Source organism: Aricia agestis, chromosome Z, assembly GCF_905147365.1.
Source record: "Aricia agestis chromosome Z, ilAriAges1.1, whole genome shotgun sequence".
NCBI lineage: Eukaryota > Metazoa > Arthropoda > Insecta > Lepidoptera > Lycaenidae > Aricia > Aricia agestis.
This window is the reverse complement of record NC_056428.1, coordinates 19,429,384-19,573,562: the sequence shown is the minus strand read 5'-3', so window position 1 is coordinate 19,573,562 and position 144,179 is coordinate 19,429,384. Positions and strand designations below refer to the sequence as shown.

The 144,179-nt window shown below is 34.8% G+C and overlaps 1 protein-coding gene and 1 long non-coding RNA gene across 4 annotated transcripts; one reads left to right on the top strand and one right to left on the bottom strand.

Moving 5' to 3' along the window:
• Positions 1 to 49,773: 49,773 nt before the first annotated feature.
• On the bottom strand, positions 49,774 to 56,472 carry LOC121738956. Its single transcript, XR_006037371.1, has 4 exons — positions 56,461 to 56,472; positions 52,502 to 52,506; positions 51,511 to 51,573; positions 49,774 to 49,784 (listed from the first exon to the last, which is right to left on the bottom strand). It is a non-coding gene; the product is annotated as an uncharacterized LOC121738956 (long non-coding RNA).
• Positions 53,794 to 138,061, top strand: LOC121738955 (gamma-aminobutyric acid receptor subunit beta-like). Of its 3 annotated transcripts, none has more exons than XM_042131242.1 (10): positions 53,794 to 53,902; positions 130,490 to 130,590; positions 131,787 to 131,854; positions 135,118 to 135,344; positions 135,443 to 135,525; positions 135,811 to 135,948; positions 136,362 to 136,646; positions 136,754 to 136,941; positions 137,029 to 137,196; positions 137,811 to 138,061. In XM_042131242.1, exons 1-10 carry the CDS (start codon positions 53,850 to 53,852, stop codon positions 137,973 to 137,975), a joined length of 1,476 nt encoding a protein of 491 aa, XP_041987176.1. In that variant the 5' UTR covers positions 53,794 to 53,849; the 3' UTR covers positions 137,976 to 138,061. The 3 variants fall into 3 exon arrangements, with proteins under 3 accessions (XP_041987176.1, XP_041987175.1, XP_041987177.1); XM_042131241.1 differs by having other exon boundaries at positions 137,008 to 137,196; XM_042131243.1 differs by lacking the exons at positions 53,794 to 53,902; positions 131,787 to 131,854 and having other exon boundaries at positions 130,539 to 130,590; positions 137,008 to 137,196.
• Positions 138,062 to 144,179: the final 6,118 nt, after the last annotated feature.

Genomic DNA, 144,179 nt, shown 5'->3' with positions numbered 1-144,179 from the left:
TTTGAAACAATATAAGTGAAATTAACTCAAAAAATGTAGTATATGTAAAACAATTAGATAAAACATCCGAATAAGTACGTAACAGTTTGAATGAACATCAAAGTCCTACAAGTCGGGGCGTATTAACAATTCAGGAGCCGAAAAATTCACTGTCGGGACTTTGTGCTAACATCGGGAATTTTGTATGAAATATCTACAAAGCTTGAAACGAAACGCCAAGTATCATCATCAGTCATCAGCCATCACTGTATTGAAGTGAAAACTTCTTTTGTTTTTTAGGCTTCCGTACCCAAAGGGTAAAAACGGGACCCTATTACTATTAAGCCTTCGATGTCTGTCCGTCTGTCTGTGTCTTCAGGCTGCAACTCAACGCTATTAGACTTCTGAAATTTTCACAGATCGTGTATAAATATTGCCGCTATAACAATATACTAAAAACAAAATAATTAAATATTTAAGAAGGGCTCCTATACAACAATAATGATTTTTTTGATATTTTTTGCTCTATATCAATAACGGCAATACAAAGCTCAAACTCACTTAAAATATTCACGTAATAGGTACCTACTCAGTTATATTTGTCCTTTAAAAATTTACAATAAAATTTAAATAAAATATAATATCTAAGAATGTCATAATAGTATCGTTCAAAATATTTGTTAATAAGAAAACAACATTAAAATATTAAAACAAGGCAACATAATATTTATTATACCTTACGTTGAACATTGCATCGCATTTATAAGTACTTACCCTGCCCCGAAATTCGATATTGCCAGTGTTAAAGCCTAAGGACCTAAGTTCTAGCTAAGTCTAAAGGGGTCAGGAGAACTCTCAAAAGCTCTGTCTAGTACGATTGGGAATACTTAATAACTCAAAACTAGGAGATGCATTCGCTGTGAAAATACCTTTTGAACGTTATTGCTGCAACAATGGGGTCAAAAAGTGATAAACGAAATCAACGACTGTTGTTTTCTCAACCGATACGTCATCGATGCATATTTTGTGTTAGTGCATTTTCAGACGGATTCAAGTTGGTAAAGGAAATAAAACCGGCCAAGTGCGTGTCAGGCCACGCGCAATATAGGGTCCGTAGTACCGCTAGTTTTTGATAATTTTTGTATGGTCAATGAAAGCACATTTATAACATGTTTTAAACTACTAAAGACATCATCTCAGTTACGTTCAAAGGATTTTGAACGAAAAGTTCTATGAATACATTTTTTTTAGTTGATCGACTGTTACTCAATAACTTATAAAGTCTTATTAGTCATGATAGTTTTCCTATTAAATTCGGCATATTTCCTACTCCCATGATTTTTTTTTATATATATATATATATGTATATATATATATATATATATATATATATCTTAATATATATATTTCTTGTGTGCGTGTGTATGTGACTGAACTCCTCCTAAACGACTGGACCAATTTTGATGAAATTTTTTGTTTGTGTTAGTGGAGATTCGAGAATGGTTTAGATTTACAGTTTGGTCTACTGGAAAATGTTTTTTCAATTAATTTCTTATTTATAAGGAGTTGTTGATTTTGGAATGTTTTACATTAGATCCGGCGGACGGCGCTATCATCGCATTCAATATTATTCTATTTCAATTTTAGTTTGTCCTGACAGATGGTGCTACGATTAATTTGAAAAAAATTTTGTTATTCAATTCATGTGCTGATTAAAATATTAAATAAATAACACATAGGCTACAATTTTAACCGACTTTCAAAATGGGGGAGGTGTTATGTTCGTTTTCCTTTATTCAACGATTACTCCGCCGTTTGTTAACCGATTTTCAAAATTTTTCTTTTGGTATATAGGGTATCATCCCAATTTGGTATTATATTCAGAAAAGTGGTGATCTGATGAAGGATCCATAAGTAATCGAGGGAACTCCTCAAAACTTATAGGGAAACATATGGTGACTTCGGTTTCGTGAGAAGTATTCTAAGCATATGCTACCAACAAGTAAGATTTTGCACCGAGATATACCTGGTATACCGTGGTTCGGAAGGTGCTGAGAGAATTCCTGATTCTTTATAGATACAAGTTTGGGAGTTTCGGCGTTGTTTTAAGAACAGAAAGCATATGCTACTATGCAAATTACATTCTTCATCATCATCATCATCATCATCATCATCACTACCATATTATACCATTTCATAGTCTTTTAGATCGAGACTCGAGTTTGTCAAGCGATAATTAAAAAAAATCTATATCTACCTAACATTATAAACCTGAAGAGTATGTTTGCTTGAACGCGTCAATCTCAGAAACTACAGGTCCGATTTAAAAACTTATCTCAGTGTTAGATAGATCATTTATCGAGTAAGACTCATCATTTATCGAGAAGGTTATATTATATTATTACTCTAAGACTAATACGACAGAAGAAACTCAGGAAAATGTGGGAAAAACGGGGGAAATATTTTTTATGGGAAAATGTACCTACGGATTCTGTAAAATTTCTAATTTACGCGGGCGAAGCCGCGCGGGACATCTAGTATATATATATATATATATATATATATATATATATATATATATATATATATATATATATATATATATATATATATATATATATATATATATATATATATATAATAAGTGTTAGGAAAGGGTATAATTAATATGGTTTAGCGCGGCAACGCAATATCACACGAATATCTATTTTGACTATTAACAAAAGATAATTAGAGCATCTAATTATGTATATAACATTAAGAAAAAAATATGTTATTTGTTGCATTAGTTTTTTTTGGTATGTCTGTAGTAATAGTTAAGCTAAGCCTTATGGATTTATTTTATACTAAAGGTTAAACTTAGGCCTTTATCTTCACGCGAAACCACGAGTCAGTATATAAAAACAATATTTCATCAAAATTCTAATTGTATTTTATTAATTCAACCGTACGTAAATCTAAAGTTTAGTAGGTTAAGTAACAGTATTGCGTTAGTTCCACAGTAATATGATTCTGGAGTGGACTGTTGGAGTTAGAATCATAATTGGGATCTAGTTTAATGAATTTTCATACTGGATCAAGCTCCGGCTTTGGTCATAAAGCTGTTTTGAATTGAGAAATTGATTGACCAGTCTTTATACGACTACAGCAACTGCAAAGCCAAAGGAAGGATGATTTTAGCAGTTTATATTTATAATAATTTAAATAATGTATAATGTGGCCACGTGCGAGTTTTTTGCACCGGTTCTTCTCGCCGGGTTAGTTCCCAAACCGGTGGTAGGCCTCATGCATAGACGTTCTAAAATTAGTGTTAATTATAAACCGATTTAGAATTAAAATATTTTTTATTATCATTTTAAATCATTAGATAAATTGTATTTTAGGCTTTATATTTGATAAATTAAATCATACCTTAACATATTGTCAAAAATTCATTAATTTAAAGTTAATTAGTGATAAATAACTCTTTCTAAGTGCAGGCGTTACAGCTTAAATGCATCTAGGACTTTGAAATTACCTTGGTGAATTTACATGTTGGCCAGTGACCACGTTAGAGAAATGATCACGTCCTGCTTACAATTATGACCACGTCACACAGACGTGGAGTACTCTCACGAATTTTGGCACAGCTTCAAGCCAACAGAATGCTGGAGATTTTTGTAGGTGACTTTACCCGCTCTTTGTAAGTAATTTATTGCCTGCCCTCGCCCGCTTCTCCGAAGCTTTACATTCTTAGCAACGGAAAGTTGTATCGATTTTTATAGATGACCACAGTATTCGCAAAGTTTCTAGTTACGGGCCACTGTTATTGGATTTTAGCTTTAGTACGCTAATTAAGGTACTGTATCCATAAATTAAAAGGTATTCAAATTCTAAAATGTAATTAAAGCGGTAGTTTAAGTTATTTTAAATAAAATATTATCAACACGAAAAAATATAAAATTTATCTAACTACACAAAAGGGACTATACTCTACTCGGGCTAGCTTGTCATTTTCCATATATAACCACAATAAATAATATCTGACACTTCATTGTCAATCGCGGTTTATATGGAAAATGACAGTTTTTGACAGGGAGTCAATGATCGCTAGCGACAAGCTAGCCCGAGTGGAGTATAGTTTTTTAAAGACTATTCAAAAGCCGGCAAATCGATATAACAAGTAAGAGCCTACTTTGCAGGAAAGTCTGGCCGCATATACATGTTTTTCGTATGCGATTTCCGAATTTATTTTCCGTACTCGGAAATTCAGTAGACAATACAATAACTGCCACGCACGTTTGTTTTTGTCCGTATGGAACGAATTCCGCACGTACGATTCAAGTGCAAGCCGGCACGTTCGCGTGTGACAGAAGCGAACGTTTGCACACTTTTACCGCATTCGATTTCCGAATTGATTAATTCGGAAATAGTCCAGTCTTAGTAATGGCTTCAGATCACAGAGCGATGAGACATAATATTAACTTAATTCCACATGGATAAAACCTTAGGCACTGACTATAGGCTGATATGATGATGTTGATGATGAAAACCTTAGGTTCTCAGTAGTGCCCCATGTACTTAGAATATCTGCGTCATGCGTGTGTGTGGAGCTCTACGTGTGACATGGCAGGTATGAGGTGAGAAAGGTAACTGAAAATTAGTCATAATTAACTTTAGTTCTCATGTATATTTTATTGAATGTACTGTAACTTCTTGGTGGAAATTCATGTTTCACAGTAATAATATACACTTTTGATGCACTTATTCCACTTTTATTAATTTATTTTATTACAATTATTTTTCACACGACCGGTTTCAATAAAATCACCTGGTGATGATTTTATTGAAACCGGTCGTGTGTAACATAAAAATTAAAATTGTAATAAAATGAAATAATAAAAGTGGAATAAGTGCATGAAAAGTGTATATTACTTATATCATAATATTAATACGCGAATGAAAAACTTTGTAACCCTTTTTACGAAAAATGGGAAAACGTAGGTGCATGAAATTTTGCACAGTTATAGTTTATACGGTGAAGGAGTGCATCGAACTAATATTATTTTGAAATTATGCTTTTATCATAAAGATTTTTAACAAATAAAACATTACACACACTACAACACACACACATGAGAAATGACAGATTTTTGAGTGACAAGCCTGTACATACGAATTATACTCTTTTATTTATGGTTGAAGTCTGTTGACAACAAGTTGACAAATTGAAAAATGGATTACCTATAGTTTTTTTAGATACTATTAGACAATGCTTACACGGCCAGTCTGAAATCAGCTAAGTCCCAGAGACAAGAGATGAAAAAAAAAAGAAAAAGTCAATATTTTTTACAAAATATAGATAGTAGTCCTAATGTCGTTAAAATAAGGTCGAATTTCGACCATTGGGCGATCTCTGGTTACTTTTAATTCTCATGACTGATATTTATTTCTTAATATTTCGTAGAATATTATTACGAACTAGTATCATGAAGTGTCAGACACTTTTCATGGACCAAATTTTTGTCAGACGCTTTAAAGGTGCACAAAAATCTAATTAGTTGCTGTATTGTTTTATGAGGATTTTTTTAACATTCTTGATAAACATAGTAGCCATCATCAAATTAATCTAAAATAAGTCCTCTTAAGGCCAGACTCACACGGCGCAATCCTGCACGTTTCCTGCACGTTTTTTGCAATATACAATATACAATATACATCTTATCGAATAAGTAGCGCATACAATGTATACAGAACCATTCACACGTCGATTGTACTGCACGATTTGTTTCAGTACTATCGGCGTATGTTAAGACGTATACTGCAAAAAAAGTGCAGGATTGTGCCGTGTGACCCTACTCTTATACTTACTAATCAACTATAGGAAACTAATATTAGCCTCCTAGATTATAACCTCGTCTCGATCCAATTATTATCACTTATAGCACTGTGTCTATCCGACCGTGTGATTGTCGCGCTAGTCTAGAACTCTAGACAAACTATAATAATACTAGATGACGCTCGCATTTCCGTTGCGCCAAAATTCATTTATCGCGCGGGTACATTTTTTCGGGATAAAAAGTATCTATATATTAATAGATGACGCCCGCAACTCCGTTGCGCCAAAATTCGTTTATCGAGCGGGAACCGTACATTTTTTCCGGGATAAAAACTATCCTATGTCCTTTCTAGGGATTCAAAGTATCTCCATGCCAAATTTCAGCAAAATCGATTAAGCGGTTCGAGCGTGAAGAGGTAACAGACAGACAGACAGACAGACACACTTTGGCATTTATAATATATATATATTAATACGTGAGCCAAAAACTTTTGACGAAAAAAGGGGGAAACGTAGGTGAATGAAATTTTGCACAGTTATAGTTTATATGGTGAAGGAGTGCATCGAGCTAATATTATTTTGAAATTATGATTTTATCATACATTTTTTTAACAAATAAAACATTACAAATACTACAAAACACACACACACTAGGAAAAATGACAGATTTTTGAATGACAAGCCTATACATACGAATTATACTCTTTTATTTATGGTTGAAGTCTGTTGACAACAAGGTGACAAATTGAAAGTGGATAATAGTTTTTTTTTTTTTTATTGAATCTTAGATACTATTAGACAATGCTTACACGGCCAGTCTGAGATCAGCTGAGTCCCAGAGACAAGAGTTGAAAAAAATATGATAAAGTCAATATTTTTTTACAAAATATAGGTAGTAGACCTAATACCATTAAAACTAAGGTCGAATTTCGACCATTGGGCGATCTCTAGTCCTATAAAATTTGTGATATGACTGAATGACTGTAGGCTGTGAATTTTGCTTAAAAATATAGAGCTAGAGATATTCACTGTAAATTTTATGTTTGTATACGAACATCAAATATGACCAGTAAGGGTTTATTTATACTAGCGCAGATTCGAAGCGCATCGAAGCGAATTCCGAAAAACTGAACATAGAAAATTCAACCTTTTCTCCAGAGCGTAACGCGCACATTACTACTGTAAGATCAATCAGCGTTGATCGGGCGCATTCGCGCGAATTCGGGCGCAGGCGCGAGCCCCTTTTAAACTCTCAGAAGTAATGAGTGCGTTAACGCTTTAGAGTTAAGGTTGAATTTGATATAATATAATTGTTCAGTTTTGGTAACTCTCTTCGATGCGCTTCGACTCCGTGACGTGGTATGTTCGTAAGACGGAGGTAGTATGACAGTAGACCAGCGCGGCGCAAGGGAGCAAATATTCTTCTGACAAATTTTATCTGCGCGTCGAAAATGTATGCCTGCTTTTTCGTTTTCACCTTTTTTTATGAAAGAAGGGGGCAAACGAGCAAACGGGTCACCTGATGGAAAGCAACTTCCGTCGCCCATGGACACTCGCAGCATCAGAAGAACTGCAGGTGCGTTGCCGGCCTTTTAAGAGGGAATAGGGTCTTAGGGGAGGGTAGGGATGGGAAGGGAAGGGAATAGGGGAGGATAGGTAAGGGAATTGGGCCTCCGGTAAACTCACTCACTCGGCGAAACACAGCGCAAGCGTTGTTTCACGCCGGTTTTCTGTGAGAACGTGATATTTCTCCGGTCGAGCCGGCCCATTCGTGCCGAGGCATGGCTCTCCCACGTATGGTACTTTACCGGCACTCCCGAAGTGCACCCGTTGTTTTTACCCGACTGCGCCAGCCCCCCTAGACAAGTGGCTAGCGATTATCGTAAACGCTACCGCTAACGCCACAAAATGTATGCGATTTGACATAAGTCATCGCTTCGCTAGCGAATACTAATGTCAAATCTCATACATTTTGTAACGTTAGCGTTAGCGTTTACGATGATCGCTTGCCACTTGTCTAGGGGGGCAGGCAGGTTATGTTTCCCGAGAGTACCTATATTGTTAGTGTGTATGATTGTTAAGCAGTAAGCAGGTTCTACATACATATAAACTGAATGACTTGATTTTAGCTTGAGAGGTGTTGATTCGACCAAATTAAAGAAAAAAAAAACATTGTCGACACAAACGTGACAATGCTTTTTTTAAATTTAATAATACTTATTTTGTTCTATTTCTCACATCAACCGCATAAAAATTCTCGCTTCACCGCCAGATGTTGTAAAAATTCCCTAAGTGTATCGCAGAAATCACAAACGCTGGGTTGTTCAAGTTTAAATGATAAAAATAAACTAGTCAGCACATAAACCAGGTCAGTGGCACAGAGGGTTCGTTCGCCTGTATCAACTAAATGCTACTCGCGATTATAGGTTTAGCCTGGGCGTACAGGTGTGTTTTTAATTTACTTTAGATTGTATAAAGATTGTATAAAGATTTAAAGACTTTCATTAAGGTCAATACAGACCGCGACGCGACGCGTCAGTGCATTTCTAAATTTGTATGAATTTGACAGATTAGCAAGACGTCTCACGAGTCACGCATTAGAATTTTTTTTATGAAATAAGGGGGCAAACGAACTAACGGGTCACATGATGGAAAGCAACTTCCGTCGCCCATGGACACTCGCAGCATCAGAAGAGCTGCAGGTGCGTTGCCGGCCTTTTAAAAGGGAATAGGGAGGGTAGGGATAGGAAGAGAAAGGAATAGGGGAGGGTAGGGAAGGGAAAAGGGTAGGGGGTTGGTAGTGGATCCGGTAAACTCACTCACTCGGCGAAACACAGCGCAAGCGCTGTTTCACGCTGGTTTTATGTGAGAACGTGGTATTTCTCCGGTGGAGCCGGCACATTCGTGCCAAAGCATGGCTCTCCCACGTCTAAAACATGTAAAATCTGTCAATTCAGTACACAGTAATGCATTTACGCGTCGCGTTGCGGTCTGAATTAGCCCTAAAGGAAATGAATAGCTTTGTCCACACTGTGCCTTTTTTGTTCATCAAGGGCATGCGTTATAACCCAATTTTCAAAACCCGGGTTTTCGGGTTTTTTCAAACGAAAACCCGGGTACCCGGGTTTTTCGGGTTATTTAGGGTTTTTTTTAATTCAAAGATTTACGAAGCGAAAATACTTTAAATATGATTTTCAGCGATTGCCAACGCCTTTCCAGTAAAATACTATTTAAATACCATAGTGAGCGGTCATATACTTTTAAAAAAGTGACTATTTACTTCTCTTATTATATTATATTGGATCTTATCAAAGCTAGGGATTAAGATTTTCGGGCCAAGATTAAGTATTACAACAAGCTTCATTTTCAAATTACATAATTATACTATTAAATGTATTTGTATTTTATGAAATATATAAAAATCTATCAAGAATTTTTGGTGGCAGGCTGTTTGGTGTAGATCTGATGATGGGATCCATGAGTAATCGAGGGAACTCCTCAAAATTTATATCGAAACATTTATGGTGATTTTGGTTTTATAAGAAGTATCCTAAGCATATGCTACCAAAACGCAAGACTTTGCACCAAGGTATTCTATGGTTCCGAAGATACTAAGAGAACTCCGGATTCCTTATAGATACAAGTACAAATTATAGCGAAAAACTTTGGATCCCTTTTGACGAAAAATGCGGAAACGTAGGTGAATGAAATTTTGCACAGTTATAGTTTATATGGTGAAGAAGTGCATCGAGCTAATATTGTTTTGAAATTATGCTTTCATCGTACATTTTTTAACATCTTTATAAATAAAGAATAAAAAACATTTCACACACCACAACACACACACTAGGAGATTTTGATTTACAAGCGTATACACACGAATTGTACTCTTTTATATATAGTTAAAGTCTGGTGTCAAATTGAAAATGGATTTAGTTTTTTTATTGAATCTTTAAAAATACTGCACTAGACAATTAAATTACACGACTAGTCAGTCATCATATTTTGACTTTATTAATCTGAGCCTGTCGCAGGAATTAGGTCTAAAAATAATAAGTCAATATGTTGATAGTAGAATATCAATAGAAAAGCGTTGAAACATATAATTTAATTTTTTATTTGAGGTCGAACTTCGGCCGGGCGATCTCTTGTACAAATAAATATATATCCTACTAGATGATGCCCGCAACTCCGTTGCGCCAAAATTCGTTTATCGCGCGGGAACCGTAAATTTTTCCAGGATAAAAAGAATCCTATGTCCTTTCCCGGGTCTCAAAGTATCTCCATGCCAAATTTCAGCAAAATCGGTTTAGCGGTTTAGGCGTGAAGAGGTAACAGACAGACTGACAGACACACAGACAGACGCACTTTCGCATTTATAATATTAGTGGAAGTATGGATTATACGGCATAACTCATCGATGTTTTTATAGCACGGTTTAGATAGAATATAAATATTTCATTCACTCTCGGTGTTATCATCAATATTATAGTACACCTGGTCTAGATTAGAAGTTAGCAACTCGCGGCAACTACTTTAAATATTAATTTGTAGAATGTAGATAGTCCATTCGCGGTATGTTCGGTGCGGAAAAATTGGGGTAAAATAATATTATGTAAAATTCGTCATTTTTTAACAGTCTTCATAAAAAGAAGGTTATTAATGTATGTAATATTTCCAGAACTGCCCATTTTTAGGGTTCCGTTGCCAAATGGAAAAAAACGGAACCCTTATAGATTCGTCATGTCTGTCTGTCTGTCTGTCTGTCTGTTTGTCCGTCCGAATGTCACAGCCACTTTTTTCCGAAACTATAAGAGCTATACTATTGAAACTTGGTAAGTAGATGTAGTCTGTGAATCGCATTAAGATTTTGATACAAAAATGGAAAAATTTTAGGGGTCCCCATAGGTACAACTGAAACAAAAAAGTAAACCTTAAACATATTTAAAGACTTTCATCTAACCTTCTAGGGGGTATGGTACTGGTATCTATGGATAGGTCTTCAAAAATCATGTTGAAGTTTCTCGTATAATTTTTTTTTAACCTGAATATTTTGCGAGAGAGACGACGTTCCAAAGTGGTAAAATGTGTTTCCCCAGTTTTTGAGATCGGGAATTTTACAATTATGAAGTCGGTTTTATTTTTTTAATGTAGATTAATAATAATTGTGAATGAGTCCAGTCGGCCTGCGATCAGTTTAAAAGGTTGGATCCGCCGGTTCTTAAATCGTCTTCAAATCCTCATAGAGTCCATTTTAAGGGTTCCGTACCCGAAAGGTAAAAACGGGACCCTATTACTAAGACTTCGATGTCTCTCTGACTGTCCGTCTGTCTGTGTGTCTGTCTATCTCCAGGTTGTATGTCAAGTACAGCTATAGCTAGTCTTCTAAAGGTTTCACAGATTAATAATAAAATAAAATTAAAATAAATATTTAACCCCAAACAAGAAACACATTTTTTTCCTATTTTTGTTCGACTATAACAGTACCCTTCGTGCCCGAGTGCGATTCGCACTCTGCCGATTTTTTAACATTATTCCAGCATGATTAAAACCCAGTATCCACTCGTTAATAATGTGGACTTTAAGAATGTCAGTCACTTAACTAATTGGAAACGGCAATTTAAAGGCACGTCTTCATAAGCTAGATTTTTCCGCAGCTCTTTGCGCAAGTTACTTTATGCAAATCTCCCTGTGCCTTTTTATTCCGCTTAAGAGAATCCTAATAAAAGTGATCTTTATTAAGCGAGGGCGGAATCCAATTTCACCTTAGTGTATTGAGAGGTCATATTTTTATTTCCGCCTAATGGGATCAATTTAGTGCTCAAATCAATTAAATCCTTTATTGTGTTTTCAGTAAATAGCACTTTTATGCTCGGAAAATAAATCTCTTGCTGGTATTGGCTCTCGAAAATAATATGATTAAACTTTTAGTTACGTTCATTTTATTAGTTATCCGTGTAGAGTGCTTTATAAAAATTCATAAAATTGAATTGTTCTTTAAATTTTGATGCAGGTATACTGTGCTTTCGCCCGCAACTTCGTCTGTGTGGAGTTGATCGTTATTTAGTGGAAACTACTTTTCAGCTTTATAATATTGGTATAGATATAGAATTATCAGCTGTACTTCAGGTACAGATAGACTAGAAAAGTAAAGATTTGAGTTTCCAATTCGTGGTAGTATTCATATTAGTCTAAATATTCTGTAGCATTTCTCATAATATTATGACCATCTAGACTAATATTGTGTGTGTGTCCTGTATGCGAGTTTTAATCTACTGTCTTGGCAATTTTAATCGCCCCGAATAGGTACGATGACCATTTTTTTTCTTCTTGGTAATTAAAGGATCATTTAAAAGTAGAAACACCGAAGATATCACAATTCAAAAATCTAATAAAACAGATCTTTCCAAAATGCTCAATACAAAGTGGTACGAAATTATGACGTCACCGTTTTGTAGATTCTACGCATCGGGGGAGCGATGTTCGATAGGTGTATTAAATATTGCGTAACTTATGAAAGTGGTTTCATAACAAAAGCTGTTTTTAATTGCATAAGTTATCGAATGGTAAATTAAGTATTAATATTTACTTAATTTTAAATGTAAACAAATATGAAAAAATTGATTTATCTATCTAACTTTGAAGGCTCGGCCTCGAATCAAAAAAAAAATACATAAAAGTTCAAGCTGACATTTTGGAAATACTTATTTTTTACCGTTATATCTTTATTTTATTTAAAAAGTCTGCTAATCCTCGACCTTGTCATCATCCCTTTTACACTGTGCTCGGCAAAACATGGCGGTAGCGGTCATTGACTCCCTGTCAATGTACTTTAATATTAGGCCTTATATTTCGTCGCCAGACTCCATTATAACGACTATAAACTCAAACTCAAATTCTCTGAACGTCGGGGCTACACAGATGCCTACCACCGGTTCGGGAACTAACCCGGCGAGAAGAACCGGCGTAAGAAACTCGCACATCTTTTTCTAAAAAGATGGAAAATTACAAAAAATATATTATAAAATGACAGTGTCATTATGACTAAATAAAATACAACGAGTGTACAATTATTATACATATTATAATGAAACAGCTCTGCAGGGGCGACCTTATTCCCATGGTGTACTATCATTCATGAAATCAGTAACTTTATAGTACGCTTTGGTACACAAACGCTTTGGTACACAAACGTACACAAATTAATTGAGAGATATAATTATTACGTCATACTACTTCTGAATTATTCTGACGCATCTTCTCTTCTGGCTGAGTAAGCGCTCTATATTTTAAAGATTACATTCAATCACACAGCAATTCAGATGAACAAAATAAATATTAGTAGATACTAACCTTTTTTGGACTTCTACGAATATTTTAAGAAATTAACTCAGTCGATTCAGCTGCTCTCGAGTTATAACAGGGATAGCAAAATTGAAAATCCATTTTTTATAATATATAAAATTCTTGTGTTACAGTGTTTCTGCGCGAACTCCTCCAAAAACGGCGGAATTGATTTTAATGAAATTTTGTATATTATGTACCATCGAGGAAATTGATTCCTAGCCAGTTAGCAGACCTACAACATATTTTGGTCGGCTTGAATTCAATGATAGCTGTGATCGGTCGACGGTCGGATGAGTTTGACTTAACGCGACCAAATTATTTAGGTCCGCCTAGGAATCAACTCTGATAGTACATTCATTACGCCTGCAGATAGGTTTTTATCTACTTTTTATATTGATACTAGAAATAATTTATATGGAAAAACAACGTTCGCCGGATCAGCAGATATTTTAAATAGATTTTCTTTTTTAGGGTTCCTTACCCAAAGGTTAAAAACAGGACCCTATTACTAAGACTTCGTTGTCTGTCCGTCTGTCCGTCTGTCCGTCTGTCCGTCTGTCCGTCTGATCGTCTGTCTGTCAGTCTGTCTATCTGTCTGTCGTCAGGCTGTATCTCAAGAACCGCTATAGCTAGACTTCTGAATTTTTTACGGATTGTGTATATCTGTTGCCGCTATAACAACAAATACTAAAAACAAAATAATATTTGATATACGTAAAGGTAATAATTTTTTAATATACGTAAACGATTTACCTTTTTTCATACGATCTTTTTGCGAAATTATTTTATTCGCAGATGATACATCCCTCCTGTTTAAATTAAATCGAAAAAATGCAGATTTTAGTAGTGTTAATAAAACACTAGCTATTCTATTAGAATGGTTCTCTGCCAACAATCTTGCACTTAATCCCAATAAACCAAAGTGTGTCTTGTCTTGTCTTGTCTGTATCTTCAGAATGCCTAAAGTGAAAGCCAACACTGAAATTAAACTGAAAATTGGTGATGTCAATCTGGATTTCATTGATTCTACAATATTCTTAGGCCTCACTCTTGACTCTAAGCTTCATTGAGGAGCTCATATTTCAAATGTAGCAAAAAAGCTAAGTTCAGCAGTCTTTGCGATTAGACAAGTAAGACAATTGACTAATGAAGAAACAGCTCGTACCGTTTACTATAACTATTTTCACAGCATCTTATCTTATGGATCACTACTGTGGGGAAGTGCTGCAGATATTCAAACAATATTTTTATTGCAAAAACGGGCTGTTCGCGCTATATACAGACTAGGATCAAGGTGGTCCCTAAAGGAAACGTTTAAAGACATAAATTCCTGACCGTACCATCACAATATGTTTTTGACAATGTTATATTTATTCGAAAGAACATCCAATATTATGATAAAAAATCCGACACGCATTCTTTTAATACACGGAACAAAAATAAACTAGCCGTTAATTATTCACGTCTTCATAAGGTTCAAAACTCATTCGTGGGACTCGGTATACGTTTCTATAACAGATTACCTGATGACATTTTAGCCTTGCCCTTCAATAAATTTAAGGAATGTATAAAGAAAAAATTGATTTGTAAGGGCTACTACAGAATAAATGACTATTTTGATGACATTCATCCATGGAAATAAGTGTGACAATATTAATAATAATAATTAACCATGTCTCTTTTTTCTATAAGTGACCTATGAAAATAACTTGTCATAATAATTAATTATTGTATGAACATGATTTTATATTACTTGAAGTGACTGAATTGACATAATTATAATAATTTAAAATATTTAAAAATTATATGGACAGTATTGTTTTGCATAAAATATACATATAACTATTTGTTATTGAATTATATACATAATTTTATTTTCATAAAATGGAATTTGTCAGTAATTTATGTAAGTCAAATTGTGATAATTACCATATGTATTAATGTATCTAAGAATGAGATGTCTATTTTGTAATAACTATTTAAGAATCTTGACGTTCATAAGTGTTACCGTGTGACCTATATGAATTTTAAAAAAATATATTAATATTTAACCATACAACAAACGTGATTTTTTTTTGCCTTTTTTGCTCGTAATCAATAATGATAAAAGGTAGGCACTTGAAATTTTCACAAGAGCCTTAAATAAATGTTTACTTTGATAAAATAAATAATTAAGGGGGGGTCCCATACAAAAAACACAATTTTTGGCCTATTTTTTCTCTATAACGGTACGGAACCCTTCGTGCGCGAGTCCGACTCGCACCTGGCCGATTATTATATTGATACTGGAAATAATTTAAATGGCAAAACAATATTTGCCGGGTCAGCTAGCATATTTCTTTTTTTGTTTCATCTTTCCACTAAAATTTTAAACTTAGTCGCTACATATTAAGGTAACAATAAAAGAGAGAACTGACGTGTTATAACTTCGTAACATTTTCCCCGTAATGATAGCGGGAGGTCGGCTTAAAAACGGAGCCGGGCTTGCAAATATTAATTTTACTTCGCCAAGTGCACTTCGTCAATGTCGACGGAATTTGCTTTCGGTTGGTTTTTTATTGGTTCAGGAGGCACCAATCATGATTTAATATGCACATCGGAAGATGCGCGTTTGGTACCCCACTGCGGCACGGAGGGTTGTGTTTTTAACTGACTTCCAAAAAGGAGGAGGCTATAATTATGTTCGGCGGTATTTTTTTTTTTTTGGAGTTCATTTACGGAATTCTGCAAGGCTGAAAAGTATATTGAGAGGTACCGTTACATTTCTCCCAAGATTTAGATTATGAGATTGTGACTGTCGCAGTAAAGTTTTTTAAAACATGTAGTTGGTGACAGATCTTAAAATATAGTAAGTGTCTATACACACTATGCCGAATTTCCGCGGCGGAAATTCGGCATGATTACATCAGAAATGTCAAACGCATACAATATAACGCGACAGAATTTCGGCATGGTGTGTCATCGGTAATTTAAAATACATTGCAGGCGGAACCAAGCCGAACTTCTGCCGCGAAAATTCGGCATAGTGTGTTTAGACACTTAGATCCTAAATGCTAATCTATATGGAAATAAAATATATTTTTTCATTTATTTGCAGCAAAATGTACAATTCCTGTGAGATTGTGTTGAATAAGGATTCAACCATTAATTTCCCGAACGTAACTAAAAATGCGAAAATAAATTCTAAAACTAATTTGCCTCATACACCCAGTATATTCAAATGTGTGCCACTTTAACCCCTAAACCACTACCAGTAAGAGACCACTATTAATACTTAACGCTGTCTATGAAACTAACAGCTTTCATCTATCCATATTGAAATATTTTAGCAACGAGTTCGTAAAAAACTAAAGCGAAATCTTGTTTGAAATTTTTTTCGCTTTTTCCCTTTGAAAGAGATGCGAGGCTGGCACATATAAGGCGTATTTTATAAACTTTGGCTTTGTGATCATTTAATCTCATTTCCAAGTGGTGTACATTAAATAAAATTCCGATGTGTGTTTTACAAAATTTTTCACGTACACATTTTGTAGTTTATATTTTGAATAGTTAAGAGCCCATATGACCCTAACTTGACTACATACTTTAACGTAGATCTCAAAATCTGTAAGGTCTAGAAAACTGATTTTTTGACACAAGTAACTTCAGTTCATAAAGATTAAATGCTCAAGACGAAAACACGATTCCTCAAAAAATGCTCGATAGTTTCTTTTTTACAAAAAACCTTGTTTTAGACACATTTTTGCTTGGATCTTCGAAGGTTGCTGTCTTTTCTTTAATATTTTTTAATATCTAAAAAAGGTATTGATAAAACCTAAATTTGCTCAAAACACTTTTTTCATAATCATTATAGTTCGTCTTTTATTCAAGTAAAACTAACTCGGCGATGATTCCGCGCCGTCCTTTTTCACCTGGCATATGAAAGACGGGCGTGAGTGTGAAGAGAGAAGGACGATGTTTGATTTTTAGAGTCAGGTGAGCTCTTAACTGAAAAATATGTATAGAAATCGAGTTGAAGATAAATAATGACCTTATCAGTTATCATTATAATGTTTGTAATGATAACAGCTGATAAGGTACGGTGTCCTACTTAAATTATCCAAAATACTAGATCAGGCTATTAATCAGATTGGGTCTTTTACTTTAGGAACAAATTATTCATATTGTGAAACTTAGTACACTAATTCTTTTAATTTGAAAATTCATTATGCTTATGATGAACAAAATATACAACCGTGAACATAACATTATAATTCATCTTTAATTGCCTTAATCGACGTCAATAATTGCTCAAGCTCAAGCATGGTAGCAATTTTGGCTATATCCATGGTTCAACGAGAAACCTTTACAAAGAGAACCAACATTTTGAAAGTCAGAAAAATACATGCATCTTATTTATTCAAGCCATGGTTTAACCGGGCGTCCAAAATAACAAAAACAGCTTTCATTCCGTATCGGTCTTTGTGTGCGGGGTAATTAATAATTTAACTTTTTGCGCAGTTCGTTCTGTATCCGGGTATTTTGCTCTTTTACGTCGCGGAACTTTGATAAATACCAGGAAAATGCTGACATGCAAGGAAATTGAGGCATTTGATTGACATTGTCAAGATGCGAAACCGCTGTCACTTAAAATGTCACCAGCGTTTTAATTTTGGCGCATGCAAAATCCTGGACCATATCGACAGGGTTTGTTTGAAATTGATCGCAATCAACAGGATGATGTTTTACCGTTATATGTAAGTAGATGAAAAGAGTACCAGCACCGCCATCTTGTAAAATTAACACCACCATCTTGTGAAGATAACACCGCTATCTTGTAAAGATAACACCGCCATTTTGTAAAGATAATCAAGCCATTTTGTAAAGTTAACATTTGTTTCGGCTACATACAGGCTTGTGGAGCAATAGCGTGGTGTTCTCCTGTTGATTGAGATCTGGAAGAGAATTGAGATATTATAAAGAAAGAGACGACAAAGAGTAGCGCATGTAGGCCAACGAAGAGGACAATTTGAGAAAAAGATTACCGCGAGATTTTGTTATATGCGAATAAAATTACGGGTATTATCTATGAGGATTAAAAAACGCTAGTTTCGAAAAACTTAAACTGAATTACAGACAACGAGCAAAATTAGTGGCGTAAAACTCTTCAAATTTTAATTGCACTATAGCGAAAACTAATGAAAAATGCTTGATAAAGGCAAGTTAAGTCGTCATGAAGCGAGATTTTCAAGTCAGTTATGTTAAGTTGGAAAGGTCTATAATATTTATAAAGGTGAAGCACTGTCCATGCTGCTGTGAGTACTGAGTGGGTACTATGAGTGGTGAGCACCGTGGTGTTTTAGGGCCGTTCCCAATATTTGATCTATCTCTGGTTTTGCCCTACTAGAGATAGGAATAGCTCACAATTGACATAAATGTCTAATGTGAGTTATTCCTATCTCTAGTAGGGCCAAACCAGAGATAGATCAAATATTGGGAACCGCCGTTAGAGTTTGAGTTTGACTTCCCGTTTAGCAAACGATAAAATCCACCGCTCTGCCAATGGTTTTACATAACCAAGCAACAAGAATTACCCAAGTGTGTTTCATTACTCAGCGAGAATCCGTAGCCGTTATGCATACTAAGGCAGGCATCGCTTTCCGTTTGCGAATATTTAATTCATTTATTGACTGAACGGGTTGTGTGTTGTGGTGGACGTGAATTATTAACTAACACAACGCTTCAATAAATCAATAAACGTCACACAAACCTCATACAAACACGTTGTATGCGTTTTTCAACACTCAATATGAAGCACGCCTCTGTGGAAAGCTTGGATGGGTTATTACGTTTGGTTGTTAGGATAAAAACGTTTGGATGGACATCACTGTAGCCTTTGTAGGGCAGTACAGTTTATTTAAAAGGTGTAACAAAACTAAGTGATAATAAACAATACAATAATACTTTATGAGTGTACTAGCTGTTGCCCGTCCGCTTCGTCCGCGTGGACTTCAGTTTATAGTTGTTCCCGTTCCGTACATCGATTGAGTCGTTTACGCGCAAATCAGAAAAGTATAATGTGTGGTAACCGCACATTTTTCCGGGACAAAAAATATTCCTTGTCCCAGATTGAAATTAGTATCTCCAATCACCATGCCAAATTTCATAAAAATGCATTGAATAGTTTAGGCGATAATCATAAAAGTTTATTGTGCGGGAACCGTACATTTTCCGGGACAAAATTAGTATACCTTGTCCTTGCCCGAGACTCAAAGTATCTCCATACCAAATTCCATCAAAATAGATTGAATAGTGTACGAGCAAATCATAAAAGTATATTGTGCAGTAATCGTACATTTTTCCGGGACAAAATGTATCCTATATTCTTTTTCGGGACTCAAAGTATCTTTATACCAAATTTCAGCAAAATGGCTCCAGCCGCTTACGCGTGATGACTACGCGAAATATAAAGTTCCGCGCAGCTTCGCCCGCGTAAATTAGATATTTCACAGACAAATAATTCGTCCACAAAAATAGTCCTTCACGTAGTTTACTTCTTATCTGTGCCAAATAACAGAAAAATTGCTCCAGTAGTTCATGAGATAAGCCCTTTCAAATAATTTCCCCCGTTTTTTTCCACATTGTCCTCTATTTCTTCGCTTCTATTAGTCTTAGCGTGATAAAATATAGCTTATAGCCTTCTTCGATAAATGGACTATCTAACACTGAAAGAATTTTTCAAATAGGACTAGTAGTTCCTGAGATTACCGCGTTCAAATAAGCAATTTCAAATAATTTCCCCTATTTTTTCCCCATTTTCCTCTATATCTTCGCTCTCATTAGTTTTACCGTGATAAAATATAGCTTATAGCCTTTTTCTATTAATGGGCTGTCTAATACTGAAAGATTTTTTCAAATCAGACCAGTAGTTCCTGAGATTAGTGCGTTCAAATAAGCCATATTTCACAGACAAATAATTAGTCCACAAAAAATAGTCCTTCACGTGGTTTACTTCTTATCTGTGCCAAATAACAGAAAAATTGCTCCAGTAGTTCATGAGATAAGCCCTTTCAAATAATTTCTCCCGTTTTTTCCACACTTTCCTCTATTTCTTCGCTCCTCTTTATATTCTGAGCGCGATAAAATATAGTCTATAGACCTTCTCGATAAATAGGCTATCTAACATTGAAAGAATTTTTCAAATCGGACCAGTAGTTTCTGAGATTAGCGCGTTCAAATAAGCCCTTTCAAATAATTTCTCCCCGTTTTTTCCACACTTTCCTCTATTTCTTCGCTCCTATTAGTATTAGCGTGATAAATTATAGCCTATAGCCTTCCTCGATAAATGGGCTATCTAACACTGAGCTTTAGCTTAGGAGTCACAATTATTAACTTTATTTCCGTGGTGCTCCCGCTTAAGTTCCTTGACTTTCGGTCATTGCAACTTTGTGCTGTCTCCCGCTTTTATAGGGAGGGAAACTGGAATCTTCCTACTCCTCCTATTTTCTTCTGATTAATTTCGTTGCGGGTCCCAAGACAGTTTAGCATGTCCCTCGGGCTCCCTGAGATCACATCAAAGGGTTTTCGTGGTTTGATACCGCTGTCGATCCTGGTGACACGGTAGATATTACAGTGGTGGGAATGTGTGGTGGGCCAAAGCCTGTTTTAAAAAAAATCTAACACTGAAAGAATTTTTCAAATCGGACCAGTATTTCCTGAGATTAGCGCGTTCAAAAAAACAAACAAACAAACTAACTAACAAACTCTTCCGCTTTATAATATTAGTATAAATGAAACCCCTGGCCTGTACAGAGTACACTGTGAAATTAGCAGCTCTGAAAGAGTAACTTTTTTAAACTTTTGTATGGGCAAGTACCGGGGCGCTTGCCCATACAAACCACAACAAAATATGCTTTTTCAGCGCCGCTACTTTCACAGAGACAGTTTCACAGTGTATAAGGGACTCATACACACCCTAGAGTATTATTATTTACCACTATGTTTTGTTACACCCTGTATGACTTCTGTACTTAATCTAAGTACCGTCAACCACCCCTCAACCGAGTGTAAATATTAAAAGTTATAAATAAATAAGGATCCGCAACCTTGAAATTATAATTTTTTATTCATAATTATATTATGTACTCTCAGATAAGTTGATTCATGGGCAGATGACGGACCTAAGTAATTTAGTCGCATTATGTCAAACCCAATATAAGACCCCTAAGTCTAATGGCCGATTTACACGGGTGACTAAAGCCGCACGATGTACGCCCCACGGCAAAAATCAACCGTGTAAATAGCAGTTCGACTACGCCGCATGCGGCTAAAGTCGCAAGCCCCAAAGTCGTGCGGCCAATGGCCGAAAATCGACCGTGCAAACGCTCAGTCGTAAGCGATCGCTTGCTGCGAATACTACTGTCGACTGGTGACTTGCCGGGTGACTAAAATCGACCCGTTGGTCACCCGTGTAAATCGACCATAAGGGTCAATTCAGACCGCAACGCGGCCCGTAGATGCATTTCTAAATTTGTATTGAATTGACAGATTTGCATGGCGTCTCATGCAATTGAAGTCTGTCAAATCCATACAAAATAACAGCATCTAAGCGTCGCGTTGCGATCTGAATTGACCGTAACATATTTTAATTGACGTAACCCAACCAAATGACGAAGGTCTACCATCTGCCTATGAATCAATTTCTTCCATGGTGCATCTTCATTTGAACTAATCTTTGGCATGAACTACGAGGGTGGTAAAATTTAACGACGGCACGTAACCAACCCGATACTAAACCTTATTTTACTAATTGGAACGTCGACTATTAGAAGATACACAAAGGCTGACGTGGGAGAGCCATGCTTCGGCACAAATGGGCCGGCTCGACAATACCACGTCCTCACAGAAAACTGGCGTGAAACAGCGCTTGCGCTGTGTTTCGCCGAGTGCGTGAGTTTACCGGAGGCCCAATCCCCTACCCTATTCCCTTCCCTACCCTCCCTTATTCCGTTCCCCTTCCATCCCTACCTTCCGCTATTACCCTATTCCCTCTGGTCTGGCCTATTTTTTTACTATAACCGTACGAACGAGTCCAGATCGCACTTCGCTTTTATGAAACGTGTTAGTTCCACGATAAATAGAGTGTCCTAGGAATTTATCAGAGCGAGTCGAGCAAGTATTTAGTACCTACTCTCATATTTGAAGTACCTAGTAAGTGTTGTAGTACCAGCATTGTTCTCTTAGAAAAAGTTGTTCATTTTGATAGGCTCATTTGATGGTTTCAAGGATAAGGATGTTTACACTATAGTTTGTGCGTTTTAAGATGATATGGGTGACACTTTTCATATTCCTTGCTACGGGTTTTTTTTACAAGAAAACAAAAAAATCAAAATGTAATAAATTATAATCCATCTACAAAAACAAATGTTTCCTATAATTGTAAATGAATTAAAAAGAAAAGTTGATAAATGCTAAATTATTAATAAAAAATTATAAATATTAACTGTGAAAATTATTGTTACGAAAATATTTGAAAAATGTCAGATGCATGAAACGGAACTTATGCCAATAGAGATTGACACTGTTGAATCGAAATCAAATCGATAAAAAGAGCGGCCATTTTAAATCGCCGGCGCCACTCTGAAACGTTAGTACGAAATTGATAATTTCGATTGCAATTCCTTTACGAAGTGATTCGATATTTTGAAATTATCGATTAATTTTCTTAGGTAACTTCCCTACTATTGTCAATTATAATGTGTCACCCATATCATCTTAAAACGCACAAACTATAACACACTGTATATGTATAACATATATATTTAATATGTTATATACATATATGTATAACATAGTTATTAATAAGTAATAATAATAATAATCTTTATTGATAACAATATAGGTAGGTAAATGTAGTCCATGGTTAATAACCAGTTGTATAGGTATAATAATTGTTTTACATTGATGTTTGTTTTTATGTTTAGTTTTTTATTTAATCTGTTATACAAATAGGGGCCAGCAAAAGGTTGGAATCTAGTTAAAAATTTTGTTTTAAATTTGGGTACATCAAAAGGTTTGGGAATACGTCTGTTGTTTAGAGTGGCCACTTCATCAATTCAATTATCAATTAGGGAGTGTTGTTTCAGTGCAATATGTAGATAATATAATTGACGTACAGTAAGAAGTTTTGAATCGTTATAAAGTTTAAAAGTCGAATGTTTGTAGGGGACGCAGTACATAACTTTAAGCAAAGCTCTCTGAGCCCTTTCAAGTGTAAGTAGATTCGTTTTGTGTCCACCCCCCCATACGTTAATACAGTATGTTAATAACGGTTTACATAAAGTATTATAGATGATTTTAATGAGTGATGACTAGCAGCATGCCTTATGTTTCTAAATATAACTATCAATTTGCGAATTCTTTGGGATAAATCAGTAATGTGCGAAGTGAAAGTAAGTAGGGGGTCAAGTTTGATGCCCAGATATTTTATATTGTTCACTCTTTCCAATGCTTGGCAGGCACAGTTTATATTTAGTTTTTTGTCACAGTTTTTATGGACTACAAGAGTGTGTTTTGATAGGGATGGCTGAGTTTTATTAGTTATAGAAAATGTTATATATTTTGTTTTATCGGCATTCATTATTAGGAGGTTAGCAGAGAGTTGTTCTTGAATACAATTAAATCCGGTTTGAGCTTGTGTAAAGGTATCCTCCCAAGTAGATCCACTGAATATTATAGCCGCATTATCTGCAAATGCTACTATTTTGCCATTAGGTAAGTGTATATTTATAATATCGTTAAGGTACACCAGAAATGGGGTGGGTCCTAACACACTTCCTTGAGGGACTCCATATTCAGTGGAAACAGGGTCGCTTGTAGCACCTAAGATTCTAACGGACTGTTGCCGGTCGGTCAGATAGCTTTGGAACAGTTTGAGTTGTTCATTACGAATTCCATATGATTCTAATTTGTCAAGAAGCAAAGGTATGGACACGGTGTCAAAAGCCTTCGCTAAATCTAGGAATATTGCTAAGCTCTTACAGCCTGTATCTAGTTTATTAGAAATAAAGTTTGTGAGTTCTGACACTGCATTATTTGTTGATTTACCAATCCTAAAACCAAATTGGTTAGGAGAAAGCAAGTTGTTATGTTCAAGATAGTTAATAAGTCTTTTGTTGATTATTTTTTCTAATATTTTCGATAAGCATTTAAGCAAGGTTATAGGACGATAATTTGATAACATTTTGCGGTCTCCACCTTTAAATAGCGGTACAGTAATAGACTGTTTAAGTTTTTTGGTAAAGGTCGAGGTAGCAAAAGAGAGATTGCAAATATGCGTAATCAACGGTGCAAGGGTAGGAATATTAGATTTTATTATTTTATTAGATATGTTATCCCATCCTGGTGAACTATTTGTTTTTAATGATTTAATTGTAGATACTACCTCATTTAAATTTGTGTCTAAAAGACCAAATGAATTTTGCGTGTAACATTTTATTTGAGGCGTGAGATTAGATGGTTGGTGCATAATTTTTTGAGCCAAATTTTTGCCTAGAGTGCTGAAATAATTATTAAATCTATTTGCAATCTCTTTCGGATCATTCATTTCATTCGTTATATAATTATTTGTGTCTTTAGATTTCTTTAATTGAGTTAGTTTATTAATTACTTGCCAAGTTTCTTTCATATTAGTAGAGTAAGCTTTATCAAGTTCTTTTTTTTTCATATTCTTGTTTAACTCTCTTTTAAATTTTACTGAAGAAATTTCGATATCTTCTATAAATAGTTTTAATTGTTTCATTATTAGGTGATTTTTTATAATCTAGGTGAAGTTTATCCTTGTGTCGTGCACATCTGAGGAGTCCAGGGGTCATCCATGGTTGATGTTAAGCATTTGCGTTTTCACAACGCGTTGCATGATCACAATTAAAAATTAAACGAGCAATTCTTGTATATATATATATATATATATATATATATATATATATATATATATATATATATATATATATATATATATATATACAAGAATTGCTCGTTTAAAGATCAATCAAAAATCAAAAATCTTTATTAATTTCACCCACAATACAAAAAACACATATACAATCATTATGATGCTTAGTTAAAAATTATAGTAGGAGACTGGTGCCCTTACTAGGTTGCCCTGTGTTAAGGGGTCACCAGGCCCCCCCTCAGAAGGTATTAAATCGTTTCTAACATCATTTATATTTTAGAGGTAAGTCACTAGTTGTGAGAGCATCTTCTAATGATATCTAATCATAAATTGTGTGTGTGTGTGTGTGCGTGTGTGTGTATGTGCGTGCGTGTGTGTGTGTGTGTGTGTGTGTTTATTTATTAGATAAGATATAAGATACATAATTCCTTCTTGACGAAGGGAAGGCGGATCGTTTTGATCGGACTGATCACAGGCCGATTTGCCGCAAGTACACGAGAAAGAACAACCTTCACCGGGAAAAATAAACCTTGACGGTATGCGGCATCTATTTTATAATTTACCGTAGCTATAAAATACATAATCGACTTTATTTACAGCGAAGGAGGGTACCCCTACGTGATCCGACTACGAATTAGGCCGATAAGTTTATACGTGGGAGAGCCATGCTTCGGCACGAATGGGCCGGCTCGACCGGAGAAATACCACGTTCTCACAGAAAACCGGCGTGAAACAGCGCTTGCGCTGTGTTTCGCCGAGTGAGTGAGTTTACCGGAAGCCCAATCCCCTACCCTATTCCCTACCCTCCCCTATTCCCTTCCCTTCCCATCCCTACCCTTCCCTACTCCCCCTTAAAAGGCCGGCAACTCATCTGCAGCTCTTCTGATGCTGCGAGTGTCCATGGAAGGAATGGAAGTTGCTTTCCATCAGGTGATCCGTTTGCTCGTTTGCCCCCTTATCTCAAAAAAAAAAGTTATATATTTTTGTAGCCTCATAGATTAATCAGGCAAATAGATAATATTTTAGTATCTACGCAACTTGCACTACTTTGCTTTCTTACCATGTCTAATGAGTAATGTGTATGTTTATGTTCAACTAGCTACGGCCCCGGCTTTGCATGGATATAAAATATAATATAGCCTATGTCACTCACTGAAAAAATGATTAAAATCGATTAAGTACGAAGTTTTGATTTATATTAATTATTACTACCTGTTAGTCTTATTGACTTAGACTGTGAGGTCGTGGATAGATTAAATAAAAGAAAATCACTTTTATATTGCGCTTTATTTAGGTTAAGCGCATTCGGTAAGGCACGTCTATACTCCGAGGAGTAAAGGAGAGAAGTGTAAAATATTTAACAGTAAAATAAACTGTGACCTGCAGGGTGAACAAAAAAACGTTCCCATGCCAAATGTGAACCTGACCATTTAAACTAAAAGCAGCCCATAACAAATTATAGTTTTATGGCTTTGGTAACATTGTGTACCCTTGTTTTAAGAATTATTAGTCGTTTATTATACTTCACACAATTTCTTGACAGCAATGTTAACATGTGGCATGTGAGACTCAAATGGTACTTCACTTTCTCAGAACCTAAATCTTTCAATACGTTATCAAAAGACAGGAATTTTTGTATTCGAATTTAGGTAAATTCGACACGCCCCCTCAAAAATTAATGTCTTTTGAATTAAATTCAAAAGTAATATAAACCTAAAATAAAATTGCCTAAATCTCAAAACATTAAAAGTAATTTAAATTAGGTACAATTTAAAATACATTGAGTAATACCTAATTAACGTTACCTTCCGTGCACTTTAACCTTGAAATCCGGGGAGATACAAAATGATCCAACATTCATTGCTAGGATGAGGGAAACCCCAGAAAAAAACCTCACCAGATCATTAAATAATTAATTACTACTAAGTATTTATTGAAACATTATAAATTAAGTATAATTATAATTATTTTTCCACATTCGTGTCCCGCAGGTCGCGGAACCTGGCTGCTGGCAGCGGCTCGGTCAGCATGTCCACGATCTGGTTATCTGTTGAAATATATTTCAAAGTTATTGTCTTATTCACACATTATTCTCGGGAGAAGTGATATTTAACGTCTATATGTTTGGAACTCTTGTGACTCAATGGATTATATTTTGCAATAATAATACATCCATTATTATCTCGTCGTACCTCTATATTAATAAAGGTTCTTTAATTTCAATATTAATGCTACTAGCTGAAGTCCTTAACCACAAAGCCTCTTTAACGGCTTCATACAGAACCATAATATATTCGGCTTCTGTCGACGAGGCTGCTAATGAAACTTGCCTCTTAGAGTTCACATACATACAACATACTTATTGTACATTCATACATACATACAACATAAATAATAAAAAAACTGTTGTAGGTTTTTTTAATTGAGTTATCACTTCCTCCCTAATTTGAATTGACATAATATCCCGTAAATAAATTATCAATTAGTTTATCTGTATATTATTAATTTCAGATTTGATGTACTTTCTAAATATCTAAGCAAATACTCTTTTTAAACAAGTCGATTGTTATATGTTATTTCTTATCCATGTGTCTAAGGTCCAAATATGATCAATTATATACTATGTATTAAGTACATAAGGCAACCAGCACTTCAACATGATGCATTACATATCTCATCAGATTCCAATGCTTCGAAGTTAACTTTCATTTATATAATTATAAAGGTATGTTAATATGGATTACAATCCATCACTTTAAACTTGTTTAATATTGCCTTTATATAATATTATTATGTACTTTGGTCCTACTGGTCCTAGTTATCCTGATACCTCAGAAAAGTCTTATTTCTTTTAAGTCAACCATCGAAAATTTTATTAATCCAATATTGTTCAAAGTTATTCCTTGCACTTTCATTTACCGTGCTAATAACTATATCGTCAACATATAAAATAAAATTAATATTGTGGGATATCTGTCCCTTATTTAATAATACAGTACACATAATTGTCGTCTTTCATACATTATTCGAATATTTTCGAAACAGCATCTAGCGGCTTGTTTTAAGCCATTTAGTGCTACATTGAGTTTACAGACTTTATTTTACATACTCAATACTCAGTCCTCCCTCGGGAACTGCCATGAACATATTTTCTAAAAAAAATATTTTTATTATAATATAATTATTATCATTTTACTCTGTTTATTTAGCCACAGAATGTATATTAGTACAAACTTAGCCTCAGTGTGTTATTGTTGTTGTACTGAAGAAAAGTATGAATTTACTATCAATATGTTCACTATTTCTATTTTAGTTTGGTACCATAAAAAAAATCTAAGTGGCTACTCTGACTTGTATAGCATTGTTTACAAAATTACAATAATTGTTTCTATTGTTTTGTTCATTGTAATTTGTAAGGGGCACTTGACGAACTAGGATTTGACATTTCTTTACCTGAGTGTACATTTATTGGATTAAATTTAAATTCGACTTAAGAAAGCTTTTCTCATTTAGGGTCACATCGCTTATTACCAAGTCCTTTTAATTTTCCACATCATAAACTCTATAATATACCCATTTGGTTCATACCCCAATAATGGCTTTAGATGATTTTTCATCGAATTTGTTTCTACCGGTTTGACATGCACATATACAGTTGAACCAAACACTTTTAGGTATTTAATTTGGGGTTTCTTATTGTGCCACATTTCATAAGGTGTTTTATTTACCTTCAATGACTTTATTGGTGTCATATTTATAAGATACGTTGCAGTTAACTCAGCATCGTCTCAAAACACTTTTTTTTTTATTAAGCACCAGATATCATTGTTCGCGCCTTTTCTGTAATAGTTCCATTACAGAAAAGTACCTTTCTTTCAGATATTATGCCATTTAACTGTGGAGTTCGTGGTATTGCGAGATAATTACTTTCATACCCTTTAACACATTTTGTTGGACCATTTGGACAATAACTATTAACGCAATAAAAATTAACTATTTTATGTTTTATCTAGCTTTACCTCTTTTTCGACAAAATCTTTAATTAAACATTGCAAGCATATCGGATTTGTGTCTTATAAGATATGTTGCGCAATAAAGAGTAAAGTCACCAATTAAATAGATCAGAATATCATTGTCATTATTTACAGAAGGTGGTGTCATTAGCCCACAAACATCTGACTGAATATTAAATGTTCTTTCATTTCTGTAACGGTAGTCTGGCTTGTCAGCCGTAAATAAGCATGCTTCACACTGCATACATTTTAATTGGCCTATAATAATTATGACCTAATCGTTGATATTTATGATCAAGATTATACACAGGCTTGCAGACCTCCGGAACGTTTAATCAAGTTTATACGTACCTTGAATTCCAGAGTAAACAGGTTGTTTACGGTCTTACCGGACATCACGGGCTTACCGTGGCAGTACACCATTACCCCATCGTCACCAATGGTCACGGAGTATCCGGCTTGTTGCATCTTGGTAACGGACAGCAAGTTGCACGGGACATCAGGACTGTACAGCACGTTTTCTATCTCGTCTTTGACGCCCAAGTTGCTCGTAACAGAGATTGATCCAATATTCGACGCGGAGATGACTGTTTCATTTTTCGCTACTGATATTTTGATTGGTATTGTCAGTGTGCGAAAATAGCTTGCTATATCCTCTCGATTCGTGATATGATCGGATGCTCCAGAGTCCAATAAGAATATAATTTTATCTTGCTTATATTCTGTTTGCATTATGGCTCCTGCCATAAAAACAAAACTCGGTGTAGTCGGCGATGATTGAATTGTATCAACACTTGTTATATGAGCAGTGTTAATTGTTGTCTCGGTATTATTTGGTTTAGTCTTCATAACACGTAGGTAGTAGCGACATTCATTTTTGTAACGTCCCTTTTTCTTGCAGTAATGGCATATCACAACTTTCTTCTTATTAGATATTATCATGTTATAGTTGAATTTCGGCTTCTTATTTATTCTTCGAGAATTCTTCATAGCTGGTCTTCGTTGGAAGTCTTCGTTTTTCAGATGATTGTTTTGAATTTCAGCATGAAGCACTTTTCTGCTTGTGTCTAGTTTTTCGTCGTTTAGTTTAATTTCGTGGTCGAGGAGTCGCATCTTCACGAAGTTCAGCGTAATATCGTCTTCTGAGAGTGTTTCGATTGCAGTGACAATACCGTCATAGGCAGGCGGAAGAGTCAGCAATAGTTGGGATACCTTATCTCCCTCCATCACAGTTGCACCAGAAGTCGCTAGCTCGGATATTAAAATATCAAACTGCATAAAATGTTGATTCAAGGTGGTATCTCCTTGGAGTTTCATATTTAATAACTTCTTTCTGGTTGCGAGCTGTTTAGCCGTACTTTTTCTCTCGAAAATGTTGTCTAGCGCAGACAGTATTTCCTTCGACGTTGACTCCTGTCCAACATGACTGATGTAAGCATCGGACAGGTATTCGATGATAACATTTTTAGCTGTTTGCTCGGCTCTCTTCCACTTGTTGTCAGGTGTAACCGGAACTGGCTTCTCAATAACGTGAATTACGTCTAGTTCACTTAAAAGGCTTCGGATTCTGAATTTCCAGATGTTGTAGTTTTCTCCCACGAAAATCGGAATATTTCTCTAGGTCTTCTTTTTCTCCATGTTGTTGTTTTAAAAGTTCGAATTTCACAATCACTTTTAGTTTAAAAACTATTTTAACTTTTATTTAATCACTGCGTTGACTGGGCCCATAACCTGTTAGTCTTATTGACTTAGACTGTGAGGTCGTGGATAGATTAAATAAAAGAAAATCACTTTTATATTGCGCTTTATTTAGGTTAAGCGCATTCGGTAAGGCACGTCTATACTCCGAGGAGTAAAGGAGAGAAGTGTAAAATATTTAACAGTAAAATAAACTGTGACCTGCAGGGTGAACAAAAAAACGTTCCCATGCCAAATGTGAACCTGACCATTTAAACTAAAAGCAGCCCATAACAAATTATAGTTTTATGGCTTTGGTAACATTGTGTACCCTTGTTTTAAGAATTATTAGTCGTTTATTATACTTCACACAATTTCTTGACAGCAATGTTAACATGTGGCATGTGAGACTCAAATGGTACTTCACTTTCTCAGAACCTAAATCTTTCAATACGTTATCAAAAGACAGGAATTTTTGTATTCGAATTTAGGTAAATTCGACACTACCCGTGGCCCGCATTGGTCGGTACTGCCGCAAAAGCTATTTTCGCAATTTTTAAATCTGTAAAAATCTTCCAAAATATTCATTTTATAAAAATCATATTATGCTATAAAGGGCCATATAGATCTATTATAAATCAGTAATGTATTTAAAGTAAGTATTTAATTGGACAAGGATAAATTCATAAGAGATATAGACATACTCGTATACCATCGCGAAGTTCTCTGTAGACTTGTTTATAGTGAACTTTTAAATCGGGACTTAACGCGACTTATTTAAGTAGAATGCTACTACGAGTACATACTTTTTCTCGACGTTTCGGCCGTATTGCCCCCTCCCCTCGTGTCCCCTCGTGACCACGGCCGAAACGTCGAGAAAAGGTATGTACTCGTAGTAGCATTACTACTTAAATAAGTCGCGTTAAGTCCCGATAAAAAGTTTAATAATAATGCAACGCGAAAGTTTAAAATGTTATTTTTTATAGTGTACAATTATACTTGGTACATTATTTTGATAAATCTCGTAGGGTTCAGCCCGCGTTTGCAATGTAAGCGGAAAAAATGTAATTATTTACGACATCACATTCCCCAAAAATAACAGTATTTCTCCACTATTTAATGAAATTTTTAAACTTATAAACCTTACTCTTTAAACACCCTATCTATAGAAGAAAACCGCATCAAAATCCGTTGCGTAGTTTAAGGGAACATAGGGACACAAGGGAAAAAAGCGACTTTTATTTTATTACCGACTTCCAAAAAGGAGAAGGTTCCGCTGTATATATATATATATATATATATATATATATGAATTTGGTACCATGATCACCACTCTTGTAAAGAGATCACCACTTTTGTAAACATGGTACCAAATTCGAGTTAAACCCTATATATATATATAGGGTTTAACTCGAATTTCGTACCATGTTTACATATGTATATATATATATATATATATATATATATATATATATATATATATATAGGGTTTAACTCGAATTTCGTACCATGTTTACAAAAGTGGTGATCTCTTTACAAGAGTGGTGATCATGGTACCAAATTCATATATATATATATATATATATATATATATATATATATATATATATATATATATTTTATCGTGAGTTCAGTCAATGTCAGACTATCTGAAGCTTTTGGGACTGGTACCGACTTCAAATAATGAAGACTGAAGTATGTATAGAAATAGTTAAGATTTAGACGAATTCTGAAAAAGGCACCATTATAGAGTAACAGTTATTTACTTAATACTTTTTAGTACATATTATTATTGTTTTTACTTTGGAAGTCGGTTTTAATTTTTTGTTAAAAATAGTAATAATAATATGACTGTAGTGATAATAATATAATTACTTAATTTTATTGAATATAAAAAACCTTTTGTTGTTATTATTTCTTAAATTATCAATCTTTTTAATCTTTATTGTTTTTATACTTTTATATTATGTTTACTATGTTTTTGATACTATAATATTATATTTTGATATATAGTTTTCTCGACCTCTGGCGACCCACAGAAGGTTCGCGACCACCCAGTCGATCACGACCTGCAAGTTTTTAAAAACACTTTAAAGGATTAATCCACGCCCGAAGCTACGCCGGGTTGCTAGTATATATTTTTATTTGCACGCGTTTGACCCGAATTAGATACAAAATATCATCGATTTATTTAAAAAGTGTCACTGCCGGTCCCCAAGCCGCCTGACCCCATCTGTCACTGTCACCTGGGCGATTCGCGCCATTCCCGCGAGCGCTCTCAATTATGGCAACCCCGCGTTTTGTTGTTACTTGTTTCATGAACGATGATGATTGTTGCTCAAATGAGGGTTTTCGAAGAAGCTTTTTCGTGGCATATGAGCTGTTTGACATGGCAATTGACACGATAGACTCTACGGCTACATAGCGTCATAAGACCTTCATTGATCGTTGCTCAGATAATTTTTTTTTAAATAATATAAGGCGTCTATTTTCGCCTATATCCTTTTGTGTTTTCGTTCATTTCTATTTTCTTTTTTATTAGATATAATATATCTATTTATTCTTATTTTTATTGGTATTTGGGTCAGAGATATCGGTAGTTATTTTGGCATAAGTATAGGATATAGGAATGTGCTTGATAGTCACAAAGGAAGATCTTGTGACGAAGCAAAGTTGTCTTTTCAGACGGTAAGAACAACTCCTTTCAGAACCTTCAACTTTCAGTCAAGTATTGGAAGCATGATTTGAACAATATCAGTCCAGCAGTTAATAAATGTTTGTGACTCACTTTACCGTTTCTTATTCATAAAGAACCGATAAATATTTTTAAACTCAAAGCTCCCTTGAAGGCAACACCAAGAACAAGTTTTATAAGAGAAGCTTACAAAATACACCTCATAAGTGTGTAAACTGTGGTGCCACACTTGTTGTTGCAAAAGAAACTATAAGTTATAACTTCTCTGTAACTTGTATGTATGTTTGCTACGCCTGGGAAGGAAATGAAATGATATCCTATGTATACAATATTTCCAATGGGGTAGTTGCCAATTGGGTAGGTTTCTATGGAGTGTAGAATCTAAATCATACCTATATTTTCAAACGTTATATACGAAGCATGTTATTTATAACTATTTGTAACATAGTTTTTTTTTTTAGAAATTATGAAGTATTAGTAGTAGTAGCTAGTAGTACTAAGTAACTATACTCCACTCAGGCTAACTTGTCGCCAGCGGTCATTGACCCCTGGTCTGGTATTGAGTATAGTGTTCTTATAAGAGCTTGTTCTATAATCGCTTATAACAAGGAATAGTTTATCTGAAAGTTTTGAACTACAATGTAGAGCAGAGCTATACTCAAACTGCGGCCCGCGGGCCTCATGCGGTCCGCCGCGCCTCGGAGACTTTATTAGTGACCCGCGTAAAATGAAATCATTTTTAATTTCAGGCTCACCGGCAAAATAGTGCAAAGTTGTCGTGAAAGTCGTGAATTTTTTTTCCCGCTTTTACCACAAATTTTGAAGAACGGCACACTACAAGTTGAGTCTCGCATTACTTTCTCTCCTACGCTTCGCCGGTACTCTACCTACGAATTTTCGATCAGACCTTTTTCTACCCATCTCGAAAACAGCACGAGGCTTCTAAAGCCTTGTTTAAAAATATATCAAAATATTTTATGCTAGATGTTCCGCGCAGCTTCGCCCGCGTTATTTAGGAAAAAGTAACCTATGTCCTTTCACGTGGTCTATTCTTCGTGTGTGCCAAATTACATAAAAAATGCTCCAGTACGTTCAAATAAGCCCTTTCAAATAATTTCCCCCGTTTTTTCCACACTTTCCTCTATTTCCTCGCTCCTATTAGTTTTAGCGTGATTTCTTATTATAGCCTATAGCCTCTTTTGATAAGGAGGCTATCTAACACTGAAATAATTTTTCAAATCGAACCAGTAGTTCCTTACCTGAGATTAGCGCGTTCAAATAAGCCATTTCAAATAATTTCTAAAATCTGTTGTCGCTATAACAACAAACACTGAAAACAAAATAAAATTAATATTTCCCATACAACAAACGTAATTTATTCGGCCCTTTTCGATCTATATCAATAATGGCAAGAGGTAGGCATTTGAATTTTTCTCACATTTTTCTATTATAATAATTATCAGTATCTGCTTTAATATTTTTTAATAATATTAAAATTAAATAAAAATTTAAGGGGGGCTCCCAGGCAAAAAACACAATTTTTAGCCTATTTTTGGTCTCTATCGGTACGGAATCCTTCGTGCGCGAGGCCGACTTGCACTTTGCCGATTTTTTTTGTTTAATTTAGTACAAGATGTTTCCGTGGCGCCAACATTCGTTTATCGCGCGGGAACCATATTTTTTTCGGGATATCTTATGTCCTTTCCCGGGACTCAAAGTATCTTCATTCCAAATTTTAGCAAAATCAGTTCAGCGGTTTGGGCGTTAAGAGCTGGTAACAAAGACAAGCGGCAAGCGATTATCGTAAACGCCAACGCCAACGCCACAAAATGTATGGGATTTGAAATTAGTATTCGCTAGCGAAGCGATGACTTATGTCAAATCGCATACATTTTGTTAGCGTTAATAATCGATATATTAATAATCGAGGCGATAATCGCTTGCCACTTGTCTACTAGGGCTGACAGGCAGACAGAGTCACATTTATAATATCAGTATGAATATACGGAAAACATGTTCCCGTAAAAGCGAATGTAAAATGTATTATCCACAAAATAATAAACCTCTTGTCTTTGGTCAGAATGTGTCCATGATTTATTCTCCCGGACATGTGGTTCTGTACGTGAGCGAAGTTCGCTTAAAATATTCAGAAAAGTTCCTTAACTGTTCAAACGATGCCAACAACTAAAGCTCGCTACACACGGCTGCGGTAGAAATGTACGCGGATTCTTATTCGTATAATATAGCGTACTATCCATGTATAGAACGTATGTAGTAAGTACGCTATCAGAGAAGTTAATTCCTAGGCAGATGGCGGACCTAGGTAGTTTGGTCGAGTTATGTCAATTTCAGCCGACAGATCACGACTCACAATGAATTGACATAATGCACCCAAATGACGTAGGTCCTTCAACAACTAAGAACCATTTTCTTCGATTGTAATTATCTCAATTTATACGAGTATAAATGTAGGTGCCATTCTAGAAAAATATTATTGTAAGGCAGTTGTAAACTCAATGCAACGATGATGAGGCTTTACATTCGGAAGTAAAAAATGATTTTTACTGATGACAAACAGTGATGAAACAAAATGACTACGTACGTAGGTAGAAAGTTAAGAGAAAATTATTTAAAGGAAGGAATTCAAACAAAGTTATTGCAAGATAATTGCATAATCCGTACTAATATTGCGAATGCGAAAGTTTGAGCTGTCTGTCTGTTACCTCTTCACGCCCAAACCTATAAACCTGATTTTGCTCTTTGGCATGGAGATATTTTGAGTCCCGGGATGATGTCCGCAAAAAAAATTAATTTAATTATAATATTTCCTTAGTAACCTTTAATAGGATAATATGCCGAAAAATTGTACGGTTCCCGCGCGATGAACTAATTATTTTGGCGCAGCGGAGTTGCGGATGTCATCTTGTTGGCCGTTAGCCTTTTTCCTTTGATAAATCGCTACGTGTGTAGCAAACATAAGGATGAATTTTTAAAACTATGTGCCGTGTAATGGCTGAACTGTGCTTCTATGTAATTGAGAATTTCGTGTTTGTGACCCAGACACAAATATCTTTTATTCATTGAAATATCATTGAAAATGAGCATTAATTTAGCTTTGAATTTTGATGTCATGTTTGATTATTATTTATGTTATAGCTGTTTATTAGTAATAGCATTACATGACAAATGTTTCGGACAAACTGAATAATTCCAATAAAATTAATCCATACTAATATTATAAATGTGAAAGTGTGTCTGTCGGTCTGTCTGTCTGGTACATCTCTTTTTCAATGTGATTTGTGAGTGTGTGAGTGATTTGAAATCAAAGAAATGTAGATTTTTTTTTATAATTAGATGAATTAGCACAGAATATATTATTATTATGGTATTAGCTATGTAGATGATGAATTAGGTATTATAAGTAACAACCTGGGTATTTCTAAAAGAAAAAAAATGTAATGGTTCTTTTATAGGGTGTAACATAACTATGTGATAATACTTAAGGGTGTGTATGTGTTAGTTGTAGAGAGTTCACTGTGAAAGAAGTAGCGCTGACGGACCTTCTTTTCACCTTTGTCTGGGCAAGCGCCCTAAAGCTGCCATAAAAAAATATTGACTTTATCATATATTTTTTTCAACTCTCCTCACTGGGACTCAGCTGATCTCAGACTGGCCGTGTAAGCATTGTCTAATAGTATCTAAGATTCAATAAGAAACCTGTAATCCGTTTTCAATTTTGTCAACTAAGGTTATGTTGCACCAGAGGCGTGGTTAAAGTTAAATTTAAAGTTAAAGTTATAGTTAAGGTAAATTTAACTTTAACCTTAACTTTGCCCGGAGAAATTCACAGATGACAGCTGATCCAACAAGGTTTAATAAGTACACGTGGGCGGGGGCGCTGCTGGTAAAGGAGAACTGTCAAAAATGGCGGTTTTTGTATGATGACAGCGTTAGTTCCTTTTTTCGCCTCATGCAATTAAAATCTTGTCGAGTTCCTTTTTTCGCCACATGCAATTAAAATATGGCGTCTTGATATATTTTTTTTTTATAAACCAGACAAGTTAAAATTTGAGGTTGCATAAATTCGCACCAAGCTGAAAATCGGAAAAATTGTTAAGAACATGATTACAAATTAAATTTGAAAGTTCCTTATGATTCCCTTATGTGGTAAAAAATACCCAAAAGGTACGATTACATCTTTAACAACTTTTAGAATCCTTATGATATTTAAAAAACGGTGGCTCTATATATAGATATTAATGACAGATATGTCAGTTTTTTTGAGCGATCTCAAAGATGAACGCGACCTATTTATGATTTCACACACAAACACCAATACTTCTTATTATTCCAATTCTGAACTTTCAGGACACTGCGGATACTGAGGTGGAAATGTCAATAATACCTAATATAGATTTTATTAATCGCGCGCGGAATTTTAAAACACTATAATCCGTGGCTGGACGAGTGCCAACATGCCGCCCAAAAATTGTGCAAAGCCTTCCTGAATTTATGACTTGAATAATCATGATAGGTCGTATCGAAACCGTTAGAAGTAAAAGTTGAATAGAAATAGTATCGTTTACAATTATTGTGAATTGAAGACCACTCCTGTCCACTCATGTCTTCAATTATTTTACCTCCAGCTAACTGTAAGTCAATTTGTAAGTTAATGTTTTTTTTTTTTAATGAAATAAGGGGGCAAACCAGCAAACGGGTCACCTGATGGAAAGTAACTTCCGTCGCCCATGAACACTCGCAGCATCAGAAGAGCTGCAAGTGCGTTGCCGGCCTTTTAAGAGGGAATAGGGTAATAGGGGAGGGTAGGGAAGGGAATAGGGTAGGGGTTAGGGGATGGGGCCTCCGGTAAACTCACTCACTCGGCGTGAAACAGCGCAAGCGCCGTTTCACGCCGGTTTTCTGTGAGAACGTGGTATTTATCCGGTCGAGCCGGCCCATTCGTGCCGAAGCATGGCACTCCCATGTAAAGTATGTATGTATGTACAAAATATTGATGGTAGAATTGAAGAAGGTATGCGTGACGAATGGGGGACTTTATTATGCCAACGTATGAAAAATACAATACCCTGAACCAGTAAACTTTGCTTTAAATACAAATACTTATTATATTAGAAGATATGAAAAATGGTTGTTTTCAGAAATAGCCGGAAACACACAGCAAAATTCTACCAATATCCAGCCGTTTCGGACACGAGAATTTTATCTACTACCTCTTATACGAACAAAAAATATATTTACACATACCTACCTAATACATTAAGCGCCTGTTTCAACACTTTCTGATAAAGTGCCGAATAGGCTATTCACAACTTTTTTGGCAGATTCTCCATACTTGAACTGTCAAGTTAATTGGTGGATAGCCTATTCGGCATCTATCAGGAAGTGGTGAAACAGGTCCTATAGGTTCATTGTCTGTCAAGTGATATTATAATACCAATATACCAGACAAAGAAAAACCTTTTATAGTATTTGTATAAAATATATTTTATTAGTAAGGTGTTTAATAATATTATTACTTCCTATTTTATCGTAACCCGCAATATTGCCTGATGCATTGCTCAAGGCTTATGGAAATCGCCTTAAACCAGCAACCTACTTAATCACTCGCTTACAATGTAAACTTTACAAAAACGCAACGTACCACTATTGAACTTTATTGTTATAGCAGTAAGGTTGAAATCCTTGCCAACAGATGTACCTGTAATACTGCACTAATACATTTTTAACACGCTTTTATAAGCTTGGGCTGTATGGTGTAAAGGAATCTTTGAGCACGATTTTTAGGGTTCCGTAGCCAAATGGCAAAAAACGGAAACCTAATAAATTCGTCATGTCTGTCTGTCTGTCTATCTGTCCGTCCGTATGTCACAGCCACTTTTTACCTATCTCCAATAGTCTAATTATTATTAATTCGAAACTTTGGATGTAACATATTATTAAGAACCAACGATAATGCAATAATTTGTTTTCGATAAAAATATGTTTTGATAAAAACAAATGAATTTGAATAATTCTGTTGAAAGATGAAAATAAATATAGCATGCTTTTTAGTTTTTTTTTTCAATTATTATTGTTCTTCCATTCACCAGCCCGGAGCCCTCTTATTGAGTTGACCCACGCGGCTTCTGAAACATTATACATAACATAAGCCTACCTTTTGAAACACAACTCTATCTTATATAGTATTTTAAAAGATTAAACCGGCTTCAAAATTTTAATTAATTCAGAATCAAAATTCCCTATCTCAAAAACCTCTTAACCGATTTTGATGAAACTCGCAGTATTCCCAAATTTAAAAATGCACATTTGTTCAAAGTTCAAACGCTGATATAGACTAACATACTTATCGTATACGTATCCGTTAAACCGCGCTTTCGCGCGATATAAATCCAACATTTTATTGTCGATTTACATTGAACGTTGGTGTGATAATAATATGACAAATCTAATAATATCGACACGTTCAGATAACTATTGTGATTGGCATACAATTGTTACCTTCGAGGCTGGCTACTCCATTTATATTGTTATCTGATGTTCTCTCCGTCTGTCCGTGGGAGTGATTAGCGGCTTGTAAAATATCCATCCAATAATCTCGAGGATATATTAATTTTGGTAGACAGGTAAACGATGTATGTCGTCTTGTTGAATAAATGTAATGTCTTAATTTGTTAGGTTTAGCATAATATGAAAATTATTAAAAAGTAATTAACAGTTAGTAACATAACAAAATAACTGCCCTTTCACGCTGCCAGCAAACCACCCGCTTTGGAAAAGAACATAAAATATTATGTTAACTTTAACAAAATGCAAAAATAGTATATTTATACTAGTTGTCCCGGCAAATGTTGTTTTTCCATTTAAAGTATATTTTCGCCCAGTGATATTTTATTATAAAACATCATTGATTTCGTCCATATTATTTTACGAGCTTTTGTCCGCGGCTTTGCTCGCCTTAAGAAGTATTTTTATATAACAAACTTTCATCCCCTATTTTAACCCCTTGGGGTAGGAATTTATGAAAATCCTTTTTTAGCGGATGCCTTCTTCTTAACATCTACCTGCATGCAAAATTTCAGCCCGATCCGTGCAGTGGTTTGGGCTGTGCGTTGATAGATCACCTTTGAGTTTTATATAATATATAAATCGACATGACTAAATTAGTACGTCACCATTGCAACATCCATCGCTATCCCGTCGCACCACTGATTTCCATTATACAAGTACGCGCGCGTACTGGTATAATAGAGGTCAGTGCGTCGCACAAACAATGGTCGCCGTCAGTCTCAAGTTGTAATAATTTACTATTATTTATTCAACTAATGCACTTATCAATATAAAAAGTATCCAGTAGCTGATTCTCAGACCCACTGAATATGCATGTTAAAATCAGTAAAGCCGTTTCGGAGGAGTACGCTATCCAACAATATTGTGACACGAGAATTTTATATATTAGATAATGTTTTTTTTTTTTTTGTAAGATATTCATCGTTTAACTACTACATCTCAGTGTGTGGACTATGGAGTTGTGGACACGCACGTAAGTACTAATATTCCGATCATTTTTTCCATTTATTTGCGTTATCTCTAAAAATTTTACGTTGGCACGGATGTAGCTTTTTGTCACCAATATTACCAAAAATATACAAAACTAAAATCCAAAATATAATATTTCAAACACTAACATACAAAATTATAGGCTTCGCTATCAAATTAGCCTAGAGCGGTTTGATTTGGCCTTTTGTGTTCGGGCGAACAGTAATAAAAATAAACAAACAAACAAGCTAACATGTTTGTAAATACAACAGTTTACTCGTCATAATTGTTTACACGGTTTATTTGTTTATTCCCCGTTCCTGTTCCTCAATTCTGCTTTTTTAATGCAACATTAGTGCAGCTTTATTTATTCTTTGATTAAAGGTACAAGTTGGAAGCCGGCTACATGAAGCGGCAGCAGACGACGTGTCGCCGCGACACTACTGGTTTCTATGTATTTCTATGAAACTGTCAGATTGTGGACCTCACTCCCTCACACCATTCGTGATAGTCCCACCATTGCTATTTTTAAAAGACGCTTGAAAGAGCACTACCTCGAATCTCCATCCATTTAAATACCATTATTATATATACATATATTATTTATTTATTATAGCTACATTACTAATATTTTATAATTATATATTCTAATTTTATTATTTGTTGTAAGTATGTTGTTGTTGTAGAACTCGGTATATATGTACTTATAATTTATTTATTTTGTCATTATCCTATTATTTTATTTTGATGCAATATTAAATTCATCTTTGTGCACGTCCTATCTGCTATTCTAATCCAATCTCTCTCCGTAGGGCTGCTGGAATCGATTTCTATTAGAAATAAGCAGATCCTATTGTGTCGTCTTACTGTGTGTAAATTGTTATTGTGTGAATATTTCTTGTGCACAATAAATGATTAAATAAAATAAAAATACTCCCTCCGCAGCTGGCGACACGTAGCTTCGTGTCACTTATTCATAGAAATAAGTACATGGAAACGTCGTCTGCTGCCGCTTCATGTAGCCGGCTTCCAACTTGTACCTTAACGCAAGTTTTTCTATTTTTTTTTTGACAGGGGTTTATCTATTTACTAGAGCTTTTAATTGGCTATTGTCAAAAAGTTAACTTAGTATTAATGAGATTAACTATATAACTAACTGTCAAAAAACTTTTCATACTGTATAACAACTAGATCGAATATTTTTTTAAACCAATGCCGTTGGTTTCACATTTGACGAGAACGCCTTTTTGTAGTTTGATAGGAAACTAAGTGGAACAATAAACGAAGCTGCTATTGCACTAAAGTAGAAGAATCAGCGTACTGTGGTGCATATAAACTATACTAATATTATAATTCTGCAGAGTTAGTTAGTTATTTTGTTTGTTTGTTTGAACGTGCTAATCTCAGGAACTACTGGTCCGATTTGAAAAATTCTTTCAGTGTCAGATAGCCCATTGATCGAGGAAGGCTATAGGCTATATTTTATTACGCTAAGACTAATGGGAGCGAATAAATACAGAAAAATGTGAAAAAAATGGGGGAAATTATTTGAAAGGGCTAATTTGAACGCGCTAATCTCAGGAACTACTGGTCCGATTTGAAAAATTCTTTCAGTGTCAGATAGCCCATTGATCGAGAAAGGCTATAGGCTATATTTTATTACGCTAAGACTAATGGGAGCGAATAAATACAGAAAAATGTGAAAAAAATGGGGGAAATTATTTCAAAGGGCTTATTTGAACGCGCTAATCTCAGGAACTACTGGTCCGATTTGAAAAATTATTTCAGTGTTAAATAGCCCATTGATCAAGGAAGGTTATAGGCTATATTTTATCACGCTAAGACTAATAAGAGCGAAGAAATAAAGGAAAGTGTGGAAAAAACGGGGGAAATTATTTGAAAGGGATTATTTGAACGCGCTAATCTCAGGAACTACTGGTCCGATTTGAAAAATTCTTTCAGTGTTAGATAGCCTATTTATCGAGAAAGGCCATAGGTTATATTTTATTATTCTACGATTAATAGGAGCGAAGAAATAGAGGAGAATGTGGAAAAAACGGGGGAAATTATATAATTGCTTATTATCTTAAGATTCTTAAGAACTACTGGAGCAATTTTTAAGTTATTTGGCAAACATGAAGAATAGACCACGTTAAGGGACATAGGCTATTTTTTGCGGAAAAATGTATAGTCGCGTGAAATTCCTAAATTACGCAAGCGAAGCCGCATGGAACATCTATATATAATTATATAATAAAATCGTAGGAAAGTCAATGCTGTACATTGAATATTTTTGTACAATAAATAATACTTGGGACGTGATCTACTATACTAAAGCGGACGAAGTCGCGGGCAACAGCTAGTATTTATATAAATAGGTAGTTTATCTTTTGATTAGCGCTCTTTATACTACGATAAAGAACTGCAATGCTAATGAAGTGTCTAAACACACCATACCGAAGATACGCGGCCGAAGTTCGGCAAGATTACGCCTGCAATGTATTTTAAATTACCGATGACACACCATGCCGAAATCACGTCGCGTTATAGCGTACAGCCGAAATTCGGTCGAACGTAAGTTTGGCAGCGATTCGGCGGTAATGTTTTTTTTTCGGCGTCAATTCGGTGGCGTTTGAGATACTGAATACTCGGACAAAGTTACGCAACTGAATTTTCGCCGCGTAATTTCGGCTCTTATCGTGTGTCATATCAGCCGAATGCGTCGGAACGTAATATCGGCCACGGAACTTCGGCCTCGTATCTTTGGCATGGTGTGGTAGGTATAGGTACTTAATAGTAATAATTATAATGTGAGTAAATGAGAGTGTTTTAAATATAAATACTTACACAATAATATGGTGATAGCCGATTATTTTTGTGCCAACCCTACTTCAAAATTTGTTGCCAGAAAACAATGGATCATAAAAGTGGGTCCAATCGCTAGATGAAAATATGTTAACAATTCATATCTAGTCATTGGACCCAATGGGTCTAATTTTTTGGGTCCAATAGACCGAGTACTCTGTTTAGGTGGTTTAGACACACACTTATATTCATACTGGAAACCGAGCGTAATTTTAAACATAATATAAGTGAATACTTATATTATGTTTAAAATTACGCATAATATCATGAGTAACGTGAATACGTTACTCATGATATTATGACTTAATATTAAATGTATCTCTTTGTACAAAAGAGAGGTATTCGTGAGATTTGAAGCCAGATATGAGATAAATTAAAGTGCTGCAAACATTCTGCAAGTATTCGCTTGAATTGTATGTATGAGGTACGCAACCAATTCAAAGTTATTTTCTGGGAACTGCATAATATTTATATATGTAAATTCATATTCTTACAAGTAAACCTTGATCGGTACACAATAAAGTACCTTTTTAAATAATTTTGCATTTGTATTGGAAAATATTAGTTATAATATCTTTGGACGGTTCACACCACGCCAGTCTGGCCCTGTGCTAAGTAACTAAAGGACTTGTGTTACAGGTGAGTTAGTCCTAAGTCCTAGATCCTTGTAGTCCTCCTAGGTTAATAATGACTAGTGGCTAGTAATTACTAAGGTAATAGCAATCTAGATATAGTAATTGCTAATATCTTAGCATTAAGCACGTGTGTCTTGTCAAAGATCAATTCAAAGACCAATTTGCTTGATGTTCACTATATACATTTCGACGACCTCTGTGGCTCAGTTCGTGGGCTGTTGGTAGCTCAAGCCGGGGGTCGCGGGTTCGAATCTCGCCGACGGAACAAAAAGTTTTCAAAGTTCCTGGGTCGTGGATGTATTAAATATGTGTAAGTATCATAATCTTAATATATATATTTCTTGTGTGCGTGTGTATGTGACTGAACTCCTCCTAAACGACTGGACCAATTTTGATGAAATTTTTTGTGTGTGTTCGTGGAGATTCGAGAATGGTTTAGATTTACAGTTTGGTCTACTGGAAAATGTTTTTTCAATTAATTTCTTATTTATAAGGAGTTGTTGATTTTGGAATGTTTTACATTAGATCCGGCGGACGGCGCTATCATTTCATTCAATATTATTCTATTTCAATTTTAGTTTGTCCTGACAGATGGTGCTACGATTAATTTGAAAAAAATTTTGTTATTCAATTCATGTGCTGATTAAAATATTAAATAAATAACACATAGGCTACAATTTTAACCGACTTTCAAAATGGGGGAGGTGTTATGTTCGTTTTCTTATATTCAACGATTACTCCGCCGTTTGTTAACCGATTTTCAAAATTTTTCTTTTGGTATATAGGGTATCATCCCAATTTGGTATTATATTCAGAAAAGTGGTGATCTGATGAAGGATCCATAAGTAATCGAGGGAACTCCTCAAAACTTATAGGGAAACATATGGTGACTTCGGTTTCGTGAGAAGTATTCTAAGCATATGCTACCAACAAGTAAGATTTTGCACCGAGATATACCTGGTATACCGTGGTTCGGAAGGTGCTGAGAGAATTCCTGATTCTTTATAGATACAAGTTTGGGAGTTTCGGCGTTATTTTAAGAACAGAAAGCATATGCTACTATGCAAATTACATTCTTCATCATCATCATCATCATCATCACTACCATATTATACCATTTCATAGTCTTTTAGATCGAGACTTGAGTTTGTCAAGCGATAATTAAAAAAAATCTATATCTACCTAATATTATAAACCTGAAGAGTATGTTTGCTTGAACGCGTCAATCTCGGAAACTACAGGTCCGATTTAAAAACTTATCTCAGTGTTAGATAGATCATTTATCGAGTAAGACTCATCATTTATCGAGAAGGTTATATTATATTATTACTCTAAGACTAATACGACAGAAGAAATTCAGGAAAATGTGGGAAAAACGGGGAAAATATTTTTTATGGGTAAATGTACCTACGGATTCTGTAAAATTTCTAATTTACGCGGGCGAAGCCGCGCGGGACATCTAGTATTATAATAAAAACTTAAATATAATATGTATAAGTAGTATGAAAGTATTAAATATATTTCGGTTCAGGTACCTACTTAGCACGGGGCCAGACTGACGTGGTATAGCTATTATTATTACGTTGAGTTACACAACTTTCACAGTAATTATATTATAATATACTTTTCATGCACATATTCCACTTTTGTTAATTTATGTTTTTACTGCAATAAAATTTTACACATAATTGCAAAACTGTGAAGCTTAATTGTAATAAAATAAATTAATAAAATTGGATAAAAAGTGAATGAAAAGTGTATATTATAATTACTGTGAAACATTAATTTTCACCAAGAAGTTACAGTACATTCAATATCATTTACAAAGCTTTGACATGCTTTGACTGGGTTGATTCAGACCGCAACACGACGCGTAGATGCATTTCAAAATTTATATGGACTAGAGATCGCCCAATGGTCGATATTTGACCTTAGTTTCAACGACATTAAGACTAAAAATATTGACTTTATCATATTTTTTCAACTCTTGTCTCTGGGACTCAGCTGATCTCAGACTGGCCGTGTAAGCATTGTCTAATAGTATCTAAGATTAAATAAAAAAAACTATAATCCATTGTCAATTTGTCACCTTGTTGTCAACGTTGTCAACAGACTTAAACCATAAATAAAAGAGTATAATTCGTATGTATAGGCTTGTCACTCAAAAATCTGTCATTTTTCCTAGTGTAGTAGTGTTGTTGTGTGTGTAATGTTTTATTTGTTAAAAAAATGTATGATAAAAGCATAATTTCAAAATAATATTAGGTCGATGCACCCCTTCACCATATAAACTATAACGGTGCAAAATTTCATTCACCTACGTTTCCCCATTTTTCGTCAAAAGGGATACAAAGTTTTTGGCTCACGTATTAATATATAGATTTGACAGATTCGCAAGTATTTCTGTTGCCGCTACAACAACAAATATCGTAAATATTTTTATAGTAAATATATATAATCGCAATAAAAATAATATTTAAGGCTCCCATACAACAAACGTGATTTTTTTAGGTTTCTTCGCTCGTAATCAATAATGCTAACAGCTAGGCACTTGACATTTTCACAAAATCCTTAATTATATTAATTGTACTTTCATAATTAATAATAAAATTTCAAAAAAGTTAACATTAAAAGGGGGCTCCCATACACGAAACACAATTTTTTGCCTACTTTCGCTCTATACCGGTACGGAACCCTTCCGACTCGAACTTTGCCATTTTTTTTCGATTTTAAACTTTTTACTACGCCGTAGGTCAACACCTACGCCTATAAAAACCAACATAATATCCTTAGACTGGATTTCTATGCGTCCGCGGGGACGAGCGTTTTGGCGGCTACACCGCGAGATCACAAGCAATGCAATGTAACGATTTATTTATAATGGTGCGGTCGCGATATTGTTTTAAATTGTAATTTTTCATCTTTTTAGTAAAAGATGGCCCCGTGCGAGTTTCTTACGCCGGTTCTTCTAGTTAGTTCCGAACCGGTGGTAGGCACCTTAGTAACGACGTTCGGAGATATTTTTCGTAAAAAAATTACTCCGAATAAAAAATATTTTGATTTGATTTTGATTATTTTGATAGTATACATTACATAACCTGTAAAGTTTGTGGAAAAACTATCACGCCTTTTGATATGTGCTTTAACATAATATTATTATAGTAATTTTGATTTATATGTACCTAGATGTGTTATCATCAGTCAGTCAAGGTTTTTTATATTATGTAGATTGTAGATCAGTCAGTCAAAATGTGTTGAGGCGAGTCCTCACAAAGCTCGGCTTTTAGCTAGTTTACAAACAATTGCTTGTGATCTGATCTGTGTCCATGCATAATATAATTGGAGCCTTAGAAACTCTAGATACAACACCCATAATATTTTATGCTTACACTTTACATATTGTAACCTGCTTTTTACTTAAAAGCAAAAATAAATGTAATAATTAAGACAAATTGAATAACCAGCTTATGAAATATTTTGGGGATGATAATTAAGAATTTAAATTGTCTCCAATTTCCTTTGTACGAGCGTGGATGTCAATAATTGTTGATTGTATTAAACTCCAGCATGTATTTTATCACTTTACAATTTATTTTTGAATTAATTACTTTTATAACGCAATCGCATCGTTGTCATAATAAATATAATTATATTAATAAAAATTGTATTAAAGTTATTCAGTGTGAAATAATTATAATTAATTGGTATTTTTAAACTTAATAGGAACTACGTTATAAAATTCGTTTTAACATGAACTTGTTTTTTTACCGAGACTCCGGGACGGGATTATTCGGGGTTCATTTATATCGCTATGCCAGATTTCATCAAAATTGATTCAGTGGTTAAAGTGTGAAAACAATCAGATTTTCTCGTGAACTCTTATTTAAATTTTGATTTAGTTAGAAAAATAAAGTTAATAAATAAAAATAAAATCATTAAAAACTTTGTTCCATTGTTTTTATTTACACAGTACAGCTATTTTACAGTTTATTAATTAATTTAAATTAGGTAAGTATAGCAAAACTTCATTACTTATACATTGCTCTTCGGTATCCGCTAAAACTATCACGATGATCACTGTGTATAATGTATAATGAATATATAATAATATATTCATAATTATGTATAAAGCTCTAAAACCACATTGCGCTAATGCCAATAGGATTATTATGTACGCTTCAGCCATTTTAAGCTGGCAATTACTTAAATAGGTTCAATTTATATCACACTAGCTGTCCCGGCAAACGTTTCTTTGCCATATAAAGTATATCGCCCGTATTATTTTATTGAAGTGACTAAATAAGTATATCGCCATGGCATCGTCCATCGCTATCCCGTCGCACAAACAATGGTCGCCGTTAGTCTCGAGTTATAATAATTTACTATTATTTATTCAACAAATGCACTTATCAATATAAAAAGTACCCAGTAGCCGATTCTCAGACCCACTGAATATGCATATAAAATTTGGTTAAAATCAGTAAAGCCGTTTCGGTGGAGTACGCGGCCTAACATTGTGACACGAGAATTTTATATATATTATTCTGATGTATGGAGGAAAACAAGTAAACAATTTTGTTTCTCTGTAAAAAATAAATCATACTTTCTCTTTGGAACTTATACCAGCCTACTCTATAACAAGAAACACCTAAGAGGTAAACTTACATATATATATATATATATATATTAGCACACTTCAAGTTATACCTAGCTCCCCTAATGAAATCTGAACCTTAATGGAGTTAGTGACAGGCCGTTTTTATGACCTATTTCGTGAATTGAAATTGAAAAATTGAAGCTACTGTTGGATATTGGGTCATGTATTTCTTGATTGGATGAGGTGAAAATTAGCAATTAGGGAAACGGAAAAGCTGCAGGGAAATCGTGAATTTTCCGATAGAGATGGATAATGAAAATGGCAAAGATATTATCTTCGTGTGCATGAAATTTTACGAGAACCGTACATTTCTTGCCTATGTCATTATGGTCTGCTTTATATTTTTTGGAAAATGTTATCAAAATTACTCTGCTCATTTTGAGCTCATTAATTAACAAAGACGTTATCAAGTATTTCCTCTTTAGACTTTTATCCATTAAGTATTTAATTAATATGAAACGAGAATCATAAAACAAGAGATTAACAAAGAGGATAAGTCGATACGGAACTTTATTGTAAGACTCGTTTGATAAGTGATCTACAGACGTCTGCATTACCAAGAATCGTGGAGATTCAAGTAAGCGCTTGAATTGACCGGATAAATCGCGCCTCTTTCGAGCGTTCGATTCCGCGAAATATCTGGCATGCACACGTAATAACTTTAGTCCGTGCATTAATAAACGCCCTTCGATGAGGTAGGTTTTTTAGAAGTAAGGATATGACATTTGGTGCTAGGTTTTTTAAACTTGATTCCTATCTACTTGAATTCTGAAGATTGTCATCCAAATTTTTAAAATGAACCCGTTGTCGCCATTGCCATTTACTGTTATTTTTATTGAAAGTATTTATTTATTAAGTACTCATTTATTTATTATTCTTCTTACAACTTTCATTTAGACTAAAGTTTTGGTGCATCGAATCGAATCGTCATGATAACGAGTATAAAATTATTAGCATCCACAATCAGACACAACTTAAAGTGGCATTAATGGTTTAGCTACATGCAAAATGTCATGCTTGAATGACTGTCTTTCATGTGATCTTATAAGGCAACGTTGTTTCTGATACCTCCTGTAACGTCCTAGTAGAATTGTACTTCTTATTTAATCACACAAGTAATAATTAACATTACTCTTGTTGTCATTCGCGAGTTTATGCATTCTCGAGTCGCATTGGCCCCAATGGGGAGATTTTAACGCTATGACAGGTTTGTCCTTTTTATAACAACACATTTTGTATCCATATTACTTCGTAATAAGACGTGAACTTTGATCGTAAATAAATACCAGCTTAATCAGTAAGAATTTTCAATAGAAAATTTTCTAACGATTCATTTATAAACTGAAATCGCCGCTTAAGATATTTTTGATACGTAAATCCCTACATACATCACAATATTAAATAAAATACTTCGCACTCCCTCACACCATTAATTTTGGAATTCATCTATAGGAATAATAATACATCTGTGTAACTCAGTCTGTGTGTCTGCCTTTGCGCCTGTCTACCTTTTTTTTATTTTTTACCTGTATGATACTTTTTTGCACTCAAACAACTAAAATATTAGGATGCCCAGCCTGCCTAGCATACGCCAACGAGATATCTCACTCTCGAGATAATTAAAAACTACTACTACGTCTCATAATGTCAAAATCTCGACATGATCTCGACAAAACTCTATAAAATGTGTTATTTCGATGATAGATCTACGCGGGAAAAATGTTTGTCATGCTAGGGTCAATAGAGATGAAGAGACAACCCATCGAACATCGAGAAACTATGTAGAGTGAGATATCTCGTTGGCGTATGCTAGGCAGGCATATCAGTCGGTTGAGGCGTTTAAGTCTTAAACTTAAACGACTCAACCGTATCGGGAAAAAAAGGAAAAAAACCGCCGTAACGAAGTTCAGAGTTTTCATGCTTTAAATAATATTAAGAAGCCTTTGTGAGTATATTATTATGTGCGTGGTGGCCGGAAAGCAAGATCTTCCGACCGAGCGAGGTGTTAAGCTCGGTTAGGCAAAAGCCTACGTAATTCGACGACGACGACCTCTGTGGCTCAATTGATTGAGTGTGTGGCAGCTCAAGCCGGGGGTCGCGGGTTCGAATCCCGCCGACGGAACAAAAAGTTTTCAATGTTCCCGGGTCTGGATGTGTAATAAATATGTGTATCATATAATAAAAATCTTAAATATATTACGAGTAGGTATATATAGTATAAAAGTATTAAATATATTTCCGTTGTCTGGTACCTGTAAGTAACACAAGTCCTTCAGTTACTAAGCACGGGGCTAGACTGACGTGGGGTGAGCTGTCGTATACTAAATACTTACACCGACATACTTACAAAACTTCGATAGCGCGATGTAGGACCGTGGCGCTAGTTGTACCGCCACACCTTCTTAAAATATATGACCTACATAAATAAAAGCTGTTTTCTCCAAGTCTTTGAACATCAGTCATTGTATTCACTTTTAAATAAGTGAATGTAAATAAGTGAAGTGATACTTATACTCTTTGCCTTACATTTACTATTGTTATGTAAGTGGCTTTGTGAGCGAATTCCGAGATGAACTTCAGGCTGTTTTCAAACTAACGCCACAGTAAGCGATAGCGATAGAGCGAGATGCAATATAGCGCATTGCCGTTTGAAGTACGATAGACAGAGACAGAAGATCTGTCTTAGAGGTTCGCATCGTCGGTGTGTAAACAGCCTTATTTGTTTCAATGATTTGTGAATGAATTATTGGAGTATCGCGTTTGTTTTTCCTCACACAGAGTATACGCTATTTGTTTGCAACGAAGGGGCTCCAAAACGAATTAAGTTTTCTACTTTTATTGAGAATGTAATTACAATTAGATTATGTTTCAATAAGGACATACATTCGCATTTAAGGAACAACATGCAACTGTAATTAAATATATGACGCTGTCAACTCTGTTGCGGTAAAATATCGCCGTAACCGTAACCGTACATTTTTTTGGGTTAAAAATATTATATGTCCTTTTCCGAGATTCAAGGTAACTCCATACTAAATTTCAGTATAATCGATTCAGCGGTTTAGACGTGAATAGGCTACAGACAGACATACAGTTTTGCATTTATAATATAAGTATGAATTTATTAACCAATACGGAGAATGGGAGAAATAACTTTATATGTAAACAACGATTAAATTCAAGCGTTAGTGAATAACTAAAACACATTTCAAATGCACGTTTCACACTAATTCTGTGAATCTCGGAATTATGAGGTTAAACCGAAATGTACTTAAACCAGTTATGTCAAATGTTCTGTTATACTTATCAGTAAGTAGAATTTATACAATATCTTATATCTTTAAACGAGCAATTCTTGTATGTATATAAATATATAATTGGAATCTCGGAATCGGCTCCAATGATTTTCATGAGTATATAGGGGGTTTCGGGGGCGATAAATCGATCTAGCTAGGAATCATTTTTAGAAAATGTCAGTTTATTCATGTTTTATCGAATACCGAGCAAAGAAGTCAGATAGCTAGTTGATATAATACTTAAAAGAATTACTAAAATAATACATTACTTAACGAATTATTGAAAAGTTTTTCTTGAAGAGAATACGTCTTGTTTGTTTTAATATCACGACTCACCACTCATCACTCACAATAATTATGACGTGACTCCTGACTCATGAGCCTTGAAATACAGTAAGGGTCACCGCAGATTTACAATTTCAAGTTGGCCGGCTATCGTTCAAATTGTCCAATTAAATAGTTTTACAATTTAATTGGACAACTTTTAATTTGTAGGTAATCGGAAAGGAATTGCGGTTCTTATACGATCGGTGTCCAATTTAGTTGGATACTATGTGCAAGCTCTCATAAGTCGCAATAGCTATTGGTGTACTATGCGATTTAGTTGGCCAACTTGAAATTGTAACTTGTAAGCTACGAATAATAAAAACTAATCGTAACTCCCATAATATTACCGTTTTAAATTTGGTTCCTTTTGATCTGTCATGTAACGTCAGCCTAGTACCGCTCAAGGTCACCTAAATATTGCAAATGTATTGAAATGTGTACCTAAGGTACACTTTTTTGACAAGTATTGTGGAGCATGTTTTTTGACGGGGTAATTTTTTCTTAGTTTTTATTATTGGTATATTGTAAGTCTACGGTCGCTCCAAAGGACTCTCACCCTTGTCGTAGCACTGCTACGGTATGTACGGCTACCGCGTCGTAGCACTCGTAGCATTGCATTGATACAAATAGTGGCGCTATGTAGCACTGCTACAACGTGCTCCGTAGACACCGCGCTACGCTATAGGTTAGCTGCAGCAGCTGCAGTAGGTGTCGATTTTTTTTTGGAACGTAGTTCCTTATTTTATATTTTCTTATCTTTTTAATAGTAACTAAACAAAATTATTTAAAAAAATCCAATATTTTTTTTTAAAGTATTTTTTTTTATCGTAACTTTTTATAACTTTTCATACTTAAATAACCATGTGTGGTGTCACCAATATCCCATGACGGCCGATATGATCCATGGGACAGCGGCTGGGTCGATACGCGACAGCGCACGCGCGAGATTCGGCAGCAGCCGTGTCGGATACAGTCGTCGCGGAGCCGCGAGGCCGTCCGCCGGCTCGAAACGCTCGGCCCCTCTCGGCTCGACTCGTCACGACTAGGCAAAATGTTTACGTCACTGCTCGCCGTGCTGAGTGTCCTCCATGCGGGCCGCGCCGCGTAAGTATACCGCGCCACAAAACTTTGCGCCAAGTTGGAAAGGAGTTTAGCAAAGTTTTTTTTTTATTTTTATTTTTTTTTATTTTATTCAATTAGTGTTTTAAAAAAGTGTGACTGAAAGTTTGTGAAAGAAAGTGTGACTGTGTTATGTTTTTATTTAAAATGTCAGGTTTTTTAACAATTGTGTTTCGGTAATCGCGGCGTTTTTTGACCTTTTGTATTAATTATTTTTATGAGCGTTTCGGAGATTGCGGGTTTTAAAGCGCGTGCGTTAACGTACAATGTATGACTTTTGCACCACCTAAGAACCTCGTATTTAAACAAGCTACTCATATCAATTATATCGAAATATTTTAATAGTATTATTTGGATAGTGTAGAAAAAGCGAGCGGTTTCCGACGCCATGTTCCTATTAAGTAGATCACATGGTACAATAATCGAACTTGGGAAGGTTTTGTATAAAAACGATTTGACGCACCCCAGCAAGGGATTTCGCTACCTCTTGGCCTATTTCGATCTCGTTTACGCCAATACGCTATAGTATAATCTTACGCGCGTTTTACTGCGTTATTCTAAGGCTGCTTTTAATAACTAAGCAAGGTAGTGATGGTAGGAAACTACAATGCTTTGCCTTGAAATTTTGGAAAGATCTTTATAATTTTATTACAATTTAAGAAATGTGGTTGAAAAACGAATAAAATGAAATAATTATTTTTAACGATATGATATCAGTATGTTGTTATAATTGTAGAAATCACGCTATAATACAGTTAAAAATGATTTTTTTCCTACGTTAAATGGTGTTAAAATTATGGGAGGAGGAGGAAGAGGAGGAGAAGGAGGAGGCCAAATAAAAATAATGTAAATTATATACTAAATGCCAAAATATATTACATTCTTAAATAAAATAATAAATGACGTATACAGTACAATAATATTGATAACAACATAAAAATGCTAATAAAACATACTTATTGTAATTAGGTATTACAGGCCACCGTGGTCCAATTGTTAAGAGCGTGGCTCTTGACTCGGAGGTCGTGGGTTTGATTCCCGCGTTGAAAACATGTTATTTCCAAGTTTTGTTAGGACAATGCAGACTGATCACCTGATTGTCTGACAAGATGATCCATGCGTCGGATGGGCATGTAAAAAGTCGGTCCTGCGCCTGATCTCTCGCTAGTCGTGTCGGTCTTCCGTCATCACGTATGGTGTCAAGGAATAGAGAGTGCTCTTGTGAACTTGGGGACTATAGCCACCGTCACCGAAATCGATGTGTGTGTGGGGGGGGCGGGGGGCGTTGTAAGTAGGACGTGGGCCATGGACCTTACTTTAGGCTGATATTCGGCGATTCTTTTTTTGTTTGATTTAAGACAAGATGACGCACGCAACTCCGTCGCACTTATTTGTTTATCGCGCGGAATCTGTACATTAAAGGTATGAAAAGTATCCTATGTTCTTTCCAGGGACTCAAGGTATCTTCCATGCCAAAAGTATGGATTTTTTCTCCTCAAGTGATGCATTTGAATACAAAATTTAACCCGTATGTATTGACAAGAAAATGAAGCATTCATTCGATTCAAAATAATTACTATAATGATCGAAAGTCTGGAGTGCTTGAGTGGCAATTTTACTATTGCCCGTAAAATGTAATCATTAAATGGTCGCTGTTAAGCATTTGTGTATTATCCTACAAACATTTTGGCCTTGAGCTATGAATGCAGTAGTGTTATAAGTGATCTAAAAACATAATTGTAATAATAATAATAATAATAATATCTATGGACGCTTCACACCACGTCAGTCTGGCCCCGTGCTAAGTACCTAAAGGACTTGTGTTACGGGTACCAGACAACGGAAATATATTTAATACTTTTATACTATACATATATTTACGATTTTTATTATATCATACACATATTTAATATACATCCAGACCCGGGAACATTGAAAACTTTTTGTTCCGTCGGCGGGATTCGAACCCGCGACCCCCGGCTTGAGCTACCGACGCGCTCACCACTGAGCCACAGAGGTCGTCAATTGTATTATATTATAAAATTGTATTCAAATTGTGTTCATAGCTCGACACAAAAAATGTGCATACATATAATAATATTAGCATAGCCTATTATTCAGAGCAACCAGCAGGGCTAAAATGGTCACATTTAGCAATTCCTCTCAATCAATTCAGCAAATGAATTGTCAAAACTGTCAAACTGACAAATGTCAAATCAGTACAAAAATACAGAAATGAATTGTAAGCAGAGTTGCATTTTGCGATTTTAGAAAAATGAATCATATTATGATTCATATCATGATTCTTCAAAGCGACCATTTTAGCCCCGCTGTTCTAATTACAATAATTAAAAACAGGTTTAAACATGGACTAAAATAAAAAAACTTTTTTTTAGACCTGGTGTTTATTGTTTAAGCCGGCATAAACGGTTAGTGATTTTTCGACGTATGCAAGGTTTCTGTGGGTACTTTACTTTAATAGCGTTATTAATAATTAGTCAATATATTTTATTTATTAATCTTTACTAACTCAATATTTTGACTTTTGACGCAATCAAAAGAGTTAATTAAAAGACTCCTAACAGGAAACCTACGAAACAATAGATATTAGGTATAATATTATTTGTTATCAAAAGTTTGTTTGTTATTACAAACAGAGGCGGCATAAGGCGTGGGCGACTTCCCACGTCCTCGCGAGCCACGAGAATTTTTTGAGGATTTACTAGTTTTGATATTTAGAAAATGAGTAAATTTTAATATTAATCAAAAAATATTTCTTAGCGAAATTCGTCTCCTAACGTTATCAATCGGGGGGGCCTCGCAAAATATATCTTGCCCACATCTTTCAGTCTTGCCCCGCCACTGATTACAAATATAACTTACTGATATATCTATAATATAAAAATGAGTCGCCGAATGTGTTGCTAAGCGCAAAACTCGAGAACGGCTGAAGGGATTGGGCTTATTTTAGTCTTAAAATATTCGTAGAAGTCCAGGGAAGGTTTTTAAGTGACACGAAGTTCACCGGGTCAGCTATGAATATTATATATATATATATATATATATATATATATATATATATATATATATATATATATATATATATATATATATATATATATATATATATATATATATATGAATATTAAATACGAGTAGTAAATTATTACAGCTCGAGACTGACGGCGACGGGATAGCGATGGACGTTGCCATGGTGATATACTTATTTAGTCACTTCAATAAAATAATACGGGCTAAATACTTAAATGGCAAAAAAAACGTTTGCCGGGACAGCTAGTATATATATTATCTATATATTAATACGTGAGAGAAAAACTTTGTAAAATAATATGGACGAAATACTTTATATGGCAAAACAACGCTTGCCGGGACAGCTAGTATTAAATAAAATTTTGTGTCTTTTCAAAGGAATGTACAAAAAAAAAGTCGTAACACCTGAACAATAATTGTTAAAAGTTATATAGTAATAAAAACAATATTTCATAATGTTATTAAATGACCACATTTTACATCATTATTTACAAATTGAACACAAATACAAATTGAAATAATTAAGGACATAAAAGTTAATCCGATCATCCGAAAACTTCACAAATTGAATATTGAAACACAAATAGCTCGGCATTTAAATACAATACTAGCTGTTTGACCGAGCTTTGCTCGGTATCCGATGAAAATTACATTTTATAGACATGATTCCTAGCTAGATCGATTTATCGCCCCCGAAACCCCCTATATACTAAATTTCATGAAAATCGTTGGAGCCGATTCCGAGATTCCAATTATATATATATATATATATATATATATATATATATATATATATATATATATATATATATATATATATATATATATATATATATATATATATATATATATATATATATATATATATATATATATATATATATATATATATATATATATTTTTATACAAGAATTGCTCGTTTAAAGATATAAGATTTTTTTATATCGTTCCATTTCGACACTCCCTAGAAACCACAACTTAACTCTCGCTCTCTCTCGTGAGTGAGTGTGAGTGACGTGAGTGGAAGAATCGAACAAGTAACATTTCGTAACAAACGGATATATTAGCTTGTGACTTATCTACTTTTTAACCTAGCTAATATATCTGGATATACATATGTATATCCAGATATATTAGCTAGGTTAAAAAGTAGATAAGTCACAAGTTTTATGAAAATAATAAGGGAAAAAATGAGTTATTATCCGTAAAAAAAATATTTGAAATAGAAAAACTGTGGATTATATAATCCACAGTTTTTTCTATTTCAAATATTTTTTCCGTCCCTAAAGCCTCCATTTAAGCAAAAAAAAACGGAAAGTGTTTTTCATGTTACTTACCTTATTCTTCCACTCACGTCTTGATTATTACTACACGCCTACAATTTTAATTATTATTACTGATTAGCTTTGTCCACACTGTGCCTTTTTCTGTTCGTCAAGGGAATGTGTTATAGCGCAGTCAACAGCGAACGTGAGGCATGCCCGCGACGCATGCCCTCTAAACATATCCAAAAAACAAAAATGACAATGGTGGCGTTGCGTTCGTTGACGTATTCAATTATTATTAAAGAAAGAAAGAATATGACGAAAAATGAAGACGAAAACGAATAGTGTGGACAAAGCTATATTGTTTTATATAATATTATAGCATGCATTGTTCGTTTTTTTTTTCAACTTATTTATTTGTTTTTATTGTAAAAAATTTCCTTCATGTAGTTTTATAACTTACAAAGATTGGTCTCAATATTTGATTGGTACAATAATGTAACTTGAAATAAGCTTGCTGAGTAAGCACCCATTTGGTAAAGGTGTTGAAATGTTTTTTAATTGTTTAGTTTTGTTTGTATTGTTTACCAAATAAAGTTTGTTTCTTTCTTTCTTTGTTTCAAAATACAAATACCAAAATGATAGAGAGATTAATGAAGTTACGGGGTATAATTTATAGTATCTTAGACATTTACTTTTATGTCTAAGATACGATGAATTATCTTTGGTTATGCGAGTTTTACTTCAAAAATACAAGGTATATCAAGTCAATTATCGAGATTAATACACTAGCATATTATGAATGGAAATATTGGAAACGTTGGCGGAGGGTCTGTATACCACGGGCTCACAGAAAGCTGACGTGAAACAGCGCTTGCGTTGTGTTTCGCCGAGTGAGTGAGTAAGTTTACCATAGACCCAATCCTCTACCCTTTTCCCTTCTCTACCCTCCCCTACCCTATTACCCTATTTCCTCTTAAAAGGTTGGCAACGCACCTGCAGCTCTTCTGATGCTGTGAGTCTCCACGGGCGGCGGAAATTGCTTTCCATCAGGTGACCCGTTTTGCTCGTTTGCCCCCTTATTTCATTAAAAAAACATATTTTGAAATTATCCTGACGAATGGCTCTACGAGATTAACCGTGTAAGGTTTCGATTGAAAGCTGAAAGAGTATTACTGTTAACATTAGCGAATCACGTGACAGAATAATCCGATTGCAATCGGCGTGTTTCAACTTTCAAGTTCATTATTAATCACTGCTGTACTGAGTTTACTTATCTAATATATAAAATTCTCGTGTCACAGTTTTCGTTGCCATACTCCTCCGAAACGGCTTGACCGATTTTGATGAAATTTTGTGAGCATATTGAGTAGGTCTGAGAATCGGCCGACATTTATTTTTCATACCTAAAATTATTTATATGGCAAAACAACGTTTGCCGGGACAGGTAGTATAATATAAAAATACGGGATGACACAAAACAAAGTAATAGAGATAACTTCGGATACAGGGTAAGTCCGGATAATTCAAGTTATTGCTAAATTAGATTACAGAATTACGGTACGGTACTACAGTTTGCGGTTGCAGTGCATTATGGCGTATACGTTCGTAGCGCCAGGCAAAAAAATTGACTCATTTCGCAATAAGTTGAATAATTTTTATTTTTATGTTTATACGTGGGAGAGCCATGCTTCGGCACGAATGGGCCGGCTCGACCGGATAAATACCACGTTCTCACAGAAAACCGGCGTGAAACAGCGCTTGCGCTGTGTTTCGCCGAGTGAGTGAGTTTACCGTAGGCCCAATCCCCTAACCCCTACCCTATTCCCTTCCCTACCTCAACTATTCCCTTCCCTTCCCTTCCCTACCCTCCCCTATTACCCTATTTCCTCTTAAAAGGTCGGCAACGCACTTGCAGCTCTTCTGATGCTGCGAGTGTCCATGGGCGACGGAAGTTGCTTTCCATCAGGTGACCCGTTTGCTCGTTTGCCCCCCTTATTTCATAGAAAAAAAAAAAAAAAAAAATTATACGGACTTACCTGTGTCCGTACTTACCTTGATTAACCTTGATTAGAATGTGTATATTGTGTCCTTAACATCGAAATCACTACAAGAGTGGCAGCGCGCAGTTTTATAAATTGACTAGATGTCCCGGCAAATGTTGTTTTGCCATATGAAGTATTTCGCCCATATTATATACTTCAAAGTCACGACATACAAGAGATCAGGCACGGAACCGACTTTTTACATTCGACGAATGGATCTTTGGTGCATTGCTATAACCAAACCTGAAAATAATATTATGGAACGCGGGAAGCGAAGCTACGATCTCCGAGGCAAGAGCTACGTTCTAACTTCTAAGCCAAAAGAACACGGATGCTGAACATATTATTAATATAAAAGTGACTGTAAAATAAGTAATGCTTGATGGACGCTGTTAAGCATAATATAATATTTCATCCCACAAAAAAATTACGTAATAAGTTATGAATAACGTCACATTTTTTAGATCATTTAGAACAAGTCTGCATTCATAACTCAACAAAAAATGTTTGTGGGTTGACCCACAACTTAAGTCTTAACAGCGACCAGATGATGTCAATGATGATGATTATGTGATAATGAAGCAATGCCGTTTGATCATAATGCGCCGATTAATTCCCGTCATCGATCAGCAATGACGTCTGCCAAGGTCATAGCACAAAGGTTTTGATTAATTACGCACTATCCATATCTATATTGTTGGTAAGGCCATTTAAGGGTCAATTCATACCAGCGTTGCCAGACGTCCCGATTTTGGCGGGACGTCCCGATTTTCTCATCAAAATTAAATGTCCTGTGCGGGACAGACTCAATCCCGCTTTTCGGGGAAAGCCCGAACGTACGTGCAGCGTGCAAAGAAAGGTGCGTGATGAAAATAAGAGTGTGGGAGGTAGAGGGGTGGATTTTCTTTGGCTACTTTAGCTATCTATTGTCGCGTAACGTTATTTTAACACAATTAAAAAGATGAAACTTCAAAAAACTTTTGATTTTATAGGTCGTTTTTACTTTGTCCCGCTTTTCACTGGAGAATCCCGCTTTTTCACTCAAAAAGTTCCAAAGTCCCGACTTGGCACAAAAAAAATCTGGCAACGCTGATTCATACTGCAACGCGACGCGTAAATGCATTAAATTTCTAAATACTGACCTGACGGATTTCATGAGCGTAAGACGTCTTGCAAATATATCAAGTCCATACTTCACGAGTCGTTGCGGTGTGAATTGATCCTTAGGGTGCATTTACACTGGCACCGTGGGATGTGGTTTTGAGAACCAATAGAATCGTTTCATTTTTCTAACCTCGCTAAGTGGGATTTTATTGAATCTAAAGGCATTCTGAATCACAGCAAAGGCTATACTTTTTAAAATTTAATATGCAATTTTCTGAAAAAAGTGTTTTAAGGGTGACTTTTAAATTTTTCGATCCTCACAGAAAGCGGCAGCGACGGACAAATATTTAAATAATGCCACTTGCAGTGCCGTAAATAGGGCGGTGCCACCGGTGCCCAGGCACAGGGCGTAGACTCTGGGCAGGGCGCAAGAATGGCCAGGTAGACTCTTATTTTTTCAAATTGCTCCCGATAAGTACTTCCCGCTGCACCCCAGAGATGTTTTCCAATGTATTAAAAAAAATATATCCACAGCCGAACATATTATAATTTATAACCTTCTCCTTTTTGGAAGTCAGTTAAAAAACAAGGGTGCAGTAACAGTAGTAAGTATAAGCTCGCACAGGGCGCAAAAAAAGCTATTTACGGCACTGACCACTTGATAAACATAGCTATAGGTTTCATTTTCTACTGACATTGGTCGAATAGGTCGGTAGCGAATTTTGTCGGTCGCGGTAGGTTGTCTTAAAGATATATACTTTTTTTCAGTACACCACATTCTTTTTTTTATAAAGTGCAAGCCTTTTCTGTGACATCGATTGCAAATATATTTGCCTCGTTTAAAGATTTTGTGTGTTCCTGGACATCTTACCAATTTGAATGATAAGTTATTGAATGTATATTTTAACCAATATTATTCAGGAATACTAAATGTTTGATCAATCCCCGTATTGATTTTGGGCAACCACCGTCATTATTATTTCGTGGCTAAAAATGAGAATACGATATTAAAATAATAAATCATAAAGCCAATTGAGGGCGAGAATTTTGGCCAATAATTATGCACAGCGAGATCTGATAAATATCCATACTAATATTATAAAATATGCTAAAGTATGTCTGTCTGTTTGTGACCTCTTCACGCCCAAACCACTGAACCGATTTTTCTGAGTACAGATATCTCCGTACTCAGAAAAATCGGTTCGGTGGCTCTTTGAGTACCGGGAAAGGACATACTTTTTATCCCGAAAAAATGTACGGTTCCTGCAAAATATACGAATTTTGGCGCAAGCAAAATGCGAGCATCATTGAGTACTGTATAAACGAGCTCAGTCATAATATTATAAAGTATAGTCCATATTAATATTAGAATTTAGAAGACTCTATGTTTCCTTTTCACCGTTAGGGCGCGTTCAGACGTGCGCGTATTCGGTGCACGCGGATACAGCTCACGTGTTCTCAAACGCTACAGCAGAAAACGCGCACGACTTCAGGCATTCAAAAACCACATACAGTATAAAGATAGTATAGTTTTCATCCCGGAAAATTTTAAGGTTTTCGAGTAGATACAGCAACAATAATGCAATAAACACGTACAAAAAACAAAATAAGCATCCAACAAGTTCGATTATTGAAATAACACATTACATAGCATTAGCCAATGGAAATTTGGCCTTTTATCCGTTTGCGAACATACGCATCCCCGGGGTGCTGGGGATGGCCATCGGGGTATGTGGGACTCCCCGGGGCGGTGAAGGCCGCGCCCGGACATACCCACTAAAACCCCAACGATGTTGGTTTTCCGCTTTAAGCAGTGCCCCGGAATACACAACGGGTACGCGTAGACAACGGAAACGAACTTTGGCGTAGGAGAACAAAATGGATTAACCAAGTGTATATATAGCACCTATATTATTAACCGACATAAAAAATGGTTACCGCTCAATACCTAATTCTCGCTTTAATTAATTCTGTTTTTCCACCATAGAAGCCTCGGTAAATGAATTTTCATCGTAACGCAATCTTGTGAACGAAGTTAGCATTCATTTCGGCCTAGATAACGCTGGGTCGTAGTATATAATGGCTTTAAAGCGGCTTTTATACTATACGACACGGTATGTGGCTTTTACACTATACGACACGATATGATAGGACACTCATATATACAGACACGCTGATGTGTTTGAAACAGATATGAGAATAAAACCTTTATCTAGGAAAACTTATGCTCACTGGTCTAGCTACTATAAATTACAAATGACTCTCTGTGTTTCATCAAAGTCCGTATTGTTTGTGTGAAACATTATTGCAAAAGGTAGAGGGAAAATTAACAATTAATAAGCTTTTGTTTTATTTTTTAATAACGGCCATTCCTTTTGCATAAAACACTGACTTTAATAATAACTTTGTCAATAATCACGGGAAAGTCTTTGTCCCTACAAACAGGGTAATGTATATTGAGTGTATGCATAATAATTCGTTGCTACAATTAATTTCCAGGGTCAAACGTTATTATCATAATAATATTTGTTTTGGTCATAAGACTGACACTACATTGTAGATGGGTTTTGTGTTTTTTGTTCATTGCTGAGTTATTTAGTAAATTGTAAATGATAAACACGCAGACTTCTGTTCTATGATAAGTAGTAACTTATCATAGAAAAAGAACCCCTTACAATAGAAAAATAGCGAATACGAGGTCTGTCCGTCTTTTTCTGGCGCATATATAGGCATTCGCTTTATAAATACCTACAGTTTTATTATTAAGGGGGTCCTGCAGGGCTGCAGTCGCACGGTGCAAACGCAGCTTAATGTGAACTGAAGTAACATAGCCCGTGGAGCGCTTTTTGGATGTACTTGTGCATTAACGGCCATCCACTTCTAGTACTATTTCACTGAGACAGCCGTGGCATGACTTTTTAATTTTTATTGCCTTTTGTGCGAGAATAGATGTGGTCATTTGAATGTTCCGAATGGCGAGATGCAATAGTTTCAAAGATTTAAAAATGTCCGTAGCTTCCGGGTTTGCTGCAATTTTAAAATTACAATTCGTACACAGGAAGTACACGAGTTAATAACTCAGAATTTATCATTGAATGAGTGCGGCCACAAGAGTAAGATTTGTATTATTATTCCTTATGCGAGCACTGGCCGCCGCTTATTAAAATCTCAAAAGCTAATAATAGTCCCTGTAATAAACTTTAAAGTAAATCTATAAAACTTAGTTTACCTTTATTAACTCGAGAGGTATTACTTGTAAATTGCGAATACTGGGAAAACTTTCAAACAAGAAGTTAGATAATGGGGTAAAATAACAGTATCCTACGAAGAGCTGTAGTTTTTTGGAATAAAAGCAGCAATTTGGAATAAATCCAGAGGATAAACAGCCACCATGCACGATTTTATCAAAATTCGAATGTTTTTTTTCGTGAAAAAGTTGCAATCACTCTATAATACGATAATATATTTTTGTGATTCAATTCTTCCCTGCAAGTTACAATAAATTGTTTCAAAGTTGTAAGTAATACTATAGAAACGTAATTCTGTTAAAAAAAAGGTAGCACAAAAAGGCTAAAGGCTTTCAGAGCTGCTGCTTTCACAGTGAACTATATACAAGTAACACATACACACACGAAAGTATTACTTCATTTTGTTACACTCTGTATACTCCATTTGTGTATAACGAGAATCGATTTATCTCAAGGGACTCATACATTTGTGATAAAATATTTGCCAGACAGCTCCCGGAGTTTGAACTCGTGCAAAAGCACCTATAGCACCGTTAGAGAAGTTGCCTTCGATAATTTTGATTATAAGAAATGGAATATGGAATTTAACAGAAAGTAACATGCTTTGAAATCTTTTTGTCTCATTATGTTTCTAACTTTGTTTGTCGAGATTTTCTTAAGCTTCTGTTTTTTAGTTAATTTATTAGAAAACAAAGATTACCAGGAACTGTAATTATTTTTATGATACATTGGATTTATAAAAATAGCCTCCTCAAGTTCTAAAAAAACATAAAATAATAATGCTGTATTAATTCCTTTCTCTCCGGGGGGGCTGCTGGAAGGGATTTCTTATTAGAAATCAGAAGATCCTCTGTGTCGTCTTACTGTGTAACTTCTATTGTAAGTAAATGTTTTGTGTACACAATAAAATATGATTAAATAAATAAAAACAGACTACCTCCTCAAAATATAATAAGTCTGATAGTAAAGTCAGTTAAAAATTCGAATACGAAATACTACACTAAATACTACAGACGGAAATATTCCGCACAGTGCAAAAACCCTTACTTAACTCTCTGACGAGCTAAATCGTTAATCGCCAAGCGCCCCTCTTGGTATTTATGAATTTATCTTTCAAAGCATACTGCAGCTAGTCTGTAATATTATGAAAAAGCAGTTATTTAACTTTGTTTTAATGCCCGCTTCTACTAATATAAGCACTTTAATTTATTTAACAGTTTACGACGTAAAGAATGTGGATAAAATATATGCCATGTCTTTTGGACTGTAAACTATATTTTTAACATTCGTTTGCCGTTATAAGTGGCACTTACTTTATTTCGCTAAGAAAAATACATCTTTTATCTCCTAATACATCGCATAATGTACTGTTTCCCGCCGATTTTATGATCCACAAAACATTTCAAATCAAAACTTTTTTGTTGTTGACTGAACCGACAAACCGTTAATTCGTTCCAAAAGCCGAAATTTCGGAACGTTAATGAAATTTTCCATCTTGTTGGTAAAAGATGGCCGATGCGAATTTCTTACGCCGCCGGTTCTTCTCGCCGGGTTGGCTCCCGAACCGATAGTAAGCACCATGGTTTCGAAGTTCAGAAAGAATATTGTGAAAAAATAACTCTGAATAAAATTTATTTGACTTGATATCAACAGTCATGAGAATCATAATAAGTACTAGGTTTGTTTTCGAACCTAGGCTACATATTATACTACTAATACGTCAAACTTGTCTCATCAGTACAAGATCATGGCGTATATTTATATTATAGCATGTGAATTGTGATGATGTCACAAGCACTGAACAGTATAATGATCTATATTATGTTTCAGTACACTTCATTTTGCTTTTCATCCTCGCCGCCATGTCAACATCCTTCCAGGTCTGTATTTTGATGTCAGACGCCTACTACTATAATAGCTGTGTAGAGAAATGACAGGTGCAGTCTATTGCAATTAACGCAGGAACTGCGGCCATTGAGTGAACAACAATAGGAGCAGATTACATCTCTATTGTACATAACATTAACGCGTAAGGTACACAATGTGTAACAAAAGTAAGTAATAAGTTGCGGATTGTAATAGAAACATAACTCATGTAAAAAGCGACACATGTAATTAGTCCTCTTATTTTTTGCATTGAATAAATTCTGCAACTAGTTCGCTATAGCCATTATAGCCATAGACTTTGTATTTACATGTTGTGATACTACATCAGTTTTACTATATTGTAAAGAATAGCTTATTTATCTATATTATACTTAGCACGTATATCTACAGCTGGCATATTATTACCTGATGCTAAAAGGGCATAATATTAAATGAAACCCAAGTTTAGTTACTTAAAACCTCTCGTAATTCCATAAAAACCTCACAAAAGCTTTATAATTACTAAAATTTTGTTTCAATTCATTTCAAATTCCTAATTCAATATCAATTTACTGGAACAACTGAACTCTGAGGGCATAACATGTTTCGGTTTATCACTCACACTTGACATATCAAAGGAAACTTCAAAATTGAAAAGTAGACAAGCGTGAAGAACGGTTAGGCTGCAGGCACTGTGAAAACTAAGGCACCGACTACAATGCACGTAGATTTTCGACACAATAAAAAAAGGTTTGATTGTTTAATTATGCTGTATTAAACAATCAAACCTTTTTTTATTGTGAATTTATTGTAAAAAAAAATCCATCTCAAATACATTTTTCCGTAATCTTTATCATCCTCACATTATAATCAAAAGGTATTTTTTTTAATTAGTTATCATTTAAACCCATTAAATGTTGTTTAAAAATGAAAATTAATAGAGGGAAATTCAAACTTACTAAACGCGCCACCATTGGTCGAAACGAAATGTGACGTCAGATGTTACATACTCGTATCGGTGTCGATATTCATACTGTGGTTATAGTATTTGTTAGAAAAAAAGTTTAAAACTGGTGATTTCTAGTGAATCTATATTTATAGTGAATCTATATGAGTATATTAGGTTTTATAAATGAGTAGGTATATTAGATTTTATCAAAGCACAATTGGACAATCTACCGAAAATAAATGCATTTATGATGTTAGAATATTTTGCATCAAATCTTGAGTTTACGATTTTATTTTATTAGACTAGCTGACCCGGCAAACGTTGTTTTGCCATATAAATTATTTCTAGTATAAATTTAAAAAGTGAATAAAAGCCTATTCTCAACCTGTAATGATCATTAATTCATCACAATAGTAATAAACACGATAATGGAGATAGAGAATTTATACGTGGGAGAGCCATGCTTCGGTACGAATGGGCCGGCTTGACCGGAGAAATACTACGTTCTCACAGAAAACCGGCGTGAAACAGCGCTTGCGCTGTGTTTCGCCGAGTGAGTGAGTTTGCCGGAGGCCCAATCCTCTACCCTCCCCTATTACCCTATTCCCTCTTAAAAGGCCGGTAACGCACCTGCAGTTCTTCTGATGCTGCGAGTGTCCATGGACGACGGAAGTTGCTTTTCATCAGGTGACCCGTTTGCTCGTTTGCCCCCTTATTTCATAAAAAAAATACATTATCGCTTTTCATCATCTTACACCATGGTTCTCGCATTTTTACATCGTTTGGAATACGAAAAATACGTTGTCAGGTGTGTTTCTAGTAATGCTTTTGCACTTCAGTATCACACAATACTTGTAAGAAGGTTTTTTAGCCTCTTCCATGATCTCAATAGCAAATATACCCGAAAATAAGTACGAAGTAACTGAATCACTAAAGGAAACAAACACGGGACATAACATCTGACGTCATCAACATGGCGCGCTAAATGCCGGCGTTTGAACGGTACCAATTTAATAAATGTTTTAAATTTCAATTTGAAGAATAATTTGAATATTTTGAAGCCTGTTTATGTTTTATTCTCATTTATAAATATTTATTTATTTATTTATTCGGTATAGTAACAGACAGCAAAGTAAGAAATACAGTTAACAATAATAAACAAAAGAAGTAACATTTTACCATGCAGTCCAATAAATACTATACACAACATTAAAAAAAAATATCAATAATAATAATAATAGCAAATGTCAAGTACATACTCCAATAATTACACTAAAATATTTAAATAAGTAATTTAACAATAATTATTAGAATTGCGACTGTCACAGACACACATGTTTTTAATACATAGGTAGGTACCGTACTTAATATCATTAACTTCAAAACACAAATAATAATAAAAATAAATTCATTGCGACCAAGAAGCTTAACATATTGCAACATAGATAAAAATAAAATAAAACAAAAAAAAACTCATACATTCCCTAAAAATAAGTCAGACTTGAGGATTATAATAATATTAAATTAAATTCATATAAAATAAAGTTATTTGTAAAAGATGTCAATAAATTAAAATATTAATAACAATAAGAAAATATACAAGTTCATATATAAAGGACTAATTGAAGTCATAAAAAAAAATCATGCATATTCCCTATTGAAGACGTGAGTGGATGAACACGATAACTTCAGTAAAACAATTGCCATTTTTTGCATACACATAAAGCCTCCATGGCTTTAGGGCCGGAAAAATGATTTGAAACCAAACAACTGTGCATTTTATGTGTAGCCAGATATATTAGCCAGGTGATGAAGTAGATAAGTTACAAGGTTTGTTTAAATTATAAGGGGAACAACAACTCACGTCTTGAATTATTATGTCCCGTCTCACGGAAATAAGGTTAAAAAGTAAACAGTAGTTTAAGCTACCCCACCAGTTTTCAGCCAAAGCGGTTCAGCCCTTCTTGACTTATAATTATTGTATAACTAACACTGCTTTCTTTAATATCTAATATATAAAATTCTCTTGTCACAGTGTTTGTGCGCGAACTCCTCCAAAACGGCTCAACCGATTTTAATGAAATTTTGTATGTACCATCGAGGAAATTGATTCCTAGGCAGTTGACGGGGACCTACGTCATTTGATCGGCTTATGTCAATTCAATGTTAGCTGTGATCGGTCTGATGGGTTTTGAGTTTTGACTTAACGCGACCAAATTACATTAGGTCCGCCATCTGCCTAGAAATCAACTTCTCTGATAGTACATTCCTTAGGCCTGATAATAGGTTTTTAATTTTTATCTACTTTTTATATTGATACTAGAAATAATGTATATGGCAAAACAACATTTGCCGGGTTAGCTAGTATTATCTATAGATTAATTTGCCATGCATCACTTTCTATTTACCACTAATGGAACACAGAGCAATATAATAAAGAACTATACCACTAAGATGTACAAATATGTGCATTGAATATTAATAATTAATTTAATATCTAATGTTGTAAGCAGATTATAAGATTAGAGTGAAGATAAGCTGCTGCTGTTGATTCGCGGATATGTTACCGAGGAGTTCTGGTGTTACCTAGATATAATGTTTGGTGTTTAGCTTTCTGAAATTATATTGAATTTTACAGCACCTGTATGAAATAAAATATTTTATTTCTGAATTGATTACAAAATACTATTTATATATAATAACTTTTGGAAATGTTTACGGTGCCTATAGGGAACTAGCTCGGCGAGAAGAATCGAAATTTGCACGCGATCACTTTATAACAAAAAAGTGGAAAATTTGCTGTTATTTTGCCTACTGTTACTGTGGACTATTCTACAGTATCATATTATTTGGGCTTACAATTATAAAGTTTTGACTTTTTAAAGTAACACAATACACATAATACAGGGAACTGTAGAAATAGTCAGTCTTATTGCTCAAGCATTACCTTTTTAAATATTTTTAGTTACCGTATTTAACGTTTAAAAATAGTTAAATGAAATAATTGTATTTATTTTCTATAATTTTGTGATTCAGTGATTCTGTTGGTGAATCAATAAATAAATAAATAATTATTATAACTAGCTGTTTGACCGAGCTTTGCTCGGTATCCGATGAAAATGAAATTTTCTAGAAATGATTCCTAGCTAGATCGATTTATCGCCCCCGAAATCCCCTATAAACTAAATTTCATGAAAATCGTTGGAGCTTATATATATATATATAATAAGAAAAACTGGTCATATCTTATATCTTTAAACGAGCAATTCTTGTGTATATATATATATATATATATATATATATATATATATATATATATATATATATATATATATATATATATATATATATATATATATATATATATATATATATATATATATATATATATATATATATATATATATATATATAATAGAGTCAATATTAATATATATTATTAATAAGCAAGCAAAAAACTTTGATGAAATTTTGCACAGTTATAGTTTATATGGTGAAGGAGTGCATCGAGCTAATATTATTTTGAAATTATGCTTTTATCACACATTTTTTTAGCAAATAAAACATTACACACACTACAATACGCGCATTCAAGAAGATGACAGATTTTTGAGTGACAAACCTATACATACGAATTATACTCTTTTATTTATGGTTGAAATCTGTTGACAACAAGTTGACAAATTGAAAATGGATTATAGTTTTTTATTGAATCTTAAATACTATTAGACGGTAGTAGAGGCTTACACGGCCAGTCTAAGATCACCTGAGTCCCAGAGACGAGAGTTGAAAAAAATATATGATAAAGTCAATATTTTTTTACAAATTAAACGTAGTAGTCCTAATCTCGTTGCAACTAAGGTCGAATTTCGACCATTGGGCGATCTCTAGTAATAATAATATTATAAATACAGTAGAAAATTATAAAGATTGTCACGCCCTTGTGCACGAGACCTTACGATGTCAAACAACAAACTTCCTAAGTTCAGAACGTGCAGAGAACGTTTATGCAGTTTGAGTCACGTTTCAAGAAACAATCCCAAAGACACACTCGTTATCTATACTAGAAACCATTCTAACAGTAATTTGTTTCTATGCGGAAATGACATAATAATGAAGACGTGAGTTTGAAGAACACGATAATAATTAACGTTTTGTAAAATACGGACATCTCATTTTTTCCCTTTAAATACTTTGTACAAACCTTCTAACTTATCTACTTCATCACCTGGCTATCTTGCTTACACATTGAATGCACTTTTTTATTTCTATTTGAAATTTAAAAAATCGGGCCCTAAAGCTTTTATTTTCCAAAATAAAAATCATCCAAGTGCAAGTCGTACTCGCGCACGAAGGGTTCCGTACCATTATAGAGCAAAAATAGTAAAAAATTGTGTTTTTTGTATAGGAGCCCCCTTAATTATTTATTTTATTTAAATTCTATTACTAATTATAAAAGTATGAATACAGTTGAGTAGTTTGTGTACATTTGTGTACAAGTGTCTACCTGTTATCATCATTGATACCCAGAAAAAATGTTTGAAATATCATGTTTGTTGTATGGGAGACCCCCTTAAATATTTAATTAATTTTGTTTTTAATATTTATTGTTATAGCGGCAACAGAAACACATAATCTGCGAAAATTTCCACTCTCTAGCTATTACCGTTCTTGAGTTACAGCCTGGAGACAGACAGACGGACAGACATCGAAGTCTCAGTAATAGGGACCCGTTTTTACCCTTTGGGTACGGAACCCTAAAACGGTATTTTTTACTATTAGTTATTGTATTCTTCCACTCACGTCTTTATTTATGTACCATCGAGGAAATTGATTCGTAGGCAGTTGACGGACCTTTGGTCGGCTTATGTCAATTCAGTCATCACTGTAAGCTGTGATCGGCGCGTCCAATTCACTTAGGTCCACCATCTACCTGGGAATCAACTTATCTGATAGTAGGTACAATATTGTGAAAAAAAAACATCAATTGACAGAAAAAATACAACATTTTATTAAATATATGGCCTATGTCACTTGCGGCAACCTTACGAATCTATTGACACCTCGCTTATTAAAATTGGGCCAGAATTTTAGCCGCCACGAGGGTACGTACATTCCTTACACTGACTGCCAAAACTATTAAAAATCAAAATCAAAATATTTATTTCTAAATAGGTTAACAAAGTTAACACTTTTAGAACGTCTACATGAGGCCTACCATTCCTTTTGGATCCGCCGTTGTCAATCGAAACCGAAATCGTCTGCAATTATTTTTATTACCACACCAGAAACATTTAGTAATTATAATTAAGTAGTAAATTTATGTGGCAGAATTAAAAACATACTGTACTTATAAATCTATATATTAATACGCAAGCGAAAAACTGTGTAACCCTTTTTACGAAAAATGGGGAAACGTAGGTACATGAAATTTTGCACAGTTATAGTTTATATGGTGAAGGAGTGCATCGAACTAATATTATTTTGAAATTATGCTTTTATCATACATTTTTTTAACAAATAAAACATTACACACACTACAACACACACACATGGGAAATGACATTTTTGAGTGACAAGCCTATAAATACGAATTATACTCTTTTATTTATGGTTGAAGTATGTTGACAACGTTGACAACAAGTTGATAAATTGAATATGGATTATAGTTTTTTTTTTTTTTATTGAATCTAAGATACTATTAGACAATGCTTACACGGCCAGCCTGAGATCAGCTAAGTCCCAGAGACAAGAGTTGAAAAAAAATATTATAAAGTCAATATTTTTTACAAAATATAGGTATAAGTAGTCCTAATGTCATTGAAACTAAGGTCGAATTTTGACCATTGAGCGATCTCTAGTTATTTTAAAAACACAATTTTCAATTCAAAATTGTTTTAGCATGAAGATATTGACAGTCGGCAATTTTATATCATTAGTATGTGTACTTTTCTATTTTTCTCTTAGAACTTTCCTTTACATTTCCTAAAAGCTACAGTTTCCGATGTCAAAGTCTTATTCGATCATCAGCTCTTATTTCAAAGACCTTTGTATAAAGGACCTTTTGGCTCGTTCGAATTAGCTGAAGAGCACTGAATAACATTTAGTTTGACCTTTACATTATAGGCTTTGCACCTACAGCATCGGATATTTCATAGTGTTAGCTTTATCCCGTGACTTTGCCCGAAAATTAGGACTCCTTGAAACCAGCCAAAATAAATAGTCCGGATATAAATAGGCAGTTATAGGCCACGGCCTTTGATCAAATATATAGATATTCGGTCGAAGGCCACTGCCAAGGGACGGCACCTCTCATTAAATAAAATTCGGCACTGCTTGAAACCAAATGTTGATATCCTATTTTTGGGGAGAAATTTTAAAAATACCCTTGTTTGAATTGAATTTTGAAAATCATATTTTGTAATCTTTTAGGAAGTATGTTAACTTAACTTGACAGATGAAGAATGGAGAATCTGTCAAAAAAGATGTGAATTAGCCTATTCGGCACTTGATCAGAAAGTGGTGAAACAGGCCCTAAGAATCAAGTCCGAAACTCTTATTCAATTTTGTATCGCTTTTGTGTATCGCCGCGTGTCAATATTTTGTTTATTTCGGTGCAACTGACCCATTAAATTATGCAAAATTGAAACTAAAATCCCCTACTACTTGTGAGAAAAAAATTTACTAAGTATCTATTTAAACAACCAGTTTTTATAAATGTTTGATGAACACATTTTCTTGCAAATTTCGCTTACATAAATATTTGCTTTTTAAGTTTTAATTGGAATCCGCAGATGGAATCAACTGAAACCGAGGCGGAAAAATGGCGTTCAGTAAACAAAAACAGATAAAATCTGTAACAATGCAATGTACAGACTCAGCGACGCGATGTAAGGATGAATATAATATTCTATTATTTATTTTAAAAGGACACCAGCATCACAATCGACATAACTACCTACATATGCAATATGCATATTATATACGAGCTTTTGCCCGCGGCTTCGCGCGCGTTAAGAAGTATTGTTATTTACAAACGTTCATCCCCTATTTAAACCCCTTGGGGTTGGAATTTATCAAAATCCTTTCTTAGCGGATGCCTACGTCATAACATCTACCTGCATGCCAAATTTCAGCCCGATTCGTCCAGTGGTGTGGCCTGTGCGTTGATATATATATATATATATATATATATATATATATATATATATATATATATATATATATAATGTTATAAAAGTGCATGTTAGCAAGGCTCAAAGGTACCGTACAAGTTAAGCATAATTAGTACAAGCTTACCTTAATCAAATTAACATAATGACTAAAATATGAATAATAGTTTTTCTTTGCTAATATTAAATGATAAATTGCTAGTAATAAATAGTACTTTCAAAAAACCCTGATCATTTCATAATATAAAAAACAAAAAAAAACTACTTTTCCCATAATATTAAAATATAGAGGTCACTGTATGTACTGTATGTAGAAATGTGTCCGTTGTGTTGTGTGACGTTTTTTTTAATTAAATATTAAATAACTCTTGATAGTAATTAGCTGGTTTACAATTTATTTTTACTACTAAAATATTTAATTTTCAGATCAATCAAAGAATACAGTCGTAGCTTCAATTATTAGAATGAGAAAAAATATGATTGTTTATCCGTTTGGTGAATTTTCTCCGTTTGGTGATTTTTCGATTTTTCTCTAAAAATATAACAGTTTACTTAATATTTTATTATACAGTATTAAACGCATCACAATTATCTTTTTGGATTTAAAAATTTGATATTTTTATCTGTCGTTAAAAAAAAAAGATAAATTAATGAAAAAATATATGTACATAATAGTTAAACTTTGTCATACACCCGACAAAAAAACTGAACCGCAAAATACTTCAACAAAGAGTCGGCCGTAATTACAAAATTGTTACGGTCTTACTACAAAAGATTTAAACATCTGTTGAACAATTGTGTAGAAAAAACGGTACTACATAATGGTGTCTTAGGCATGTGTTGCGGATAAAACACGTTTGTTTATCTTTAAACACGTAATTTTTTTAGAATGTTTGTATGTTTTTTTAGAATTAAAATTGTTTAGAATTGTTTGTATGCTGTCTTGACTCTAGAGCAATGTTTTTCAATATTTTTGATTTCGCGACCCCTTTACGGATTGAAATATACTGGCGACCCCCTCGTGTCATAGAAAGCCAAAGAAATGATTTTTTTTTCTAGTTTGGTAAGTATATTTATCTATTCATTGTATTGTCAGCTTTTTCTTTCTGTCGGCGACCCTCCGAGTAAGGCTTCGCGACCCCCCTTGGGGTTGCGACCCGCAGATTGAAAAACACTGCTCTAGAGTAATATTGACATATTTTTACATTTTCGATTGCATAAACGTGAACTCCTGTTAATTTTTTACAAAGACGAAAACGGATTTTGGGATCGTTGATTTTATTGACGAAATCGACTTGGACTATTTAACAGCATACAGAGATGACGAAATACAGGATAAATTGAGCATTAAATGAAACTATTTTTAAACAGAAATAGGTAATATAGATTTAGTAAAGCCTTTGCCGCGAAAATAGCGGACTTGATAAAAACTACAAACAAACAGGGGCACTGTATATTGGTTAATATTTATAATCAATCAAATGCGCAAATTTATATCTAAAAAAATATTTTAATTATATTATATTTTGAATAAAAAACTCATAACACCTCAGATCCTGCGCACAAGTGTGTAGGAGCACTGGATATCGACGGCTAAAATGCAGCTAGAAGGCATTCCAATTGCTTTGCTGGGTTATTGGCTTAATATTGATGAATGGGTTAATTTTTCTTCATTATGCATTACTTCAATAAATTATCGCTTTATTTGTGGAATTTCGCATTCCTTCTTCCATTTGTTTTCAGATTGTGCCGTGCTTTAAATATTGAAATAAAATATTTCATGTTTAAAAATAACTAGCTATGCACTTAGCAAAACACGAATAAAATGACATTATCTGAAAAAAAAAAATATTATATATTATTTTTAATTATAAAAATATAATATTTTTTTTTTAAGAAAATTGTCTTTTTATTCGTGTTTTGCTAAGTGCATAGCTATTTATTATGCCCTTAACGCAGACCAAGTAAGGCATTCTCGCAATACATTCAAGTATCTCTGAGGTTTTACTGTCAATCAACTTTATCTATACATGTGAGATTACAGTATACAAGACAACTAGGTTTTATACTTTACCTATTATTACTACGTAACCTATATATTATACGCATCCGCTGTACAAGTGAAAACTTAATTACCCGTATGCTACCCTAATGAAACTCACTTTAAAGCACACGGTAGAAGCAGAACTTTGCCAATTAAATGTAATTGCACCTAGTGTGTGCTAAGCGAAAAATGTTATACTGTTCTCTTCCTTCAAAACTTTTATACCATACGTTATAATAATATTTGTAACTGAGATTTTTACTATATTATACACAATAAACATATTGAATACACTTCCATGAACTAGGAGCATTGACCACTAAAAAGTTTTTAAAGTTCTGGGGTCATGGATTTCGATCCCTACAAAGTGCCAAAAGTCCAGGTCGATTCGGACCCACGATCTCTGGCTTCATCGACGATCAACTGAGCTACAGAGGTCTTTTGAAACCAATCAACGTTCATGATAATATTCTAGTCCTTAATCACAATTTTATCTTTCCAGTCTATCGGCTTTAATTTAATTCAAGTGGATATTCTAAGATTTAAATTTAGATACGGTCTCATGTTTAAATAGCAAAGCTTAAGGTTACCTGTAAAATATGTTGGAAGGAATAATATGCTTGAGAGATTGAAAGGAAGAAATAGCTCCCGACCGAGGGAAGAGTTATCTTCTCAGATGTTGTATTTGACAACAGCTTTATTCAAAACCTCAAATTTTCAGCCAAACTTCTATAGTGCGATTCAAGATTGTGAGCTTTTTGGTCCGCTACAACGTTTTTCGGGTTTGAAAAATAGATTCTTCTCAGACCTACACTTTAAGCAACGAAATCTCAAAAAACCTCTCCAGCCGTTTCGAAGGAGTTTGGAAACTATTAGATTTTGTAAAGTAAAAAATATACAATACAACCAATTAAATGTACTTAGAAATACTATACACTTAACTGAAAGTACACAAACGGTCTTGCTACAAAAGATTTAAACACCTGCAAGCTGAACAGTCGATTAGAGAAAAATTCAGTACAAAATGGTCTCAAAACAACTGTTCAATAGATGTTTATTTATTTGTGGACCGTTAAATTCTACCAGCTTAAAACGTAGGAATATGCATCCAGGAAGAGAAAAATACCATTGTACATCCTCTTCCTTTTAATACCTGAATAGTGAATAATATTTTACTATGCATATTGGGAGCTCTTTGAAACTCCTTGAATGGCAAAGTGCCTCGTAGTCGCAAGTACTATTGACTGATTCTTTCGGAAAGTTTTCCGATATTTCTCTTATGTGGGTAGTTAGAAACTCTCGATTCTTTGAGTGAGGTTCAAACGAACCATTATTTTTTTACTATAAAAGGTTATGAGTATGGATGAGTATACTCATATTTTGATACAGAATCGACTTTGATCTCTTGCGTTAACAGACGGTTTGTCATAAAACGGTTCCCCCCCCCTGTTGGCTTTATTATATCTTTAAAAAACAGTCTAGCTATTAACGCAAGATGCCGTGAGCAAGGAGAATTGGAGCATAATATAAAGTTGATAATTAATTGGAAGTGGTGGGCAAATAAGCAACAGCTTCGTAGACATTCAGGTCAAATTATTTAGCAGTCGGACTGGTATCTGTTGAATGTATTTTATCTGTATCGATAGGACTATAATAGACCAGCGGTTACCACGACTTCGTTACGCTGAAATTCGATTAACGCCCGCGAACCGTAAATATTTGCAGGAAAAACGAACGTTTAGTCAAACATATACCTTCCGCAGTGTGATAAAAAATTACCTTACCCAACCAACCTTTAAATAATCAGCCAAGTGCGAGTCGGACTCGCGCACGAAGGGTTCCGTACCGCGAAAGTAGGCAGAATGTGTTTTTTGTATGAGAACTATTTAATATTTTAAATATTTTTTGTAAATAATAATTAAAGTACACATATAATTGAGGATTTTGTGACAATTTCAAATGCCTACTTGTTATCATTACTGTAGAGCAAGAAAAGCAAAAGAATAACACATTTGTTGTATGGCACCTTAATTTATAATTTTATTTTGTTAAATACAAAATAATTTTTTTATTTGTTGTTATAGCGGCAACAGAAATACATAATCTGTGAAAATTTCAAAAGTCTAGCTATAGCGGTTTTTTTCAGATACAGCCTGGAGACAGACAAACGGACAGACAGTCGGACGGAGGGTCCCGTTTTTACCCTTTGGGTACGGAACCCTAAAAAACTGATGTTATGATTGTGTGACAACCAACCATCACCAATCTAATGTTTACTCTAAATGTATAAATATCTGACTCGCTTTTAGGAGGTTCAGCTTTCCAAACAAATATACGGGTACCTACGTAGTAGATACAGTGTATTATGTCAGAAATTTCCCATGGGACAAATAAATATACAACGCAGCTACAAATTGAAAATATACCAAAAAGTTTACCCATGTTTAAAAAATCGGCCAAGTGCGAGTTAGACTCGCGCACGAAGGGTTCCGTACCACAATAGAGCAAAAATAGGCTGAAAATTGTGTTTTTGTATGGGAGCCCCCTTGTTTATTTTATTTTAATATTACTATTAAATATTCAAGTACATAATATAAGATTGAGGATTTTGTGAATTTCAAGTGTCTACAATCCACATGTTGCCATAATGGATTACGAGCCAAAAAGGCCAAACTATTAACTTTATTTCGTTTTTGTATTTTTTGTTATAGCGGCACCAGAAATACACAATCTGTGAAAATTTCAGAAGTCTAGCTATAGCGGTTCTTGAGATACAGCCTGGAGACAGACAGACAGACGGACAGACATCGAAGTCTCAGTAATAGGGTCCCGTTTTTACCCTTTGGGTACGGAACCCTAAAAACTATACTTTATTAAACATATTACGTAGATAATAAAACGCTTTATTAAATTTATAGAGCCACGAACTATAAAACTTTTATTATTTTTAGTTCTCGTTAAAGCGGACGTTGCTCGATCAACTGGATTAAATTTGAACTAACTGAAAGGAAAAAACAAATATTTTCAGTCCTAGTTAGAACTCTCCTATCCAGTATCTACCGTAGTGAATAAGCTGAAAATTTTGCGTTGTTATAACGACGAACGTGGGTTTAAAGTTTCTCTTTGTGACATAAATAAAACAGACCTAGTATCGAAGTTATTGTTATGATGAAAGGATAAAAACGTGAAGAAAAAAATAAAGGGTTAGAAGGGAAGAATGATAACTGATAAGATTAAATCTGATATACATGTCGCAGCCAACTAGTTTAAATAGCCGTTCAATCTAACAGCTAGCCCTTTGACTGAACAACGCCATTCAGTCACACGGCTATACGTCGTTTCGCCGACTTGTTGACTGCAACGTTCAACACTACAGCTAGATGACGCTTAGCCAACCGGTTAAAAGGTAAATTAACTATAGTGACCATTAGCTTAGCGTTTTTACTACACAAGCGTAAAGATAACAAGCAGTTTAATTGTATTCTAACTCATTTTGAACACAATTGCAATAAATTACCTTGGTGATGCATTACATAATCCCGTAATTTCTCCTCGAATATTAGTTTAAATTTTGATTCACTCGTATGTGCTCACATAATTTCTGTCTCTTTAATAACGTTTTTAATTGTTAATATAAAATAGGGAAGATGCGATATTTTTATTTTCCTGTTTATTATAAAGAACTCCATGTAGAATAGACCACAAGTATATTAAAAAATTAAAACACTGGACTTTACTGCAAAAAATGCGGTTTAATATTGTCAATTTAAATTTTGGCGCCAAAACGATTCTATAGTCTGTATGACGTCACTACTATCCTGCCCAGCGTTCCATTTAGCGTTAAAAACTACCAAAACGTGATCGTGTTTAAAGCTAAATGGAACGCAGGTATAGCCGGTGTGACGTCACTGAACGCTGATTGGTGTTTTGAAATCCGTTCCGTTTCAAGTTACTTTTAATTCGTAATTTTTGTAAAAAATTACGAATTAAAAGTAACGTACGAATTAAAAGTAATATACGTTACAAGTATAATTGTAACGTATATTTACCAAAAATGTCTTGATACAGCCACAAAACACCGGTTAGTTGACGCCATATTGTAAACAAAACGCACCTAGCGCCGCGGTGGTGAGCGCTGATCTAATTCAACCAAACGGCGGCTTTTGAATCAGCTGTAGACTGTAGTGTTGAAGGTTTTGAGCAACTTAAATATTCAATTAAAAAGTGGCGTTGTTCAGTCAAAGGGCTAGCTGTTTGATTAAACGGCTATTTAAACCAGTTGGCTGCGACATACGAGTACACACACTAGGTACTCCGCTTATGGTAAAAATTATTAAAAATAGAACACAATAATAATATAATAACATTACTGACGGCATTAAAACCACAGAGTTCTAATTAATGATAATTAACTAATTTAAACAAACAATTATTCTATTAACAAATGCAAAAAGACAACACTTTCATGTAATAATTGCTATTTGCATTATTTGGTAGATCAATTTTTTTTTGGTTAATAATAATATAGAATTTATTTACTATTTATTTGATATGAATATCCAAGTAAAATAAAACGGAGTATAGTAAAGTCCATTTGATTTCGTTGTGAACGGGATTCTTTACAAATTCCTGCGGAATAAAAACGTTTAGGGTGAGTTGCACCAGAGGCGTAAATAAAATAAATAAATAAAACATGTTTTATTTCTGAGTAGATTTTAAGAAAATACTTTCAGAACGTAGTTATAATAGTTAAGGTTATCGTCAAATATTATGGCATCCATTGTGGACTTTTACTAGGGATTTGACAGTTCATTTGACATTTTGTTATGGTTAAAATTAAAGTTATAGTTCGCCCATGACTATTAACAATGTCGGATGTGCAAAATCGCCTTTTTTGTTTTATTTCATAAAATATGTCCTTATAACCAAGGCTATCATGAGCTGAAAAGAAAAAATCTATATTATGCGTAGTTTCTGAAATAGCCACATTAAAAATGTCGTACATTACTAAGATAGCCCGCTAACAATGTCGGATAGTCACTACCCATGTTATTAACGGAACGCGGAAGCGAGTAAGAGCGCACGATGTGCCACATCCGACTATGTTAACGGAGGGAATGGACGTCGCGCTGTCACTTGTTTTTTTGCTACCGTAGTTATATTTTTTTTTTTTACTTTTCGACTCCATTTTCAATGTCTTCAAGATCAGCACGGCCAATTAAAACTTGGTACTCAACGAAATGAAGAAAAATATAGTAAAAGGCAAAAAATGCTGATGGTAATATTATGTCCAAAGCTAACGCTAGTGCGGAAAATGGTATTTACTATTCTTTGTAATATTTTTTAAATATTTTTAACAGTATAGCTTATGTTTTATTGCTTTATATTTAATTATGAGATGCATTCTTAACTTCATCAATATTAATTTTTCGTAGGTAACTTAAAATTGTAGGATGTACCACATCCAACGTTCTTAACCGGTTTTTCAAATGTGTAAAATGTCGGTAGTACCACATACGACATTTTTAATCGGTTTTATAAATGGTTAAATTGTCGGTAGTGCCACTTCTGACATTGTTATGTGGATTTATAAATTGGTAAAATGTCAGTAGTACTAAATCATAATCATTTCATTTACTTTTCTTATTGATTAAATGGCGCTTGTAGTTTGTACCATATCTGTCGTTGCTTACCGACTTTTAAGAAATTTCAGAAGGCTTTAAAATGGGTAATTTTTGTGCGAAAATTAGGTTTTTGTTGGCACATGTCATACATTTTATTTTTTATTTATTAATCGTATTTTTCATGGTTTTGCGATTTGGTGACTAGTAGCCGCAATAAAGCCAGACTTTCTTGGCATTTTGCTATTAAGCAGGTAGGCAACAAACATAAAGATTTACTCAAATTATGTAAAATTGACATAATTCCCAAAAATAATAGCTGAAATGCTATTTAAAATACCAGAATGGATCAGAGAAAATCTCGGGTGAAGAAGACTGCTTTTGAATAATTAATCTAAAAAATACTAATCTTAATTTTTCATGTAAACAAAGGCTGTGGTGGTACGTAAGTGTCCTAAAATGTAGAAATTTTTAAGAACTACTTGACTTTGCGAACTTCGTTTCATGAGCCTGCAAAACAGTCAGTCCTTCGTCAGTACTTTCTGTACCCCACACATATAGGCGCTATTATCTCTCCAGCATATTTGGAAGATCTAGATGAGATCGATAGCCGGTCGTTCGACTTGCAAATATAATATTTTCCATTACACATTCGTGGTAGCCGACACCGTTGCCGCGTCGGCGCGGGCGCCTTATTTTGAGCTTTAATCAAACTGTCCTTACTTCTAAAATATTTGGCCCATGGTAATAATTTAAAGGACAATTCTATTGTTCACATAATTCCAATTCATATTTTGATATTTATGTAGGTAAGGATTAATAACGAATATGCAAAAAAAGTCACAATGATTTGAAGTAAATTTTTTAATGAAAGTAATGGTTATTATTCGTTAACCATAAAAGATAGACATAAGCCGTTCTGGGCTTTTTTGTAGATAATGATGAGTACTATAAACATGTATAACATTATTTTGATGTATCATCAGTATTTTTCGTAGCGGAATCGAAATAATGTAATTTTTGGCAAATTTTTACTTTGGGTTATATTTTTGCTATTTTCCCTAATATTTTTCAGAATAATACATAGCCTGTGTTCTTTGCAAATGATGTAGCTTTCCAAAAGTAAAAGAATTTTCAAAATTAGTTCAGTAGTAGTATTGTAGTATTGAGCCCATTCAATACAAAGAAACATACGAATAAAACAAACTTTTTCTCTTTATAATTAATATATATATTTTTTTTTTCTTTTTTTTTTTTGTTAATTTAAGTTATGCTATCAAAAAGTCAACAAAATAGTGTTGGTAATAATTTTTAATTTCAATGTTTTAAGTAAGTTTTCATTTCGGATGAAAATTTGATTTTCCGAATTATTTAAATCATAAGAAATGTTTTGTATTTTCATACGTACATTGTTTTTACGTTTTATTTGACAGAAGTCCATAAAACTATTTTTTTTTTTTTAAATTGTTGTCGTTTTTGTTGGTAATTTCTACATGCGACATATTTTTAAAGTAACAGTTATCACTTAAGAATGACGTAAATGCCACTTCCGACAAGCAATCGTCGATTTTCTACAAGCAACAATGTCGGTTCTGGCACTTCCGACAAATCAGCATTACTCGTACCCCGTTAAAAAGGTCAGAAGTGACTTTTCTCATATTTAGGCATAAAATACGAGATACTCATAATAACATATCAAATGTAAATAACTTTTATAGTATTACCCTGAAATTTCATGATCCTACTTGAAATAAGTAAAAAGTTATGCACAATTTAGACTTTGAATCGCTCTCCTGTAAAGTTGTCGTTTTTCACATCCGACATTGTTAATAGTCATGGACGAGTTAAAGTAAGTTGGTGCAACCAACCCTTAATATTTAAATTGATGTCAAATATTTCCGTGCACTATGCATAGTAACAGGTGTTAATTTTTCAATTTCAAACTAAAATCTAGCTTCATTTATTTTATTAATCAAGAAATACGTAACGTACGAATTTTATTAATTAAGAAATACGTTACAAACGTTTAGTTGAACAAGCATCAGTATTTTTATAAAGATTGAGGTCGAGTCGAGTGGAGGAAACTACTAATTATAATTATGAGTGTAACTCTATAATATTATGTAAGTAGTTTTTTTATGAACTAACTAGTCATTTTCGCCCGGTGACTTTTGGAACCAAGGCAGCCACTGTGTTACTATCATAAAGTTAATATTCGATACGTAATAATATTAACTTTATGGTTACTATAGACTGCGGTGGCATTCACGCGGCCACGCCCCCATGAAAATGTCCAAGCGTCGATCCAACTCGACAAATCGACAAGATCAATAAATGAAATTATCACTTATTTGCAGAATAAGTAGGTACAAGTGAAAAGATGTATTCTTATCCTAACCTATCTGAAGCATTTTTTTAAATGAAATAAGGGGGAAAACGAGCAAACGGGTCACCTGATGGAAAGCAACTTCCGTCGCCCATGGACACTCGCAACATCAGAAGAGCTGCAGGTGCGTTGCCAGCCTTTTAAGAGGGACTAGGGTAAGGAAGGGAATAGGGAAGGATAGGGAAGGGAATAGGGTAGGGGATTGGGCCTCCGGTAAACTCACTCAGTCGGTGAAACACAGCGCAAGCGCTGTTTCACGCCGGTTTTCTGTGAGCCCGTGGTATTTCTCAGGTCAATCCGGCCCATCCGTGCCGAAGCACGGCTCTACCATGTCTTAAATTATATAATAAGCATGCAAATTGCATAATAATAAGTAATAATCAATGATATTAACAATATAATTAGATCATTGTAATATTGATTCCCGGTGTCTATCACACCTTTCCCAAAGTGGGCCATAACGCCCCCTTGTGGGCGCTGAAGGTCTACAGGTCTGGGACCCAGAAAAAAACGGCAGCGTTGTGTAGAGGCTTGTTGGGGATGATTCGTAATTTCATTTCATCTGGATGCTTTATTAAATTCATCTATTCCCTCACATAAATTTTAATCTTTGGCTAGCAAGTTTTTAAAGCGACTTCTTTGAATAATTTGTTCAATAAAAATCCCGGAATTCCGGAGTTGTAGAAAATTCTGGAATGCAAATAAGTCGGTAGTAATAATATGATCGAAAACTAGTAATTTAGCATTTTGTATTTATTTTTAAAAGTCTAAAATAGCAAAGGCCCATTAAGGGGGCGACTAACCATAAAGTGTTGATTTTATAATTCATTTTTATACCTGAAAATGAGCTCCGAATTATTTCATTTATAAAATTAGATACTACACTATATTTCCGAGAATTCAATCTGAGCAAAAACAAGATATCTTAAAATTTTCTCGATAGAAAAAAATCACAAAGATGCATCTAATTTTCACGAATTTTTCATTTATTGCCATAACCGTGCATTGAACTAAGTCAATATAATAACACATTGTATAAAATTCTATCATTGACAGATCGTCCTAGCGTATTTTTTAAATGTTGTATATTTATCGAGTTTTAAATAAAAAAAGAAAGTAGGTGAAAGAATGGGGGGGGAGGGGGGGGCGTTAAAAACTAATTAGTTCTCATAGTAGGCAGTAGGCAAAATAAGTTTGAAGACAATTGGCACAATAGACATAACGACCAGTAGTTCGACTGCTAAGAAACGGACAGGTTTCAATATCTGTCAAATTCGTCGGGTTTCACTAGGATTATGAACGGAATGTGCCTCGCGCTGGCTGATAATAATTTATTTTTAAATATTTAAAATAAAGATTTCAAAATTGGATTCTGACAATTTTAATCGCATGTGCCAAAACACAAACAACAATACGACCAAAGAGGAACACGCCCAGCGAATATGTCATAGTTTTAAATTCGTAGGTAACAAGTTAACAACCCTAGCGACGATTTTCGTCATAATACGTCAAATTTAAAAATGTCAACATCAGTTCTACGTCGGCATACTCTATCATTCTGTCTACTCTGCAATTGGTCTATCAAATGACTTTTCCAACGCCAAGCGAAACACCGACTCGCGAAACTTTGTTACTATTCAAATATACTAGATGTTTGTGTTGAGTAGAGCTTTAAGTGAGAAAAAAATCTATATCTTATATCTCCAAACGAGCAATTCTTGTATATATGTATATATAATTGGAATCTCGGAATCGGCTCCAACGATTTTCATGTGGTATATAGGGGGTTTCGGGGGCGATAAATCGATCTAGCTAGGAATCATTTTTAGAAAATGTCATTTAATTCGTGTTTTATCGAATACCAGCAAAGCTAGGTCAAAAAAACTTTGGATCCCTTTTGACGAAAAATGCGGAAACGTAGGTTATTGAAATTTTGTACAGTTATATAGTTTATATGATGAAGGAGTGCATCGAGCTAATATTATTTTGAAATTATGCGTTTATCATACATTTTTTTAACAAATAAAACATTACACACACTACAATGGGCACACTACCATCTTTTTGAATGACAATATTATGTATACATACGAATTTTCTTTTGTTTATAGTGGAAGTCTGTTGTGAAATTGAAAATTGATTATTGTTTTTTTTATTAAATCTTAAAATATACTGTTAGACAATGGTTAAACCGCAGGAATTAAGGTCGAATTTTGACCATTGGACGATCTCTAATAATAATAATAATCCACATAATAATAAATCCAAATAAATAAATGCCAAGCTCGATACTTCATTTCTTATATAGTAGTTTACTAAAAAAAATTATTTTCGTAATTCACTGTATTTGCCATTGGTTCGGAAAGTTTTCTATCAAAATGTCTGCATCTAGGTCAAATAGTTTTACTAGACTTATTTATACAATTCATTTAGATGCTTATAAAAGCCACTGAAGATTTTTATTCAAATTTGCTCTACTTAAAAATAAAATGGAAAATGTCTATTAGGTAGGCCGTGGTCATTTCATCAATATCTTGGAATTGAAACTTTAATTTTTTCCCAATCTTAATAATTTTGTATTATGATCATTATTCTAAATAGTTTTATCTAAGTTCTTTAGTAGAATATTTCAATGTCTATTCAAAATTAGTTTTTTTTTATTATTAAAAACATCTTAAGGCAGACGCCTTGATAATTTGGCTGTAGCGATATCAATTTTCTCAGCAATGACTAAAGCTAAGAAATTAAAGTACATTGTTAGTATTCATCATGTCTTTGTCTTTGAATTACCCATAGCATAACACGATTGGTCAACTTTTATAACACAGAATAATCAATCAAAAAGACATCTGTAAAAAAAGGGATTCCTATTTTGCCAATTACAGAGGAGAATGCTTATAGAATTTGTACATAGATTGGTTCAAGCATACACTTTAATTTGCCCATAGCTTATATAAAATGTATTTATAGTTTTTAAATTACGCGACAAAAAATATTTTGTAGCTTACGCCGTGCTTACGCCCACTTTTTTTTGTTGGCACAGCGTAGTAAATTGCACATCATAAACGATACTTTTCACTTCTGCATTACCGGAACCACCATTTCACCACCTTTTTCAAAAATTCACCCCGTGGAGTGACTCTACAGGATAAATTTTATTAAAATATACTCTAGATTCTAAAAGGTGAGGGGTAAATTTCAATTAAAGTCAATTTCAAAACCATAATATAATGTACACTGTGAGTACAGAGTACATTACACTGTACACAGAATCTATACTCTATTTACCACATCAATAGCAATCACCAGTGATAGATTACTTCCAATTAAAATGGAATCATTTGAATTAGTGATCGGTCTGTGACTTCCTGGTCTCTAATTTGTGGCTCGCCTACTTGAATGAGAGTGATTGTGTAGTACTAGTGCCATCCGGACGGATGATGTTAAAATGTGGATACTATGGGCATGGTATCCACATTTTAACATCATTCTGTATGCACATTTCTACTTTAATGCAGCTATATTTAGGGCTGCACTCAGAGACATTAAATCTTTTAATATATATAAAATTCTCGTATCACAGCGTTTGTACGCGAACGCCTCTAAAACGAATTAACGAATTTTAATGAAACTTTGTATGGTCATTCGTTAGGCCTGAGAATCGTTTTTTATCTACTTTTTATATTGATACTAAGGCCAGGTTCACAAAGCATAATCCTGCACGTTTACTGCAAAAAACATGCAGGATGGGGAGAGAGACATGAGGAGGTCCTATAGTCTCTGAGCAAAACCGCGGACAGACAGACAGACAGACAGACGGACGGGCAGACGGACAGATGGACGGACAGACCGAAACTATAATGGTTCTTTGTTGACTACCCTGAAAACACACTCTTTTTCAAAACATTTTTAGCAAATTATTGCATTGTCATTGGCTCTTAATACACACACAAAGTTTGGAATTAATTATTATTAGACTGCTGATACTGGAGAAAGGTAAAAATCGTACTCAAAGATTCTGTTACATACATACAACACAAGGTAAAAGCGTGTTAAAAATTCAGGAATTCTGTGAGAAGTCGCAGACATCGTCTTCTGCTTTACAACTTAATATAATAATAATGTTACCAAAGTACTGTCACTTGAGTCCCAAGTTAAACTTCCGAAGAAAGTTTTAAGTCTTGATAAAAGAACAGTCAACAGAAGTTTCTTCAGGAATAAATTATGCCTCATTTATCAACGAATTGTTACGAGAAATGTTTTTTTTTTTATATTATGGTTTCAACCGTGAAACCAGGCACGGAACTTTTAGGCTAGTAGCCATAAGACTGTCTCGTCTTAAGTGAGCGAACTTAAGACAGTCTTATGACAGATTATTCTAAAGCTGGGAACAAATTATCGGACATTTTCATCGGACTTGTTTAACTATCTAACTAATATAAATTACACTAAACTGTGCACATTGTCTGACATAAGTCGCGGACGCGACCTTGAGCGTTCGGACGTCCGAAAAGAATCTGGCTAGCGAGTAGCGGGATGTTTTAGCATCCGCGGACGTTATGAACGGGGCGCGGGGACGCATCCGTGGACGTTTTGGGCTCTGAAATGACTGGTCAGACGTCCGAAGACTCATCTTAATTTTTTGCATCCGCGGATGAACCGTGCACATTGTTAAGCCGCATCCATCAGCCGCGACTTATGGATAATTTGTTTCTAGCTCGACTCACACTAATTTTAACGGAGATACAAACAAATATTTGGTATTGCAAAAGTCTGTCTTCAGTCTTCGCACTGTCGTATAACAACAGCTAAGCACTAGCTTTTGATGTGCCAATAAAAAGTATTAACTTTTGTATCTCGAATCACAATTTCGACTATATAGTATACACTATTACAATCCAATTTCATGTAAACATAAACGAAATAAAAACACACACGAAAATTTTTTACTATACCTACAGCTGCACGACTGGTGAGTGGTGAGACGTGATGTTCATTGTTTGATACTCGAGGACGAGACATTTGGCTATTTTATTAGATGAAAAAAATATGTAAAATAATAATATCAATAAAATCTCTTGGGCTATACCAATAATAAGGTTTATTATTTATAATATTAAAACTGTAAACTAATACAATAAAACTAAATTACAATAAAAACTAGCGTAATGATAAGTAAAAAAAAAGAATAGTTTAAATATAAAAAAAAAGGTTGTCATCCAGACTGCTGCCTTTAGGGAGAGTACCCAGAATGCTAGCCACATTCTCCCGCTGTAAGGCCAGGCTTAATCGCTGGCCAAAATATGCTTCAGCCCTCTGGTCACCTGTGCAAACTATGAGGCGGGATGATATAAGATTGAAAAACTTTTTCATATCATCCCCCCATGGGCCTAACGTTTCAAACGCAAGCGGCAAAAATATGTAGTCACGGCTTAAAGATACATATTTTCGCCGCTTACGCGTTTGCGCTACGGACGCCGCCGCACCAGCAGTCACTGAAGTTCCATGTAAGTAGGAGGCCGCCAGTGTGTCGACACATGTTCCCACACCAAGCACCTCCCACTTTTCCATGGAACTAATGTTAAGGGCAATACCATTCGGCTCTAAAATAGCCGGAACGTTGATGGAAACAAGAACCCGACGAACAACATCATTCAATGCTGCGTGGCGCGACAGATGACCAGCGCTCCGCTGGCAAGAAAGCCCATGGTGTCCCAGATGATCTACCATAGATCCACAAGGGCAGCAGTGTGGATGGTTTGTTGGCAAACCTAGTCGCAGACTGAAGGCAAGGGAGAAGAAGTTTTGTCCAGTAACGTGCCTAAATTTGGAGACGGAAATGCTTGGAGCCAGAGTCCAGATTCCCAAGTTGCAGCAGCCAGAAGACGCTCCCGCTCAACCGCGTCGGAACTAGAGTTAACTAGCTTATCAAATACAACACGGCAAAGCGGCTCATCCCAAAGACGCTGCAAACATATGTTGGCTGGAACGGCCCCATTGGCTCTAGCTTCTCTCCAGGCCTCTAATGCTTCATTATAAAACGGAAAATCAAAGTTACCAAGAGAAGGGGAGAGAATTTGGCGAAGCAATGGACTGGTGCTATTTACTAAAGATAGAAAGGCTGGAAGAGCAACATCTGACACTTTCCTGATGCCGATGCCCCCGAAGCGAATAGGGAGTGATGCTTGGCATCACGCCCTATCCGTAAGTGAACAATTAAAAATATGGGTCAAAATTTTAAGGATGGCTGCGTCAAAAGAGGCCAAACTATTGGTAAATTTCCAAACTGGAGAACACCTTAAAAAGTAGGTAAATTTTGGTACAAACAATCAAAATTTGATAATTTGAAAGGCCATATTAATATTAATTTTTTCCAAACGATCACAAGAATTTTGAAATTTCAACATTTGTTCCTCTAGGAATAGTGGAATTGACTTCTCCAAAATAGGAGCTCCTAAAAGGCGCAGAGCGTATTTATTTATTACTTTAATATAAGGGGCCAAACTATTAAAATTATTAACCACAGCGGCTTTAGACTGAGTCGTAAATTTGTCACTAAAAAAAAGCTCGCATTTGGAAAAATTAATATTTAAACCAATTTTTTCCAATTCGCTTTTTAGACATTTTAGGTCATTCCAAACAGTGGAAGGAGGGCCTGCAATGGTCACATCGTCAAGATACCAAATATTTAATTTAGAAGTAAGGGTCGAAATTATTGCTTGAAAGGCTAAACTAAAAATAGCCGGGTCAAATCATACATATGAGGATAAAAAATAGACTCTCCATAAACCACGAAGGTTTGTCCGGAGTGTTTATTATAATTCAGCCACATTATTAAACTTGGATGACAATGATAGGAGTAGAATTTGGGTATCAAAATATAGCTTCATCTCAAGTGATTCTTTACGGGACCTGGGAAGTAAGCCAAGATCTTTTCGTTACCACTTCGTTATAGATTCGCCGATCAAAATGTATAGGATTGACATAAGACGAGTCAAACGTCAACGTCTGCGTCATATTAACGAATGCTTATGTCAATTCCATACATTTTAATCGACGATTCTATAACGAAGCTTAAACGAAAAGATCTTGGCTCACCCCCAATGTCAGTTTAAGAGACCATTATGTTTTGTATTTGATTTTAATGTTTCGTATTACTGTTATGTACTAAGTAAGTACCATAGTAGTAATATTTGAGTAAAGTTAAGTAACAAGAATCATATTTTTAATATACTTTTGAATAGCATATTCCCAGCACCATTATTTCAAGTGTTACAAAGCTAAGCTTACCTCCTTATTAAAAAAATCCTAATTAGAAAAGCGTAGTACCCGTGGAACATGGAATTTTTATCCTGAAAAATAAAGCAATTAAAATTGGATATACTTAATTAAAACTCACGAATAACAAAATGCGGACTAATACAAGATAAACGATTTCTAATTATTCTAGAAAAACCGATCCCATCAAAACATTAAATGTAAAAAGGAGCCAAGCAAAATATTGCATAGCCATGCAATATATCTATCGTAAAAAGTTTTCAGATCACATTCAAGCCAAGCCTTCAACTTATTTTGTAATTTAAATCAACATTCAGTGAATTTATCAATAGTTTTCTTTATTTTATAATTATTATAGTGGCTCGGCAATGAGCACAAAAAAACAAATATAAAACTTCATATTTGGAGTAGCTTTTTTTTATGAAATAAGGGGGCAAACGAGCAAACGGGTCACTTGATGGAAAGCAACTTCCGTCGCCCATGGACACTCGCAGCATCAGAAGAGCGTTGCAAGTGCGTTGCCTACCTTTTAAGAGGGAATAGTGTAATAGGGGAGGGTAGGGAAGGGAAGGGAAGGGAATAGTTGAAGGTAGGGAAGGGAATAGGGTAGGGGTTAGGGGATTGGGCCTCCGGTAAACTCACTCACTCGGCGAAACACAGCGCAAGCGCTGTTTCACGCCGGTTTTCTGTGAGAACGTGGTATTTATGCGGTCGAGCCGGCCTATTCGTGCCGAAGCATGGCTCTCCCACGTATAAACGGCAAGCGTAAAGTGTTTTTTAGTATGTAATGACGCATGTGGACGATGGCATCCAATAAATCCAATTAGTCGCTGATTATTTCTCTAGTGCTCATTGCCGAGCCACTATAATAATTATAAAATAAAGAAAACTATTAATAAATTCACTGAATGTTGATTTAAATTACAAAATAAGTTGAAGGCTTGGCTTGAATGTGATCTGAAAACTTTTTACGATAGATATATTGCATGGCTATGCAATATTTTGCTTGGCTCCTTTTTTTACATTTAATGTTTTGGTGGGATTTCATTTCTTTTTTTTTTGTTTCTTTTCTTTTCACGTTAAAACTTTTCTGTACTTAGCTTAGCACTCATTCTCTATCTCTAGGTATATATTCTAGATCGTAAAATTAATTGATAATAACAGGTAGGTACTTCTACAAAGTACAAATTCTATGACGTTAGCCCAACAACTTTTGAACTTTCAGGAGGTTATTCGTGCATCGATGTTACTTTCGATTGAGTATTACGATTTACGACCTATTCCGCATTTTTTTAAACAATAATAATTATACTCCGCAAACAAGCGATACCGCGATATAAAGGGAGTGCTACACCATCTATCGAGCAAGTTTGGAGTGTACATCGTAATTCGCAGTTCTGATTTGAGATTTAATCGAATTTAATTATCATAGTTTCATTGTTAACTTTGTTCACTATTTTTCCTTTTGTACGTAAAATAATTATTATGAAGTCAAAACTCATTTTTAACGTTCTTGCAAAGCCACAAACATAAAAATCTTTTCTTTTCTATACTAATATTATAAAGAGGTAAACTTTGTTTGTTTGTTTGTTTAATTGTAATGAATAGGCTCAAAAACTACTGGACCGGTTTTAAAAATTCTTTCACCATTCGAAAGCTACACTATTTACGAGAAACATAGGCTACTTTTTATTTTGGAAAATATAGGGTTCCGTAAGATATTTCAGTTTTTCGGAAACAACCAGAAAATTTACTTATTTTGTGTACGCTGCCTAAACTATAAAAGATAGAACTATACAATGTTCTAAGTAAATGTAGATCTTATAAATATCTACAAAAATGTCCGTGACACACTATACCTATCTATGTTAAGTGAGGCACAACAACAATTTTTTTATTTAAAAATCTTGATTTTTATTGGACTACATTTAAACGGATTCGTTTTACTCATGCTAATTATCCTTATTGAAATAAATTATTTCATCACTAAGTACAGTTTATGTAAAATATATTTGGTCTTTGAATTATTAAAATTTGACGTTTGGTTTAGAAGTTATAACGAAATTAAAATATTGCGATGTACGCCCGTTTCGAAGTGGGCGCTACCAATGCGGCGATGCGCTCGCGGGAAGGGTATTACTATATACATCGCCCGCGTAATTTAGGAATGTCACGGAAACCGTACATTTTTACGCAAAAAAGAAACCTATGTCCTTTCACGTTGTCTATTCTTCATGTAATTAATGTACCAAGTATTGTACACATTGAAAAGGTCTACAGAAAACTCCACGATGGTATAATATAGGTACGTATAATGATATCCCACAATAACATTTTTTTGGCATTTACTTTTAACTTCAAATAATGGCTAATTTTCGAAACGATTTTAACCAATACGGCAATAATCCTTATTCAATTAAATACTTTAAGTAAATACATTATTGATTATGGCCCTTTACAGCATTTTTTTTATGAAATAAGGGGGCAAACGAGCAAACGGGTCACCTGATGGAAGGCAACTTCCGTCGCCCATGGACACTCGCAGCATCAGAAGAGCTGCAGGTTGCGTTGCCGGCATTTTAAGAGGGAATAGGGTAATAGAGGAGGGTAGGGGAGGGAAGGTAAGGGAATAGGGTAGGGGATTGGGTCTCCGGTAAACTCACTCACTTGGCGAAACACAGCGCAAGCGCTGTTTCACGCCCGTTTTCTGTGAGAACGTATTTCTTCGGTCGAGCCGGCCCATTCGTGCCGAAGTGTGGCTCTCCCATGTATGAAAGCGTATAAGGCATATTATGATTTAAATTTTAAATTAATATTTTCGAAGATATTACAGATTGAAAAATTGCGGGACGTAGCTTTTGCGGCAGTAGGTACCGACCAATGCGGGCCACGGGTAGTAATGAATATAAATTATTTATCAAAACTACTGAATCGATTTTAATCATTTTTTTAGTGACATGGGCTGTAATATATTTTATACCCGTGCGAAGCCGGGGCGGGTCGCTAGTATTTAATAAAGTTATAAAGTTATATTATACTTTTCAGTTTTTAGGTTTACTTGCCCAAAGGATGAAAACAAGAGCCTATTCCTAATGAGTCTAGACTTCGCTGTCTGTCTGTCATCCGTCCGTGTGTCACGAGGCTAGATCTCGAGAACCGCAATAGCTAGATATTTTAATTTTTTTACAAATTATGTACTTTTGTTGTCGCTATAAAAGCTAATAGTCTAACTAAAATAAAATAAATGATTAATGGGGGGTCTCATACAACACACGTTTTTTTTGCACTTTTTTGCTCTATATCCATAATGGTAAAAGTAAGGTTTTTGAAAATTTCAGAAAATACCTAATTGTATTTTCACTTTGATAATAAGTAATAAAAAGTACATAAACTTGTGATTTAAGGGGGGCTCCCATACAAATTTACGGTACGGAACCCTATGTAAGCCAGTCCGACTCGCACTTAGCCAGTTTCATAATTTTTCCTTTCATTGTGGATAACGACCTACCTTGTTGCCAAATTTCAAGGTTCTAAGTCTGCTAGAAGTACCTTAGAATTTTGATGATCTGTCAGTCAGTGAGTGACAAAATGTAGTAACTTTGATCATCCGTAACTATTAAACTATTTATCAAAATGTTATGTAATTTGGAGGTTAAGCTAGTTTTAATACTTGCTCCTAGTCACCGAAATTCTAAATCCCTAGCTTTGTTAACATCAAAGATAAAGGGGGTGTGAAAAAGCCGCGAACCGCTTCGAGAAAAGTATGCTACGGCCGTGCCTTTGCTAATAAGCTTGGCTGGAGCACTGCCGTGCTCCCAGATTTTAAATAAAAATTCTTACGTGGAGAATAAGTTTTAAACTTTTAACCTGTACTCTTAATGTATCTAGAACAGCGGTTCTCAAAATTATTACTTATTATGTGTGTAGCTATAAATGTATTTCATAATCGGGTTTCTCGTTTAAGAAATTAATGTTGTTTTTGACGGAAACACAAAAAAAGAATGTTTTGTTTTTGAATGAATTGTCTCCATGCTAAATATTATCTACGGCCAAAGTTATTTTAAAAAACAATTTATGTATCGCTTGCTTTATGTATTCCTACTAGGCCTTTGCCGATTTTGATCTTGAGTGGTTTTTGTTTTATTTTGGTTAAGTAATAAAGAAAAACAATTCTTCATAATTGATCATACTTAGGGAATGCAATAACGGGTTAACAACATTTTTATTTGCTAAAAATTTCGAAAGTGGTAGCTAACAGAGATAGAAAGGATTTCATACTTTGAATTGATGGTCCTAAAATATGGACTGTTTTATTTGTTACTCATAAGTTATATTATGACTATTAATCTATCAATATACAAAAATCTCGTTAAGGTTCCGTTACAGGGTTCTGTAACGGAACCTTAACGATTGTACTTATAGGGTACAGCTGAAGACGATCCCTGCGAACTTTTAAGCCTTATTTCGTATACATAAAGTCGAAAATTGGGTAGCCGATGTCCTCTATCTTTTGCAGCCTGCACTCTGCAGAAAATATAAATTCCCTGTGGAATTTATGAAGCGACTAACTTCTGACCGCCTGTAATTATGTTAATGCGTTGCAGTGGCGTATTCACCCGGGCGCCTTTAGGGCCCCCGTCTAGACATCAACAATTTAAATATTATACTAGTTATTTACTAATTTTGCTACGTATAGTTATGTGAAATCACGATTCAGGGCAATGACTTAATATAACTACGTAATATTATGACTATTTTGAATTGCTGCATCGTGCTTTGACTCATTTCAGTGTGATTCTTCATTAAAATGAATAACTTTGACTGAAAATATAGATCAAATCGAGATATTTTTTATATACTTACTGACTACCCAGAAAACCTCAACATTTTGCAAAACTAACGATATTTTTATAATTTTGAGAATGCTTAACAGTGTATTTAGTTTGTGATTTAAACACAGTTACTTTATCATAGTCCATAACCTTAATTAAAAGTTAAATACAAGTTAAACAATAGTGCCAAAGCAATGAGTTGAGTGCAGCCCTAGTGGTTAGCGCAGTAGACTCATCAAGAAAACTGGACTGTATTTTCTCATAATATAACCTATATACATATTATAAAGTTTATGCTAGGAGTATTTTTCTGTCCCTGAGGTGCTTTTATTAAAGCTTTATCAAAAGCTCTCTCCATACATACAAATTAAAATATTTACACTGCTATAAATAACTATTCAAAATCGGTTTGTCTTTTTCTGGCGCATTGTAAAAGTCACTAATTGATAAACAAAGATAGTAGATCTTGAATCGTGATTTGTTTTGTACAATAATATTTATTACGTAGAGGTAAATATATTTCCAATGATTTTGTCCGTAAGAAAGGTAAGTAGAATATTACGGGAAACGTAAATTTTCTTTACGTAAAAAGCGAATTTGTCTCCTCAGTAAAAAATTGACACACTTTGTAGTTTGTACAAGATGTCGTAGTAATAATTTAGTATTGCTATTAATGCCGTGGTATCTAGTTTTTGAAACTTTACCTTAAAGGTACCCTTACCCAAAATATTAATTAGCCGATATAGTTCATTATCGACAAATTAATATTCTGGGTAGTAAAGTTTTATAAAAGCCGGATTATAATAATATTCCAGCTAAAAGCCGAGCTTTCTGAGGGCTCGCGTCGTCACACCTGGACTGACTGATGATAACACATCTACATAATATATAAATTAAAATTACTATGTTCAAGCACAAATCAATAGGCGTGATTGTTTTTTCCGTAAAGTGTACAACAAAATGTACATTGTACTGGTTGTGGTATATAATAACATACTAGCTAAAAGCTTTATAAGCTTTGTGAGGGCTCGCGTCGTCACACCTTGGCTGACTGATGATAACACATCTACATATAAATAAAAATTACTATATTAAATCACAAATCAATACGCGTTATAGTCTTTCCGTAAAGAGTACCACAAAATGTACAATGTACAGGTTGTGGTATATACTAGGGCTCGCTTCGCTTGCCCTGATAACAATGTCTTCATTGTCTGCCATCAGCAAATCTAGGTGTAAAAGCGTTACAAAATAGCGCCATTTCTCCTAGAACATTATTTACATTTAAATACCCTTTTAGACCCACAAGAATTGAATTTTAAATAAACGTTCTTAGTGTTCGCTCTGTAACATGGAATGCGAAATTTCAAATTCTTGCATTTTAAACTTTACAGTTGTCTTGATATTTCACTGTGCTCTTTTATGAAATACTATTTTTCCGTTGACCATTTCTCTCTCCTTTGTAATTTATTTTTGAATTAAGTATGTTTTCTTTATCACTCTTAGATGTACTAGAAGGTAATAACTTAAAAAGTAATGGCCTGAATTCACTTTGATTAGTGATAAGTGTAGGTGATTATTGCAGGTGATTACTAATCAGGAGAAAGTAAGTGTGGACAGCGACTCCTGCACTACTACACACACTCGCACTAATCAAAGTGAATATAAAAGGCCCTAAGATGTGATAATAATTAATGATTAATTCCAGGTGGAGGGTTCCTTCTCTATCTTTAGGCTATATGAAACTCTACAATACGACCTTAAGAGCTTGAAATCCCCATATTTTAAACCTCTTATTAAGTCAAATAAGTTTTAAAACTCAAAGACTCTGATATTAAAAATCTTTCTTCAATATTAGGACAAATAAATCGATATTTAAAAGAAAGTTTTATAAGTGGCTTAACTAGTAGTTTTAACTTTAAGCAAAAACCGTATCAGGTCTTAATAACTTATAGTTGGAAACGGACCAACTTGTGCGGGCAGAATTGGAAAAATTCGCTGAAATTTTTCGTATTGCGTCCAGGATTTAAACGGATAAAATATACGCAGAAAATAACACCTTATGTTTTGGTGTTAATGGACTCTCCTAATGATATCTAAGCCCTGAAAAAAATTGGCCGGTAGGTTTAAGTGCACTCTGTATATTATATGGTAGATAAATCTGATCAATGATCATATTACAACTACAAAAATACTCTTATTTAGAAAGTGTACCGGAAATACATTTTTGCGCTATGAAATATCAAACAACGCTACAAATTTTAAGTAAACACACTGTTTACGCAAAACATTAGTGTAAACAGTTTGTGTTTGCACCCGCGATTCAGTTAGGCTGTATTTGTTCAATACTGCTATCCTTTTTCTGGAAAACAAAACAATACTTATTTAAACAAACTCGTATTCGATAGTTTTAAATGCTGTTTGGATTTTTGAGAAATAATATTTTATTTATACTACGATATTAGTAATTAAATAACATATTATTGTTTTCTCATAATCCATGTCATCCATACTAATACTTATTATGAATATAAAGGTGTGTCAGTCTGTCTATCTGTTACAACTTTACGCTCAAACTGCTAAATCGATTCTGTTGATAGGTATGATGATTGATGATACTTTGGTTCCCGAGGTAGGATACTTTTTATAGTAGTCAAATGTACGGTTTTTTGCGCAATAAAGTTCTTCTAGTAATACTATAAACCGTTGTGCTTTTAAAATAAGCTAGCCTTTCCCAAAGTGGGCGATAACGCCCCCTTGTGGGCGCTGAAGACCTAAAACGGGCGGTATGTGATCCAGAAAAAATATGGGGGCGTTGTGAAAAGGCTTTAATTTAAAAGTAGGTGAAACAAAGGGGGCGCCAAATTTTTTTTTTTAAAAGTGGGCGGTACACAAAATCAGTTTGGGAACCCCTGAAATAAGCTATAAAATATAGCAAGTTCTAGATTAATACTTGTGAAAGTTATTAAGTATAAGATTACATATCGGTTAACAATTATTATGAATAACCTATTAAGATAAAATTGGATTTTTACATTGGATTTCCAACCGCGATGCTGTAATAATATTGGTGTTTTAATTACTCTCATATTATATTACAATTCGTAATTGGATGTTTATTGAAGCGGCGAATGGCGACCACAGTTTTAATATTTAATAGCGTAATATCAGAGATTAAAGAGAAACAGTTAATGGAAAGTAGGAAGATTTCACTCCAAGCAAAGGTTAATCTTTTAAATTATAAAATTCTCGTGTCACAGTGTTTGTGCACAAACTCCTTCAAAACGGCTCAACCGATTTTAATGAAATTTTGTGAGTACACTCGTTAGGCCTGAAAATTGGTTTTTATCTACTTTTTATATTGATACTAGAAATAATTTATATGGCAAAACAACATTTGCCGGGTCAACCAGTATCTTAGCATAAAGCCTCATTAGTATCCTAAACTTGTAATTGTAATTAAACCAAATAAATAATCAGTTAATGTAATAACGGTAATTAAAATAAAGATCCTTGTTTATAGGACTCATCCAAAATTTTCTTGATGCAGCTTTCATTGTCCAGATGTTCCCAGCGTATTTTTTAGTGTCGTTTATATTTAATGATAATAGGAAAGAAAATATTATTATAAGTACTAGAAGAAGGCCAGCAACTCCGTTGCACCAAAATTAGTTTATAACGGGAACCGTACATTTTTCCGGGATAAAAAGTATCCTATGTCCTTTCCCGGGACTCAAAGTATACCTCAGCAAAATCGGCTCAGCGGTTTAGTTGTGGAGAGGTAACAGACAGACAGACAGACTTTCACATTTATAATTATTAGTATGGATCTACATTACAAAATACAACGTGTCGTCATCTGTAAGTTTTTCATTTAGAGTGTTCATTTACTACATAAAGTTAATATACCTAGCGGAATAGAGAAACAAAGGCAAGAGAGATGTCAGTATCAGTAACACTGCATGGTAAAAAGAGACGTGTGATACATGACAGCAGCACTCTTTTTTTGACGTCCAGTCGGCACGTGCCGCACGTTGACAATTAAATCTCATAGAAGTCATGTTCAATCATGCTTGTGTAAGTGTATACGTACACATATTTTTCACTCAGATGAAAACCAATTTCGGTTTCGTTTGACAGCTCGAGATTGTTGCTCTATTCCGCTAGGTATATTAACTTTATTAACTTAACTAGGTATATTACTCCACTCGGGCTAACATGTCGCTAGCGGTCATTGACACCCTGTCAAAGACTTGTCATTTTCCATATAAACCGCGATTGACAATGAAGTGTCAGATGTTATAAATCGTGGTTTTATATGGAAAATGACAAGTTTTTGACAGAGAGTCAATGACCGCTAGCGACAAGTTAGCTCGAGTGGAGTATAGAATATACTCTTGAAGTTCGTGTCACTTCAAAGACACACTGTGATGTATATCAATTGGATTTTCTCAGCAACTTAATCAGCTTGTGTGGCAAGAAAGGATTCTATTCATAGAGCGTTCCTTAAACAGACTTTAGTCTGTTCTCCTTTACGTATGTATTCTGTGATGTCATCCTACTAATATTATAAAGGCGAAAGTTTGTTTGGATGTATGGATGTATAGATGTATGGATGTGTGGATGTGTGGATGTGTGGATGTGTGGATGTGTGGATGTGTGGATGTGTGGATGTATGGATGTTTGTTACTCTTTCTCGCAAAAACTACTAAAGGGATTTTAATGAAACTTTACAATAATATAGCTTATACATCAGAATAACACATAGGCTACAATTTTAACCGACTTTCAAAATGGGGGAGGTGTTATGTTCGTTTTATGTTCTTCTTTCTTATGTTCAACGATTACTCCGCCGTTTGTAAACCGATTTTCAAAATTTTTCTTTTGGTATATAGGGTATCATCCCAATTTGTTATTATATCCACAAAAGTGGTGATCTGATGAAGGGACCATAAGTAATCGAGGGAATTCCTCAAAATTTATAGGGAAACATGTGGTGACTTCGGTTTCGTGAGAAGTATTCTAAGCATATGCTACCAACAAGTAAGATTGTGCACCGAGGTATACCTGGTATACCGTGGTTCGGAAGGTGCTGAGAGAACTCCGGATTCTTCATAGATACAAGTTTGGGAGTTTCGGCGTTGTTTTAAGAACGGAAAGCATATGCTACTATGCAAATTACATTCATCATCAACATCATCATCATCATCACTACCATATTATACCATGTTATTGGTACTTTTCATAGTCTTTTAGATCGACACTCGAGTTTGTCAAACGATAATTTAAAAAACCTATACCTACCCTAATATTATAAACCTGAAGAGTATGTTTGCTTGAACGCGTTAATCTCAAGAATTACAGGTCTGATTTAAAATCTTATTTCAGTGTTAGATAGCTCATTTATCGAGTAAGACTATAGGCTAAGACTAATACGACCGAAGAAACTAATAATCATAATAAACATTTATTCAACACATACACATTACACCACATTACAACGGACATTTGATTCATATGACACAAGTAAGTAGGTATAAAAAAAAGAAGTAATAAAAAAAAGTACAAAAAAGAAACATAAAATTACAGTAACATAAAAGTAAAAACATAAAAAACATAAGTACAAAAAAAAACATAAAATAAAGTAATGAAGTTTACAACTACAAAAAAATATATATCCACAGCCGAATATATAACCTCCTCGTTTTTTGGAAGTCGGTTAAAAAATAGCACATTCAATGCGGTGCAATGCGATTGCCGCCGAAAAGGACCTCACTCAGGTGATGATCGCGGCATAGTTTACCTACACCGCGATCCCTAGTATAATATAAACTCAGATACTAAATAAACTCAGGAAAATGTGGGAAAAACGGGGGAAATATTAGAAATTACGAACTACTGGAGCAATTTTTATGGCAATATTTGGCACAGATATAGAGTAGATCAAGTGAAGGGAGTAGGGACATAAGAGCTATTTTTTATGGGAAAATGTACGGTTTCCGTAAAATTCCTAATTTACGCGGGCGAAGCCGCACGGGACATCTAGTGCCTTTTATATAACTTAAATTTATAGAGTTGATAGGTTTGCAAAGTACTAAAGGTTTCTCTTTAATCTCGTTAAATAGTTATTTTAATCAAGTTCAGCTATCGCTCTATTTCACATAGCGCGTCGCGACAGTTAACACACTGCTGTCAAAGTTGAATAACGTTTTATCTTTAAAAACGTTGTTTTTACACGCTTTTTATTTATAAAAGGCCCCGGAAACGAGATGAATTGCCTGATGGAAATCGATTACAACCGCCCATAGCCAAAAGTGGCATGAAAACTAAGCCCAGTTAAAAATCTACACACCAGCAAAACCGTTCGCAGAAAATTCCACGAAAACCATACATTTCCTCTTTAAAAAATTTCCATATTTTTTTCAGGTATAGATGGGTTCAGTTATATTTTATTGCTTATGCAAACAAGCAAACCTTCCCCATATTATCAGCGTAAAAAGTCACATTGATTTTCTAATTTTAGTTTATAGGTCATTATTAATAGTACCTACTAGCCTAGTGTTTGTCGATTAGTAACATAAACTTATAATCAGGCTAATTTTGTGGTTGTTTTACACGCAAGTCTGCGCTTAGCGAGATCTGTAATCAATACAAATCCACCATTAAACTTGAAACACGAACAAAGATTGTGATTACACATCACGGAAACTTGTCAATTACACCGCTGTTTATGGTTCTAAGGGAATTATATTGTAGCATTCCTTACCTTTAATTCACGGCGAAAAAATACTCATAAAAATATATTACTAGAGATCGCCCAATGGTCGAAATTCGACCTTTTTTCGTTTCAACGACATTACGACTACTACCTATATTTGACTCAGCTGCTTTCAGACTGACCGTGTAAGCATTGTCTAATAGTATCTAAGATTCAATAAAAAAAACTTCCATTTTCAATTTCTCAACTTGTTGTCAACAGACTTCAACCATAAATAAAAGAATATAAGTAATTCGTATGTATAGGCTTGTCACCCAAAAATCTGTTATCTTTTCTAGTGTATGTGTTGTAGTGTGTGTAATGTTTTATTTGTTAAAAAAATGTATGATAAAAGCATAATTTCAAAATAATATTAGCTCGATGCACTCCTTCACCATATAAACTATAACTGTGAAAAATTTAATTCACCTACGTTTCCCATTTTTCGTCAAAAGGGTTACAAAGTTTTTCACTCGCGTATTAATATATAGATATTGCAATTGCAATTTGCAACATATCCTGTATTTTGCAATGACTATGCATAATATATTATGTTTTCTCCTGCTGTCCGATTCATTGGTTTTTCGATTCGTTCATAATAAAAACCCAAAGAAATAGTTTTTAAAACTCATTGTGCGTCTTTAGATCATGACTTTCAAAATCACTAGATGCTATTACCGACACCGTTCTTGAGTTACAGCCTGACAGACGAATAGGTGGACAGACGGACAGACAACAAAGTCTTAGTAATAGGGTTCCGTTTTCACCCTTTGGGTACGGAACCCTAAAAATGAATTATAAAATTGATGATTTTGCTCTCAATGCCCTCATATTAAGTTTACGCTATATCAGGCAGTTTTTGTTCATCTGAGCGATATTGTCATTTCTAGGGCCACTAAGCACCATGTGGCTGTTGCCGTATACGATACTTTCCTATCTAGCATTTATTCGAAAATACTTTATATCGGAAATAACCCTGATTAGGTCAATCAGGGTTATTTCCGATGTTTTACATATACAATAAACTATTCTAAATCGACATTGACCTTCATCGACACTATTCCAACTTGGTAATTTCCAAATGGACCTTAGGTATAGCACTCAGACTAATTGCTCAGTCGTATCAAGTTTAGCTTAACCTTGACTTTGACACACTGGTGTACTATTCAAACTATTCAATCTGATCTACAGCTCCTCCCACGTTGGGCCTAGATAATCATCATTGCGAAGCTCTAATGCTGGCTTCTCACGGCGCGTCACAACTCACAAGCCGCGCCGCGCCGAGTCGATTTGTACGAGCGAGCACGAGCCAAGGTTTTGTTTCACATTCGATCGTGAATGCGTTTGGCGTTTACTAAGATTTTGTATGGGATTTGTACAGCGCCACCTAGCGATGCTCACGGGAGTGAGCCCAGCCCAGTGAATAATCCCATACAAAATCTTAGTAAACGCCAAACGTGTTCACGATCGAATGTGAAACAAAAAACTCACACTCGGCACACGGGCGAATCCGCGCTACCCGTTCTCACGGCGCGTAATAGCCACTCGAGTCGCGCCGCCGCGACGGACGACGCGCCGTCCGATTCCATCGTATCGGACGCGCCTGCTCGAGCCGCCCCGCGCCACCTCTAACCGTGTGATATTACGCGCCGTGAGAAGCTAGCATTAATAATTAACATATACTATGTAACACGTTCGCAATGTCGGTAATGTTGTAAGTATCTCTATCGCATAATATAAGCATAAACGAAATCAACATTGGCTCAATATAATTTTTATAACCTAAAAGTAACTTAACGTTGGTAACGTTATGACTTGAATGAGAAATAAAATATTTTATTCGCTTCAATAACTTAGTAGTTATTGAAGCGAATAAAATGATATTGGTATAGTTATTAGTTACCAATCTTGTCTTTAAATGTTCTTACGTTTTTCATATGTAAAAAATTAAAGACAGCATTGGTCAATCGAGGTTTCAATACCTCGTCAAATACCTCGATACCGAACCACGTAAAAATTAAAAATGTTCATTTTAAACATCTCAAAAACCAAAACAGGAAAAAAATAATTAAAATCATAACAGACTTCCTAATTAAATAATTAGAACGCCCAAGGGTGCTCATGAGGCGGCGAAGTATGCGAACAAAACGTTCCCGTACGTTCAAAGAGGTTGAGTGTCAATAAACAAGGGTCTTGAGATCAAGCCGCTCTCGATCGAAAGAACCAATGACGCTAATGGCCCAACCAGATCTTTTCAGATCTTACGCGAACATCTTAAGGGTTACATTTTTAAGTACCTATGGCCTTACACTTTACACCTTTTGGTGTGTACTGCGGGGCTAAAATGGTCACATTTAGCAATTCCTCTCAACCAATTCAACAAATGAATTGTCAAAACTGTCAAACTGACAAATCAAATCAGTACAAAAATACAGAAATGAATTGCAAGCAGAGTTTCATTTTGCGATTTTAGAAAAACCCCGCGGATGGTAAGTCCATCTATCCATTTCTTGCAATTCAGGGTGCAGTTATTAATTATTATGATGATTTTTTTTTCTTTTATTGGATGGATGTACCGTCATGCACCTCATTACACCAAACAAAAAATTTCGCATGATATCTTTTAACCCCTCTAAAACAGCTGGACCGATTATGATGAAGTTTTGTATGCTTACGGGTTCAAGAATAGATCAACATCTATATAAGTTAATACTAGATGTTCCGCGCGGCTTCCTCCTTACATTTTTCCGCAAAAAATAGCCTATGTCCCTTCACGTGGTCTATACATGTGTCCTAAGTAACATAAAAATTGCTCCAGTAGGTCTTAAGATAATAAGCAATTTCTAATAATTTCCCCCGTTTTTTTCCACATTTTCCTCTATTTCTTCGCTCCTATAAGTCTTAGCGTGATAAAATATAGCCTATAGCCAAAAAAGAGCCAGGTCATGGTCTTTAAAATAGGGGACAGGTGTGCACCCAGTGTCCCATCTGTCTTTATTAACAAAAGCCTCCTAGAAAGGGTTTATAAATTTAAATACTTGGGACACTACTTGACACCTGACCTTAAGGATGACTGTGATATTGAGAGGGAACGGAGAGCGCTATCGGTGAGGGCAAACATGCTCGCTCGTCGGTTTGCGCGTAGCTCACTTAATGTCAAAGTGACCTTATTCAGGGCTTATTGCACGTCCTTCTATACGGGTAGACTATGGGCCAATTACACCCGGAAATCGTATAGCGCTCTTCGTGTCCAATTCAACAACGCGTTCAGGGCGTTGTTGGGTCTGCCTTGGCGCTGCAGCGCGTCAGGGATGTTCGCTGAGGCACGTGTAGACTGCTTTTATGCAACCATGCGAAAAAGATGCGCGTCCTTGGTGCGACGGGTGAGGGGCAGTACCAACAGCATACTGAGGATATGCTGTTGGTACTGCCCCTCACCCGTCCGTTTGCAGAACGGTTGGATTGTCCTTACGTTAATCGACGTGGAGCTTTTATACGTTGGGAGAGCCATGCTTCGGCACGAATGGGCCGGCTCGACCGGAGAAATACCACGTTCTCACAGAAAACCGGCGTGAAACAGGGCTTGCGCTGTGTTTCGCCGAGTGAGTGAGTTTACCGGAGGCCCAATCCCCTACCCTATTCCCTTTCCTACCCTCCCCTATTCCCTTCCCTTCCCATCCCTACCCTCCCCTATTACCCTATTCCCTCTTCAAAGGCTTGCAACGCACCTGCAGCTCTTCTGATGCTACGAGTGTCCATGGGCGACGGAAGTTGCTTTCCATCAGGTGACCCGTTTGCTCGTTTGCCCCCTTATTTCATAAAAAAAAAAAAGCTGTGTCACATGGATTAGCAAAATAGTTGACAACTTGTTAATATTATACTAGCTGTTAGCGACTATTTTGTTAAATTAAATTAAATCTTTATTTATAATTTTTAAATACTAACATTAGCTTTTAAGAATAAAGTGTTACTAACAATTGGGCCAAATGTAGTCTGAAAATAAAATTTATTATTATTATTATTTTTGAATTCTTTTTTTTTCTCCCTTGCGGGGTAGCTACTGCAGTTGCGGGCTTGTGGCCAAACAAGCATACAGTAATGGACGTAACATTAAGAAAGAGATAAAAAAAATTCGCACGATTCGGCATGTATTAAGAATTACTGCTTTTCGTAAGATTATGTATGTGAGTGGATGTATGTTAAGTGTTTTGAGTGATGTGTGTAGTGTTTTAGGTATGATGCCTGTGGTTAAGATGATGATTGGTATAGTTTTAACTGTATTGACTTTCCACTGCGTTTTAATTTCTATCGTCAAGTCTGTGTATTTTGTGAGTTTGGTTGTATGTGTGCTAGTGAGGTTGTGAGAATTGGGTATGGCGACGTCTATGAGGTAAACAGCTCTATTTCGTTTATCATGGAGTGTAATGTCTGGTCTTTTATGGTGAACGGTTTTGTCGGTCAATATTGTCCTGTCCCAGTAAAGTTTGTAGTCTGGAGAGTCTAGTATGATTTGTGGTGTGTATTTATAATATGGTCCTTTTTCTGTGATGAGGTTGAATTTGTGAGCAAGTATCTGATGTATGATTGCTGCTACCTGGTCGTGTCTGTATTTTTAGTCTGTTTGTGTGATGGATGAGCAGGCGCCGGTGATGTGTTGTATGGTTTCGGGATGTTTGTGGCAGTGGCGACAGTGATCGCTTACAACATTAACATATTTAATAATGTGTTTCCTGTAATTCTTGGTATCAATAACTTGATCCTGTATCGCCAGCATGAAACCTTCCGTTTCAGGGAACAGTTCGCCTTGTTTCAGCCATGCATTTGATGCAGTCTTATCTACAGCGTCATTGCTTAACTCCAGTCGGTGTCTCTTATGTAACGATTTTTTAACCCATGTCTCAATCTTTTCCTGATTTGTGTAAATGTGTATTTGTTTGTTTTTATCTGCGAGATGAAGTGGTGTATGTGTGTCTGCGTGGCATACAGCGTTGTGTAGTGGTGATGTGTGAGCGTGGTTATGAAAAAAATTCCTGAGTAGTGTTATTTGTTTGTTATGTAGGTTTACGATATCAATGAGACCTCGACCACCTTCAATTTTAGGGAGAATTATTCTCTGTATGCAGGATCTAGGATGGTGCTTCCTGTGTTTGGACATAGTTGTGTTCACTATTCTTTGTAGGGTTTTCAGTTCGGTTTGAGTCCAACGTATGATGCCAAAGGAGTAGGTGAGTACGGGAATAGCGTAAGTATTTATAGCTTTATTTGTATTTTTAGCAATAAGCTGTGTATAAAGGATTTTATGCAGTATTTCTTTAAATTTGAGTTGCAGAATCTTTTTTGTATCTTTATGGTGTATTTGCTGTGATTGATAGTATCCTAAGTATTTATAACCTTCTACTGGGTCCACGGACTTGACTACATCATCATTATTTAGTTTATACTGTGTGTTTTGTAGTATTCCTTTTTTTATTGCTTGGATTTTACATTTGTCAATCCCAAACTCCATACGTATATCATTTGAGAATATCTGTGTGATATCAGCCAGTGTGCGTATGTCCTTTAGCCCCAATTTCACCAACGACCGTTAAAGTTAACGCTCGAATTAGTATCATATTACCTCTTTCGTTTTTCTTATGAATAAAAGAGAAGACATGACATTTTAACAAGCTGTTAACACTAACAGACGTTGGTGAAATTGGGGCTTAGTGTGTTTGCGAATAGTTTGATATCGTCCATGTACATGAGGTGTGAGAGTGATGTAAGCTGTTGGTTGTGTTTGATATTGAATCCTTTGTTATTTTTGTTGAGAATGTGCGATAGTGGATTAAGTGCCAGACAAAACCATAAGGGGCTTAAAGAGTCCCCTTGGAATATTCCTCTACGTACTGAAATAAGATCTGTTTCAAAAGTTTTATCAGAGTTCATAATTTTTAGTGTTGTGTTCCACTGTGGCATAATATTTTCAAGATATTTTATAATTATTGGACTAATTTTGTAGTGCTTGAGTATGTAGATAAGCCAGGAGTGCGGGACAGAGTCATAAGCCTTCTTATAATCAATATACATTGTATAGATACTACGTTTTTATTTCAGAGCTTTTTGTGATGCTACAGAGTCTATTATAAGTTGTTCCTTACACCCTTGACTATTTTTTCGACACCCTTTCTGTTCCTCTGCTAGTATGTTATTTCTGTGTATATGAGCATATATAAGTTCGCTTATACATGCAGTTATGATTTTATATATGTTTTGTAGACAAGTTATCGGTCGGTACTTTGCTGGGTTTGCTGTATCTGTTTTGTCTTTTGGAATCATATAAGTTATCCCTTGTGTAATGAATGGTGGCATTGTGTCAGGTGAGTGTATGAATGAGTTGATGTGTTTGTGTAGTAGTGTGTGTGTGTGCATGAGAGTTTCTTGTACCAGAAGTTGTGAATGTTGTCAGTGCCGGTCGCCTTCCAATTATGTGTTTTTGAAATGACAGCTTTTATCTGGGCTATGTTTACTTGTTCAAAGTCCATCTCTGGTAAATCTACTAATCTCTCCCTATCATCATCGATCCAATTATTTGGTTTATGTTCAATTGGATTGGACCAGATTTGTGACCAAAATGAATGCATGGATTCGGGGGTGGGTGTTAATGTATCTGAATTTTGCTCTGAATTGTTTTGTTGTTGTGCTAGTTTTCTGTAAAATCCTTTTTCATTGTTACTAAACTATTTATTTTGTGTTTTCCTTATTGTGCATTGTTTGTATCTTATTAAGCGATTTGATAGTGCATTGAGTTTCTGTTTTAATGTGTCTAAAAAGTGCTTCGAATTGTTGTGTGTGTTTTATATTGTTGTTTTATGTCACTGATGTGTTTTTCTAAGCGTGGTGATCACGGCACGGGGCGGCATTAGCCCCTAGCATATTCTGTAATTCTGCCGATATTTTTTCTTAGATTACTTATTTTACTATCGAGTCTTTGTTGCCAAGTAGGCTTAGTATTTTGTCTATTGTTGGTTATATTACTATGTTTTATTTTTATACCGCATAAAGTAACTGTTGTGTAGGCAGCTGCATATATACAAGTCTGAAGTGTATTAAAATCTGTATTATTATTTAGACGGTTAGGTAATAAAGATGTGTTTAAATAATTAACGATCATAGCAATCTTTTTGGAACTTTTTAATTTAGGTAGTGATGGTCGAGAAGTGGGGTCTGAATCTTTAAATGCAAGAAAAGTAAAATTAAACGTATCGTTTATTTGATTTTGGAAATCTATGGATAGTTTTTCGTAATTATTATTAGAATGATGAGGACAAGGGCTTTCGTCAGAAGAATTTATATCCATCGGTAAGTTAACATTTTAAACTTTCGCGTTGCATTATAATTAAACTTTTTAATCGGGACTTAACGCGACTTATTTAAGTAGTAATGCTACTACGAGTACATACTTTTTCTCGACGTTTCGGCCGTGTTGCAACGGCCGTGGTCACGAGGGGACTGCAGGAGCGCGACGTCTTCGTTTGCACCGGGCGGTCGGTTCTACGACTACCCTCGAGTTGTCCAATATTTGTGTTCCAATACACTGAAAGTCAGTAGGTTCACTGCGACACACAACACTAACTGTATCCGGGTTTACACTTATAGACAGAGGTGACACACGCGGTTTGCACTTATTGATCACTGGATTCCAGGCGGGCGACAATTTAAATCCGTCGAGAAAAAGTATGTACTCGTAGTAGCATTACTACTTAAATAAGTCGCGTTAAGTCCCGATTAAAAAGTTTAATCATCGGTAAGTTGTCATCGGTATTATGTTGTATGGGTGGATTGTCACTTATCTGCTGTGTAATGTTTTCTGAACTTTGAGCTGTGTATGTATCTAATTCTTGTTTAACTTCTTCGCGGATTCTATTGAGCTGGTCAGTGGTTAGAAGTTGGTTGTTGACTATCACTCTTCGTTGATCTGCAATTCTTTGGACTGAGAGGTGGGCAATTGCAGGATATTTTGTAATTATTTATTTATGTAGGAGGGGCCTGTAAGTGGTAAGATCTGCTTCTAGTTTTGTAATTCTATAGTAAGTTCTCATAATAGTTTCGTTTATTTCATCTGACCACTTCATTCTTTGTGTTTGTGTATGTGATTGTGTACTTGTGCTTGTATTCCCGTCTTTGTTTTGTGATAATATCATTTCTACTTCTTCTTTAATATTGAAAATTTCTTCACTAGTTAAAAGTTGTCTACGGATTATTGCGCGCCGTTGATCGCTTACTCTTTGTTTAGAAACCACCATATCAGGAAATATGAAAATAGAGTGTGTAATTGTGTGACGTATGAATTTGTATTTCTTTCTAATTTTGTTATTAACTAGTATTGGTGCATTATGTAAGTATTTACTTCCTTACTCCACTTTTTTCGTTTGCACCCTTTTATACCATGGACGGGTGCAGTAATTTTGGCTGATTTAGCCTTCTGCACAACATCCACGGTAAATTCGGATAAAAAGATGAATTTGATGAGCTGTATTCATTTGGGAGTAGGTATGAAGCTGGTGATGATGGTGGAGATGAAAAAAGTGATAATAAACAAGATGATGAACTGTCTGGATTAATGATATTTTCACTTTGCGACACGGTGCCCTCCCCAGAATACGTAGGGCAGCCCAGACCCGAAGGCCCGGGGCGGGATTCTCCATCGTTTCTTGCTCTAATATATAATAATAATATACCCCAGGCAGGCATTTCTATTTCTGAGTCGCATCACATATTATTTATATTAAAAAGGAGAGAAGAGATAACCAAACACGAAAACTAGTATTAGAAGAAATAAAGGTGGTTAAAGACAGATAAACCAAAAATAAAACCATTGCAACATCAAGAATTGAACAACAAAAAGGTGGTGAAAAGATAGTGAAGACAGAGACAGAGCCGGCGGTCAACCACGTGAGTACCTCACTCTGTAAAAAGCAGGGTGGCGCATCCAAGTATTGCCCGGGGACACCAACGGGGAGGGACCGGCTTCACCCCCTTATAATTATTATTATAGCCTTCCTCGATAAATGGGGTATCTAACACTGAAAGAATTTTTCAAAACGGACCAGTAGTTCCTGAGATTAGCGCGTTCAAACAAACAAACAAACAAACTTTTTTTTTAGTATGGATATCACACCCAAAACAACGTTGCAAAACAACGTTTGGCGGGTATAATAAAAATAAATACAACAATTCACATAACTCAAATGAACTCGGCACTCAACTCAAGACACATAAAATACGAAAAAGCATTTTAATAAAGGTAAAAAACACTGCGTCATCTCATTAAGTCTTTGTTTATAGCTACGGGTGTATCTATTCGTTTTTGTAGATTACGCCAGAGCAAGAATTGGGGTCACCGCGTGAGTCCGAGCTTATGTAATACGGCAAAGTCTATACATTCTAATTAATCATACAAAATTGTATATTTTTGTATACGTGGAGTAAGAGATCTAGGTTTTTGTTCACTTTTAGTAAGACCAAAATGTGATCACAGAAGAATCACCTTGGTCTAACCTAGCGCATTCAATTTAGAGTTTGTTGGCGAAATTGTATATTTTTGGAAAGATGAGAGCTAGTTCGTTTCAAAAAGATGACAGCGGCTGCTGCTGAACATATTATTTAGCCTTAGGTCATCAAGGTTTATAGCACAACTTAAACAAGATCATCGTCAAGGTTTATAGCACAACTTGAACAAGATCATCATCAAGGTTTATAGCACAATTTAAACAAGATCATCATCAAGGTTTATAGCACAACTGACAAGATTGTAATGCTAAGCCATGGCATACCTAGTATGCCATCTAACTCATACCCTATAATACAAGCTTATTATTACTGACTCATCTTTACCATTGAAACGAATCGTTCGATTCGTGGTCCTAATGATGCTAGGTACTGCATTGAGCGGTTTTGCACTACGTCCAATCCGAATCCGATCCGAGCCAATTATTACGGTTAAAGGTTCTAAGTAGAAGCAGAATTTAGTTCGTAGGCTTTCATAGAAATGGTCGTAGGTGCGATCAGATGAAATATAACACACCAAATAAATAAGCCTCAAAACAACAGCCAGAATTAAGTCACGTGAATTGGCATAATTCACAAAGCAAAATGTATTAATTATTATTATATTTTAAAATAACAGTATTGTACATTAATTATTAATTACTCGTATAACGAAATCAAACAATGAAACTCGAATTTACATGTAAGTGAATTTCAAATTTTGATAAAAATAATGAAAGTCGGCCTTCGGTGCTGTAAAGCCAAATGAATTAGTTCGAAAAATCAGACGTGATTATTTTGAAGGTAAAAATATTATATTTTGGCTTTTTAGTAAGCTGGTAGTACTTGGTAGTTGGGACTGATTTTTTTTTGCATCTAGGGTTACCAGGCAGGTTAAAAGGAAGGCTTCTGTCATTTGTGCCAATTTCATACGGTTCTGTTTAATTTATAGAACACTTTTTTATCTATATACCGGTTAATGGGCCGGCTCAACCGGAGAAATACCACGCTCTCACAGAAAACCGGCGTGAAACAGCGCTTCCGCTGTGTTTCGCCGAGTGAGTGAGTTTACCGGAGGCTTAATCCCCTACCCTATTCCCATCCCTACCCTCCCCTATTACCCTATTCCCTCTTAAAAGGCCAGCAACGCACCTGCAGCTCTTCTGATGTTGCGAGTGTCCATGGGCGACGGAAGTTGCTTTCCATCTTTCCATCAGGTGACCCGTTTAAAAAAAAAGAATATGTTCATACTTTTTTTTTTAAATAAATGTATCCATTTGTTACATTAGGTGATGTAGAAACTCTATTCCAACAAACATAATAACAATACATACATAATTTTTTTATTTAATTTATAAATTAAGGGGTAATAACTAATAAGGTAAAGTTGTAGGCGTTGGTCCGGACTCCGGACTGAAGTACTGTCTCGCTCGGCCAAGTTAGCCTCAAAGAAGCTTGGTGTTCTTAACAAAGAACACCAAGCTTCTTTGAGGCTAACTTGGCCTTACCCTCTAGATGATATCGGAACTGGACTTCGCTCGATATGTTAACGCCAAGTATCTCAATGCTAGCGGAGATGGTTAAAGATGTCCCCTCAAAACGAGGATATACGACCATTGGTGACGTTTTAGTGGTGAACGCGCAGACTTGTGTCTTGGCGGGGTTGACTTAGACTATAAGTTACGTCTACCCCATTCAGAGACTTTCTCCAATGAATTCGCTATTTTAGACACAAGTTCGTTACGCGACTCTCAATAACATTTAGCCGAGAAATATTTGGGGAGCCTTTATATACAGCATCACCTGTACTATCATCCACATATCAATTAACGCCATTGGTCTGCAACATGTCATTGATATGCAGTATGAATAGAGTAGGCGATAGCACACAGCCCTGAGAGACTGGGGCTGTTTTAATTTGTGGCGTAGAAGGCGTAGGTGTACTAGCTAGTAGCTACAATTACTGTTACCTCCTTAACTATAAAAATGTCCTCGTTGTATATATCAATATATTTTTTCCTTGTGTAACACGTTCAAAAATATTTTAATTATATCAACAAAGTCTGTAAACATAATGTGCATCTTTCAATTAGTAAAGAGCTAAGTCTTGCTTCAGTTCGTAGTTAAGACAGAACAGTTCAGTTAGTGTTTCATAAAATCCTGCAAGCATCTTTCACGGTCAGCGAATGAAAAACTCGGTCAAGAGCGCCGCGGAATTGTATCTAAACTTCACATATAGTATGCAAATATTAGCCCTACATAGGGCGCGTAGAGGCTTGGCTGTTTTAAAGTGTATATTTTGAAACTAGCCTTGCGTTTATGTTTTATGGGTGGTATTTTGTTTTATTTATGCAATTTAGACCGTCTATGTGCTATTTGCCTATATCATTTATTTGCTATCTTTGTATACAAGGTGTAATAAAACTAAAAGATTATACTTTAGGGTTTGTATGTGTTCCTTGTAGAGAGTTGACTGTGAAAGTGGCAGCGCTGAAAGACATTTTTTTTTTCACTTTTGTATGGGGAAACTCGTGACGCTGGGGCGCTTGCCCATACAAAAGTGAAAAAAAAATTGGTCTTTCAGCACTGCTACTTTCAAAGTGAACTCTTTACAAGGAATACGTACACACCCTAAAGTATTATAACTTAGTTTTGTTACACCCTGTTTTTCGCACCCCCACGAAAGGACAAATGATACTTTTCATCCCGGATAAATGTACGGTTCTCGCGCGTTAAACAATTTTTGCCACAACTATGGTCATCTAGCAGAATAATACTCTTAAGAATTTACTGCTGTTCTATCAATAAATATCAGCAGTTTTGATTAGATTGTTGAAGAAACTGTAGAGCAAATTCGATTCCACGATTGAATATCGCCATTTTACTCCCGCTGATGGTTTTTTGTGTGCGGACCCTTAAAACCAGTATGCTATGCTCTCTGTCGGTCTGTTTGAACTTTTACAACGTGTCACGAGTGTTAAGGTCACGATCAAGGTCGCACTGGAATTCAATGTTTTAGTTTGTTTTGAACCTGAACCGCACTCCATTGTAACGTGTGTGCATAAGCTGATTAAAATTTTGCATGTACGTCACAACTTACAATTTAATATTTTGCGCAGCGTTATTTCTCACGTATACACTGTGGGAAAACAACAACAAAATCTGCAGCTCTGGCCCCTTAGCCGAGACATCTTTGTCGCTTCTATACAGAGTCGCCGATCAAAATGTATGGAATTGACATAAACTTTCGTTAATATGACGTTGACATTCGACTCGTCTAATGGCAATTCCATACATTTTGATCGGCTATTCTATAAAGAAGCCATAAAGAAGAAGTCTTGGCTAAAGGGCCTTTCCTAAGATACCGTGTGGCGTAGCGGCCGTTATACAATGGTGAGTTTGTACACTATCAGATAAATCAATTCATAGGCTGATCAGATTTTCCTGTAATTTGGTTGGGTTGATCGACAATAGCTCGTCCAAATTACAGGTAACAGGAATTAATTGTCAGTCCAGACAAGAGATAGAATTTCAACTAACCTTGACTTAACATAACCTGACCTTCGAATAAATTTATCCGTAGGCACAGAATATATATTAGTAGTACCAACCGTAGGTGGACCTGCAAAATAACGTAGATCGCCAATTTACAACACAGTACCGCCAGAGTTTACTTATTCGTACCCAACGCAAAAGAGTTCACAACGCCCCTAAATAATTTCACACTTTAACAACATAATATAAATTAACGAAAAGTAATAGTTTACAAGCAGTGAGTACAGCTGCTTATGACGAACTATTGCTAAGAACACTCTTACTCGTAATGTCAGCATTCGACCAAAAAAAAATTAATCGAAATTGGCCTACCTGTTTGGATGTTACGATGACAAGGATGCCATGGTTGACACACTCACACACGCGCGCGCGCACGCACACACACACACACACACACACACACACACACACACACACACACACACACACACACACACACACACACACACACACACACACACACACACACACACACACACACACTTATAATATCACTCTTTTTTCGTCGGAGGCTGGTGTTATATCTTTTCTAAGACATTACTTTGTCTTCAGCTGACAAAGTACCCTGTGTTTGATCTGTCTGCACAGAGCCTTAGTGTTATGCCTCAGTAGAGTCATTCACTCCTGACTTGGTCGTTTGAGACAAAGCACTGGAGAGCACTGTAAATACACCGGAATAATCAGTACAAATGTGTTTGGTGAGCACTTGAATAATTATTATAGTCGAATTTAACAATAACCAGTATAATACAGAATACTAATAAAATATTCAACAAGAAGTAAGAACATAATATTCTTTCCAATCGAACAAAAGCAAGTTTTGATGTATATGTCGTAAGATTATTTGATAAATCGAATTTTCTAGGGATTTTTCGAAAACACGGATAATTAGATAATGGTGATAACATTTTTCCATTATCCTAAAAAAATTAGGTTTTTTGGGAAAACGCGTGGCCAACTCTTATTCTGATTGGTTACTATCTTTTTCTATGTATCTTTGAGGTAATACACTATAGAATTATAAAGGACATAACCTCAGAAGTAGTTTCTGTTTCTGTTAAACTTTCAGCACTAATTTCACATGTATCAGTCATTAATTGTATTTACAGACACACTTTTAGATAACTTTTCGCACTTACTTTCAAGTCCAACTGCAATTTTAAACACATTAAGCCCCAATTTCACCAACGACTGTTAAAGTTAACGCTCGAATTAGAATCACGAATAGAATTTTCGCGAAAACACTAACTTTTTTCAGTAAGATTGAAAAATGTAATTAACATTATCTAATTATCCGTGTTTTCGCGAAAACCCTAGAATGTTCGCGAAAATTCAATTTATCAAATCATCCTACGACATATATAATCCATACTAATATTATAAATGCGAAAGTATCTCTGTCTGTCTGTCTGTCTGTCTGCCTGTCTGTCTTGCTTTCACGCCAAAACTACTGAACCGATTGCAATGAAATGTTGTATACAGTTATTCTAGAGTCTGAGAAAGGACATAGGCTACATTTTGATGTGGGAAAATATCTTATTTCCATGAAAATTTCGATGAAAATGAGTTCGCATTGCGCGTGGCCAGCGCTTATCCCGGGGGTCCTGGGTTCGAGTCCCGCAGGCGGAACAAAAAGTTTTAAATTTTCCTGGGTCTTGGATGTGTATTAAAATAAAATTTCAAAAATCTTAAACATATTTTATGTATAATACTAGCTGTTGCCCGCGACTTCGTCCGCGTGGACTTCAGTTTATAGCGCGCGATGTCAACAAAATTGGTGTCAAAAGCTTTTATAAAAAAACCCTGATACCCCTTAAATCAATACAGCTGTGCAATGTTTTTTTTTTTTTTTTTTTTATGATATAAGGGGGCAAACGAGCAAACGGGTCACCTGATGGAAAGCAACTTCCGTCGCCCATGGACACTCGCAGCATCAGAGAGCTGCAGGTGCGTTGCCGGCCTTTTAATAGGGTAATAGGGGAGGGTAGGGAAGGAAGGGAATAGGGGAGGTTAGGGAAGGGAAGGGAATAGGGGAGGGTATGGAAGGGAATAGGGTAGGGGATTGGGCCTCCGGTAAACTCACTCACTCGGCGAAACACAGCGCAAGCGCTGTTTCACGCCGGTTTTCTGTGAGGACGTGGTATTTCTCCGGTCGAGCCGGCCCATTCGTGCCGAAGCATGGCTCTCCCACGTACCAATGTGTGTGCACACAATAAGTATTTCATTTTTTTATATTAAACTTTATATTTTATGCCAAATTTTAAAGCTTATTTAGCCCTCCAATTACACAACTTTACCCATAAACTATTTATCATTGATAGATTTAAGGTTACGTCACTGCACAGATAAAGTACTGACTTATTTAATACCGTAGAATATATATAACAATCGAAAAAAATCGAAACTTAAATGTAAGATGATACCACGTCTTATAGAAAGACTTTTGAGCAAGCGTCAGCGCGATGTAGAAGACGCACGGCGCCATCTATTATGAACTGTTGGAACTAACTTAATTTGAACAAATTTACGCATTTTCACCCCCTTACAACCCTTTTTTCCAGTAAAAAAGTAGCCTATGTCCTTTCTCAGGCTTTAGACTATCTGTATACAAAATTTCATTACAATCGGTTCGGTAGTTTTGGCGTTTGGCGTGAAAGCGAGACTGACAGACAGACAGACAGACATACAGAGATACTTTTGGCGTTTGGCGTGAAAGCGAGACTGACAGACAGACAGACAGACAGAGATACTTTCGCATTTACAATGTTAGTATAGATTATGTGCACACTGCACAGCTGTTTTTGGGTATTTTGATTAATTAAGGGCCGCACTACACCGGAATGGCAGCGGCGAGGCGAGCACTTTCAGCGCTGCCATTCCGGTGTAGCGCGGCCCTAAGAGGGGTACCACTTACCAGGGTTTTAAAAAGTTTTTAAATTTGACACACATTTTGTTTTGTTTGAACTAAAGTCCACGCGGACGAAGTCGCGGGCAACAGCTAGTATAATGTATATATACGGGAACAAATATAATATTTTTGTCGGGCTATCTCTATAGCGTAGAATGAAAACATATTTTGATCATATCGAAAAGTTTGGAAAAAATGTGAAAAAAACTGTTGTTTTTTTCTTTTCCTTTATTGATAAAAGAATTAAAATTTGCTAAGACTTGTCATTATTACCTACATTTTTTTATGGAAGATACGCTGTAGGTTCAATTTATTCCAGTTATGTTCTAATTGTGTAAGTAACTAAGTACCCAATATTAAGTATAGAGCACAACAATCTACGGCAAAATAAACCTGTATTCTCTGAAAATAGGGAAACGAATTGATCAAGCTAAAGGCCAATAAAGAACCAAACACAATCAGTGCTACAGTATGTGACCAGTGTGCGGATAGGGGTCGTGCAGGTCATACCGAGTAAGCGATTTGTGCTGCTTTTATTGTACGCTCTAACTGTCGCACTTAGTGAGACTTAACGATTACTTAACTGTAATTTTATAAAGATTTTTAACATATTACATAGGAGCGAAGAAAAAGAGGAAAATGTGGAAAAAACGGAGGAAATTATTAGAAACTAGAGATCGCCCAATGATCAAAATTCGACCTTATATAAAAAATTAAATTATAAGTTTCAAATTTCAACACTTTCCTATTGTCAAAATATTGACTTTATTATTTTTTAGACACAGACTGGCCGTGTAATAATTGTCTAAGTTAAGATTTAATAAAAAACTAAATCTATTTTCAATTTGACAACAGACTTCAACCATAAATAAAAGAGTACAATTCGTGTGTATAGGAACAGTATAGCAATATGACAGGGACTAATATACTGTGGTATAGGCTTGTCAATCCAATAATATTTTATTAGTTAAAAAAATGTATCATAAAAGCATAATTTCAAAATAATAATATTAGCTCTGTGGAAAATTTCATGATCCTAGGTTTTCGTATTTTTCGTCAAAAGGGATCCAATGTTTTTCGCTCTCGTACTAATATATAGATTGAGCTCCTTACATAATCTGACAACCTCAACAACGACAACCGTTAGAGCAAGGCTTCACGGCTTCATTTCGTTGCAGTACTTTGCGTCATTGGAACTACGAAATGCCAACACCGATCCGTTGCGGCGCCGCACAAGATAGTGCAACTCATCCGCTCAAACTCAAACTCAAACTTAAACTTTTTTTATTCAGAATACATTTTTGCAAATATTCTCTGAATATCTACATGATGCCTACCACCGGTTCGGGAACTAGCCCGGCGAGAAGAACCGGCGTAAGAAACTCCACCCGCCCACTTTTTTACCAAAAAAAGTGAGAAAAAAATTAATCTTTTAAAGTAAGGTTTACAATGTTGTAACTTAAAATTATTTATACAATGTCAACATACATACGTAATTGTAAGTCATGAAATATTGTGTAGAAATAGCCTTGCAAGCAGCCATCCTACTCCCAAGATGTGCCATCGTTTATGAAATCATTGACCTTATAATAGGCTTTGGCACACAAACGCTCATTGACTACTTTTTTAAATTTATTAATGGAAAGATTTTGAACGTTTTCTGGGATTTTATTGTAAAGGCGTATACATTGACCTTTAATAATAATAATAATAATAAACATTTATTCAACATGTAAACACATTACACCACATTACAAAACAGAACATAGTAAACAAAAAACAGAGAAAAAAAAAACAATCAGACGGACATTATAATACACATTTTTAATATTTATCTGGGTACAAAACACAATGTAGTGTAATGCGAATGCTGCCGAAAAGGACCCCACTCAGGTGATGATCGCGGTATAGTACCTACACCGCGATCCCTGGTGTTCTGTGGAGCCTTGTTGTCGTTCGCTCGACAGATGCACACTGGCGTGCAAACTAATTAAGTATAATAAAATAGTATATATAACAATCTTTATAAGTAAATGCATAATAATTAGATAAAATAGATATGCTCAAATAATTTGTATACTTACATAAACTGTACCTACTTAAATAAAATGATAATATATATAATATTGGCAAAACACGTTAAAACAATGATTTAGAAGTATTAAATTTAATATTATCATTAAAAAGTTTCAAGTAACTATTTTCCTCTCACCCCAGCCAAAGAATACAATATTATGCACTACGTGAACCCCAGCTACAACTTGACGTCACGTCATATGCCATATCTCAAAACAAAACAGCTGGCGTACTATAATACTTTATCTATGAGTTGGCGCCTAGCTGACGACTAACCTAGGTTGCAAGGAGAAATAGTAGCGACGCGTGCGCCGCATTCCGTGAGAGAATTTGGAACAGATCATACCTTATACACGTTGTTGTTTCTTATTAGTTTATTAATTGTGTATGTGTTTGTGATCACCTGGTCTTGCATAATAGTCCTGATCTTACACGGTAAGTGCAGTTTCTATATGATATAATATTATAATAAATACAATATATTACACATAATATATTGAGTACCTAATTTAAGTCTATAGTATGCATATATCATTATAAATAGACAAAATATTTTTAGGAACTAATATCGGTAAACGCTGTACTTAGGTGAACGGCGCGGATACTGGCAACTTACTGGGAACTTAGTAAAGTTAGAAAAGATTTACTAACTTTACTAAGTCTGATCACCGGTATTTCTAGTTTATACTTATTTCTAGTGTTTCTTCCGTGACTGTCACTTTTGGTTGTAAATTTACTAAGATTATTTCTAACATATAATACATTATCCAAAATGTATTGAGAAACAACAGTTAGAATACCAATTTCTTTAAACTTTTCTCTCAGAGATTCAAAAGCTGACATTTTATAAATGGAACGTATAGCTCGCTTCTGCAGCACAAAAATCGTATTAATGTCGGCAGCGTTTCCCCATAAGAGGATGCCATACGACATTCTACTATGAAGATAACTGTCTTGCTGTGTCTTCGTCAGAAATTTCCCGTATTTTTCTGACTGCGTATGCTGCAGAACTGAGCCTATTTGCAACTTTACCACTTTATAACACTTTACACTGCTCAACGCATTGCATTTTAATGTGGGATATCGTAAAATATACAACGTTGGAGCGACGGCGACGCGGCACAAAGTAATAGATCAATGCGTCTACGCTCTTATCTTGTCCTGGTTCTAGCTGTGTAGTGTGTAATAATATTGTAGTCAAGTAAATCCCAACGTAAACTTTTTCATGTGGAATGTTCAGATACACAAGAGAACAGCGTCAAAAATTATAAATCCACATGCTATTTCTAAGGAAACCTATTCTATATGCGGCTGGACACTGTTTTAAAACTGCACTATTTCTTTGTGCTATCTCACTTTTATAAAAAAGCTGCTTCGTACAAATGTAATTTAGATGTAAATTCAAACCGATTGAGAACGGCAAGTCTTAATCTCGTCCAATCTTTCGTCGACAGTTTTCTGTTCAGCGAATTACATTGCAGCTTTGGTAGCTCGTTTTAAATTAAAAGGCTTAATTTAGCACCCTGACAATTTTATTGGATTGCATTTAAACGCTTGTTAAAAGAGGAACGTGTTTTATTTGACGATCCATTTGGTTTGTTAGCACGTTCGGCTTTTTAAGTTAAATAGTCTGATTAAGCAGGTGGCACATAGATTTAAGATCGCTTGTCAAACTTGAGAAGATTATAGGCTCATTTGTACAATATTTACCAAAAACTACCAAAGTAAGCTACCAAAAACGTTTTATGGTGTGATTGCGATTTACGTGTCCCCCGCGTACCTTCCCCGCTCATATCTCACCCCACCAAAGAAAATTCAATGCGCAAGCAATCTAATACCATTTTTGCCGAACGATATTTTATTTCCTTTGTGTTAGTTATTAATCTATACATCTATACATACATACATACATATAAATAAAATTGGAGTGAGTGTCTTTTTGTAATATTGAAAGAACCGTTTTTCACTACATGCATATGAATCAATATACGATACATACACCAAAACAACATTTTTTAGAATTTTTGTCTGTATGTCTGTCCGTCTGTCTGTTTGTTCCGGCTCATCTCTGAAACGGCTGGAGCTATTTTGCCGGGACTTTTTTTGGTAGATAATACCCCCCACACCGGTTTCGGTGACGGTGGCCGGTTTCATTGAAACCAGGCCAGGTACGCAGGAGTAATTTTATAGTGCCCAAGTGTGTGCGCAGTACACAAGACCACTCTCTATTCCTTCACTCTCATAACCTAGTGGGACGGAAGACCGACACGACTGGCGAGAGATCAAGCGCAGGACCGACTTTTTACATGCCCATCCGATGCATGGATCATCTTACTTATCAGACAAGCATCTGATCAGACTGCATTGTCCTAACCAAACTTGGAAATAACTTGTTTCCAACGCGGGAATCGAACCCACGACCTCCGAGTCAAGAGCCACACTCTTAACCACTGGACCACCGAGGCGTTTGGTAGATAGCTGATGTATTAAGGTACTTAGGCTACTTTTTAACCGACTTCCAAAAAGGAGGAGGTTATATTTTACTTTTTTCATATTTGTTAGCGGACTATCCATTTTTTGTATTATACTATGTTGACGCGGACGAGGTCGCGGGCAACAGCTAGTATTAAATAAAATTAACTTTGTTTGTATATAACTATGAAACAATTATCATATTTGACATGCAGTAATGATTTTAATTGCACAGTTAAATGATAACAATAAGAGGGAAATCAAAAGTGAAACTGAAACTGACGTCGAAACTCAGCATTGAGAGTGAAAATGTATTGTGTATTAGTTTTTGTCCATTTCGTAACTTATTCACTCGCACGTCCGACTGTGAACAATTTAGTATTCGATGGAAGTTTGCTGGAATATACCGGACAATGGGCTCACTTCGTTATCGAACTGGACTTTATCGAAACATGGAAAAATGTTTTTGTCACTGATGAATCGTTAAACTTTGAATGCCAATAGGAATGTGAAGACTTCAATATATCCGTTATAGTTGTGGAAAATCTACAAACGATTGGTGTTTTATCACTGACAAATCCGTGAAGGGCTCAATTTATTTGCGTCCACCCAATCGCGCGGATTGGCGGCTACACCGCGAGATCACAAGGAATTGTAATATTTTTGTATGTAAGAGTCAATTTAAACTAGCGCAGAGTCGAAGCGCATCGAAGCGAATTATTAAAACTGAATATAACAAATTCAACCTAACTCCAAAGCGTTAGCGCACTTTACTACTTCTGAGAATTTAAAAAGGCGCGCATACGCGCGAATTCGCGTCGATGCGCCCGACCAACGCTGATTGGCCTCGCCGAAGTAATGTATACATTACGCTCGGGAGTTAAGGTTGAATTTTCTGTGTTCAGTTTTTGGGAATGCGCTTCACTTCGCTTCGACTCTGCGCTAGTATAAATTGACCCTAAATGACACCGGGATCGCGCCGCTATTTAATGAGATCATCATCATCATCATCATATCAGCCTATAGTCGTCCATTTAATGAGATCGTTACAATATATAATTATAAATTAGACATCGGATTATATTATGCACGATCAAAGTGCCGAAATATGCATGCAAATACGCACAAAAAAATGGCCGATATATGCACAAAACATGCACAATCAAATGTCATATGATATTAAAATATTATAATTTTTGTAGAGTTTTCCGGTGGTGCCGTTAATAAAAGCGCCAATTTTTATAATTTCGACAAATCCATTTTTCATTTCTTATTCAGCAGTCAGCACCAATAATAATTTTCTACCAACATTTTCCGATTGCAATCTTTAATGCCCATGGAAGTTTACTAAATCGTTAACTACTTTATTCGATTTTTTATTAATGTTGCCAACTACAAAAGAAAAATTTTGTTTCTAGAAAGATATTTTACCTATTGGGTGTATTGCATTCTTTAAATGGGGATGGAGCCCATTCGTTAAATGGGGGTGGATATTTGAAGTGTTTTGTGGCCTCGTGTACCTATGTCATGATATCTAGTTTGGAGACTAAAATGAGGGCATAAAACTACCGAAATATGCACTATCAACGAAAAATTGATAAATTATACATTATCGCCTAAAAAGTGTCATTATATGCAAGTATGCCATGCATATTATGCAAGTATGCAAATGCATATAATCCGATGTCTACATATAATTATTGTTTGTTATAGCTCACTGTGTAGCGGTCAAAACATGCGCGTTTTATATGTATATTGAACAAATATCATGTAGACAAGAAATAGACATTGCTAAAAATTTAAATCCCACCAAAACATTAAATGTAAAAAGGAGCCAAGCAAAATATTGCATGGCCATGCAATATATCTATCGAAAAAGTTTTCAGATCACATTCAAGCCAAGCCTTCAACTAATTTAGTAATTTAAATCAACATTCAGTGAATTTATCAATAGTTTTCTTTATTTTATAATTATTATAGTGGCTCGGCAATGAGCACAAGAAAAACAAATATTTAAAACTTCAAATTTGGGGTAGTTCATACTTACACAAACGGCAAGCGTTTTTAGTATGTAACGACGCATTGGACGATGGTACCGAATAAATCCAATCACTCGCTGATTATTTCTCTAGTGCCCATTGCCAAGCCACTATAATAATTATAAAATAAAGAAATCTATTGATAAATTCACTGAATGTTGATTTAAATTACAAAATAAGTTGAAGGCTTGGCTTGAATGTGATCTGAAAACTTTTTGCGATAGATATATTGCATGGCTATGCAATATTTTGCTTGGCTCCTTTTTACATTTAATGTTTTAGTGGGATTTCATTTCTTTTTTTAAGGTTTCTTTTCTTTTCAGGTCACGTTAAAACTTTTCTGTACTTAGCTTAGCACCCATTCTCTATCTCTAGGTATATATTCTAGGTCGTAAAATTAATTGATAATAACAGGTAGGTACCTACTTCTACAAAGTACAAATTCTATAACGATTGCCCAACAACTTTTGAACTTTCAGGAGATTATTCGTGCACCGATGTTACTTTCGATTGAGTATTACGACCTATCCCGGATTTTTTTAAGCCATAATAATGATACTCCGCAAACAAGCGATACCGCGATATTATAAAGGGAGTGCTACACCATCTATCGAGCGAGTATGGAGTGTACATCGTAATTCGCAGTTCTGATTTCATTTATATTTTAATCGAATTTAATTATCATAGTTACATTGTTAACTTTGTTAACACTATTTTTCCTTTTGTAGGTAAAATAATTATTATGAAGTCGAAACTCATTTTTACTGTTCTTGCAAAGCCACAAACATAAAAATCTTTTCTTTTATTTAATAAAGTTATATTATACTTTTCAGTTTTTAGGCACCCTTGCCCAAAGGATGAAAACGGGAGCCTATTCCTAATGAGTCCAGACTTCGCTGTCTGTCTGTTGTCCGTCCGTGTGTCACGAGGCTAGATCTCGAGAACTGCAATAGCTAGATATTTTAATTTTTTACAAATAATGTACTTTTGTTGTCGCTATAAATGCTAATAGTCCAACTTAAATAAAATAAATGATTAATCGGGGGTCTCATACAACAAACACTTTTTTTTGCCCTTTTTTGCTCTATATCCATAATGGTAAAAGTAAGGCTTTTGAAAATTTCAGAAAATACTTAATTGTATTTCAACTTTAATAATGAGCAATAAAAAGTACATAAACTTGTGATTTGAGGGCTGCTCCCATACAAATTTACGGTACGGAACCCTATGTACGCCAGTCCGACTCACACTTGGCCAGTTTCATAATTTTTCCTTTCATTGTGGATAACGACCTACCTTTTTGCCAAATTTCAAGGTTCTAAGTCTGCTAGAAGTACCTTACAATTTTGATGATCTGTCAGTCAGTGAGTGACAAAATGTAGTAACTTTGATCATCCGTAACTATTAAACTATTTATCGAAATGTTATGTTATTTGGAGATTAAGCTAGTTTTAATACTTGCTCCTATTCACCGAATTTCTAAGTCCCTAGCTTTGTTAACATCGAAGATAAAGGGGGTGTGAAAAAGCCGCGAACCGCTTCGAGAAAAGCATGCTACGGCCGTGCCTTTGCTAAAAAGCTTGGCTGGAGCACTGCCGTGCTCCCAGATACTTGTTACAGTTGATGAAGTATATTGTTGTGTATTGATATTACCTACTAAGTACTTTCACTGTTTACATGTTTCAAAGCGCATTAAATCTAAAAACAAACGTTCTCTTTGCAATGATCATAATATTATAGTCAAAATAAAATAAGGTGTCCCTGGCGGTCATTAAGACCTTCTTAGTCTAGGAGCTATAATATGAAACATGTTCGCACTGGATTCGGTTAATGAGTTCGAAGGGATATAAATTATAATATTTCGTACGGAGTACATCGTACATCGAGTATGCAAAATACGATATCGCCCTATATGACAAGTTTTTTGACAGGGGATCAATGACCGCTACGGACAGGATTCTTTGGACAGGATTCGGCAAGACATCGAAGTCTTAGTAATAGGGTCCCGTTTTTACCCTTTGGGTACGGAATCTTAAAAAATCACATTACGAAAAAACGAAAGAACCAGCCCTAAGTTGCGGGCAACAGAAACGGTAGCAATATGAAAATAGCGTTGATAAATAATGTCCGTTGGGATGGTGGGATCCGAATGCCATAATGAAAATTTATACATTCGGCTATTCATTTACCTACTGACGTAAATACTGGCATAGGTGGTGGTTACGTAATAGCTGCATAACATAAAAACTTGCAAATTAGGTTAATTTTATAAAGCTGACATTTTTGTATTTACGCGCCGTGTCACAGAAATACTTTTGTTCGGATTACAAAAGTTTTTTTATATAAGATTCCAATTACCGAAGAGGCAAACACATCACCTGGAGGATTTTTCTACCATATTTTTATTGCAACAGTATAGCAGTTTCATAACTAGGACGATCAAATTTTATATTAAAAAAAATATATTTATAAGTTTCATAAAAAAATAATTAGATCGAAAAAGAAATATTTAGGTACTGCTTTCTTCAATCTTCAATAATGTGGTCGTTATTTTTTTATTTTGTTTTTCGGTGTGAATGTTAATAAACATTGACGATAACAATTTAGGACGTCAAAGTAAAATAAGGAAAACAATTTCGTGCGACCGCAGCTGATTGGAGTGACAAAAACGTAGACCCAATACTAAGCCATCCAATTAGTGAGTTGGGAAACAGAAAATACAATTGTTGAAAGATGTTTATTTCAGACCAAAGTTTCTAAAGGTGTCAAACCAAAGTCTATATTAAACACGCAACAAGATAACCACGTAGTTAGAATAAATAACTCTAAAAATGACGATCTCTGTGGCTCAGTGGTGAGCACGTTCGTAGCTTAAGCCGGGAATCGCGGGATCGAATCCCGCCGACGGAACAAAAAGTTTTCAAAGTTCCTGGGTCATGGATGTGTATTAAATATGTGTATCATATAACAAAAATCTTAAATGTATAGTATAAAAGTATTATTATATACATATATTTCCGTTGTCTGGTACCCATAACACAAGTCCTTCAGGTACTTACCACGAGGCCAGACTGACGTAGTGTGAAGCGTCCATAGATAAAAAAAAATACGCTAACCCTTCCAACTACTTGTGCAGAGTTGGGGCTGTTAAACAACTGCCTGATGCAAGGATGGAAGATGCAAATCTCAACGATCGATGGATCTTTATCAACATGCTATCATATAATAATATAATAATAATATATCTAATAATAATATGTGTATGTACCTATATAATAATATTCTGTCTGTATTATTAGAAGATGATGAAATCGATGGCTAACATTCCAATTATTATAAATAGATTCAGAATATAATAAAGACTTTCATGAGAACCAAATACCTAATCGTCATTCCAGAAAGGAAATATAAAACAATGACACGAATATTAAATACCAGATTTATTGCTAAAACATCGATGTAACTTGATAAGCTGAACTAATTTCATGCAATCACGATACAATTTGAACGCCTAATTTATAGCAAAGTGACGTTAAATGCAATAGGCAAATAAACCAGAATATTGTACAGTTGTATGAAATAGCAATACTAACTAACTGATATTAACGGAAGTGTAATATTGTATCACATTGCACATTAATGGTAACTAATACGTCAAATAATATTATATTGATAGCAATAAACGCGAAAACAAATACAACAATTTATAGAAAAATACAAAAAATGCTGTAAGCAAAATATTGAATGCAGGAATGGGATTAATTATTATTATATTGAACTGGATGATGCTCGCAACTCTGTTGTGCCAAAATTCGTTTATCGTGCGAAAACTGTACATTTTCCAGAATAAAAGGTTTCCCGGGGAAAAGGACATAGGATACCTTTTATCCTGATGACCCAAGGTATCTCCTGCCAAAGTTCAGCAAAATCGGTTCAGCGGTTTGAGCGTGAAGAAGTAACAGACAGAGAGAGAGAGAGAGACAGACAGACAGATAGACACGCTTTCGCATTTAAATATTAGTATGGAATTATGGATTGTATTCTTCCGCAATATAACACTTGTTTTAGCTAGATACCGCTAAATTTTTAAAAGTTCAAGTTATGTCATATATTTTTGGAAGTTTTTTTGTAGTTAGTAGCCCACTGAAACACATATTTTGTCGCATTTGTTTGCGTAAATTTTTTCGCAATAAAAACATCTCCTTTCCCGTCTCTGAATGTATCTCCATACCAAATTTCACCACAGTTCAGCCGTTAAATGTGAAGGGTACTTAACAGACAGACACACTTTAGAATTTATAAAATAAGTAAGGATTTTGGCGTAATCCGAAGGAATTTGTCTATAAAATTGTTTAATTTAATATCTTTTGTCCTCCAGCGGCCAAGGCGGCGGCGGCATGTTTGGGGATGTCAATATCTCAGCGATCCTTGACTCGCTGAGTGTCAGCTACGACAAGAGAGTACGACCTAACTATGGAGGTAGTATTTAATTTCATTTTTTAAGTCAGATACTTAACTAAACTTTTAAAAGATTGAGGTCCTCATGTGACAGTCGAAAGTTTAAAATTAATTGTAGAATAAATATAACTCTCATTCGGTTTCGTATTTGTAAAAGATAAGGCGTACCTAATATTCTGTCAAACGACTGGCACAAGGAGACCTAATTGTATTTACAGGGTATTATTTAAATTTCAAAGAAATTGATCATATTATTCAAAATTGAATCAGAAAGCATAACAATAGAAGGTCTGAAAAGGTAATGGGACTATAACAAAACGAATCGTTCCAAGAAGCAAATTAAACAATAGCAGAAAAGATGTAATAAAGTGAATTGAATTTGGAAACAGTTTTAGCCCATGATATCGCCCATGAAATCATTATGATGCATATAAAGTTAACAATGGATAAACATAATTTTCAGATGTATCGTCATGATACATATTGAGAGCCAATGCAGACTATTACAACGGATGCTATTAGATTGACAGAATCATGTCAACTACTGTGTCTTAGTAACAATTAACTATTATATTTCTGGGCACTAGCTTGCAAAACAACAAAATTATGACCTACAATAAAATTAATATTTACAATAAATAATTTTGTAAATTTGCATGATAATATTAAAAGAGTTGTAAAGAAGAGAATCTAAAATGGATATTATGAATATCAATATAAAATTAAAAGGATTACATAGGATCAAATTAAATCTCCATCATTAGAGGTTTACTTACGGATTATAGCAAAGAGGATTGAATTAGTTTGGTATGAAAATGTGAATAAGAAGAGAAAATAATTACAATAAAAATAGGACATCTTACGTGCTACTATTACGCAGTTTCGTGACTTCGAGTTATCGACAAATCCTATGAATATAAATGATGATACATTTTAAATGTTTGCTGCTATCAAAGGAAGAATACATATAGAAACAGCGAACATACATCACGCATCATGTTTTCTCCATACATGAATAGATGGCAAAGAATATAGAGTTTCAGTATCGAAATACTCATGTCGTACATTCAAACAAAGCTTTTAAGCAGCGCACATCAGAAACAAAGAAACGCTATCCGTTTATGTCTATTGTACTATTTTTAAAAAGAATTGAAATCATCGATTCGAGGTCGTGACCCCGATGCTTTCAATTTGTAAAACAACTACTAACATTTCAGGACCACCTGTGGACGTGGGCGTCACCATGTATGTGCTGTCCATCAGTTCCTTATCTGAAGTGAAAATGGTATTTCCGAGCCCATTTTTATGTAGATCGTTGATTAGAAATCCGAAGAGCTAGGCTAGGCTCGAGCCCGAGCTTTACCACGGTGAGACTCGGGCGAGAGTCAGGACCATTATCGTCCTCTGGTTTGGTTTTCACAGCACGGGGTGCTCACGCAACTCACAATTGGGCTTGATTGCAGGTCCTCCAGTGGAGGTGGGCGTCACCATGTATGTGCTATCTATCAGCTCCGTCTCCGAAGTGCTCATGGTACTCGCCCTTGTCAACTCACGCTTGACTCGGTCTCTCCGGCCGTGGGCCGCTGCGACCGAGCAGCCCCAGACACGAGGCTGCGAGCATGCCGGCGTAATGGAGCCGACTACCCGGAATGCTACATCCACTATTTGTTCAAATTTCAAAATTATACTCTAAGATCCTTTCGATTGAGTGGCATAGTTATCCGGGTGTGTCTAAAAACATACTAAAATGTTATTTGCTATTAAACATTCCTCCAAGCAAGACACAGTCGAATTTGCTCCATTGGTGTTATTTTTTTAAGCTTTTTATGTTTTTTGAGTAGGTGTCTTTTGTGTCTGTGGGTTTCTTTCTACTGTCTCCCAAAATGGCGTTCGAAACGCCACTCGCAATTTTCTAACTTTTAGTAGTCTTGCTATGAATGTATTTAATGTTTGTAACCGCTGTCCAGTAAGTTCCGATTGGACGAGGGAACTTCGAGTGTTTATTTTTATGTTGTATTATTTTAATTTGTTATTCAATGTTATTATTTCCAGTGTAAAAGAAACGAATCGTGAATCTACGATATCAAAGTTCGTTCGTTCTTAATTATGGTAAATGATAATCGGAATATTTGAAATGTTTTATTTAAACGCCGCAAACCCTTGATAACGGTTCCAAAAAATAACGTCTGAATGAGACCAGGGAGTATGACCCCTAGTGGAAACCAAATCAAGGGGACCCAAAAAGTCACATTAAGACGTGACCATAATCGGAATTAGAATAGTCCATTTCATTTTACACATTTAAAATACACGTGGACATAAGATCACAGGACGCTAATCATGAGATACGGCATAGAATTTTAAATAATATATATTTAAATATAATATATTATTATAATTTTAATATAAGTCCAAAACGTGTACTTTGAATTGCATTCGTCGAGTAACAGTTCAGTGTATTGTTATTCGTCGAATTTAATGTCGTTTTGAGCATTTGGCAGCATTTTAAAAAATAAACAGTATTCAAATAAATAAAAGTTTCAAAAGAAATATACACACACTGGCAAAATTAGAGGAACATAGGTAAAAAGGACCACAACTTGAACTCAAGTGTGTCGGGCTGAGTGAAATCCTTTTTTATAATTACTAAGCTAATTTAAAAAATAAAATATTGAACAAAACTGGCAAGTTGACAGGTTTTTATAGCAATTATGCCCTAATAAGTGTTTTTCGATGATTGACGTTGTAAGTGTTCCTGATAAGAATGGCGTTTTAGCGGGGTGCAAGGTATGCTCAGCTAATTTGATTGTTTGGTTTTTGGAAGAACACATTGCTTAGATACAAAATTAGTGATTTCCCAGCATCTGCGACAGCTAGAGTTGTAACCACGATAGAAAAAGGTCACACCTACCGTTCGGTCAGTCAGACCTTAGGTGTGTCGGCTTCCGTGGTCCATCGTAACTTTCAACGCCACAGAGAGACTCGATCTTACGTTCAGAGACGAGAACAAGGCAGATATCGGGTGACAATGGTTCATGATGACCATTTTGTAAAGAAACAAACCTTGAGAAATCGACGTCAAACTGCTATGCAGACACGAAACCTGTCGGAACAGGTCCGAGATGTACGTGTAAGTGATTGTACAGTAAGAAGAAGTCTTATAGAAGTTAAATTAAACTCAAAAGTGCCTGTAAGGGCACCAAAACTTGAGACTGGACACTGAAGAGCCAAGCTAAGATTTGCGCGTGAACATCAAAATTAGACAAGTGAGTGAAATCTTGTGCTGTACAGTGATGGGAGCAAATTCTGTGTACATTTGGTTGGCAGGCGATAAAGAACGTGGATAAATCGTAAGGAACGCTATAGGCCATCAAACTTAACGGAAACAGTGGCCTATGATGCAGGCTTCGTAATGGTTTGGAGTGGCATATGATTTGGAACCCGCACGGAGCTGATGATTATTGATGATGGTACTTTGAGAGTACAGGGTTATAGCACAGCCATCCTGGAACTGCATGGTGTGCCTTTTGCACAGTTTTAGGTAGCAACTTCAATTTTATGCGCGTCCATAGAGTAAAAAAATCGGGCATTATTACCTAAACGATGCTGGCGTAGCCCAGTTCGAGAGGCCAGCGCGGTCTACGGATGTGGATCCGATTGAAAACATGTGGCACATAAATTGGTGAACGGTACGAGTTAAAACTCCGGTCCAAAATGTGTCCAGGACCTCGAGTTGGCGCTACTGGAGGAGTAGGAGAATATCCCACAGGAAATTATTGACAATCAAAATGCAAGCATGGAATGGCGTATCCAGGCCCTCTTGAGATCCATAGAAGGCATTACACGCTTTTAACATGACATTTCTTTAATAAAAATGGAGAATTGAACTTAAAAACTTACTACTGAAATTTCAAAGATTTTCTTAAATTTTGATTTTTGCCGATTTTATTCTATTTTTCACGTTTTTATGCCCTAAATTTATATAAAGTTAATTTGGTAATAATCAATTAGTACCTAATTAATAAAATAAATAAATATATAAAAAACAGTGAACAATTTCCAAAAAATTGAAAATTTTGTTATGTTCCTCTAATTTGACCGGTGTGTTTATTTCATGTACGATCACTGACCAAGAAAATAGAATCACAAATTCTGCCATATGTAACATTTAAATTATTCATCATGTCCATTTTTGTGTGTGCAGTTGGTGGAATATAACTTGCAAGCTGTTTGTCTTTGATCTGAAACGTATACTTAATAGTTATGCAAATTGAATTTCGCCAACTTTGAATACCCAACTCTCGTACAATTTCAAGACAAGAATAATATTCCATGACATGACATGTATTGCTTATATAAGCCGATGATTTAAAACGGGGAATCTATTATTTTCATTACAATCGAGCCATTTTGCCACATTCGAAGCGAAATGCTCCAACAAAAGACCAAATCCTATTGTTCATATTATACCGTCGTATCACATTAAAATTTATGTTGACTATATTACGAACTCCCAAATACAGTTTACTAAGTAAAATTTGTTTTCAGGATTTTACATTGGACTTTTACTTTCGACAATTTTGGACGGATCCGAGGCTCGCTTATAAGAAAAGGCCCGGGGTTGAAACTTTGTCCGTCGGATCGGAATTCATAAGAAATATATGGGTGCCCGACACGTTTTTCGTCAACGAGAAGCAATCTTACTTTCACATCGCCACGACCAGTAACGAATTTATTCGCATTCATCACTCCGGATCTATAACACGAAGTATCAGGTAAATCCTTAATTAAATATCGATATCCCGATAAACGATTGAATACCAATTTTGGGTGTGATAGGACGACGCTATTTGAAGCCTTGATTTATTTACAGATTGACTATAACCGCATCATGTCCCATGGATTTGCAGTATTTTCCAATGGACCGCCAGTTGTGCAATATCGAGATTGAATCCTGTAAGTTTTTATTGCAGCGGTTAACTATTCTAGTTTCTATATAAATTTATTTTTCAATAGTAATTCGCTTGAAAAAAATTGAAAACATAATAACTAATAATGAAACACAACTTGCAATTGCGCTTCCAATTAGTAGAGAAATTATAAAGCTGAGAACAATTGACATTTATAACGACGCCATACACCTCCGTCGGAAACGTTAGCTTCGTAGTTCAATCGGCATTCACTTTATATGTAACCCCCATTGTGATGGGTATTTATATCGTTCCATATTGCATGGTACAGTTGGCTACACCATGCGGGACATCAGATATAAATGGAACGAGGGACCAAATTCTGTAGGAGTATCCAGTGAGGTGTCCCTACCGCAGTTTAAAGTGCTCGGCCACAGGCAACGGGCGATGGAAATTTCACTTACAACAGGTACACAGCACTACGCCTTTATATTCCTACTTCTTCTGTTTTGCACGTTCTTCTTCAACTAATAAAAATTATAGTTGCTTTATACTCATTTCGGTCATTATGCGTATAATGTACATGAGCTTGTTTATTTCGTTTAATGTAATAAACTAATTCTTCCTTAATAATTTTAATATAACTAATTAAAGTTGATTATTATTTGAGAACTATATAAATTGCAATGATAGATAATAGTCATAATTTAATTTGTTACCAAAATAACAATTCTTATGAATTTGCTATTTTCATAAAAAATAGTTACTGATACTGATGTTTTTCAATAAATTTGACCACACGTTTTTATTACCAAGGCCAAAATCCTACTACAATTTACAATGCTTTAATAATTGCTTAATTCAACCATTTTTTTCTTGCAGGAAATTATTCGCGGTTGGCTTGTGAAATCCAGTTCGTACGTTCGATGGGCTACTATCTGATCCAGATTTACATTCCCTCGGGTTTGATTGTCATTATATCTTGGGTCTCGTTTTGGTTGAACCGTAACGCCACCCCTGCTCGGGTGTCACTCGGTGTGACCACAGTGTTGACCATGACTACCCTAATGTCATCCACTAATGCCGCTTTGCCCAAGATTTCGTACGTCAAGTCCATCGACGTTTACCTGGGAACCTGCTTCGTAATGGTGTTCGCCAGTCTACTAGGTATCAAACATGATCTTTAGTACTATATCTAGGTTATGCTATGCGTCTTTTGTTTAGCTTTGCGATTTTTTCTCAACAATGTGATTAACATATAAAAAAATTTGCAGAGTACGCAACCGTCGGTTACATGGCCAAGAGAATTCAAATGAGGAAGCAACGGTTTACAGCTGTTCAGAAAATGGCTGCGGAGAAAAAGATAAATATTGAGCCACCCCCGGTACCAGTTGGGCCTGAACCGTTACCTCCACCGCGGACTGCAGGAATCACAAGGCCTACTCCTCCAAGCCGATCTTCGGTAAGTACTTGTAATGTAGGAAGCCCAAAAATGTATTTTTGAACTTCAGTACTACTCCTAATTCAGTCTTACAATACTCACACACAGGAAGTACGGTTCAAGGTCCATCACGGTCACGATCCCAAGCCTTTTACGAAGGTTGGGACATTGGAGAATACCATCAATGGCGCCCGAAGTGGACCCTCGACTGCACCACCTCCAGCCCCAGATCCTGACACTACTGCGGAGTTACCACCACATCTGATCCAAGCTAAGGTAAGACTAAGATTCAGTTTAAAATACGTCGTGTTGTTATACTACTCTACTATAATTACTCAGCGAATGTACGTTGTTTAGCAGAGCGATTTTTTTGTGTTGCGATTGTTCTAAAGCCATTTGCGAATTCATTTCATATCGTCATTAATGCGGGTTGTGTTAAATATTTTATGCACGACAAGTACTCGTGAAACATGTAAAGTGTATTTATAATATGTATATGGGTTAAATTTTTATATTATGTCCATTTTTACCATACTCTAAAATGGTTATAATTATTGATATTGATACGTGTAAAGTTAAGCGTATTTGATCTGGTTGTCTGGATAAATGCTGTATTAAGGTTATATAGTGCTGATGCTACGCTCCTTTTTATCTATTATATTCATAGATCCTCAAAATATGTGATAACTGCACAGTATTTTTAAGCTTTCCTTCAGTCCCATATCAATTGTTTACATTCTAGTTTTCTCATGATAATTGTTTACTACTTCTTTTTTTGTTTACTACTTTGATTTCAGCCAGATTTAATACCTTATTGCCTTTATTTTTAGTTACCATGACGATATAATCGTTGAATTAACCATAGGGAGTCAATTCGAGTACTTTTGCAGGGCATCAACAAATTGCTGGGCACGACGCCTTCGGACATCGACAAATACTCGCGCATCGTGTTCCCTGTCTGCTTCGTTTGCTTCAACCTGATGTACTGGATCATATACCTTCATGTCTCCGATGTTGTCGCCGATGATCTCGTGCTACTAGGAGAAGAGAACTAAGCAGACAACGACAACGACGACATTCAAGCCTACCATTGTATAGGATCGGCTGTAGCATCAACAGCTAAAGCCGTTCCTACATTTATTTCCTAATTTAATTCAATTTTAAAGTAATATAATTAAATTATATAAATGTTGTATTGTTAGTTGATACGATTATGAGTTTATCAAATTTTAAAAACGTATGCACATGTAGATTTAGCGTTTATGCATCGTTTATTAAATCTTGCGTAACTTCCTTTACAGGTTTCGAACTATTAAAAAGACTCAAATATATTAAGGTGTATGTAGTTGTAACTATAACCTATGTTAGAATATCGACCCTTTCCAAAGGTACATTATAAAATACCATTACGCTAATGATTCGTCTAGTCTTAACTACTAATAAATATTTCTAAGTGTCAACTATAAGGTAATCTAAATCTGGATGAGAGAGCTGAAAATAATTATTAAATTTGTCAACTACAGAAACACCTGGTGAAGTATCAAAAATATATTAAATTGTAGATAGAAAAGGTTAAATGCACAGATGGATGGTGAGGGATAATTCTGTAAATAATTAATATACATAATGTACTTATTAGGATACTCTAGTTGATACCCTATTTTATATGAAATTCCTTTCAAATCTTTTACACTTGCGATCGTGTCCTAATCTAGCACACATTTTAAACATAAGTCGTCTGAATCAATAATTTTATTTAAATAATATTTAAATGATACGAATTATTATTTTTAATTATGTATAACACTTATTTCATAATCTATTAGGTACACGTCGTTTATATTTGGGAGATAGTTTATTCTGTCAATTGATTAGGGTGATCTTCATTTCATAGCAAATTGTTTGTAATAGTCAGGGTTCCCTAGAACAATTTTTTTTATTACTATCAAGCTAATTTTTCGTAAGTAGCTTCGTTTTGATAAGACTAACAATAATTTCCTCTGGGGAAATTCTCGAAAGTGGTAGCTAACAGAGATATAAAGGATTTAATATTTCGATTTGATGGTCCTAAAATATGGATTGTTCTATTTGTAGGACATTGTTACTCTTAATTAATATAACTATTTACCTAACTATATACAAAAATCAGCTCATCATCAAAAAAATTGTTATAGGGAACCCTGACTATAACATTTTCCGGCTTCTGAAGTTTATCGACAGGTTTTTATCAATTCACTAGAAGTTTTGATTGGTTAATTAATTAATATACCTAGGTCTGATGGCAAAAGGTGAGAAAATTGACTCTAACAGTACCGGGGTAATTCGAATAAAACATTTTGATCCTTTTTTTCCTTATAGCGGCAGATTCTGTGTGTGAAACATGTAAATATAAAATTTTATGCAATGATCAAGAAGATTTTTTGAAAATCTGCCATCCAAATTTGCCATCAGATCCTGGTAGACCTATAAGAAACAAGTAAGTAAAATATAATAATCTTAACAATTGGTCGTCCTGATAATATTTTGTTTACTTTGAATCAGATGCAAGTTAGTAATTTTCTATTGTTCTAATTTCTGTATATAAAGGATTTAATTGCCATTATTAGTGTACTTGACGATGGTATATTGTTATCAACTTATGGTATGTTACCAGTAGTAACTTAATTGATCTAGTTTCAGTAACACTTCTGTTCAAGTCTGAACTTTGAATTGCCTAACTTTACTTAATACCTACATGGAACCAATGATGTTTTACTATCATTGCATGGAACATAATAATTATAGAAAATTAAGATATCTCACCGATGTCTACTTTCCAGAATATTTTTGTTAGGCATATTATTTATCGGAAAAATTGGTTGTTAAAAATTTTTGCTGCTTTATAAAATTAATAGTTACCTAATAGTATTAAAAATCCGGCCAAAAGTCTAGAGATCTGAGACATTACATTAAAACATTTTCGATCCATTTTAAAATATTTTAGAGGTTTCTATTTATTTATTTATAATTTTACGAATCTTTGGCTGTGAGAAATAATTATTGTAATATAACAATTCAGTTCGGTTTTATAAAAGTAAGAACTTACCATAAACGAGTGAACACAAAGTAAATCAGATTATCTCTGAAGCTCCGATTGTTATATCTCCATTAAATTTTATTGAAAAATTATTACACAATAATTAAAGCATATTTTTAATTATATTAGAAAAAAAATTACCTATTAATGTCATAAAAATTTTATATTCTTGGACAAGTCGTTGAGTTACTAATGATTAGGTTCTTAATTATTACTTTTGATTACATAATTCAATCAAGAATCAAGATAGAAATAAAAAAATTGTCAAATACCCTATTACTGATATTAAATATAATTATTAATTAAGTATGTTCATCAATAATTAATTACTTAAAAATATGTTTTGTTGCTGCTTTAGTGCCCTCTGTTCTGTCATTTTCTATGAGCGTAGTATTTCTAATTTACAAACAAAACTATTATATAATAATCTAAAAATACGTTGACACCAAATTGTAGAGAAGAAATTTATTTATTAGAGAACTATTTTGTGTAAAATATAATATTATAGTAACCATTAGTAAAATTATTTGTACCTGGTTCAAAATATTTAGGATCTTTTCTCGCCTACTAAGTTGTCAGGACTGTTGTACCCATACCTAAAATAATTATAATATTGTTATTCTTGTTATTAGTAATAATAAAATAAGAGATTTAACAGATATGTCCTTAACACGAGAAATATTTTCATGAAAGTTGTTATGTAAAACACGTATCTTTCACATATTTTATTTTTAATTTATTTTTGAACGTTTGTGTATTATTATCCTTTTTATCTGCACTTTTAAGATTGCTCAACATTAAGAAATACACATACTCCTTTTAAGAATGTATAGGAATTGTACTACTGTTATTATTACTAGATTTCATCTAGGTAACTGTGTTAAAAAATTATTTTACATTACTAGGGAAATTCCTTTATCTTAAGTTGTAAAATTAACTTTACATATTATTATGTAGACTTTAATTATATGAAATTAAGTTTTTATTGAAGACTGATTTAACTTCTAAATTTAGTTGAAATTTTGTATTTCAAAATAAATTGTACTATTGTTAAAACTAATGTACATAATATACATAATAATAACTCATTACTTACTGTAAGCAATCATGTTTATTTGATTATTTCGTGCAAAAACTACCACGTTTGGAAAACTTTAGAAAAATATAATATACACTTAAATAATGTATAATTTAGCAAATATAGACACTTATCACAGCCAAAAAAAGTTCTTGATGAATTTGAAACGATTAGGAGTGAATTTATAATGAATACGATAGAGAAGTATATACTGCACCTAGAGTAAGTAAATAGGTAGAGTAGCATTGCAGGAGGGGACTGGGCGACGTTTAGGACTTGTGAAAACTGAGGACAATATCTAGAGGGTTTTAGCTGGTTTAAATAACAACCAGTACGTTACAAAAAATATTGACCAATTTTTTTACTCAATATTGTTTTTCGAAAAAAATTGTTGCTAAAACAGAATTTTGTTGCTCTAAATTAATTAACAAAAAAGTTTAGAAACAGTAACGTATTTAGTTTTTAAATTTGATTCTTACGATATCGATAATAACGTCATTAATTTTTTAACCCCCGAATATTGAAAATCTGTCGTAGATCAGTTTATAATATTTTTGAGCATTGTCCTCGTCTTCTTAATTGTTATTTTCTATGCTCAAAAAAGCTAAGACTTTTCTAGTGGATATTATAATGATTAGTATACTTAAATACTTATTATTGTTCAAAGCGAGTCGCCCTTACACCCCAAGTGCGCAAACAAATTCTAAATCACATTAAAATTAAATTAGTCTAATTAAATTATTGAAGCAGTAAACATAATTTAGAGAAAGTTAATATTTACTGTAGTTATCAAAAAGGTTCATCAATTATGTATCTCATGTTAGAAAGATGCCCTTTAGATTGGAACGTGACTAAGTATAGTGTAATACTACTCAAAACTAGATACACACGTAGCAGAAAAACGAAATATCATAATTATTAAGAAACATATTATACAAAAATATTCCCTAGTTTAACAACAAAGCGTAAAATTCTAAACCATTTTTGCTTTGTTTTTTGAAGTAAATTCGCATTAATATGATATTTTTAATGAAAAAAATTGTTTTTTAACATAAAAGCTTCGTGTATCTAGTTTTGGTATGATATCGAATTTTGTGCAAGTGACAATGTCCTGACTGAATTTCGGAACAAGCGTTCTACATGCCAATTAATCGCTTATCGGTGACTGATTTCGTTGGCTGGAATGGTATTAAAAATACTAAGGGCCTTAGGCCTACTACGAAACCGTTTTGAGACTCAAACAATAGGACGAGAATGTCGCGTCCTGCTCTAACAACGTTATTTCACGTTTGTTAGAGTTGGACGCAATATTCTCGTACGATTTTTTTTTCGGTCTCAAAACCGTTTCGTGGCACGGGCCCTGACTTCCCACTCACAGCTATGTCATCGTAACTTTTTTGAATACCGAAATATATGATATAGAATGTTAAGAAACTGTTGAAACTTATATAATAATCGGCCAAGTGCGAGTCGAACTCACACGCGAAGGGTTCTGTACCATTATAGAGCAAAATCAGGCCAAATTTTGTGGTTTTGTATGGGAGCCCCCTTATTTTTTATTTTATTTTAATATTATAATTAAATATTAAAGTACACATATAACTAAGGACTTTGAGAAAAAATCAAGTACCTATCTGTTGCCATTATTGATATTTTATATATGATATGAGCAAAAAAAGTAAAAAGAAAATCACGTTGGTTGTATGGGAGCCCTCCTTAAATATTAATTTTATTTTGTTTTTAGTATCTGTTGTTGTAGCGTCAACAGATATACATAATCTGTGAAAATTTCAACTTTCTCGCTATTACCGTTCTTGAGTTACAGCCTGGAGACAGACAGACAGACGGACAGACAACGAAGTCTTAATAATAGGGTCTCGTTTTTTCCCTTTGGGTACGGAACCCTTAAAACAATTACAGCTTCAAAATGGGACGTTTAACTTTTTGATATTCGGAAAAGTTTACGATTACTTAGCTGTCCACAAGTTACACACTTAAGCCCGTCACAGACTTAGCTATAATATATATTAATATATTTATAGCTCGGCATATTAAGATATATTTTCTATACTAATTTTGCGCGTACTCAGCTATAATATATATTTCTGTGGCATGTGGATTTAGTATAGAAAATATGTCTAGCTATAAATATATTAATATATATTATAGTTTAAGTCTGTGACGGGCTTTATGATCGTAATTTCCGTGAACCATACAGTGCCAGTTATTTTTCCTAGCGAAGGAACTCTCTCATAGAAATTCCGAAAAAATATAATTCGTATAATTATTCAAAAGTAATTGGTTATAGATATTAGATATACGTTGTCGAAATATCGATTGCATGGATTTTTTATGGGAATACTTTTAATGTGTCGAAGTTGTAATTGGTAGATTTTACAATCGATGTCGCTGTATCTGTGTATTTTTACGAACATATTTTTACTTGTGATATAACAAGTCAAGCGGGATATATTAATCGTCACTTGCAAGTATTTAAATGCCTTCAACGTTGAATTATTCCAAATTTTAAGGTCTGCAAAGAGCACACTGTATAAAATAGTACACGCTAAGATCAAATCCGTAGGTACTTATGTTGTAAATGGGAATGTGCGTCTGTCTGTTGACACTTTCACTTTATCCGCTGAACGGATGCGATGACATAGAGAAGATATTAAATAATTTTAAATTTTAACCAAAAGTCGTTCCCTTTTAAAAAGAACACGAATTGAGCTGCGTGCAACACCTTGTTTCTAGTATAATGACCTATAAGTATTTGTTTAGAGCAACTGTTAACTGTGAAATACCTAACATGGTGTTAGTTTTTGATATATAGTTTATTATGAAATATTTTATATTATTATGTTTTTCAATGTCCCTAGAGCTCATATTTCCAAATTGTCAGTAAATATTTTTGTTTTAGAAAACTGATAATAATTGTCAACTTAATAAAGGACAAAAAAGTTTATTTTCAGTATTGTCGATTTTTGTACTTACTTTGTGAAGGTTCAAGGGGACAGTTGAGACTTTAATTACTTTATGGTGTAGTAGCTAGAATTATTTCTAATCTATGTTCCATTATAAATGTGCCAAATCGATGTAAATTCA

What these genes read in the sequence shown, in the direction of transcription:
- LOC121738955 (XM_042131241.1), top strand. Translation starts at nt 53,850, where the DNA reads ATGTTTACGTCACTGCTCGCCGTGCTGAGTGTCCTCCATGCGGGCCGC. An exon ending in CTCCATGCGGGCCGCGCCGC is followed by an intron (nt 53,903 to 130,489) that starts GTAAGTATACCG and finishes TTTGTCCTCCAG; the next exon opens with CGGCCAAGGCGGCGGCGGCA. An exon ending in TCTATAACACGAAGTATCAG is followed by an intron (nt 135,345 to 135,442) that starts GTAAATCCTTAA and finishes ATTTATTTACAG; the next exon opens with ATTGACTATAACCGCATCAT.